Raw genomic sequence first — 144,179 nt, 5'->3', positions numbered from 1 at the left:
ATTATATTTGATGGAGAATTCTGGGGGGATTCTGGACTGCTGGTGATTCCATTTCTTGAGCTGGGTGCTGATTTAACAGGTATACTCAGATGGTGACAATTCAAGATGTTCGCTTATGATCTGTGCAGACTTCTATCCACCTATTTTTCTTTTAAAATATTTTTTCAAAAGTGGGCATATTCATGGCACCTGGTGTCCAATGAGGTGGAATTTGAGGGGTTGCTCTCTGTAGGGCAGGATGCAATGTACGAATCAACGGTGGTGGGGAGGGGGTTATTCTGCACAATATACACTCTGCAGGCTCCGGGGATTTGATTGGAACTGGGTTGTGGCCCTTAACAAAGAAACTTAAGTCTATTTATGTTGGGGGTCCTGAGCGCTAACAGAGGTTCTAGGCTTATCTGATATATATGGTCTTTATAACCAAACTTCAGTTAAATAAATAAGTGGCTTACTTAAATCTTGACATTCCAGAGATGTCAAAAAGAGAAGAAATAGGGAGTTCTTGGTATTACCCGTGGCAGGATTCATTGCTTGACTTTGAAAGTATGATGTGCAGCTCGCAGAGAGAATGAATCTGCCCAGCTGGAGAAATGTGGATATATGTTTGACAAATCAATTCCCTTCCTTGAAGTACGAGGAAGGAGGCTCCCATGGAGCCTCAATTACCACAGGCAAAGCCGGGCAGCGGAGGTCTTGCGGAATCAAGGAGCCCCCTCGCGCTGACGTTTGCACGGGGAATTGCTGGCATCACCTGGTCGGCTGGGAACCACTGCAGCGAGCCTGTGAAATGAATGACATCCTCACCTCCGCCAGCAGGGCCAGCCCCTGCCCTCAGTCCCACAGCTTCAGAAACATCTCGAGGCTGACCTCCGCTGAACAGGACAGATGCCCCCGTTGGATCACAGGAGCCCAGATAATAGTTGCCTTCCTCCTTTCAGCCAACCCTCCACCCCCAGGGCCTCTGAGTGGGGTCATTGACCTCCTACTTGCAGGACAGAAGGAGCTAACTTTTTGGTACTCAGGTGAATTATAGGAAATATGGCCTCAAATCAACAGCAGCACCTAAAGCGGCGGTGGATTATAAGGGCTAAGAGCATGAGTTAAAAGTATAATTCTCACTCAGTAGCAGTGTGATCTTAGGCAAATTTTTTAACCTTTCTGCACCTCATCTGCCTCCTGTATGAAAAAAAAAAAAAGGAGATTTATTAGAGTACTTAGGTCAGAGAGTTGTGAGAATTAAATTAGTTAATACACGTAGAGTATTGTAAAAAGACAACTGGTAGACCTCGGCTACTATCACGGTGGTGCTCATTAATGCTGTTCACCAAATATTTCTGGCCCTCTGCCTCCCGAGGACATGTCACGTGGTAGGATTTCCCTTAAAATGTAAATTAGCCATGTGGCTTGTTTTTGTCAAAGAAATGTAGGCAGAACTACATTTCATTCACATGTCATTTCTAGACAGAAACTCTTAAGAGCTGGGATGCAGTTTACCAACTTCCTTTTTTAGTGACTGGAAAATTTGGCGACACAGAGATGGAGCCTCCTTGAGTATGAGCCAGGGTGGGGGCGGTTAGGGAGACAAAGTCTTAGCCCATAGTGGGTGAACCTGTGCTGTGGAAAGAAATTTCCACTGAAGTTTTGTATTCATTTGCTACTGCAACATCATCTAGTCTCTTCTGACTGAACTAATACCTAAAAACACGAACACAAACTAATACCTAAAAACCCGATGCTGCTATCACACAAACTTCCAAGACATGGAATTAGCTTGGAATCTAGGAAGCCTGCAGGGAGGAAGCCACTATTTTAGGCAGGAAGAAAGCACCCCTGTTATGTTTACCATAGGAAACAGGTGGTTACCATTTTTGCCTACTGTAACCTACAATCCAGGTTAAAATCTTGCAGCTCTAGAGAAACAAATGGCAAGACAAAATGTGTATATTGGTTGTCAGTGGCTTCCAGTGGCCAGAAATACCAAAAAAATAAAGCAGCTTGGGAAACAAGTAGCCAGTTTGCATCCAGGAATGAAGAGAAATGCAGAGTCCAGAAATTCAGAGGCAGGTAGCCTCGGAAGGGTAAATATTAGAGATAAAATTGAGAGGTGCAGAGTCTGATGAAGCCTGTAGAGCAAGAATCAAATTTCGACTTTGGCCTCACATGGATTATTAATATTTCTGAGTATCCTTAACTATGCTTGGAAACAGCTCCACTCGGGGAACCAGAAAGGCTTTTGCACCTGTGGTTCAGAGGGCTGTGGACCCACTAAGACTCCATGCCTGATTCTAAGACCCAGAGTCCTCCTTATCCTCATGGACTTGGGTTTGCTTCCCTGCCTTAGCTCACTTCCTGCCTCAAAATTTCCAGTCGCTGTCTGCTTTCTCTGATCAAAATGCCAGCCTTTTTTTTTTTTTTTTTTTTTTTTTTTTAGCTTCTGGCCTTATGCCCTACCTTGTTCTAGGGGCCAGAGTCCTTCTCCTGAGCTCTGGGCCCTGTGAGTCTACCTCTACCAGCTCCTATCATACCCTTGAAACCCTGCAAACTTGAGCCTCTGAATATGGCCATGGCCAAAAAATTTTGAATCTGTGACATTTACCTGTGACTCTCTTGTCTTGCTGGAATTTCCCAAGTTGTCTTATGCCAGGACTGGCCAGTTTGCAAGCCACAACTTAGCGAGTGTCTCAGTCACTTGGACATGGCTCATTCCAGCCCAGGAACTCCACTTTTGGCCTTATGTCTTCTGAGACTTGGTGTCCAAAGCTGAACACAAGAGTCTAAGTGGTTTCTCACAAGGGCAGGATGCAAAGGGCCTAGTATCTGTCTTTTCTGACTTTCAACTGCTACTAATGCAAGCTGAAATTTCACTGGTTCTTTTCTCTGTTTTGTGCTTTTCAATGAGCCCATCCACCTGGCATTTGGCACTGCTAGCAACCCCATGACTCCTGCTCCCTCCCAAGCATTGTAACACCCACATTATGAACCTTTCCCTTCAGTGTTTATTGCATTCTGCTTCCAGACTTCTGCAGATTCCCTCCGCTCCGGGTCTCAGAGTGACCCACTATGCTCTTCTGATATGACCTTTGGCTCTATTTTCAGGCCATGATTTTCACTTGTTCCTTGAATTATGGCTGCTTCCTGCAAGTGAAACACCCCAGCCTAGATCAACCTGGCCTATGGGACCCTCCTGGGATGATTCGTGTGGTTGACCTTCCCACTGAACATAACCCAATTCAGAAGAAAGAAGTTGGACCCTTTCTTCGCTGTGGGCTCAGGAGAAACGTTGGGTGAACAGAATGCCCAGATGTTTACATGAACACTTTTCAAGATGCAAAGATCCCTGATCCTATGTCTGAACATTGAACTCACTGTACCTACATATAATCTTTAGTAACTTATTTTTAGAACAGTCACAAAATTGGATTAATTATAATCCTTTGTTAATGGCACACTATTAATGGTGAATATAGAGTCCTCTTCTTTTTTAAAAAAGTTTATGTATTTATCTCACAGAGAGACGGAGCAGGAGCAGGGGGAGGGGCAGAGAATCTTAAGCAGATGTCCCACTGGGTGCAGAGCCTGACGTGGGACTTGATCTCATGACCCTGAGATCATGACCTAAGCCGAAACCAAGAGTTGGACACTTAACTGACTGAGCCACCCAGGCTCCCCTAGAGTAGTCCTCTTCTGATTTTAATAATATTTACTTCTATAATGATTCATTTATTTTTGAAAATATAGCGATTGTCATGAACCCACAATTGAATCCCAAATGGGAAATTAAAAATAACCTACATCTACTTGTGTATCCTTTCTTTTTCCCACTGGTCTACAGCTAGTGCTAGTAAAGGGAAATTACCCAACATGTTCTTGGTTAATCCATGCTAACTTCACCTGATCATTTCTCTCCTATCTGATTGTAAACAAACTCTCCAGATGCCTGCCTAATCTGACTTTGGGCAACTTTGAACTTCTGTCCTGTCCTGAACCCAGTGTTAGTCTAGGATTCCTTATCATTTGGTCACTCAGTGCCATGCGCCTGGGAGAGTATTACCTTGCAAGGCTTAGATTTACTTGGCACATTTTTACAACTGACATCTATTCTATTCCTCCATAGCTTCCCTCCGGATTTTTTTTCTTCCTATTTCCACAAAACATTAGTTGGCAAATGTCCCATTTTAGAATGCTTTTGTCTTTAGAAAAACCCACAGTTCAGTTCTTTTGATCTGAAAGTGAAAATACACACATCCGTGTTCCTATCTCCATGAGAAATTACATCCTAATGTGCCACCCCTGACATTAAGCTTGCCTGGCTCATACACCTGCACACTTGTCAACCGACTAATTTTTCTTCACAATTAGTAGAAACCTGAGGAAAGATGCCTTAACATCTGGTGGGCTTTCAGGCAACTTATTATAGGAATTCGGCACCTGGATCGCCTGTAGAGTATCTGCTAAGTGTTCCTCAGGAAGAGGATTCCTAGGGGTTCAATACTCATCTATTCATAGGGACTTGATACAAGCAAAGTTCGTAAATGTCAAAGGAAAGTGCATTCGAGATGTCTCCTTTGGTACATTTTAAGGGCAACCAAGCTCATTCTTAAAAGGCAATAAAGCAATGTATGAGGGGTAATTCCATTGTCAGCATCTATATATGAAGAAAGGAAAGAGATAAAGACAAAAAAAAGAACAAGGAGGTAGAGAAGGGAAGAGAAATGAGTGGGTGAGAGAGAAAGAAGACAGAGAGAGCAGATGAGCCTAGACTGGGGCTGAGCTGGGTGTCCATTGAAATTCACTCTTAAAGTTTCTAGACTTTGCATGGCAGAGGCATATGGTAGGCTCTGTGAAGAGCACCAGTAGAGGAAGAAATAAACGGCCGGTTGCTGGCATCAAGTGTACAATCCTATGGTGCACAGGGGCTGGGAAACAAATGTTTGTGAATTAATCCAAAGGCCATCAAGAGAGGACTGACCCCTTGGATTGGTGAGCTACTCATTAGCTCGGCCCCATAAATATGAGCAATTATATACATAAGAGAGAAATATGGGCTGTAGATCACATTACACAGTTGGAATGTAATACCAATAAAATCTTACAACTGTTAATAAATTCTCATCATAGACAAGTGTTCTAGACAACAAACTTATTGCCATGTTATGCCCTGGACCAGAGTAAGCAAATGTTTTGGTCTGAAATAAGCCAGTATGAAATCTTTTACAACACATTACCTTGAACGATAGCAATAAAAATTTTTCTCTGATTTGTGACCATCAAAAAAATATTAAAAAATAAAACTTTTCTGCTTTCCTCTATGCAAACTACCTATTCTCTGTCCCCACCAAAAAAAAAAAAAAAAAACAGACAAACCACAATTCAATTATCAAGTGATAATTTGAATTATCTGAATAATTAGCTGAATTATTTCTGTCATCCTACCATTAAGTGGCTACCATTAAGTGGCTATTAATTTGCAAATGTCTTCACCTCTTTCAATTTTCCAACATACACTCAGAGCCAAACACAGAAACCTGCACCCAAGGATGTAAGTGCACCCAGAATTTTTAAGAGGACTAGGAACAATGCAATACCAATAAACGGTTCTGAAAATTGAGTGGACAAACTGATCAATCAACCAAGGAATTAAGAAATGAGTGGGAGGAAAAAAATGAATGAATACAAGAGCTTGGAATTCAGTAGGAGAGAAGAGAGGGAGTTTGAATCAGGTACACAATTAATTATTATTTTTCACCAGAAGGTTTAGAACACTTCTTTTTTGTAGAGATAAATCTACTTATTTTCTGAGAGAGGGAGAGTGTGTGTGCATGAGCAGGGGGGGAGGGGCAGAGGGAGAAAGAGAGAGAGAATTTCAAGCAGACTCCACGCTGAGAGTAGAGCCCAACTCGGGGGCTCCATTCCAGGGCCCTGAGATCATGACTTGAGCTGAAACCAAGAGTTGGATGCTTAAAAGACTGAGCCACCCAGGTACTCATAGAACACTCCTCCTTATTGTTTGATTGACTAGAACAGTTGCTCTTCAGTCCCACTTCATTTCTGCTTCTGCAGGCAAAGAATATGCTTCCAGCCAGTCAGGTTGACAGGGGAGCTGTCCCACCGGAGTATGGGATAAACAGATTGTATCGGTGCTGCTGAGAAGTTGGCTTCTTGTCATTTAGTATGAAGACAGGGCAGCCCTCAGACAGCTATTGGGTTCAGAAATTACATATTCAGTGTAGTTCCTAGTTCCCTGGATGTGAAATACTCACTACCATGTATTTGAGGACTTACTGACATATGAGTCCCAGCATCTAGAAAGATAGAAGGACAAACTCCTAAGGCAAAAATCTAATAATGTGCTAGTTTTGAGGCATAGTCTAATTATTTGATTTTGCCATGTTTCTTTCAGTCTTGATAAGTGAGTTTTTTCCCCCATCCACGTCTTCCTTCTTGTTCTCCTTCTTGTTTTAAACAGAAAGAACAATTCTGATGATTATGAATGAGAATACATAGTCCCCGGTGGGATCAAGGCTTCTAATTCTATTTTATCCCATTCATAAACCTTTCTAGGTAAGATATCGGTTAAATTCTAGTCTTGAATTATTCAGTGGAAGCTGCAATGAAATATCATGTGGAGTAAGGGAGAGCCCATAATACACATTTGGTATTCTTTCAATCTGCTGTTATATGTCATACCTTCTAATCCTTCTCCCTACCCTCAGCTCGGTAATCCCTTTAGTGACATATACACATGCACACATATCCATTCTAAATAATCCCTCCTTTCTTGAACAACACAAGGAAGCCTTCTTTACATACCTCATTCCATAACAAAATTCCTTTTTTTAGAGCTATTTTTTTTGTTAACTGGATTTATTGTAGCAATCATTTTGTTCTACATACAAATATTGAATAATTATGGGGTTTTTTTCAAACCAAGAAACAGACTCTTAAGTACAGAACACACGGATGGTCACCAGAGGGGACAGGGTGGCAGGATGAGTGAAATAGATGGAGAGGGATTAAGGAGGGCACATGTCCTAATGAGCACTGGGTGTTGAATGGAAATGTTGAATCACTATACTGCACACCTGAAACTAACATCACATTGTATGTTAACTAAGTGGAATTTTTTTCTTAAGATTTTAGTTATTTATTCATGAGAGACACAGAGAGAGAGAGAGAGAGAGACAGAGACAGAGAGACAGAGAGACAGAGACACAGGCAGAGGGAGAAGCAGGCTCCATGCAGGGAGCCCAACATGGGACTTGATCCCGGGTCTCCAGGGTCATGCCCTGGGCCGAAGGCAGTGCTAAACCACTGAGCCACCTGGGCTGCCCAACTAAGTGGAATTTAAATAACAATTTTAGAGCTTTTTTTTTTTTTTTTGGAAAATTATAAATAGTACCTCATTAATGGGAACCCAGTCTCAATAATCTTACACATGTAACCAGAGCATAAAAATGCCACAGCTGATCCCTTATGAGCACAGATAATTTCCACAGTTATCATAGTCATTCTTCAGCCCTGAGGGTATGGGTGGCCCATTTCCGAAGCAGGTATATTTAAAAGAGTTTGGTTTAAATGGCACCAACTTCACATGAATTAGTAAATGGAATCAAGTGACATATTTGAATAGGAAAGGCAACTACAAATACATTAAAGTGAGGCTTGATGGGGAATTTAAGGTATATTTGGATGCAACCAAGATGGAAAAGTGATTGCGCTCTACACTTTTGAACAATGGGCAATGAACAGAGCCATGTCACACATGGAACAGATGAGAGAGTAGGGAGGTGATGGGCTCAGAATAAGGAGTAGATATAAAAAGCCAGAGTCTAGGAGTCAAGAAGAGGTAAGATGGGAAGGAAGAAGAAGAATACAGAGTTGGAAGAGAAAAGAGACAGAAGGAAGAAGAAGGACACCATCTTGAATATTTGTAGGATGTAATATATTAGACAGCAAAGCCAAATTAACCCATGAGGCCCCAGAAAGCAGAATTAGGAGTAAGAGGAACAGTTTCAAAGAGATTTTTTGGCTCTATATAAGACAGTATTTTCTAATTATCAGTGCTAATATCATTCTATAAAAATGAGCGCCCTCTCAGGGGTGCCTGGGTAGCTCAGTCAGTTAAGCATCCAACTCTTGATTCAGCTCAGGTCATGATCTCAGGGTCATGAGATCAAGCCCCACCTTGGGCTCCATGTGGAGTGGAGCCTGCTTGGGATTCTCTTTCTCTCCCTCTCCCTCTGCCTTTCCCCCACTTCCCACTTGCCCTCTCCCTCTCTAAAATAATAATAATAATAATAATAATAATAATAATAATAATAATAAGCACCCCATCAGAATTAACCAAGCAGAGGCTGGGTCACCTCTCATCCTGGGTCTTCTCAAAAAGACTGCTCTAGAAACTCAGAGATTCCACATGAACAGAACATTCCTATGGTAAAGTAACAGAAACATACAAAGTAACAAAAAACATACAGTCCATACAGTTTATTATGCTCTAAACTCTCTGTGAACACTGAATTAGTGAATACTGAATTAAATAGTAAACCATAACTCCTAAGGGAAAACAGGGTTCAGTGCCTGTGAACCTCTGGTTGCAACATTTTCATCAAATAATCAATACATAACCTTGTTTTATGTGTGTTTCTGTTTGAAGAAGCACGTTTAATATATACTGTTGATTCATTCACATTGAACTCATGGCCAATGGCACTATAACTCATGCCTAAACAAGGCTTATCTAACATACATATTTTCTTCTTAAGGCACATCACGGCCTTCTTGCACTTAGAAGAACCCTAGACATTTTTAGCATTCTGCTTGGAGGTCAAGGAAATCACCAACAAAACCCTAGACATCTTTAGCATTCTGCTTGGACGTCAAGGAAACCACCAACAAAAAACACAAACACACACACGCGCAAAGTGGCACCAGATAGATGGGGAAAAGGACACTTGCTTACAACATGAGAGCTAAAACACGAAGGCCAAGGGTCATCTTATTTGAACTTAGTTGGAAATGTGTGTAGCAGGCAACTCAAGTTTTCACCACTTTGCACATGTCTATGACTGTCAGGGGTTCATAAGTATTTATTTTGGGGTCACAAGTAAATACTAATGCGTAGGCGAATTTCCAAATACGGAATCTACAAATCATGAGGATCAGCTGAACTTGTGGAGAGAGGGGAGCAATAACGGCAAAGTGACCAGATAAAGGTCTCTGAACAGTCTGAAAACCCTACCTCCATTTCCACAACCTCTTTTTACAGAGCAGGGTACTTTGTGCCTGACCACAGCTGTCAACAACCCTTTTGGTCACAGGCTAGACAGGCAGCTGGCCAAGTGGTCCAAGCCATGAAGATGAAGTGGCTTTGCTGTTTGGTAACAGCTGAAAGGTCTCAAATGGACCACCTTGGGGGTTAGAGGGGGATGGTCTTGGGACCGCCATTTTGCTCCCGGGTTGGCCCTATTCACTTCAGGACTCCAGAAGCTGCTGTTTCCCAGAATGCACTCACAAACTCAGAAATGTGAAGTGATTTGTCTTCAATCCAGTTAACGGCAGATCTTTGTACTTTCTGGCACTGCTTTCCATCATCATCAGGATTCAACCTTCTCAGAATTAAGAGGGTTATTTATGATCCCCTTAACACCCACTTTTGTCCCATAGTGGACTAAAAGTACCTCATGGAAATCAGCCTATCTGTGTGCCTTGCCTTCACACACATCTCCCAAATAAGAAAATGGTCACTACCATCAGAGTCTCATTCATCAAAGGACAAAAATATAGATTTCCCATTTCTGAAAACAGGCAGAAGCATAAAGACAGAACATGAAAAGCATTTTGATTTTTTCCCCAAATTCAAATAATAGAGTGGAAGCTAAGATCTTTCTGTAAGAGCAGTGGACCTAGCTCATCTGCATCTAGCATCCTGGACCAGAGTGTGATTGCCTTGTCATAAATGAAAGCAGTATTTACCTTTTTGTGGATTTGGATGTAATGATGTGTGCACACTCATTATTAGTTTCTAGCAAATCACAGGAATTGAGGCCTTGGGAGTTAAAAGGATGTGCTATGGGAACATGGCCTCAATTAACTTTCTGGGGTTGGCTGAGCACTGACCAGAGTGAAGGACGAGGCTAGCAAGAAGTGGCCCCTGGAACTGTCATGATAGCCACTACATCGAGGACCACCTCTCATCTCAGAATCTCTCATGGGGTCTAAGGCTGCTGTATGGGGGCAGGGGCACCTGGGTGGCTAAGTGGTTGAGTGTCTGCCTTTGGCTCAGGTCGTGACTCCGGGGTCCTGGGATAGAGTCCCGCATTGGGCTCCCTGCAGAGAGCTTCTCCCTCTGCCTATGTCTCTGCCTCTCTCTGTATGTCTTTCATGAATAAATAAATAAAATCTTAAAAAAAAAAAAAAAGAATGGTGGGGGCAACTCTTCACACTCTAGCCCGGCAAAACCCAGGATGTGCTATGCTCATGGGACTGGCACACACATGGAATATATAGGTGAACATTTCCACAGAGCTGCGCAACCCCGTGGCCTGACTTGGAGATGATCATCAGTGCCAGAAGGGACTCCATGCTTGTGTACAATTCTTCATAGTTCCACAAAGAGAAGTTACTTCTTTGTTACGAAGACAGACAATCACTTTCTTAACCTAGACCCTGTCCATCTTTCGAGGCTCATCTTTTGCTCTCCCTCACATAAAATTTTTAATTAAAGAATTTATTTTCTGTTTCTTCAGTGAGTTGGGTTCTTTTCCAAAGCCACAGAGCCTTTACCTGTATGCCTCCCTTCGCCCAGGATAGCGTTCCCCTCTCTCATCCCTGAGTATCCCCACTTCTTCAGAAACCAACCACAGCATCACCAGCCAGGACTCTTTTAGCTGAAATCACAGAAACCTTGACTCAACTGACTTAAAATAGAACAAAGAAGTGTTATCTCACAAAACAGGAAGTCTGGAGATAAAGGAGTTCTCTCCGTTTGGTGAATTCAGCTGCTCTATAAGGGCATCAAAGACACCTGTTTTTCCATCTTTCTGCTCTACTATCCTTCACCTCTTTTCTCAGCCTCTTGGTGGTCAGTTTGCTGCTACAGGTTCAGGCAAAACACAAGGTCACAGCAAACACCCGGAGGAAGAAAAAGGCTCCCTCCCTCCGTGTGTGTGTGTGTAAGTGCATGTACGCCTCCCTTTAAGAGTGGGAAAACATTTCTCCGAATCCTCTATTAGACCTTCTCAATTCTCAGTGACCAGCATTGTGTAACAAACCCATGCCTAAATCAATCAGCAGCAAGAGAGGGATTACCATGATTGGATTAGTGAAGCACAGATTACAGGAACAGAATCAAGTCTGCTAGAAAAAGAGGACGGTATTGGGCTGGCAACCAACACTATGTTCCGCAAACACCCCCACTCCGCCCCTCGCAGGCTGCATTAGGTGACCTTGTGCTGCCTGTGCCCCCAATTGTTACCTCTCTCAGAAATCTGAACTCTTTATGTCATAATTGGCTGTTCACTTACACGTCAACTCATTCATCTTTGAGCTTCTTAAAGCTGGACCTGGTGGCTCAGTCGCTGTTATACCTGAGAGCCCTGTACATGCTTGGGGCTTAAGGATGAATGAAGGAATAGAGGAACGGCCTCAAGGATGACAGCCATTGGGTGCATAGGTAAACAGTAGCCCTCTAATATGGGCATTCTTTTTCCCATTCTAAACTTGGAGAAACTCCCCTTAACAAAGGGTGAACAACTCCTCCAGCATCATGTGGTCCAGAGCAGAGCCAGAACTTAACTTCCAAGCCACTGGTTCCAGATTCAATGTTGGATCCAACAGAAATGATAAGGAGGCCAGAGTATGAAGTGGCCTGCCTAGCATCCAGACTGGCAGTGCTGGAGCTTTGTAAAAATACTTTTATTAATGTGCGTAAGACCCATTTAAAATTTTGAGCATAGACACATGTGAATAATCCTAAGAATTTTCCTCTACCTGACTCAAATCCTACTCTGCCTTCAGCTTTTTTCATCCCAGAAACATTTATGTAACAAATGGACCCCAATCTTTTAGGATTCTGCTTGCAATCCTGACAAATTAAGGACCCTGAAGAATCAATTATTTTTACTTATCTCCCAGACCGAAGGGGAGGAAGCCCTCTAATTCTGGAACTTTGGCTTTGAAACCTCTTGAAAGCATTACAGAAAATCCAAGGGAATTAGACAATAAGGATTCTTTCAAAACAGTAGGATTTAAAGGATCTTATTACCTACTTTATAATCTTACCTTAAGGCTGTAGAAAGTATTAATTGGAGCAAAGACATCCAAAAGGGAACAGTTACTATAAGTCATCCATATTGTTGAAGACTGTCTTTTTATCTCTTTAATTTGTTACATTGCCTCAACCTCAGCAACTCTTTCAGATAAACCTATACAACTCCTGACTCCCTGGTGTATATATTTTTTTTCCTGGGCACAGAGAAGAAAAGAGAGAGAGAGAAAAAAAAAAGCTAAGCCAAGTAAATCAATGGCACTTCAAATCCCATTTCCTGCCTGATCAGTGGCTGATCCCTCCAAGAAAAGTGGGGTGGAAAACAGAGCAGGCTGGCTCCAGGCAAATAGAAAACCTCCAAGCATCTCTAGAGGAGGCTTACATGTGGCCTGCATCCCCAGCATCCAATTCTTACTGGAAATAATATACCGTTTCTCCACGGAAAGTGTGAAACGCTGTAAAATAAATTGGAATGGCTGCAAACCCCTCTGATAGATGAAAGCTGGATGCACAAATCGGATCCTGTTGTTCCTCACTGGTGAGGCCTTGGCCACTACCTTTATCCCACTCTCACATTTCTGCTGTGGGAGTGGAAATACTTCTTATTTTTTTATTTGAAATAATAATCTTTGACAAAAATGTCACAGTCCCATAGAAAATGGTGGGGGAAAAGAGACTTTCAATCTTCAGAAAGGAAACAAAAAGCAAGATCAAGTACTATTTTAGGAAAATTGGTCTGTGTATAATTTCCTCTCCCAATTTGTAAAAGGTTTCTGAGTGTGTTAGGCTATCACATAACTCCTTTTTTCTTCATAAGTGCTGCCTTTCTGAGGGCAAGCTAAGGTACTGAGATATTTCTCAAATCGTGGTCCTTGTATTGATCAAAAAATGCATATTCCTGGATGCTGCTCTCAGATCTATTGAATGTGAAGCTCTGCGGGGGAGGACCCCAAACCAGAAATGTTCGAAGCTCTTTGGGTGATTCTTACACATGCTAAAGTTTTAAGAATATTGGTATTGTGAATGAACTCATAGGCTTTAGGGTCAGAAAGAACAAGGTTTGCTGAGCCTACTGCCAGCTTAATAAACAAGGGAAATTAACTACTATGAGGAAAGGGTATGCATCTCATATTTCTTGGCTTAAGTGGGCAAAAAAAGATATTTATGAAGATCAGTGGTTCCAAAACATGAGTCTCACAGACATTTTCTAGATTACAACCAACCAACTCTATTTTATTTTTTTCAGGTAGGATCTACGCACAACATAGGGCTTGAACTCACAACCCCAAGATCAAGAGTCACATGCTCTACCAACTGAGCCAGCCAGGTGTCCCAGACACCCAACTTTATTTCATGGAGAGTCCACTGCCCTTTCAGGGCAATGCTGTGTTCAGTGCTATGCTTACTTGCATGATTTTTGTTGCTGTCTTTCTTAAATCCTTTAATTTGATCATAACTTGTACCATCGGCCCTCTGTTTTGATTCTCACTCATTCTGCATATGTCTACATGGTGGATTCAACAGAATAGCAGCCACACTGAAACATGTTGGATTCAGACACGCAACCTCCTTGATTGTTTGGACATGCTCTGAAGGATTCTAAACTTAGAAAGAGCCAAAGGGCTGACACAAGAAAACCTGGGGCCTGGGCAGTGGGTGATTTAATTGGTAAGGATCCTGGAGCTATTTTGAGTCTGGCTGACACTCAGCAGAGCCAAGGCACGCAGAAAATAGTGATGAAATGGATTAAAGAATGGATTTGTGTATTTCTCCAGCTTGCTCTGATTGCAATAGTAGAAAACAACTTGAGTGAGCTTAAGTAGATAATGATGGTGATGATGATGATGGGACATTTCAGGGAATCCAATGAAAAGCTGGACAACCAAACCAATAGAAAGATAGGGAGCCAGGGCAGCTCTTGGGTTTTCAGAAAGAAGAGTTGATTGGTCTTGGTTCTGGGACCCTGATTTTATTTGATTCTGCTCCTAACACCCACTCTCTCCAGAGAAAGACTTAATGACGCCCCCCCCCCCCGCCCGTTTCAATATGCCACAGCTTGGAGGCAAGTGTCACACAGTGGCATCATGGGTGTTCTGGAGGCCCAGCCCTGTGAGGGGGGTAGCCTATTTTCCCGAACAGCATCCTAGGACACCTCATTGGCATTTACCATGATCTAAAAAAAAAAAAAAAGAAGCAAACTAAAATAGACTGTAAAGTCCCAGCAGACTGGTAGCCTGTTGAGGGCAGGCCAGGCTCTGTGCCTGATTCATATCTCTGACACCTCTTACAAGGGCTTAGTGGCTGGGAACAGTAGTTTTAGACTCAGCCTGCCTCAGTTTGATTTGCCACTTTACCAAAGTTACTCATCTGACCTTGGACATGTCTCTTAACTCTCAAGCTACTGTTTATTCATTTGTAAAATAAGAGTAGCGCTACCACCTAACTCCGGGTCGTTGCAAGGATGAAATGCGAGTGCTGCCTTCTACCTGACACCACCAGACTCGGAGATTCCCCCATCTTCCAATCACTACTGGGAAAACCATAGCCCCAGCCCAGGTGGAAAGGTATAAACCTCATTAACTGACAGCAGCAAGACAGTTTTCAACATGAACCTGTTGGATAATAAATAAATTATTTCTTTAAATCTAAAAGAGACAGTCCAAGGGCAGTTGTCCAGAATTTTTAGAAAGGTCCCTTAACAGTGAGGTGTTCTCTATGATGAACCAATCCCAACACCCCTCCAGATGACCTCCATTGTGGATCTCCTCGCTGTCTTCCCTGATTTCAGAATAGCCACTCTCATGCTCTGCTTCTGCTACAGGAATCATTCAAATGGCTACTTGATATAATGGAGTAAGAAATTAGTTGGAGTCTTGCCTTCTACCACACTCACCTCCAGCCTCTGCTCCTCAGGGCTGGGAATAGAAACAGGATCTGGAGTCCCACTAGAGGATGAGCTCTATGCCTGTACCTACAAGTGCTTGGAGAGGTCAGGACCTACCTAGGGTGTGGCTTCAAGGAAGCCCACGAGGCCAAGCCTTGGGACACCAGCAACATGGGTGTTCTGGAAGCTAATCCCTGTCACCAGGTCTGCTACCAATACGAGGTCTCAGGGGCATTGCTAGGCAGTGCTAGACAGCGCTCCAAAGAGTGTCATGGCTACCCCCAGGGAGCATCCCATTCTGATTTTGATGAGACTGTGTAAACCTTCGAGTTCTTCTACAGTCAAATAAAGGACACATCCCAAATATCAGACTGACCTCAGCCAGTTGGGGTCATGGAGTTTTATTTAGATTTTTCATTGAAGAAATATGGCATTTATTGCACTTTCAATTAGGTGGAGTGTACACACTAGTATCATCTAACCTCCCTCCTGTTCCCTGAGGTGGGCTTCTGTACTCCCTTCTCAGAGGGGGCAAATCCTTCAGCAACGACTATTCAGTGGTTGGAATTGGAGACCAGACAAGCAAAGCACATGGTCAAAGAGGGGCAGTGATTTCACCCTTCAGGTGGCTTCAGCCACATGCCCACAACTGCAGAATGAGGGTAGAGTCTGCTGAGCATGGGCTTACAAACCTGCTTCAACCCACAAAAAGCCAGCAGGGCCTGGGCACTGGAGAGACGACCCAGACCGTGTAAGGTCCAGGTGCATAGAAGCTCAGAGAAGCCATCAGAAAGGGGCCAGCAGCAGGAAAGAAAGGCAGAGAGGAACAGGGAGGCTCAGATAAGGGCCAGAATAACCAGCCCCTAGGATTCAGCAGTGCTTAGAGCTCTAGCATTCCAAAAATAACTCCAAACCAAGATCTTCGTGATTATCTTAATAATCATTAACTTTTATGATGATCTATGCACTGTGCTAAGCCCTTTATATATGTTAATTTCACCTAATTCCTCAGGCAACCCTGCCAAGTCGTATTAAGAACCCCACCTTATAGAGGAAGAAACAGAGCAGGTAATTTACCCAAGATCACTGAGCTAGTAAGCAAACAGGCCCTTGCCTCTTGAAGCAGCAAATTTTCACTTTCATCCTCTGCACAGGAAAAGCTGACCGGGGGCTTGGGCAGGTCTCATCCTACCAGGGAAGAATAGAACTCTGGCTGGGGTGAGGGCACCATGGGGCAGGGGCCAGACTCCTCTGACAGCCTCCCCACTTCCTTCTTCAAGGACAACAGAAGAGGCAAACAGAATTGATTTAAAGTACAATAGATTCTCAACTCATGGTAATCATGTTCTATAAAGTCCCCATGAACACTGAATTGGCAAATACTGAACCCTGGCTCCTGGAGAAATACAGTTAGGTTCCTGTGAGCCTCTGGTCACAACATTTTCACCAACCACATTAATACATGACCTTGTTTTATGCATATGTCTGTTTCAAGACATCTTAATAAATATATAATGTTGATTCATTAATATTGAAGTCACAGCCAATAGCACCGTAACTCTGCCTGAACAAAGCTTAGCTAACACAAGTGTTTTCTCCATAAAGCACATCACAACCTTCTGGCATGTGGGAACACGAAACTGTGAAAATGTGGCACCAAATTGACCATGAAAAGGACACTTGTTGACAGTGTGAGCACTGGAACAAAGAGAGCATCACCTCATCCAACCTCATCTGGGAAGGTGTATGTTGGGCCACTCAAATTTTCTGCTCTTCTGTGCATGTCACAAACAGTTTCAAAAGAGCCATGAATATTGACTTGGTGATTACAAATAACTTCTAGCAAGTAAGGAAACTCACAAGTGTGGGATTTGTGAGTAATGAAGATCATTTTGACTGTAGCTTCTCCACTAGCTGTGTCGCCTTGAGCAAGACAAGCACCAGAGCCCATTTACCCATCTGTAAAATGGGTCTAACATCAGCCTTATCCCAGGATTGCAGAGGGCTGAAATGCTGATGATCATGCAGGGAAGCAGGCCACGGAAGCTTTGTGATATGGGCTCAGAGAGCATTCATTCCCTTCTCTCTCTCTACCCAGGGACTGACTTGGATCGTGTGCAATCCCTACAGTGGTAAAAAAGACAAGGCTAAGTGAGAGTTCAAGGTCACACAGCTTAAAAGCATCTGACCCCAGAATGTTAGGAAGAAGGACCCGCTTTAACTCCTCTCAACCATGGCTGAAATAATGGTATGTGACTGGCCTTGGCTGTCCGTATGCTTTCCTTCCATCTTCCTTCTCAATTCCTCCCCTCTTGGCTCAGGGAGATTGATTCAATGGCAGAAGAAAACCAGAGCTGGTTGGCGTAGGCCTGGCGAACACCGTCACGTGGCAGGCCTGCCTGCGGGGAGTTCACAGAGTCAAGTGCAGGCATTGAATCCTGACACATCCCAGGACCAAAGTCATCTTCATCTTCCAGCGCTTTCCAGGCCATTCATTCACCAAATAGACAAATATCTGCATTTTTGTAGATAAAATGAATGCAGAAGGAGCTATTTCCAAAGATAGATGACTGTCCTTTTTCCTTCAGCAAAGTTTAAAAAGGTAAAAATTATCATATTATGGGCACAGTGGTCATGGAGAGAAAATGAGGCGACTGCTCTACAGGGGAAATTGCTCTCCCTGCATGGGAATGTTTTAGCATTAAATTAACTCTCCTATCTCCTGCCTGCTAATAGGAAAGCTTTCACCTCTCTGTTTGGCAGGGGATCTGCATTTGCATTTAGATGGACCTGTTGTAAAGATGGCCCAGCGCAGGGGCCTCCATCCCTTATTTACAATAGCAGCCAAGTGATAAAATGATTATCACATAAGTGGTTGTTTCACTGGTTTAGATAGGGCTGGAACCAGAATGGGGAAGGCTGTCATCTGAATTAGTCAATGAAAGGAAAGAATCATTTTTCCCCCACGGTGAGCATCCCGTGCCCCCCTTGACAACACGGAGGCGTGCTCTCTCCCTCCTGACTGCCCGAGCTAGGTGGCCGGAACAGCTGGACACTGGGAGGAAAGATGGTAGTGGCCTCTGCTGCTGCTGCTGCTGCTGCTGCTGCTTCATGGACAGATTGCACGTTACCATTTGCAAATCTTCTTGCATCTCATTGGAGGTTGGCAGCACATGGATTGTTGTTCCCATTTTTTGGACTTTGCGGGTGGGATGCAATAATTGTCCCACTGTCATACCTACAAAATGATAGCATTTAAATGAGATCCTGACCCCAACACACACTGTTTCCTGCCAACAAGCCTCCTTATCATCCATCCATCCACCCATCCACCCTCCTGGTGAGCACCTAGAATGGAAAGTACACAGAAGTGAGAATGCAGCAAACTAGAAGCCATTCTGATTTCTGCTACTAACTGTGTGATTTGGGGCAACCCCCTCTCTCCCGCCACTCGTCTGGTTTTCCAAGTTTTTATCTGTAAAAACAAAGAATCCGGACAAATGCAGTGGTAAGAAAAGCTTGCTTCTCTTGTCTGAATGTTCTGGATCTCTCTAACATCACATATGCACCCGACCTGTGCACTGGGGGAGCAAAATGAGCAGCTGTTGCAGCTGTCAAGAAAGTCAGTCTGTTCCCAGCCACACAGTGGTATTTCCCAGACTTTAGCTGCCATTTGAATCATCTGGAGGGCTTGTTAAAATAGTTTCCTGGGCCCCAGAGATTCTGATTCAGTGAGTCCAGGATGAGGCCCAAGAATTTGCCTTTCTAACAAGTTCTTGGGTCATGCTCATGCTGCTTGTCCAGAAATGACAGATGACATTTTGAGAACCACTGCTCTAGAGATAAGAAAGATCATACCACTGCAGGAAGGACTATCTTTGCACACTTGTGATAACCTAATATGGTACAAACCCAACCACTGAGGTAGCTCACCATCCAAATGTCCTTATGGACTAGGGGAATAATGACCATAGTCAGGGGCCACAGCAACACAGAAAAAAAAGAGAAACTGATCTTGAAACGTGCCAGTGGAAAAATTCTTACTTTGAAGAAATTCTACAGTTGTCATTCAGGTCTTTGGAAAGCTGATCAACTAGTGGGTATTGGTCATATGTCCTGTAGTCAATAGAACTGTAATGTCCTTTTATCAGGTGGCAGGTAGAAAGACAGACAGATTAGGGCCCAAATCAACTGCATGGGTCCACAGGCAGAGCACTCAGGGAGACCCAAGATAACCAGGTAAGTGAAGCCCTGCTTTCATAACAGATATTGTGCTGTCCCTCTAGGGTCACACTAATGAGTTTCTGTCACACTGCTGAAAGACTGGAATCTACTCCCACATCCCACCCAGAAGGAATTAGTACAAAGCAAACTCCACATCTCTCCACATCTCCGGCTGGGCACCAAGAATTCCCAACAGGATAAAATAATGAGATGGTGTCCCAAGATTTCCCACACAAATTCAATTCCCCGTTCCTGAGTGTTCCAGTGTTTAAGGCAATTCATTGCTCCAAAGTCAATGTCCCATCATAGTATGGATGGGAAAACCATCCTCAATAAAAAGGAGATGCTTGATAAAAACATCCCAGATCACGCTCTTGCCATGAACCCCATGGAAACAAAAGACCAGAGGAATGAGGAGGGCAGGAGTGGTGGCAGCTCCCTCAGAGGCTAGCTCACCCCAGCTTCGGATTGATGCTTATATTAGTAAAGTAGGGATCAGTAAAATAGGGAACATTTCCTATCATCCACACTAAAAAATGAGAAAAGGATTAAAAAAAAATATCCCAGGACATCCAAAGTATGTTTCCTCCAGTCTATACTCTTTAGTCTCAGAATGGCGTGCACCCATCTCCTGCCCACCTCCAGTATCACACACACGTGCACACGCACACACACAGGATCCCCATCTTGCTCTCCATCTCCCCTCACTGCTACCCCTTAGTCAAAGTCAAAGACTCAGTTGTTATCTGAGTATGGCTGATATAGGAGGGAAACATAAGAGGAATGACAATTGATGATAACTGAACATCCTACCCAGCGAGGCCCCTCACCAATATATATACATATGTATTTAGAGAATGCACATGTGCAAGTCAGGGGAGGGCCAGAGGCAGAGAATCTTAAGCAGGCTCCATGTTCAATGCAGACCCCAACACAGGGTGAATTTTATGACCCTGCAATCATGACCTGAGCCAAATTAAGACTTTGGATGCTTAACGTACTGAACCACCCAGCACCTTGACCAATATACTTTTTTATAGTCCTTGTACCATACCACAACTTTTCTGTGCCAATTTAGCCAAGATGGAATTATGTGTCCCAGAGTCTCCTTCCCTGCAGTTGTTGGTTAGTGTGGACCAGAGCAGACATTTGGTGTGAGATTTACAAGACGCCCCTGAACAGCTGCCATATTCCTTCTTTGCTTGTTAGGTTGGGGCACCTATTTCAGCTTAAGTGTAGTGTGGCTCATCTCTGGAGCACCTGGTTGGCACAGTGAGGCAACTTGCTGGTCACACAGCCAAGAAATGGTAGATCTGGTATCCTAACCTTCAAGGTCTGGTGAACCAGGTAGTCCAAAGTCATGTGGCAGGTGCACAGAGGGTCTTCCTGGCAATGCATTGTCTTTAACATGAAAAAGATAGAAGGTCCCTCTGTTTTGTGCTCTTTTCAATAAAATAAACACATAGATAATATTTTAATAGAACTGTAGATCATCATCTACCGTGTATAAGTAATCGCTGATCTTCCTGTTGAGATTTGAACATTCATTAGAGCTTCCTGCCCAGCCGGCCTTCAGAAAATGGGGTCAGCAGAGATGCCCGGGTGAGTGGGGAAGCTGACTGCCCATGCCAGACGCCGACAGAGAGCAAGTTAAAAGATTGCCAGCTGCTGCTGTTGCTTCACCTCTAACCCCCGCTGTGGGGTAATGACCCCTGAGAGAGAAGAGGGAAGGCCGGACAGAGAGCAGGAGGGAAAATGTAGATGAAAAGAAATCAGAAGGCTTTTTCTTTCATGTTTCAAGTACCAAATTATGCTTGACATTTGAATTTTCCCCAAGGCTCACTTCCATGAAATCATGCCAAATTACCCTGAAAGTGTTGGAGCTTCCCGGAGAGACTTTTGACTGTAATCAAACAGGTTCCTTCCATTGTTCCAGACATTCTGCAAGGATCTAGAGGAGAAAGGATTGGAAGGGCAGGCAGGCGGGGCAGGGGAGGGGGAGCTAGCCAAGCAATGGTGTGGTGGCTGCCTTTCTGGTCGGTCAGGGACTCACCACCATCAACCCGGGCATTGACACAGCTCGCCAAAATGCAGACATCCCAGGGAGCCCTCTGGATACAAGGAGATGAAAACATTCCAAAGCGAAGGCCCTTGTAATGAGCCTCACACAGGCTAACATTCTGGAGTTTATTGCAAGGTGGGCACTGCGCACTGGGACCGGGACTCATTTGAACTTCACCACAGCCAGGCACTACTATTATTCAGTTTGCAGGTGTGAAAGCTGAAACTAAGAAAGAGAAAGGAACCTATCTTGGCCTTTTGGATGCCAGAGCCAGAGCCACAGCCAGAGCCTACTGCCTTGATGAACAGGTGTAATGCCGGTGCCACAAGCAGAAGAAAGGAGCGTCAAGGGGCCAAAATGCACTGAATATCAAAATATCAATGAGTGTCATCATTGATTGAATCAACCAAACCATCCAATTTCAGGGGCCTCATCTAGACTCGCTGATATTCACTGACTAAGCATAAAACACACATTCTATCCTGTCCTTCTGCTGGACTTGCTGACGTTGACACCTGATGGAAAAAAAGTCTTTTTTTTTTTTTAAGCTTTTATTTATTTAATCATGAGAGACATGCAGAGAGAGGCAGAGACACAGGCAGAGGGAGAAGCAAGCTCCCTGTGGGGAACCGGCTGCAGGACTCAATCCCAGGACCCTGGGATCACGACCTGAGCCAAAAGCAGACACTCAACCACTGAGCCACTCAGGTGCCCCAGGAAAATAATTTTTACAACCAGCGGAAGCTCACCATTGCATCAGAGGTCAAAATAGGTCCTGATCCAACAGGTCCTTCTGGATTGATCTAATGAGAAGCTAATCCTGTTTCCTGAGGACTCCTTGCTGGCTTTGCTGTCTGAGCTGGCCACAGACTGTGGTTTGCCTCTTTGTGCCCATTGCACTTTGTTCATTGCTCTGTGCAAGCACTGCATTTACCTTCCCCTTGCACAGATGCAGGTGTAACTGAGGTCCTCATCATTCCCTCACCTGGGTTACTCTTAAAACCTCTTAATGATTTGACTCTTGACTCCTTGCATTTCTGCCAGAGGGATCTAGAAGTAAATCTGCTCCGCAGCCTCCCACAGTTCCCCACTGCTCTTGGGATCCAGCCCCGATACACCAAGGCCCTGCTCCCTCTGGGCCCACCAGTCTCCAAGCTGCTCCTTTCCCTGTGCTCCACCAACTATGACTCATCAGCATGCCTACAAGTGCACGTGATTTCTTTACCCTCAAGAACTTTGTGTGGCACCCTCAGATCCTTGGGCAGATAAAGCTGTAGTGATGACCAGACATGAGCAAACTTGTCCTCATTCTTCTGGTTCCATCAAATGCCACTTGTAGGCACAAGGATCAGCAGTCAACCTAAAGCAACTGCCTCCACTTTGTCTCTATGACAACTTGATGGTTGCATGGGATTGACCAAAGTGATCCTGAGTGACCATGGGGGTTTTGGCCATGAGTGACTACTGAATAGGCAACACATAGAACCCACTAGTCATCTGGGGGTCTCCAGAAGCATGGAAACCACAGTCAGCACCACAGGAAAAGGCAACTTTGACTTCCAAACAGCAGCACTCAGGGAAGTGAACTTGGAAGATACTTCGGTCATTGCCCTCATTAGGATTCGTGCATCTCTTTTGAGGTTTTTACTTACAGATTGAGCTCAGCTTCATCACAGAGAGGGCCCCCATGCTTCTGAGGGTGAACCACGTGCCTGCCTCCCCAGCACCCACCTCACTCTGCCTACTGTATACTTGGAGGTGTTAGTTTAGCAGATGGGGCACATGCCTTTCTATTGCTGCAGGAAGCCTCTGAGACTCCCAGACCAGCTGGCTGGACCTTGGCATTCTGCTTAGTTGCAGTCAGTCTCTTTCCCAGAGGGCTGAGCCCCCAGCTGTTTCTCGGCTTCCACTCCCAATGAACTAGAAGCACCCTGATGTTCCTTTTCCCTCTCTCCTCCAACAAACCAACTCAGCAAGTCAACCTGGTACTGCTGCACAGAGGTGAATGACAGATGTCCCAGCTCCCAAATGCATCCAAAGTGGCTGGCGATTCACCACTATTCCCTCCCTATTCTTTCTCTCTTTTCAATCACTTAGGTTTTCCTGCCTTGGACTTAGTGCTGACCCAAATCAGCTCTACATGGCCAACTGTGCCCTTTGAATATCAGAATTTCTACTTCTTTGAGGCAAATCTCACGTCTGGACTCGTTCTGCTAACCTGGGCCCTACCTGTACCTGGCATCTTCCCCTGAGCTGTGACTCAAAATATTTCATTTTAATTAGAGCATCTCCCTCTCTGTAGGATATACTGTGGTAATCTGCAAATGCCTAGTGACATCACGCAGCTCGGTGCTTTACATAGCATAGGTTTTCAATGAATATTTGATTCGAACCATTAACAGTTATAATTCACGGTGACGAATAGTGGCTACAAGCTGGAGATCATCACTACTAAAATCCCTTGTATAAAATATGGTGGAATCGTAAATAGAGGTGTCAGAGGTTGGGTTTCCTGAGAAGCAGCTTCTGAAATGCAGAGCAAGTTTATTAGGAAGCACCCCCCCCCCTCTGGGGGATCATAGTTGTGAAAGGCCAGGGAAGGAAATGAGATCGACAGAGAAAAGAGTGAGCCTTCAAGGAATCTGAAGGAAGGTCCCAGCAAACCTCAAGCCAACTTGGGAAGCTACCAACCTGGGCTGGCACAGCAGAGCTGTCCCGAATTGAGGAAAAGAGATTGAGCTTTTAATTCTTGCACTGGCTGATCCCTGGGTGCAGGTTGCCCCAGAATGGACATGTGATGTTGGGTGAGGTGTCTTTCTTCAGCCAAAGTACTTTCTATAGAAAACTGAAGGCTACAGGTTGTCCGTTGGCAGTACTTCTACCAACAGAGGAATAAATCTTTCATCCCTCAAGGGGGACCTGAGTGGCATCTCTCATCATCCAGCAAAGAGGCAGACAATGCCCTCTATCCTTCAACAAACCAACTCAGCAAGTCAACCTGGAACTGCTGCACAGAGATGAATGACAGATGTCCCAGATCCCAAATGCATCCAAAATGGCTCTTCACCACTATTCCCTTCCTATCTTTTCTTCCTTTCCGATGCCCCCGACCCATGATTTTGAATGTCACAGTCTCATCTTCTTTCTAAGGGAACACTTTCTGTCAAATCAGAAAAGGCAATACTACTATTCCCCCTCTAAGATTAGCAGATGGCAGGTTTAGCAGCTGATGAAGAAGTGAAGGATGTCAGAACACAGTATACTAGAGCACAGCATGATGGAAACCAAGATAGCATAGAGGTCAGACCAGAGAAGTGGGAGCAGTTGTATACCAGGCAGTACCAGGCAAGACAAGCCAGGGTGGGAAGATGGGGGATCAATGGAGGATGCCAAGAGCTGGAAGGAGAGGATGAACAGAGCAGGACATTTATAGTTTGGCCTCAGGGCAGAAGGCAAGACAACTGCTATGGGACCGTGGACCATCCTTGGGATCATCAATGGATGACCTGACTCAGTTCTACTCTAGGGTAGTGCCTTCTGGCCTGGGACCCATGCAGCCTCTTTCTAAAGCCCCATCTTCAATGGAACCATCTAAAACAGTGAAAGCATATTATGTTTTTCTAAAATCTGACTTCCTAAAACCTAAATGGCAAATCGGGAATCAGTGAGGATCGTAAGGCATCATCGGCTGTTAGGTCTGGATGGGCGCCCAGAAAGGAACTGATACAGAGGGAGTGAAGCCCTTCCTGGGAAGTGAGAATCAGCCTCCTTGCCAGCTTCTCCCTGGACTTACAACTCCTCCGGAGGCAGCAGGCGGCTCTGGAACTTGCTCTCCATCTGTGCAGGTCCAGAGATCTTCCAGGTCTCATCTCTGGGGCTCTAACTTGGCCAACTCATAGTGAAGTGTAGGCCTGAGATGCCAACCTTGGTGACATGCATTCAGATGCACAGAGAAAGCGTGTCTTAGGCTACAGGAAACATGGCATGTTTTCTCTTGTGCTTGCACTTAAATGTTCACACAGTTAAGAGGCTCGTGAAAAGGTACATGTAGCTTGAATTAAAACAGTAAGAGACAGTTTTGCTCTGACCCTTCATTTAAAAAAAAAAAAAAAAGGCAGCCATGAAGACATACTACTCAATTCTTCTTTTAAGAAAGAAGTTGCTGGGGTGCCTGGGTGGCTCACTGGTTGAGTGTCTGCCTTTGGCTCAGGGCATGATCCCGGGGTTCAGGGATCGAGTCCCACATCTGGCTCCCCGCAGGGAAGCCTGCTTCTCCCTCTGCCTATGTCTCTGCCTCTCTCTCTCTGTGTCTCTCATTGAATAAATACATAAAATCTTTAAAAAGAAAAAAGAAAGAAAGAAGTTACTCTTCCACTATAAGGAGTGCAACCAGATGACAGCTTCCAGCTGCAATATTTGGCTAAGGCCAGAGTCTTCCCAGAGAGTCCCCAGTCAATGACTGAGCTCGGAGGGGGCACCAGGGCCTGGGCAGTTCTGCCCCAACACAGGACTTCTCCATAGGCAATCTGCACTGGAGCTCCCCGTTCAGCTGGCTAAGATTTTCCAGGAGCTGCACCACTGTGTCACACTCTTCCCACCCTTTATCTCTTCTTCTCCTCCTTCTTCTATGTGCATCATGCCTGGGTAATGGTCTGACAGCTTCCTCTGCCCCTGACATACTGGTCTGTAGGCCTACCTGGCTCCACCTATTTATCTCTCATGAGTAAACTCCTGGAATCAGCAGGGCCTGAATTGGTACAGTATCATCTTAGGATAGGATACTGAGGATAGGATTAGGATACTGAGATCCAGGGAGGCTAAATGACCTGCATTAGGTTGCAATACAAGGTGATAGAGAACAGACAGCATTTATGTCTTGAGAGATAAATATCATAGTCTAAAGCCCAACACCTCCATCCCTGTTAGTCGATGAATTATCTAAGATTCCAGCCAGGGATGGTTGATGGTGGACCTGCCATGGTTTGGGCTGTGTGTTCATGAAGACCAGAGACATTCGGGTCAGTGCCAGAATGTCAGCAAGCAAGCAGAAGGTCCAGTCTGCCACTCTGGGAAGAGTGTCAGCACAGGTGTTAGGATATCATTAGGACTCACAGAGAATCATAAAAGGAATGTCTTGAAAATCCAATTCCCGAATGAGATAAGAAACAGAAACCTGGAATGGGGACTGGCCACAGACATGCTCCTAAGGAGGTCTACTGACCAGGGGCTTTCTCACCCCATCACACCTGTGCTAGTTCTCTACTCATGCCATCTCAGAGCAAACTGGACAAATGGGATCTGAGAAAAGCCAATGTCCTTCGGTGCCTTGGTTCCTTCCAGTTGGAGCAGCAGGGTTAAAAAACACAACATGGCTATAGCTAAACAGACATTTCTTGGTCATTTTCCAAGCTGATGGGACTTTCAGAGCAGTAAATCATTAATAGGCTCATGTCCCATGAGGAGCAGAGAACAGACCCGCACTGAACAATAACTCTTCCCACTGCATCTGAAAAGTTGCCCAACATTCCAGAGTATGGGGTCCCCTTTTTGCCATCAAAAAAATTCAAAGAGCCCACTCCTCCAAAATAGTAGCATTTACACTTTTTAGCTATTATTTGAGGAAGTGGACAACAGCTGTTCAGATGCTGTGAATGAGGCAATTTTTTAAAAAGATTTTATTTTTTTTTGAGAGACAGAGAGAGGGCAAGAGTGGGGAGAGGGGGAGAGAGAATCCTCAAGCTGACTCCTTGTGTACACACACACTGGAATATTACTCACACATCAAAAAGAATGGAATCTTGCCATTTGTAATCGTGTGGATGGAGCTAGAAGATATTATGCTAAGTGAAATAAGTGAGTCAGAGAAAGACAAATACCATATGATTTCACTCCTATGTGGAATTTAACAAACAAAACAGATGAACACAGGGGAAGGGAAAGAAAAAATAAAAGAAGACAAAATCAGAGAGGGTGACAAATCATAAGAGAATCTTGACTCCAGGAAACAACCTGAGGGTTGCTGGAGGGAAGAAGGGTGGGGGTGACTGGGTGATGGGCATTGAGGAGGGCACGTGACGTAATGAGCACTGGGTGTTATATGCAACGGATGAATCACTGAAGTCTACCCTGAAACTAATAATACATTATGTGTTAATTTAAATATAAATAAAACCTAAAACTTGGGCAAAAAAAGACATTTGGTGGAACATGAACCAAAAACCCAGGTCCTCTGATACCCAAAATGCTTAAGGTTCTTTCCACTCTGCCAGAATAGCACTACGTGTAGTGTGTTTGACTCCTCTCTGGTCTCATACATGGAAGGAAATGAACTTCCACTGCCTTAAATGATATTGTCTGAATTTTATTTTATTTTTTTAAAGATTTTATTTATTTATTCATGAGACACAAACACACACACACAATGAGAGAGAGAGAGAGAGAGAGGCAGAGACACAGGCAGAGGGAGAAGCAGGCTCCATGCAGGGAGCCTGATGTGGGACTCGATCCCGGGTCTCCAGGATCATGCCCTGGGCCGAAGGCAGGCGATAAACCGCTGAGCCACCCAGGGATCCCTTGTCTGAATTTTAAACCAGATTATGGTCAAGTTCCTAAAACAGACAAATCCTGAAGTCTCCCCATCAACCTTTTCTACCACGCAAGCTGTGCTGGCCTCTCTACAGCTTAGAATCCTGTCCTCCCTGGTGTGAGTTCCTGTTAGTGGTGTTAGTGATAGTGGCCTGTTTCTCTACATACACATCCTTAGTGCCCAGGACAGAGTAGGAGCTTTTTATTGAAATGCTTCTTTTAAAAAAATTATTTATTTGACAGATAAAGAGACAGCACGAGCAGAGCAAGCAGGGTGAGGGGTAAAGGGACAAGCAGACTCCCTGCTGAGCAGGGAGCCCAACACGGGACAGACCTGATCCCAGAACCCTGGGATCATGACCTGAGCTGAAGACAGACACCTAACCGTCTGAGCCACCCAGGTGCCCCTAAGAAGTGCTTCTTGACTATCCAGGAAATGGCCTTGAGAGGCCTTAGCAGGATGGAATTTCCATGGACTGGAACAGTATGCAAGGAAATCTAAGATGCTATTTATTTTATTTTTTAAAAAGTTATTTATTTATTTGAGAGAGAGCACAAGCAGGAGGGGCAAAGGGAGAAGGAGAGAGAATCACAAGCAGACTCCACCCTTAGTGCAGAGCCCTACCCGGACCTCCATCTCATGACCCTGAGATGACCACTGGAACCGAAACCAAGTGTCTGACACTTAACTGACTGAGCCACCAAGGTGCCCCTCTAAGATTCTATTTAAAGCACAGAGTCCCTTCTACTTTGCTCAGATAGAAATCAAGAGACCAAAGGGGCAGAATCCAGGTCATGGGTCTGTCAGTCCATGAGTCAACCAATGACCATCAGACAATAAGAACCTCATGCCATGGGTTTCATTCTGAATATAACAGCAGCACCAATGAAAAAGAAATGATTTGCAGACCCACTACAATGCTGGACTATACCTACCAAATGCCAAACAGTAAATTATAAAACCGAATGGATGCTTGAGCACCAGCGAGAGAAAATAATTATATCCAGCCATTTCCATCTGTGTACGGAGCTACAATAAACCAAAACCATTCTGTGCTTTAATTCTGTGCACAGAGTTCTGATTAATTGCCAGTTTCTCAAACTCTTTAAAGTCTGACATTTCAAAACATAAATATTGTAGGTTTGCAGATTGTGGTCTGGTACGCCTGTCGGGCATCAATTTCTGACACGTCAGCAATTCCCCACAGAAGCAATTGAAGGGATGCCTTCTGGCCAAATGGTTCCATTTTCACACGCTCACCTGTAAATCCACACTCTGGTGGAACGTGATGCCACACATCAGAACTCCTGTGTCAGAACTCACGGCAGCCTCCTGCCTGGTTCACGGTCATGTCCCAGGAACTCAGGAACTGAGCGAGGGTCAGGGATCCTGGACCTAACAGGAGAGGGGCCAAGGTTCTCTTGTAGCAAGCTGTTGTGAGGGAAGGTGTTCTCTCTTACCTCAACCACACAGAGAAGCCTTCCTGGGATCACAATGAAAAGTTTTTTTTTTTAAGATTTATTTATTTTGGAGGGAGGTGGGGAGTAGTGGGAAGGGGCAGGGGGAGAGGGAGATACTCAAGTAGACGCCACGCTGAGTGCAGAGCTGGCAATGGGGCTCAAATCCACAGCCCTGAAATCATGACCTGAGCAGAAACCAAGAGTTTGCAGCTCACCAACTGCCCCATTCAGGTGCCCTCTTTGTTTTGTTTTGTTTTTGTTTTTGTTTTTAAGGATTTGTTTACAATGAAAAGGTCTAATCCAGAGTGGAAATACTTCCCTTTGGCTGTTAAGCTTCTACGCAGACTCTCGAAGAGACACACGAATTCAAGTGACTGTAACTTTATAGAAATATGGCACCCAGTGATACTGATCATAAGAATAGCTGATGCTTATTGAGCACTTACTAACTGCTGAATTCCTTGCATGCTCTCTCAGCTACAGCCAGTGGAGAAAACAGAGTCCATATCAGGAGTACAAGAGCAGGCTTGAGTGGAGAGCCTGATACTAAGGTGTGGAAATGGGGGGGGGGGTGAGGCATCCCAGAGGTGAACACCAACAGGAAGTTGGTGCTTTTTCCATCCAACCTCCAACCACATTCAGAGTAACTCAGACCCACTGTGATCTTTCTAACCATGAACTTCACGCCATGTGCTGGTCACTACCTTAATAGCCTTGCCCACTGCCACACTGCCCTTCTTGGCCTGGGGAAGTTCTGGTCACCTGGGGACCCTGTCCTCTGCTTCCCTGGGCAGCCTCTATTCTTTCTTTCTCTGTGCTTCCAAAACCTCAGGGAGGCAAAGCAGTAGATGAGTCGTCATCCACTGGGTTGTCACTCTGCCAGAAAGGTTGCTCCTTGAAGGTGAGGACTATGAATAAGCCATCCTCCCTGATGTGGTAGCCACAAAATCAGGGCTTAGTAAATACAAGTAGTAGAATGACTAGATGAACTAATGCTATTAACGAGTCTAGAGGTAGGAAAAAGTTTCCTCTGACATTATTTTTTTAAACATTTATTTTTTTTAATTTATTTAAGAGAAAAGGCGAGGGGCAAAAGGAGAGAGAGAAAGAGAATCTCAAGCAGACCTTGCGCTGAACCCAGAGACCAACACAGGTCTCGATCCCATGACCCTGAGGTCATGACCTGAGCCAAAACCGAGAGTCGGACACTTAACTGACTGAGCCACCTCTCCTCTGACATTCTTTAGACTCCAAAGCATTACATAATTATATGCTAATAAAAGCTTAAATAAATGAAACAAGGCCATACTAAGGAATTCATAGTTTTCATACCCATCCTCTTCAGGGCATGAAGAGATGCAACACAACAACACAACAACTAATATACTAAATTGCACCTAGATATTCTTTTTTTCTTACCTTTGCTGCCATCCTAGTATCAGGCTATTCATCCATGTAAACTCTAGAATTCATTGAAGTTGAATAACTGGGGTACCTGGGTGGCTCAGTCATTGAGCGTCTGCCTTCAGCTCAGATCATGATCCCAGGGTCCCGGGATCAAGTCCCATGTTGGGCTCCCTGCATGGAGCCTGCTTCTCCCTCTGCCTATGTCTCTGCCTCTCTCTGTGTCTCTCATGAATAAATAAATAAAATCCTTAAAAATTAAATAATAAAATAAATTGGATAACCAGCGGCTATATTTAATATCCATTAAAAAAAAAGGAGCCCATTGTTGAATGGGTTTTAGCTCAGGTCTTTTTGGGTGTCCACCTTGTCTGGGGACACAGTCTGCCACAGTCAGGCCTTTGACATTATTCCTGAATGCAGTGACGTTTCCAACAGTAAACCCTCGTGTTGGGAATCCTCCCTAGCCTGAACAGCTGGACCATTAAGTTCCCATCAAGGCCAAAGACTGGTTTCCATTTCAGTGGTGACATATGTTCTAAAATGTTAATAGAGGTAGGACTAGAGAAGAGTTTTTCTTATATTTCCCTAAATTTTTTATTTAGCACAAGGATTGTGCTATTTTGATTGTAGATATGATTATAAATTACACTACAGATATAGCATAAGTTAGGATACTATCGATATACTACAGCCGCAGATAGATTTGATCACAAATTACACCGTGGATTTATACTATTTTCACAATGAGAAAAAATTTATTTGTAAAATGAAGAAAAATGGAATTTCAAAGCATCTTTTTATTTCAGAAACAAGATCCAACATTTTTAAGGTGTAAGTGAGAAAGACAGACCAGAGTAGGAATATGAAGCAAATCTAGGACTTAATCAAAATCAAACAAATGTGCGTGCCTCCACGATTCTTCCACTTGGGCCGACGTGTGGCTTGAAGGTTTTCAGCAGCCAATGTGAAAAGTCACCTACGTAATTCCACAGTTCTGACCTCAGACAGCAATAGACTGATTACTCTTGACAGGGACAACATCTCCTGACTCTGGCCCCAGAAACTTCTCCTCAAGGTCTAAAGGAAGGCTGGTTTTCTACTTGGTGGTGAGATGGGTGTCTCTGGTAGCCCAGGGTGACTGGCCAGGGGTCTCTCCAACATCTTACCACTGCCCTCGGGTCTGCTGAGGCAGGGACACATGTCCACACCAGGAAAGAGCTGACCCAGGCCCACCTCTTCCATCCTTGCTACCCTACCCTGTCCCCTTGTGGTCCTTCTGCTGACAGCTGGTCCTCCTCCCCTGCCTCTCCTGCCCAGTCCTCCCAGTGCAATCCAGCCTGAAGCTACTTTCCAGGCTCCACATCATACATTGGCTCCCCCAACTCCTTCAAGCACTTTCCTTCATGGTGGCACCTCTGCAAGCTGGTCAGCCAGTCTTCAAAGTCCTTGTGCCTGCTTACAGCCTGCCCCTGGTCTCACGCTGCCTCCTGTCCTTCTTGACCATCACCTGGGTGAAATCAAGAGATCAAACAGCTGCTGCCCAGGGTGACTAGACAGCCATTCCTCAAAGCTGGTGCCTTGGCTGCCACCAGCACATAAACTGCTTGTTATTGGCCTGCAGAGAGAAGGACAGAAGTTGTCAGCAAGCTTGTCAAAGCTTTGACAGTGATGCCAGGAGAGCAGAGCACGAGCGCACTGGACTTGCTCATTGTGCCGGATAGAGACTAGACTAGTTCAGGTGTGGCTGACTCAAGGTGAGTCTCATGGGGGCTGAGTTGCCCACCAGCAACATGCAGGAGGACCACTTGCCCGGCCTGCTGGATTGCAAATCTTTTAAAAAGCAACTCCTCCAACTTGGTTTGGAGGATCTATCTAGAGACCAGCAGCCATGCCCTCTTGCCTAACTGTAATAGCACCATGAGGACCTTACTACTTTCCAGGCTCTGTGCTAGACAAATTGGGTGTGTTGTCTCATGTAATCAGAGCCACTCCAGGAGGTAAGTACTATTGTCATCCTCATTTCATGATTAACACAAAGGAGTCCCAGAGTCGTCCTGTTGCTTACTGTAGGTCTTGCAGGTGGCTTGGGCAAAGCAGGGATTCAGACCCGACTCGGCCTGAACCTGAAAGCTGTGCATTTACTATTGCCCTTCCGAGTAGCAGGACAATGTCTGCAGGACTTCTGGAATCAGCAGGAAATCCCAGGCTGTTTTCCCTAATCAGGAGCAGGTAAGGGGTAGCTGTCTCCCCTGCCTTCCCTACCTTAGCTCATTCGGGTTAGAGCTTGTTATTCTTGATTTTAAAACAATTGTTCCCATGGCAACACCCTGGCAGCTTCTCTTAGCAACCAGGGCTATCTTTCACAATTGTAACAAAGTTGGTTCAAATACAAATACGAAACTGCTTTTTGAGAGAGTTTTCGGAGGCAAAACCAAATTGACCGATTGACCAGAGCTTAACTTTTTACACAGATTAAGAAAATCATAGCAAGATTTGAAAACCGCTGGAAAGCAGTTCCACCAGCCCGAACAATGGGCAAAAAAAAAAATAGGAGACACCCACGTTTGCAGTCCAGGATACTGTTTCGAATCTAAAAACCAACAATAGGTAAACTCTAAAATGTGAATTTTCCTCTGATTGACAAAAGGTTCACAAATTGTGAGTATTTAAGGCTTATAGATTGAGTTCTCTACTGCTGCTGTGACAAATTATCACCAATTTGCTGGCTTAAAAAGAAGACAAATTTAATATCTTGCAATTCAGCCCGTCAGAAGTCTGCCACAGAGCTCACCCGGCTGAGCTCAGGGTGCTGGCAGGACACACTAGTTTCTAGAAACTCTAGTGGAGGGGGAGGGATTCCTTTTCTTGTCTTTTCAAGCTTCTAGAGGCTGTCTGCTTCCCTTGCCCAATGATCCCCTTCTTCTGTCCTCAAAGCCAGCAATACTGAGCTGAGCCCTTCCCTTGACATCTCTTCTGATCCTCTCTTCCACTTTTAAGGACACTGATCACCCGGGGCCCTCAGATCATCCAGGATAATCTCCTTATTAGCAACCTTAATTCCATCTGCACCCGTAATTCCTCTTTGCCTTGTTAACTAATACATCCACAGGTTCCAGAGATTAGGATGCGGGCATCTCTGGGGAGCCATTGTTCTACCACAGTGGATAGAGCAGCCAAGGCAGGTGTTCCTGAGGAGGAAGTGAATGGTGGGGCTTCGGCTCTGACTTCTCCTCTGGTGTCCAGGAGCACAGCACCTCCGGCCCCTCAGTCTCATGGATCCCTCTGGCCTCCCTCTTGGATATCCTGGCTTTGGTTAAAGTACATCCTTATGAAGGTAAAAAAAAAAAAAAATGTGACCCACAGTCTTTTCCCCAATCTTTGCCCCAAATAGCAATGGTTAGTGGTGAGGAGAGGCCCCTAGAACAAGGTGAGCCCACAGGGAGGTGGGGTCGGGCATTAGGGAGACGGGCCCAGACAACCAGTCCTGTTTGGAGGCAGGAGCAAGGGCAAGGGCAAGGTCACCTGCCAGGGCAGGAGGGGCTGGGAGGGAAGCAGAGGGGACTCAGAGCCACTGACTTGTTGGCTGGAGACACCTGGGTTGGATGCTGAGCAGGCGGATGAAGGGCCCTGGTTACCCCATGAGGCACTCACGGAGCAGGACCCCACACAGATCCCCCTGCAAGTCAATAAAGACAAATGGAAGGACAGAACTTCCTGGGCAGAAACGGCCTTCAGGCCCGGCTGAGGATGCGCAAGAACGTGCTGGGTCCTGCGGTGACACCCTGGGGGAGCAGGATGAGGGAAGGTGCCTTGGGAGCCACACGGCCTAGCGGGAGAGGGAAGAAATACCCTCTGAGAGGCGAACTCAACAATCGCAAACACACGAGTCCAAGAGCCAAAGGACTATGAGCTGTTTGGAAGAGGTGCTGGGGCGGGGCGGGGGGGTCCTGTGGCCTAGGGCTCGGGGGTGAGTGCAGCAGCGAGAGGTGGGGAAGCAACAGGTGGTTGGGAGTTATCAGCTGTGTGACTCAGGAGGTGACTGCCCTCCCGTGCCTCAGTTTCCCAGTCTGCGACCCCAGAACTCCAGGGTCGTACCTGTTGAAGCAACCCCCAGGCACAGCGCTGGGATCCCAGGGGACAGCTCTGTGTCAGCGTTTGTTTCTGTGTTTGTTCTCTCGCGGTGAGGAGTTAACGGAAGGTCCACTCTCCTAACAGATTTGTAAGTGTCGCCCCGGTATTGTCCCTGTCGCCCGGCGCTGCATCTCGGAGCTCAGCGCTGGCACCCTGTGGCCCGGTGATTGCTGATCGCCGACTTGTCGATCGGTGTGCGGGGGCCAGCGCCTCCTTGCCCCGCCACGGTGCCCCTAAGTATAGGTCGGTTTCCCGCCGAGGGTGAGAATGAGGCTAGACAGCCGAGAAAGACACAGGAGAGGCAGCGAGACCCATTCGGGAGCAGGAAGGGCCCAGTGGGTGATCTGACCACGCTCACCTGGGGGGACCTGTAGCCGCTGGGGAACACAGCTCAAGGCCAAGTTGCAAAGTGCTCCAAAAGGCCGCCCAAAGTCCCCTAGGAAGTCCCCAGATGAGTGAGATCAAAAGAGCCGCACCAGGGCACTTGCTGCTTGCCTGGAGACATTCGGGAATGTGTGGCTTTCTACAGAAAGTCAGGGACCCTGACTTGGTGCCACTCGGAGCCCAGTTCCTCATTTGCCAGGTGAGGATGACAGTCACCTTCCTCAAAGGGCAGGAGTGAGAGTGAGGACGTACTGTCCGGGATAGATCTAGCCAGTGCTCCAAAAGTATTAACTATAATTCTCCCCAGGAATGCATGACGGTATTTTTTAGTGGTTTGATGTCAAAATGTGTTTCTGTTGTTAACAGTGAAATATCCCCCCCCCCCCAAATAAAAACCTCATAGGGTAAAAGAGGGCAGGCCTGATTGGTTTGGGGGTTCGAGGCCAGGAGCCTACGTTGCTGGGCCTTCCCGCTCCCCGCAGGGCACCTCTCCGGAGAAGGGCCTTCCTCATGCTTTTCCAACCTGCTCTGGCCCTGCCGCTCCGCGGGGAGGCCCCCGGAGGAGGGCTGCGTTGGCCGGGGCCATGCCCCCCAGCCTCCCAGCCTGGGGCTGAGTCTGGTTCCTGAACAACCAGTTCATCGAATGGCAAGCTTGCTGGTCAGTTTGATAAAAGCCAGTGCACTGAATGTCAGTCCACCAAATGTCAAGTCACCAAATGACATTTTTGAAATTCATCAGGAACTTGCTCCAGTTTTCACTACTGATAAGATTTACAGCAATTCGTACTGAACTCCTGGGCAGTCCCAGTCCGCCGTCTGCTCCAGGCTCGTCCTCTCCTTTCAGGGCTCTGCACTTCCCCATCTGTACCCTCTGGACTCTGCCCCTCGGCCGTCTCTGGCCTCTGCCTTCTGCTCCTTTAGGAGCTCTTGATGGGGTGCGTAGCCCAGACCTGGTTATCAGCTGCCCCTTGCCTCACGCTTCTTCCTGCAGAGGGGCTCCCCGCTCTGATTCCGCTACGCGAGCTCCTGCCACAGGCAGCTTGGGACAGGAACAGAGCTTGAACTCTTGTTCTGGAGGCAAAAGGAAAGCCAGTCACCTAAAACCTCACCAAAATCTTCTAAACATGTTTTTTAAAGCAATCCTCCAACTAAAACAAATACAGTCTGAGGAAATTCTCTGAATTTCTATTTGGCAAATTGTCTATATGGTGAATTAGACTGTTGACAGATCGGTGTATGGTTTTTGTTTTTGTTTTTGTTTTTGTTTTTGTTTTCTAAACTGACCTAAAACTGGAACTCAGGCCCCAGATTTCTGGTCCAATTGACTTTCTTCTTCATAATATTTCTCAGTACTTGGTTGTAAACACAATCAGGGTGTCCTTATTAGTATGGTTAAATTTGGTTTCTTTTCTCTATTTTTGGCAACTTTGTTTTTGCAAAATGCATTCTCTCAATTTTTTTCCCACTTGCTTTCTTTTAAAAAATGCAGTGTATTTAAGATGTTAATAGACTCATTTTAATTTGCACATATTCTTGTTAATAATGAAATCTACTTAATGTGAGTTAGAACTAAAAGCTTGTCAGGGTAATTCACAAACATTTAGAAACTCCGTAGCAATTCTAGGAGGATTCCCTGTTAATATTCTTAAGGACTTTCAATGGGTATACTAAGTAGGGCTTGGTAATAACAGAAATAGCAAACAAATTAAAATTGGACTCTCGGTAACAATTGGGAAGAATGAATATGCACACCCTTCAGTGTGCAATTGAATCTAGTTGCGCGGGTGCCTCCTACACATTTAAGAAGAACATCTTTATTGAATAACCATCATGCTAAGTGTCACTTAAGACTGGTAGGGAGTCACCTGACTTCACTATATTTCTTCCAGGAATGCACAAGAGAATGGCATCAATCAAATTTAAAATAATGCAATCCTCATTTGGCATCAAGGTTAGCAGCAATCTCTATTTGTAGCATATAGCAAATTTTCATGTGAGCAGTGTAATTTACAAGGAATGCACATTTTATTAAAATTCCAGCCTTGGAGACATCTTAAAACCTATTCTCTGGCCTTCGAGGATATCCTGATGATCCATGAGAAATGTCAAAATGATCCCCGATTTCCACAGTGGATTACAACTTCAAGAGCAGCGCCTATCACTGTAAGGATAAATCTCTCTGCAGGCTTAATCTCTTTGAGAATTCCATTTATATTAAAAGAAAAACACTTTGCTATGTATTTGTACATTAAAAAAAAAACCCAGGATTGAAAGTGGAGCTTTCATACATTATCCTGTTTAATCTTCACAACAATCTTTGGCAGGAGGTATTATAATCACCACTCAAAAGATGAGGTGCCTGAAGCTCAGAGAGGCTAAATGACATTCCCAACTTCACATGGCTCATGAGAAGTAGATAGGCATTAAATTTAAGTCTCCTGGCTCTGAGTCAATCAATAGTCAATCAAACATGCATCGCCTATTATATACACAGACCTTTGTCTTTTTTTACTTCTTTTTTTTCCCAGCTCCGCTTAGATGTAATTGGCAAGTAACATTATGTAAGTTTAGGGTGGCCAGCGCAGTGATTTTAAACATGTGCATGTTGCAAAATGATTACCACGATGAGGTTAATTGAACATCTATCACCTCAATTTTATTATTTTTTTAAGTATTTTGTTTTTATGTATTTGAGATAGAGAGAGAGAGAGAGCACAAGCAGGGGTCAGAGAGAGCAGAAGAAGCAGGGACCCTGATGCGGGGCTCCATCCCAGCACCCCAGGATCATGATCTGAACTGAAGGCAGATGCTTAACATACTGAGCCACCAAGGTGGCCCATCACCTCAATTCAGGTTACAATTTTTGTGTGTATGCAGTGAGAACTTTTAAAACCTACTCTCTGGATCCCTGGGTGGCTCAGCAGTTTAGCGCCGCCTTCAGCCCAGGGCGTGATCCTGGAGTCCCGGGATCGAGTCCCACTTCAGGCTCCCTGCATGGGGCCGGCTTCTCCCTCTGCCTGTGTCTCTGCCTCTCTCTGTGTGTCTCTCATGAATAAATAAATAAAACCTTTAGAAAAAATAATAAAACTACTCTCTTAGCAGCTTTCAATGATATACTGTATCATCATTAATAATCACCATGCTGTACATTACCTCCTCAGAAGTAACTAATCTCATAACTGGAACTTTGTACACCTTCACCCATTTCCCCCTACTCTGGGAAACCAAGAATCTGTTCTCTGTTTCTATCCATTTGGCCTTTTTGCATTCCATGTATAAATGAGATCATACAGTATTTGCCCTTCTTTGTCTGATTTATCTCATTTTTAGCGTAATGCCCTCAAGCTTCACTCATGTTGACACAAATGGCAGGAATTCCTTCTTTTTTATGGTTTTAGTATTCCACTGTAGACATACACTACGTTTTCTTTATCTACTTATCTGTCAGTGGACATTTAGTTTCCATACCTTGGTTACTGTGAATAATGCTATAATGAATGTGGGACTGCTGATATCTCTTTGAGACAGTGGTTCCATTTCCTTCAGATATATGCCCAGAAGTAGAACAGCTAGTCATACAGTAGATCTCATTTTTAATTTTTGAGGAAACTCCATACCGTTTTCCACAGTGGCTGCACCAATTTACACTCCCACAAACAGTGCACAAGGGTTCCCTTCCCCACACCCTCACCAACACTGTTATCTCTTGTTGTTTATTTTTGTTTTTTTTTTTAGAACAGCCATCCTACCAGATGTGAGGTAGTATCTCATTGTGGTTTTGATTTTCCTCTCCCTGATGATGAATGATGTTGAGCATCTTTTCACGTACCGGTTGGCCATTTGAGTACCTTCTTTGGAAAAAAAAAAAAAAAAAAAAAAACATCTGTTCTGTTACACAGACCCTTCTAGACAGTCGTGTTTGTGGGGAAGTAGCAACTGTCCAGATTGCTGCTAACCCTGACCCATCATCTCTCACCTGGATAGTTCCAGTAACTTGCTAATATCTCCCTGCCCCAAACCTCAACATTCTATTCACCCCAGGGTGCTACATCCATCTCTATGAAATGCCTCATTTTCACATCACCCCCCTGCTTAAAGCCCCTTCGATGGCTCCCAATCATCCATAAGAATAAAATTCAGCCTTCTCCACAGGACTCATAGAACTTTTACCATCTTCCCCCAGCCTCTCACCCCAACAAGTCCTAACCTCTGCACCCCACCCCCACCTGCCAGGTTTTTCCATGTGCTTTTTCCTCTCTCTGAGATGGTCTGCCTCTTCCAGACCTGGCGAAATTGGCCAAGGCTGACTCGAAGTGCTCTTTGTGAAGCCTTCTCAGATGTCCCACCCATGACCTCAGGCAGACCTGGTCCTCCCCTTCCATCTGTTATAAACTGTCCATTGTTTCATAACCGGGTCTGCTGTCCATCCCTCCAACATGCTGAGCTTTCAAGGAAATCAATCAATCCTTAATCCATTCTTATTGTGTATGTGTGTGATCTCTTGCTACTGATCCACACCCCATTTGCTTCTCGCAGTGCTACAATGCGGTCAGCCCACTACATGCCAAGCACCAAGTCCAATGCTTGTTTTTGTAAAGTTTTTCTGGAACACACACATGGTTAAACATGTACATATTGTCCATGGCTGCATAACCTGTAAAACTGAAAATATTGATAGTTTAACCCTTCACAGGAAAATATCACTGATCCCCATGCTGGAACTTAGGTCAAAAGTTAAAGCCAACCTATAGTCCTCCTGAGTGGGGAAACCAATCTCTGTGGCATGTCAGTGACTTGAGCTCTAGTCTAAATTCTGGGATGGGCTTACTCTTGTATATTGGACAACTCTGTTCGCCTACATGGACCTCAGTTTCCATCTCTATAAGATAATAAACTTAGATTAGATCAATGATTTTTAAATGAGAACGCTTTTCCTACAGCAAGCCTTGTGTATGAAGCAGATAAAGACAAAGTTATTCTACTAAGGGCTAGGGTCGGAAGCCAGAGTTCTAACCCCGCCTCACCTTGCTACACAGTTCCCAAAGGGGTTTCACAGTCCCCCACAACCCCAAGTAGTAAAGCTACTCTCTGAGTCCCTTCTACAGTTGCCATCCATGATTCTGAGTCTAAGGGACCATGAAAACCTCCAAGATTTAGAACTCTATGAAATCAAAGTCCATCTTTCAGAACTTTTATCCTAACCAAACCACAACTGGGGTAGATTGAAAAGGAAATAAATAAATAAATAAATAAATAAATAAATAAATAAATAAATATTATCAGACATTTCCCCCACTTAGCCACAGGGCAGCATAAAGGATACCCATCTGCTTTCTGGAATGAACTGGCACTTTCTGTGATCTGTCTTGGGCATTTTAAAACACAAAAGCAGAGTGTCAGCTTTGGGGAGATGTACAACATGAGGGATTGTCACTCCAGTGACAGAGCACTCATGGGAACAGTGCTGTTTCAAAAGGCATCAGGCAGGGAATGACATGGTGAGTTATTTGTTGCCTGAGCGGGAACTGTTTTGAGTAGCTCACAAGTGCATTGGAACTATATCAAAGAGTATTTTGGTCCCTAGGTAGGGAGCTTCCTAGAAAGATAACTGGTCAAAGGTCCTTACAGCTCAGAGCTCTGGAGCAGGTCAGGATATTTGCACAGTCTTCCTCTGACACTCCATGTACTTCTGACAAGTACTCTGAGCTCTCTGGGGTTTGGCTTCCTTATCTGTGAAATGACGAGGTTGCACCAGATAATAACAGTGGGTCAAGCTCTGTGATAAGGCTTTGCATACAATAACCCAACTAATGCTCACAAGCATTCTCTCTATATAATATATCCATTTTATGAAATATGTAAGAAATTGAATCTTACAGAGAAGTTAAGTGCCACCCAAAATTATACAGGTGGGCTGATAGAGCAGCTGAATTTTATTTTTTTTTAAGATTTTATTTACTTATTCATGAGAGACACAGAGAGAGAAGCAGAGACACAGCAGAGGGAGAAGCAGTATCCCTGCGGGGAGCCCAATTTGGGCCTCAATCCCAGGACCCCGGGATCACACCCTGAGGAAAAGGCAGATGCTCAACCACTGAGCCACCCAGGCTATAGGAAGCAGTTTACCAAAATGGTTAAGGTAGTCAAATAGCTTCTGCGTGGATCCTGGCTTTGCCATTGATGGGGTGTGACACTAGTTTGTTTACATACTGTAATTTCGATTTCTTTTTCTATAAAGTGAGTCTGATGGCACTGCAAGCTCACAGAGTTGCTTAAATGATCAGATGAGGTAATTTTTGTAAAACACCTGGTACATATTGAGTCATAATTAATGGCTACTACTGTTTTCTGGCTAATACCAAAACTTGTATTATTAACCATTTGGTATAAATTGAGCTTGCCTCCCTATCTCTTCTCTGATAGGATTCTTAGCAACGTCACTGATGACCTACATCAGGCCAAGGCCAGTGAATGGTCAATTGTCTCTCCTTACCCCATCTCTAAGCTCTCAGTAGCATCTGACATTGCTGAACACTCTTCCTGGAAATATTTTCCTCTCTAGGCTTCAGGATGCCACATTTTCCTGGTTTTCCTACTACCTCAGAGATCACTCCTTCTCAGTTTCCTTCACCAGGCCCTCCTCCTTTCTCAGACTCTTCCAGGTAGGACATCCCCAAGGCCTTAGTCTCACATTCTTCTCTTCCCATCGACACCTTTTTCTTAGGGCATAATGTTTCATCCTACAGCTTTGAATGGGCTGACAACTCACATTTCTCTCCCCGCCTGGGGAGGTCCCTAGCCTCTGAGCTCCAGTTGTTCTAATGCTTCCATGTGGATGTCTCAAGGGCATCCCAAACAGACATGTCCTAAACAAAAATATATTTCCTCTCTGCTCACATTGCCATGCACCCCCCACCAACTCACATCAGTAAAGGAGTAAAGGGCACCATCATCGGGTGGCACCTAGTCATTTAGACCAAACCTGGGTATCGTCTGGATTCCTCTCATTCCCTTACACCTTGCATGAATTCATCAGTAAGTTCTTTTGGCTGTACCTCCAAAATACACATTATTGAACTTGACATTTTTTACCATGCTCCACTGCTACAAGCCTGGTCCAAGTCACTATCACCTACTTCCTGGGTGCCTGTAGCAGCCTCCTCCTAACCCTTTCTTTTGAGCATTTGAATGCAGTTTAATTTGTTCCCCCAAAGTGACTGGATTTTAACTTTAAGTTTCTCTTAAAGACTGTGTGCTTAAGAGCTCTCACCTCCATAGTCAAGCGGTGTCATTTTATTTTCCTGTATTAAGAATAGAACAAGGGCAGCCCGGGTGGCTCAGCAGTTTAGCGCCACCTTCGGCCCAGGGCGTGATCCTGGAGACCTGGGATTGAGTCCCACGTCGGGCTTCCTGCATGGAGCCTGCTTCTCCCTCTGCCTGTATCTCTGCCTCTCTCTCTCTCTCTCTCTCTCTCTCTCTCTCTGTCTCTCATCAATAAATACATCTTTTAAAAAAAGAGTAGAACAAGTATGAATGAGGTGAATTTGGTCATTTTTGCAAACTGGAGGAGAATCTGAGCCCAGCTGCCATTCAATCCACTTCCTCTTCACTCTGCTTCCACTACCTGACCCTAATAAACCAAATAACTTGCTAAGCTTCCCTGGATTTGCCAGCATTTGTCTGTTCATAAACAATGTAATCATAATGACACACCATGCTGGAAGCTCTGGCCTGGGAAAAATGAGTGAATTTGAATCAACTAAAGACTGTCCAAGACTATGTGAGGACAGAGAAATGGGCCCCATGTGACAAGCCAGGCTAACAACAGAACATGTCCAGGAGGGTATGGCAAACTCAATTCTGGAACAGGTGAATATAAAGGCCAAGGGGTCCAACTATAAAGAACACTAACTCTCTACTTCTAGAGGGCACTGATGCTGTATTGACACTTATTCAACAGATATTTTTAGGATCCACTATGGATAATTTCAGATCTCTGTGTCAAACAATAGTTTGGATATCATGATGATATCATACCTCATCGAGGATTAGAGGTACCTCATTTTGAGACATCTAGGTGGTTCATGAAGGTAGTCTATGAATGATTTTTTTTATCTTTTTAGTTGTTTTTATTCTTGTTTTTTTAAGTTGGCTCCACATCCAGAATGGAGTCCAACATGGGGCTTGAACTCAATGCTGAGATTAAGACCTGAGCTGGGATCAAGAGCCAGACACTTAACTGACTGAGCCACCCAGGTGAGCCTGAATGATTTTCGTTTAAAAGATATTTATTTATTTATTTATTTATTTATTTATTTATTTATGAGAGAGAGAGAGAGAGAGAGGGAAAGAGAAAACGACTGAGGAGGAGGGGCGAGGGAGAGGGAGAGAGAGAGAACCTCAAACAGACTCCCCACTGAGTGTGGAGCCCAACTCAGGACTCGATCCCAGGACCCTGGATCATGACCTGCGGTCAGACACTTAACCAACCAAGCCACCCAGGAACCCGTGAATGATTTTTTAACACATTTTTCCAAAAAGCTTAGCCAAACCCACACAATGACTGTGGCAAAATCTACCTGCTTTAAATTTCTTTGCTTTTTTCTGAAATTGCATCATTTCAGTTACACTGACTTTGGGATCCCTTCCCCTGTTTCTGAGATCACAAAGAAGGAAAAGACAGATCTTTATTTATGTTAAATTATAATTTTCAGAATTTTAAAATCATAACTCATGCAACTATAAAATGAACACTTGTCAAAATTTTACTCTACTCATTAATTACTAAGGGAACAAGTGAGATGTTGAGACTGGTTCAAATAGCATTTAAGGCACCAAGTCTTTATGGGCAATTAATTAAATGGCTATTAGGATAGAATTTCTGGACTAGACACAAACCCTTTAATGTCCACGAAGGCGACAAGCTATAAACTTTGGAGTTATCTGTTTCATTGGACAGAAATCATTTGTAACTCTGCTGGACAAAAATCTATAAAAGTTAACATGTAACTTCACTAAATCTAAACTTTAATCAATATTAAGCAATAAATCGAACAAGATAAACTCCTCTATATTTGCGTGGGTCTGCGTTCCTGTAGTGTATTGAAAGAACATTTCAACCTCTTTTTGACATTATTTCCAAATTTTGGATAACTCAGCAGTCTCTCTACCATCCTCCTAGTATCAAAAATAATCCCCAAAAAAGGCTGGTGTCAGTATGTTTGGTCCGATTGTTCACATATGTGCAGAAAAGGTGTTTATTAATAATGCATGTCTTCTTAAATCTGCAAATCTAGAGCCCTTCAGTATGGAGCAACTTCTGTGTAGAAATTTTCAATAAAAAATCTTGGATTGGGGTGCCTGGGTGGTTCAGTAGTTGAGTGTCCGCCGTCTACCCAGGGAGCGATCCCAGGGTTCCAGAATCGAGTCCCACATTGGTTTCCCTGCAGGGAGCCTGCTCCTCTCTCTGCCTGTGTCTCTGCCTCTCTGTGTCCCTTATGAATAAATAAATAAAATCTTAAAAAATATCTTGGATTGAGTGTTTGAAAGCCTCTATTATTTTGCTTTTTCATCTCCAGCCTAGGAAAGGAAGTACAAGGCAGTCTCTCCACCAGCTTCTACCTGGTGGTATGTGTACCTATATTTGGCGAGTGGGTTCCCCTCTTCTTGAGGGCTTCCAAATCTGTGCAGCTCCCCTGCCACCAGGAGGTGGTCTTCCTTACTAGCTGTGATGCTGAGACTGTAAGCCAGATATCACACTGGTTTCCTTGGGAGTGATTTGTAGGCATTGGCTCCACTTAGCAGGTCAGTAATTGTATTAGTCAGGGTTCTCTAGAGAAACAAAACCAATAGGATGTACGTATATGTTAAAAAAATATATTTATTATAGGAATTGATTCATGTAATTATGGAGACAAGGAAGTTCCGTGATCTGCTGTCTATATCCTGGATATTCAAAAAAGCTAGTGGTGTAATTCTAGTCTGAATCCAAAGGGGAGCCCATGGTACAAATCCCAGTCCCAGGGTGAAAGCTGATGTTCTCGCTCTAGGAGGCAGCCTGGGAGCAAGAGGAGGATGAAGTCTTCCTTCCTCTGCCTTTTTGCTCTAGTTAGGCTCTCAACAGAATGGATGATGGCTGCCCACATGGGGGAAGGAAATCTAGTTTATGGAGTCTATTGATTTAAATGCTAACCCCACCCAGGAACATCTTCACAGACACACCCAGAAATAATATTTAATCTAAGTACGCCATAGGGCAGCCATAAAATAAGCATAGCAGTAATTCTCCTTAATAGTGCGTTTGTCATACCTAATTAAATGAGAATCCTGCACAAATCTGACATCCAGTTATGGCCTTGGCTGTACAATTGACCTGTCCAATTATAGTCTGGTAAAAAAAGAGGACAGATTCTTACAAACTCAGGCAGAAACTATATTGCCATAAAAAAATAAGGAGACTCCGTAAAAGTATTTATTACTGAACTCTGAGGAATCAGGTAAGAATCCGATACCATTAGAGGTTTCCCTTTGATTTAAAAATAGTCTACCAAACCGAGGGTTAGTGAAGAATAAAGGAGAAAAGACTTTCTCCTATTTTCATCTATGTCCATAAAATATATAAAATATAGAACATTAAAAAAACATCCACAGTATTGCAAACAGAGCACAAATTAAATTTCCCTCACCAGTCCATTTGGTCCCATGTAATTAATTCTCATTTTGCTGGGTCTGGGTAAGCAATCTGGTTTCATACAGTAGACTTCTTTAGAGTCCTTGAAATTCTGACTCGGTCTACTGATACAATCTGAAAGTTGTTTCGGCTACATCCACTCAGAGACCTGTACCCAAGATCTATTCTTAAACCGAGTTGTATTTGGTACGATCCTTTTTCCTGGAGGCTCTGCAGCTGACCTTTCTTGTTGAAGACACAAATATGAGGCTGTACAACCTTTGGGCAAGCATCAGAAGAAAGCAGAAGCCTCTTTGATTATGAAACTGAATGACCATGGTTAATTCATTACAGTGATCAATAATATCAGAATGGAGAAGAAAATTCTATACCAGGGTAGAGTGCATAAGTATCTCATCAGACTTTGATTGCTGTTTCCCCTGAGGGTAAGAACATGTTATGGATAGCAAGAATATTGACCAATCTCCGGGGCATTTCTATACAACCTCTGAAATATTTGAATTAATAACATTCTTAAATATGGAAACTTAACCTAGGGAAAGCTAAACATTTGACAGTTTGATTTTGACAGTTTTTGCCATGTAACTCTTATGATAATGTTGAATTAACTGAAAGGTATGGAGTAAAGCAAAATGAAAACACCGTAATTATTTCTAGCACCTGTTTTTTACAGGGTGAAATAACATACCCTTATGATTTCCAAGGGACCTCTTGAAAATCTAAAATATTGTTTCTTTTTTTAAAGATTTTACTTATTTATGAGAGAGAGGGGGCGGGGGCAGAGACACAGGCAGGAGAAGCAGGCTCTATGCAAGGAGCCCCATGTGGGACTCAATCCCGGGACCCCAGATCATGCCCTGGGCCAAAGGCAGACGCTTAACCCCTGAGCTACCCAGGTGTCCCTAAAATATTGTTCTGATGTAAAAAAATATCCTGGGCATGTCATTTTATTTTTCTCAATTTAGGTTTCAAATATGGCCAGATCAAGGGTTATCAAAGGAGATTCAATGCCTTGATTAAGGCGGGGTCACAGGTGCCTGAGGGGAAACTATATGGTTACCTATTTAATCTAGGTGGCAATATAATATTTGTAAATATTTTAAAGGCAACATGATTGTAAGCAACCCAAGCTTCTTTAGAGTGAAGACATTTTGGCCTTTGTTGTTGTTATTAGTTTTTAGATAATCAAAGATGAGATAAAGTCAACATAAAGGCCAGCAAATTATTCTAGTGAGACCCAGAATCTTTGCTATCTAGATGGATAAGGGCTGTAAAACCTATTTATCATTTTCACAGAGAGAATGCCAAATTAAAGTTATGAGCTAATATAGTAGCAGCAGAAAAGCTTACATGAATTTTTTTTCTTTTACATAATCTTGTGAATAAGCCCATCAAAATTGAGCAAACTTTGCCAAAATTTTAACACATTTTGTATCCTCTTTTCAGACTCTGGTATTATAAAACCTAGACAAATAAAATCCATTGCTTTCATATCCTCTACATCTTGCTGTACATATTCACTAAGCTCTTGTATTCTGGAACACACTGACATTTTAGGACAAATCAACAACTGTCTATTTTTCTTGTGAAAACAAAACCTAATTCCATCACCTTGCATACATAGTTCAATTTCTCTATCACTATTGCTCCTTGTATACTTTTGAGCACCAATATTATTTTTTGAGGTATAATTTATATAATCAAATTCATCCTTTCTTTGTGGAGCTCCAATACATTATTGGGTAACCACCACCATAGTCAAGACATAAAACAGTTCTTTACAGATACCCCCAAATCCCCTCACACCCTTTTTCAATTAACCCCTCATTGTACTCCCAGCCCCTGGCAACCACTGATATCTTTTCTGTCCCTATACTTTTGCTTATTCCAGAATGCTCTATAAATGGACTCCTACTGCATGTATGTAGCCTTTTGAGTTTGGCTCCCCTCAGTTAGCATAACGTACTTGAGCCTCCTCCATGTGTGGTTGTGTGCCTCCGTGGTTTGTTCCTTTCCATTGCTAAGTAGTATTCCATTGTATAGATGAACAGCAGTTTATCCGTTTGGAAGCTGAAGGACACTTGGATTGTTCCCTTCGTTGAGCAATTATGAATAAAGACTCAAATATTCTCATACAGGTTTTTGTGTAAATGTTAAGTTTTCCTGTTACACAGAAATATCTAGGAGTGAGGCTGCTGGGTCTTACGGTAAGTAAATGCTTAACTGCCAAACTGTTTCCAATGTGACTGTACTATTTTTCATTCTTATAGCAACATAGGAGGCTTCCATTTGCTTCACATCTGCACTAGCACGTGGTATTGTCAGGTTTTTATTGTTATTGCTTGGTTGGCTTCCATTGTTGTTGGTGGTAGTGTTTCGGCTGTTCTAATAATTATACGCTGGTATCTTTGCTGGCTTTAATTTGCATATCTCTAGAGACTAATGATGATGAGCATCTTTTCATATGCGTATTTGCCTTCCATATCTTCATTAGTAAAGTCTGTTCGAATCTTTTGACCATTTTCAATTCGAGCTGTTTCTTTCCATTTTGTTGAGTTTAGAGAGTTCTTGTATATTCTAGATCCAAGTCTTTTATCAGATATGTATTTGGCAGACATTTTCTGCTAATACGTGGCTTGCATTTTCATTCTTTTTATAGTGTCTTCTGAAAGCAAATGTGTTTAATTCCAATCAAGTACGACTTACCATTTTTGTTCTTCTAGGAACCATAGTTTATAAGCATCATATCTAAGAAATTATTCTCTCACCCAAGATCATAAAGACTTTCTGTTGTGTTTTCTTCTATAAGTTTTGTAGTTTGTGCTTTCCACAAGATATGGACTGAGAGTCATTCTTTCATATGTGGATGTCTAGTTATTACAGTACTTGTTGAAAAAACTAAAATTTCTCTAGTATTGCCTTTGTACCATTGTCAGCCTCAATTAACCGTAGAAGAAAGGGTCTCCAACTGGACTCTCTAGTCTGTTCCATTGACCGATGTGTCTGAACTTTTGCCAACAGCACCCTGTTTTGATTAGTGTAGCTTTAAAATAAATGTTGAAGTGAGGGAGTATGGGTCTTCCAACTGTGTTATTTACATTTTATTTTTTTCAACTTTGTTATTTTTAAAAATATACGTTGGCTCGTCTATATTCTTTGCCTTTCTCTTTAATTTTAGAATTAGCTTGATAACTTCTACAGTAGTCATTCTGGGTTTGATTAGAGTTCCATTGACTTTATAGGTCAATTTGGGAAGAATTGACATCTTCACAATATTGAGTTTTTTCCATCCATTAACATCTATTTATTTCTTTTCTTATTCTTTTGTACTATAATTTTCAGCAAATAAATGTTTAACTTAATTACTTTGATTTATACCTCTGTATTTCTTGGGTTTTGGTGCCAATGTAAATGGTAAGGCTTTTTAAGCTTCAATCCAAGTGTTCATTACTAATACATATGAAAATATAACTGATTGTTATATATTGACTTTGTATCCTGCATCCTTGAATAACTCGTTTATTAGTTTTAGGATCCTTTTTGGATCTTCTATGTAGGAGACCTTACCATTTGAAAGTGAAGATATTTATCAATTCTCTGTAATCTGTATGCTTTTTATTTCTTCTTGCTTTTTTCTTGCACTGACTAGCACCTCCAGGATGATGCTGAATGGGAAGGGTTAGAGTAGCTAACACCAATGCTAATCATAACACTTCATCAAAATAACTCACTTGAACCAAAATAATTTCACAGAGAAAACTGGAAGGAAGGTCATTGAAAAGTCACTGTTGTACATAAACATTTTTGTAAACTATTAAAGTTCACAAATAGATATAACTGAACTATCTATGCTTACATGTCTCTTTGCTCCTCCTTCATGTGATAAAAATGAGCCAGGTGCCTTAAAATGACCCAAAATTATAAACACTCTTTAGGGATCCCTGGGTGGTGCAGCGGTTTAGCGCCTGCCTTTGGCCCAGGCGCGATCCTGGAGACCCGGGATCGAATCCCACGTCGGGCTCCCGGTGCATGGAGCCTGCTTCTCCCTCTGCCTGTGTCTCTGCCTCTCTCTCTCTCTCTCTCTCTCTCTGTGTGTGTGACTATCATAAATAAATTTAAAAAAAATAAAAAAATAAACACTCTTTAGTATATAAAAATAATAAGTCAAACATATAAATTTAAAATTATGATTAGTAATTAATGTTTCATTATTCATTCTTACAAATTATCTAGGTAAATGATAATTACCAAATAACTCAATATAGTATTAATTCAGGGTTTCAAGTTACCTGAGGACATTGTAAAGTATGTCCAACCTGGTGTACTACAGAGCATACATACTGTGATAGAAACTCTTTTCAGAATTACCATCCGAGTTAGTTAAATAAACTTTATTATCTTCAGAATCTTAAATGCCATGTAGGAGTGATGTTAGATTATTTGATCAGTAAACCAATATTAAAAGGCTAGGAAGTTCATGAGAATGTTTAACAAAATCTCCAAACTAATAAAATTGAGGAAAAGATCTTTACTTATTTCTTATTTTTTAAACCAAAATTGTTAAACCAGTCTAATTTTTCCAAAGATTTATCTTAACTATGTGATCTTGGGTTCTTATATTAAAGTATTTATGAGGTAACATTGCCATTAAGGAGCATTTAAAAAAATCTACTACTTGAAAGTGAGGTTTCTTTATTAGAAAAGAAATTTGGAAGGTACGAAATTTATATAAGATTTATCAATTTCTGAAAACTAGCTGGACCACCGCTCCTTGATTTTAAGATGGAACAATTTGACCTGGAGGTAAGAAAAGCTTTCATACTTGAACAATGAGATACCAAGGCTGTTTCTGAACCAAAGACAAATAGGCCTCCAGACACAGAGAGAGCTCATGGCTTCAGGGCTACAGCTTCACCCAGCCTCCAGTGAAAAATAATCCCCAAAATACAAAAATCCAGGGGCCCCTGGGTGGCTTGGTCGGTTACGGGACCAACTCTTAATTCCAGCTCAGGTCATCATCTCAGGGTTGTGAGATCTAGCCCTGCATTGGGCTTCGCACTCAGCAGGGAGTCTGCTTGTGTCTCTCTCTTCTTCTGCCTACCCACTCACGTTTTCTCTCTCTAAAATAAATAAATAAATGCATAAAATATTATTTTTTAAAAATCCACCTGTTCAGATCTTAACTCTTCTTTCTAATGAACATGAAATTCTTAATTGAAATTTTTAATTGAATTTGATTCAGAAACGACATTGGTATGTCATTTGTGCTCACAAATAAACATCAAGTTTTTTTTTTTTTTAAAGACCATCAAATGAAAATGTCTGTCTTACCACTAGAGAATAGATACCCACTGTCTGTTCACAAGAGACCAGCAAATGGTTGCACGGTAGAACCAAATTCCCAGTTACAGTGCCCACAATGGGAACAACAAATGAGAATCTAAACAAAAATCCAGCATCTGAAAGTATGAAAAAAGAAAGAAGAAATCTAGAGAAACAGAAAGCCAGCCAAGTTAGATAGAGTTCTATTGTCACTTGGGATTCATTGTGGAAGCGAGAAAAGACAAGCCTGGGCTCACATTGCCCTTCAGATGCTCATCTCAGGCAACACAGTTTAATCAGCTCTGTCAGGTTAATCCACCTAGGCACCTCTGTACAGCAGCCTACAAAAAGCATAATTTTCAAAAAGATAAAACTTTGACTCTTGAGTAAATATAAAATGAACATATGTCAAAGGTTTGACTCAATTCATTAATTAATGAAGAAAACAGTAATACATTAAGACTCACTGAAAGAGCATTGCAAGGGCTAGATATTTAAAGACACTTTACCAAAGAAATGTTGGGATATGATTTCTGGGTTAGATACAAAACCATTTAAAGTTAAACCAGGTAATAAACTGTAACATTTGGTGTTATCCATTCAATCATATAGAAATTACTTGTCTCTCTGGGGACAAAAAGCTCCACGTTAACATATCTGGATCTTTAAACAATAGTAAGCAGAAGGTTATACAAAAATATCTTCTCTACCGTCAGTGGGGCTGTGGCTGTGCATGACATTCAGAGGACATGCCACTCGCCTTATGTGCAGGTTCTGAATAATTTGTCTTAACACTAAATAAAAAACTAAGGTACTTGAGAGAGAAAAGCTCATGCCATTGTGTCCTTGGAGAACAAAAATAGTAAAATTGATTGTTCCTGATTAATGAAAAGACATCCACTTCCCTTTACCCAAGACCATAAAGCTACTGCAGCTCAGAACCAAGGCTAGAACCCAAGACTTCAGCTCTCATCATGCTCCAGACATTGTATCCTAAAGGTCGATTAGTTCTTTAAGACAGTTTCAAGACAGATCAATAAAATGAGGGAAATAAATATGCAATGTTAACTCCTAGGCACCAATTAAAGGGAACTGGTTAGCACACAGAAGATTAAAGAGAATGTACTTCTTTCTGAAGGGGAGAAAAGACAAAGTTTGAAGTCCATGACAGTAAAATGCTCCCTCTCTGTCTCTTGGTCTCTCTCTCTCTCTCTCTCTCTCACTCGTGCATGCTGGGTCTTCTGTGTATGAATGTCTCCTTCCAAAGAAAACTACTATAGACCCCAACCTGAAGGAGTCCCATCTGGCTCAGTACCTGGCCTGACCAATGACTCAGAAAAGCCACTAGTAGGGGGATAGACTTGGCTCAGAAATTGAGACTCACGGATTTGGTTCTCAAGCTCTCCCCACACTCACCATTCCCTCAGCCTGCAGCAGGGCCTGAGGGGAGGTTCTGCTGCTCTGCTATGCTCCCTATGGTCCCTAAAATCACCCTTGGATTTTCTAGTTCTTTCTCTGGGTTTTTGTTTTTGTTTTTTTGTTTTTTTTGTTGTTGTTGTTTAAGATTTTATTTATTTATTCATGAGAGACACACACAGAGAGAGCTAGAAACACAGGCAGAGGGAGAAGCAGGCTCCCTGCTGGGAGCCCAACATGGGACTCGATCCTGGGTCTCCAGGATTACAGCCCTGGCCGAAGGCGGCGCTAAACTGCTGAGCCACCCGGGCTGCCCTCTTTGTCTGGTTTGAAAACAAAACGAAGATCAGCAGGAAGCTGAACAAAACCGTTCATTCAGGTTTCTGCGCTCCTGGAACGGTGTCTTTCAAACTGCTAGAACATACATTATTAACCTTATTATAGCAAAATCAGACGCAAGTACAGGTAACTATACTCAATGATTGTACCACCTAGTGACTTATTATCACAAGGTAAAAGTCCCTATAATTCCACTCCCGGACAAGAAATAGAACTCAGCCACCCACCCCGGAAACCTACTTCCTTCCTCCAAAAGCTCCCATGCTGGACCATGTTTTAAGTGGTGTGGAGTAGAAAACATTAGTGGGCATGCAAAAGGGTTTAAGTATCCTATTCAAGAACTTCTGTTCTATGTAACTCTTGTGTGACTGTGTCTATGTAGGTATTTGTACTGGGCCAGTTTCTCACTGAGGGTCACATTCACAAAAGGCTGATAGCCATTGCCACAGGGAACGCCTTTTGGGTTACAGCAGGGCAAGAGAAAACTCTAAGATTTTGTTCGTGCCCCCAAAGCAAGGATGGGCACAGATTCAGAAGCATGTGCTTCACATTTTATAAAGGTTGTAGAAAATTTCCTTTTTACCTATCAGAACTTTTTAGAAGACACAAAATATTTTTAAAGAAGATAAAATATCTGTCCATATTATGCAAAGAAAAAAAGGAATACGGAGTATGATAAAGAAAGCAATTAATCCACACTTAAAACTAATTGCCTCGCCCAGTGGGTCTTTAAATTATTCATCAGCGCTATTTAAAAATAATTGCGGTTTATGAAGAAAAGCCGTTATGGATTTTGTTTTAAAACTAAAAAGAAAGGGTTTCCTTTTATTTTTTTTATTTTTTATTTTTTTAATTTTTATTTATTTATGATAGTCACAGAGAGAGAGAGAGGCAGAGACATAGGCAGAGGGAGAAGCAGGCTCCATGCACCGGGAGCCCGACGTGGGATTCGATCCCGGGTCTCCAGGATCGCGCCCTGGGCCAAAGGCAGGCGCCAAACCGCTGCGCCACCCAGGGATCCCCGGTTTCCTTTTATTTATTTATTTATTTATTTTTATTTACCAACTCCTTGCAGCTCTTGAAACCAACCCGTTTTTAAACTGGTTTAATAGCCTCATTAGCCCCTCCCCGGTCGAATCAACTTTAACGTTTATCACACCAACACTTCCTGATGTTCCCTGAAACAGGTTCTGAACTCACAGAGAGGACAATGACAATGTTCTAGAAGAATACAAAGGTGTCTGCAAAAAGGAGAAAAACAGGCGTGCCCGGGTGGGTTCAGTTGGTTAAATGACTGACTCTTGATTTCAGCTCAGGTCATGATCTCAGGATTGGGAGGTCGAGCCCTGTGTTGGGCTCTGAGCTGAGCATAAAGCCTGCCTCTCCCCCTCCCTCTGCCCCTCCCCATCCTAAAAAAAAAAAAAAAAAAGGGAAAAAAAAAGGCTTTCAGAGAACAAGACAGGAAACGACCGCCAAGATGTGTTTCTGTGATTGAAGTTCATGGTGGGCCCTCCACCTCCTTCCCAATGGCTTGGGTTTCCCACAGTGTTTGCTCCGGCCACCCAGGGCTCCTGAGCGCTCTCTCCTCTCTCTGCATTTACCGAATGTCTCCAGTTCCTTCGTTTCCCTGCTTCTCTGGTTCCTTCAAGGAACACTCAGAACTGTGGCTGTGAAATGATAGAACTGGAAAGGCTTGTGTCTAGGGCAGTGGCCTACAAACCATGTTCGCTGGCAGGCCCAGGAGTCCCTCGGGTGTCCAACAGCTCCCACATTGGGAAAGGGTTGCTGAACTGGTAAAGCAAAGTCCTGCCAAAGTAGAACTTAGGGCTCCTGGGTGGCTCAGCTGCTGTAGCATCTGCCTTCGGCTTGGATCATGATCCCAGGGTCCTGGGTCCAAGTCCTGGGTTGGGCTCCCTGCTCAGTGCAGAATCTGCTTCTCTCTCTGCCTCTGCCTCTCCTCCTTGCTCATGACCACTCTCTTTCTCTCTCTCTCTCTCTCTCTCTCTCCCTCACTCTCAAATAAATAAATAAAAGTTCTAAAAAAATGTTTAAAGCAGAACTTAAAAGTGACCCTCACGATATATATTGGAACACAAGGCCCAGACAGAGAAAGCAACTTGCCCAAGGCAGGACAGCAAGTTACACATGTGGGAGGAGACCCGCCCTCCTGACTCTCAGTCTAATATCTCTAGGGCCAGAGACAGCAAAAGGAGTGTGAGCCTCGGGGCCAGAATGATCTCGATCTGAATCTGATCTCAGCCACTCTCTACTTACTCATCCTTGGTGTTACATTCTTCTGCAACATATCTAAGCCTGAGTCTTTTTCTTTTTCTGTTAAAAGAGGATGTAAAAACACCAGCCTTGCCTAAGGAGCTGGGCTATTACACCTGAAAACACCTTCGATCGATGAAATACACGCACACACAGGGCATAGGCGTGAACAGCATCTTTATCTTCAGAGACACTCATGAATACCTCATTGAGAATGTGCTTGTGACAATCACCACTGTGCCCAAGGGTGTTTCCCCAAGCTAGACAGTCTGGATTGCTCAGTTAAGGAAAAGCTCACTTCCTGCCCCTAACAAAACCACCACCCACAAGCCTTCCTGTTATGCGTAAACCAGTGTCTGTTTTGATGGCTTTGCACACACATACACACGCACGCATGCACACACACTCCTACTCTTATGATGACAACACACAGACCCAAAGATGTTGGAGGCGGCAATATCAGTGATCCCCCTACACACACGCACTCAAACAGCATAGATCCATGGGTACCAAAACATCTAGAGCCCTTCTACCCATATGGTCACCTCTTCTTTCTTGACCTTGTTAGAACCGACCAAACCAACTGATGGTAGGGAGGCAAAATAGACAGAACCCAGGTTTCTGACAGTCGTGATAAATATCAACTTGTAATAGCTGAGCAAAGTAACAGATTTGGAGGGGAGGAGCTGGAGAAAATATGGAATCAGTTGATTAAAGTAATGACTAAAGTGATACCTCATTGACACCTGAGATCCATGCTCCCTTCCTAGAGTGACGATACCCCGATTTTTATGGTCCTTCTTTCTGCAGTCAGTTCTTTCATTCATAGTTGATTGGATGCAATAGGACTGGCCTTACCCCCAACTCCACAACTGGGCTCTTATTAGCCAGGGGATGTGTCCCATTCCTCTGATCACGGCAGTTGGTTCTTGGATGGAGCAGAATGCAGTCAGGGCCCAGAAGAAAAAAGAGACATTAGCTGCACCAACTGGAAGAAACCATCCTTCTTCAGCTGATTCTATTTATTTATTTATTTATTTATTTATTTATTTATTTATTTATTTATTTTTCTTCCTTTATTTAAATCTTTGATGTTTGGGGGGCAGCTGGCTGGCTCAGTCGGGAGCACATGTGACTCCTGATCTTATGGTCATGAGTTTGAGCCCCACGTTGGGGGTAGACATTAAGATAAAGTTTTTTTAAAAATTAAAAAATCTTTGATATTTTGTTCATCATGGATTTTTGCACTCATTTTTATTTATTTACATAGAGCAAGAAAGTATTCTATACGTTGATTGCTGAGTGCTTTGGGTGTCCATTTAAATTTTGTATCCAAAGTGAGTGCCTCAACACCCTCAGCCTGGACTTGGCCCCATAGAGGTTTAGGGCTCATTGCTCATTTTATTTTATTTGATAAGAGACTTGTGAGTTGAGGTGAGGCTACCATATGAAGCTTTAGGAGGAAGCTATCATTCCATGGGACCAAGAGAAACCAATTCCCAGTTATTTGAGCTGCTGGATCAAGCTTTGCCTAAAGCTAACCCTACTATAAGCCAACCTGAGTTGTTTTCTGTGGCTTATAATATTCACACCAAAATAATACAAATTGACACAATGGCTAATTATAAGGAGCTAGTTTCTGGGATGTTTTGTAGACAGTGCTTCTAAAATCTGAGTAACACTGCCTCCTGTAAACATGTGGTCCACCAGCCAGAGCCAAAGTGCCCTTGTTGGCTGAGGTCAACTTTCCAAACAGCAACTTTCACTGTAGAGTGGTATTTCAGTTTATATTTTTTAGGCCCCTTTTATATGCCAAGTGCTGTTCTAAATACTCCTACACGTTATTTTTCAAATTCTTGTTTTGTCTCAAAATGGCATCAGGTCCTACTATCATTATCCATATTTTACAGGAAAGGAAGACAAAATGGAAGAAGAAAAGCCAGACCTGTGAGTTCTGAAGCCTGGGTTCTTAATGAGTATCCTGATACGACCTCAAGATTTTCTCTGTAGATGGGAAGAACACCCACTACATAATAGATATCTGCTCAATACATATTTGAGGAATGAATGAATAAGTTAATCATGAATTTGAAAGGTGAAATGTTAGCCATTTTGATATTCACTCATTTAATTTTAATTTGCCCCTCTCTGGAAATAGGATATGAACCATAGCCTCTCCTGGTTCAGTTTGGGTTAATAGAGGCTTTTTCTATTAAGGGACATGATTCTCAGGAGTTGCACATCAATGACAAATTTGAATACAAATTGTTGGAAAAGTGTACACAGATGGAATCATGGCTATAGAATCTAAATAAGTTCTGTTGCAAATTTGGTCTCCTTACTCTGAGGATTTGGGAAGGAATCAAACCAGGTAAAGGATTTTAAAATGTTTTGTCAACTGTAAGGCACATAAACAACTGATTATTAGTATGTGATTTGTATGTGTTTTTTTTTTTCTTTTTGGTTTATTTTCTTCACACAAGGACTTACCAGCCCCAAAGCCTAAATTGAATGTTAAATTTCTCTCACTCTAAGGCCTAGAGCAATCACTTGATGAGTATGTTTCTGAGACAAAAATCAATACAATCTTAGGAAATAAATTTATCTGACAAAGGTAAATATCACAGTTGAGAGTTCCGGGTTTTTAGCATTCTTAACCAAAGCAATAGATAAACAGACTCCTCCCAAAGTAAAGATGGAAATATAATTATTCAGTCTCTCCATGTTAGATTTGCCCAGAAATTGAAATATTGTTAGCAAACACGGATTTAAATTTTGTGCTCCAATGAATTGGTAGATCTCTTAGTTTATTGTTTTGATTTCTCTGCGTTCTACCACGGGGAAATTATGCAAACTCATACCGTACACAAAAAGAATACTGATAATTATGGAATTTGCCACTTAGCTTGAAGATAATTTCATGACTCTCTTTCGATCTATTGGCACGAGAGCCCAAGCATGTTTGCGTTGCTGCTGTTCTCAAGACCCGCGGTCAGATGCGTGTGCAAAGTGTGTATGAAATTGTACTATGCCAAGCCAACTGTTCAGCTCAGCAGATAATCAATTCAGGTGGTTTTCTCTGAGGGGCCAGTTCTTTCACTGACTTTGGTCATCCTGTAATCCAAGGTTGGAAGCCCACAGTTGAGTTCCAACTCCACGTGCAGATCAGAAGCCCTGGGAGAGCCTCATTAATGGTAACTCCAGGTCCCACCCAAAACTGTTGGGTGAGCGTCAGAGCCCAGGGAATCTGTCTTTAAACATGCCCTGTGGTGATTCCTCTGCCCTGCCAGATGGAGAACACTTCTGTTTCCATGACCCACAGGGGCCAGAAAAGACAAAAATAATTCAATCTTCTGTTTTAGCTGCACGACACCTGACTACTTTCATTTTGTTGTATTTACTTATTCAATTTTTTTTTTTTTTTTTTTTTTTTTTTTTTTTTTTTTTTTACAAAACCTGTTTGATCCTCTGGCTGCTATAATGTCAGGGAGATCCAAGCCCATAGGCTTTGCTTCCATCTGGAAAGTCTACACTGCTTAGACCCTGAAAGAATTGTATTGATCACAGAGTCTTAGAGGGCATCTGTTTCAAATGTCGCATCTGCTTTCTCCATCCTAATTCTACCCAGTGAGGCTTACTCTTCTCTCTGTTGTAAATAATAACCCATCCACTCCATGAAGATAGCAAGTATCTCTGTTAAACACCTCTTTTTACATGATCATCCCAAACATCAAAGGAGAATGGAGTGTAGCAGAAAACATAAAAGAAAGATATCTTTTAATCCTATGCTTGCCACCTGGTAGACTACAGAATCCCACTGACCTCAGTTTCTTTATCTGTAAATTGGGATTTGGTGGCATTATTATCATCTATTATACCTAACTTCTTGGGATTATGAGAATTAGATGAACTAACTCATATAAAATGTAGGTACCAAATAAGTGATGGCTCTAAAATCATCATTATGATATTAGGAGGTTTCCCAGACCTCTGAGTACTAGAGTTTTCTATTATATACAGCCTAATCTACCAATTTCTTGCTGAAAGTATGAATATAATCCCAGCTCTAGTTTGCCTTCAGCAGTGTCAAATAAACAGATTATTTTATTTAAGATTGGGAAGATCATATACTCCTCAAAATGCTTCTCTCTATTTAGACAACACCTGGAACATCACGATTATTTCTGGAAACCTCACTTTAAGAAGAATACCAACAAACCAAAGTGGTGGGGAAACGTGTCTGGGGAGATGTCGGAAACCAGGACCATGTCATACCAGAAATCATCTTTAGAAACCAGTATTCTCATATAGGAAAAGAAAAGCCATGGGGTAAGTATGACAGTTCTCTACAAATGTCTAAACAGCTGCCCCAATGATACCTACTGAAAGATCCTCAAGTAGTGGAATTAACTTGGAGCATAGAGCTGAGCCAGGAGGTCTCCCCAGCCCTGAGAATCTAAGGTGACTGGGATCCAGACTATTCCCCTTGAACTGAGCACTCTGCTTCTGTTTACCTAACAAGACACATGCGTTCATGTTTAAACAGTCATAGTACAGCACTGCCCTTTCTGAATACTCAAATATGCCTATGGTCCTTGCTGGGAACAGATAGCCTGAGAAGTACAAAGCTACCTCTATAATTCACATGAGAAAAGTGACCCCAAAGACACAGATGTATGAGTAGCAAAGGTCAGCCACCTTGGTGAGTGATTTAAGGGGGTCCAGAGCTCTTACCCTGATGATCATGATTACCAGTAAAGAGGAGAGGAGGTTCACACATAAAAAGCCTGGCTGCCCAACAAACTCGTGGCCCAAACTCTTGGCTGCCCAACAAACTCTGGTTTTCACAAGCTGAAAACCCATCCAGAGCAAAGTCAGGACTTTCCTTAATGTGAAAAGCAGACTGTTGTTCAACAGGAACAAAATCCCCTAAAGTCAGGAGAGAATAAGGAAGCTACTTTTTATTAAAGTTAATTTTCATGATATACAGTATGATGCAGTAGATTGAGAACTTCGAAATCTCTTAAAGCTATTCCATAAAAATATTACAAATTTTGTTTTGTGTGATGATGATAATAGTAACTGCATTAAAACTCATCTTTTCTGGGAAAATCAAAGTCTGACAATTTTTTTATGCACACTACAAAAATAAAGGAGTTAGCCAATCTGCATGTTATACATGAACCCTTACTACAAATGAGTTCCATGCTTTCTGCAACTCTCTATTATTTTATTCCCCAAATATATTCATGAGCGATGGTCTGAATGTGTCCCCTCAGAACTCATATGTTGAAATCCAACCCCCAGGTTGGTGGTATTTGAACATGAGGCCTTTGGGTGGTACTTAGGTCACAAGAGTGGAGTCCTCATGAATGGATTAATGCCCTCGTAAAAGAGGCCCCAGAGAGTTTTCTTCCCCTTCCATAGTGTGGGGGATGCAGAAGGAATTCTGAGACCAGAGAGAGAGCTCTCACTTGATCATGCACCCTGATCTTGGACTTCCAGCCTCTGGAACTGGGAGAAATAGATTTCTATTGTTATTCAGCTGCCCAGGCTGGGGTCTTTGGTGACAGCAGCCCAGACAGATGAAATCAATGGGAGAGCCAAACAGCGGAGCATGAAGGACTTGCACCCTTTGCTCTGGGTCCTGCCAGAGCCTGTGCCAATGAAAATGGCACAGTTGGCACCAAAACTCAAACCTGCTTCTCCTCCTGGTATGTTAGAGACTAAGACAGCCAAAGGCCATGAGGAGGACTAACTCAAGGCTACAGAATAAACTAGAGGTGGGGGAAGGGAGATGTCACGTTAAGAGCCAAGGTTAGAAAAAGTGATGCTAATGCCAGAAATGCCAAAATTTATGTATAAACTGAAAAAGAGACTTTCTGGAAAATCTATGATGTTCCAGATACATGGAAGGGCCCTCTCATACCAAGCAGAGCCTTGGCATTTGCAAAGTTAACTTGGGATTCCAAATATTAGTTTCAAAATCTTATGGGTAACCTGGAGCCCACAGCATGGTCACAAGTTAGATCTCCACATGGCAAGATGGCACCATCCCTTGGCCCAACTCCAAGAAGACATGATTTACAACATTCTGAGTTGGACAACATGGTAGCCCCATGGTATGGTTGGTGTATCTGCAGAGATCTAACCTGGTGAACAAACCTAACTCACTGCCTAGCATCTGTATCCTGATGCGGCGTTGATGCGCCCTCTATTAAGCATCAAATATGCCATAGCACTCGTGATGGGTAAGATATTCTGTGTCTTTGTAGGGAAAGAATAAGACCTTATGTATAAGCCAACTGCAAAGATGAAAAATAGGAATAAGGAGAAAGTGGAAATTTGTGTTGGGCAAATTCAAGGGTAAGATAGCACATTTGAAAGTTGCTTGCAGCCATCAAATACTCTATCAGGAATCAAGAGAAAATTTCTGAAACTGCTCAGCGAGTGTTCCAGCAAGAATTTATTTTAATTGCTTTATAAATTGCTTTAATCCTATATTTAGGGAATCATTAGGGGCTTAAAAGGGTCACTTAAAATTTTCACTTATGCTTAACTAAATTTTATGGAGAAAATTACATGTTTTAATAGTATTCACAGAATTGGGGACTTGCAAAGGTCTCGAGACATGTCCTTCTAAAATAGCAAAGGTCCGTGACTCAATATCACTTAATTTCCACAATAGTCATGTGAGGTAAAGATAATTATTCTCCTTTTACAGAAGAGGCAACTGACCCTCAGAGAATCTGAATTATTTGCCAAGCAAGCCATTCAAAGGAAGGATCCTGCTTCATCGATCTTTTCAACTCAAGGGGCTGCCATGTGCCAGCTCCTCGGCATATTATTTCAAGGGTTCCCAAAGTGTGGCCCCCAGGCCAGCGGCAGCAGCTTCACCTGGGGACTTGTGAGAAATGCAAGTTGCCAGGCCCTGCCCTAGAACCCCTGATTCCGACACACTGAGTACAGGGCCCAGCGACCTATGTTCTCACAAGCCCTCCAGGAGATTTCGATGTGCATAAAAGTGTGGGAAAAGCCTGATCTTAATTAAGAAAGGTGAATGGAGCTGCATGCAGCTGGAAAGGGCTAGATCTAGGTTCTTGAGAGTCCTGAGGCCAAAGTCAAAGGGAAGAGCCATAGTGAGAGGCCCAAGGGTACAAAGTTTCAGAGAGCTTGGAAAGTAGCATCCCAGCTATGGACTGACCCTTGATGGAGTCTCCCTACCTTGTGCAGTTTCTTAAAGGAGCCACCTGCCCTCAAACCCCAGTGGGGCAGGATTTGCCCAGGGCTGCCACGCTGCACCTCATATCTCTGCCAGCAACCTGCGTGGAATCCAGGGCCCTTCCCTGCCACGAACACAATTAGTCAAGTTTCCATTTTTCTCTCTTCCTCCAAAATCCCTCCCAGTGGGGGCCACCAGAGGAAAGAAAATTTCATCTTGCAACAAAACCAGATTTATCTGTGTTCTTTGCACAACAATACAATGAAAGCCCAAATGATTTTTCCACATTTGGTAGCACTTAGAAGCTTTTCATCAGCACAAGAATAAAGAAGAGAACTATTTTCCTCATTTCTGTTTACGGCAGCGATATGGCAGAAAGAAAACAATTTAAATCTATAAATTACGAAGATGCTTTTGACTTAAGACAAGCACCAAAGTTTCAGTCATTTATCTAGAATCACAGCTTGTCTGCGATGAAAAAGGCCCGAGAGATCGTCTGGTCGGTGCAAGATGATTTGCAGTTCTTCCCAGATACAGCTTCTTTTAAAGGGCTGTATCCATATTCTAATAGAGATCAGGAAAAAATACATAGCTTTCGTATCAAACCCATAATTTCACGGCTATTATTGCTTACGGTGAAGCTAAAGTTGTTATTCTGATAAAAATAAAAGTAGAGAGAAGAAGCAGGAAGGATAGAGCTCAACCTTTCCTTCCACTCCAATCTCCTGCCTCTACTTCCCATTGGCCAAAGCCAACTGGAAGCCAGAGGGCAAAGCAGTCAGGTGATCTGAGGGGTAAGGGCTAGCCTCTAGGACACAGGTGCCATAGAGGATGAGTCCTGTGGCAGGAAAGGCAACACCTAGTGTCTCTTCCACGTGCCCCTTTCACGGGTGCAGAGCTATCCGACCAGTAGACAGCATTGGGTGGGGAGTGGTGCTGTAGGGACATTCACCAGGCTGGTCAGAAATACTACCAGGGGTATCTGTAGATCTCAGAAAAGTTGTCTTCAGCTCTTTGCACCTCAGTTCCTTTATCTGAAAAGTGGTAAGATGATTTCTCTTTTGCAGGTTTGTTGCAAAGGTTATAGATTAACTGTAATATTGCTGCTAAACAGAAGATCCTCAATAAATCTAACACTATAATGCTAAGTGAAAAGAGACAGACACAAAAGGTCATACATTGTCTGATGTCATTTATAGGAAATATCCAGAATAAATAGCCATATAAAATTAATTATTAATATGAGTTGAACTGGGCCCCCCTTCACTTGCATTCAACCGATACTAATGGTTAATTTTGCATGGTTATTATGAATAGTGGTTATGTGAATTTTACCTCAAAAAGTTGGGGGGGAGTAATAACTAATTATTATGATTATTATTCTGAAAATCTGGTCAGGGGTTCATTATCTCAGGATCAGGTATAACATAAAAACACCTGTTAAAAATGAATTTTTCGTGGGCCCTGAAAACCACTCTGATTGATAATGCCCGCTCACCCCAAGTAACTTCAAGGGTGCGTGGAGGTATAGATTATGAAGGCTTCATGGGGACATTAAGAAGGTAATTAAAATGCTTGTTGAATATACTATTACCCTGCAAGGAGAACTGTATACAGTGTAGCATGTTCTAGAAAGCATATGCATGACATGGTAACCTATGCAATGAGTTTAATGTCTGTTAACTCCTCACTAAGGACATCTTGACAACAACACCTTTAGTTGGCTGGGAGTTTCCTGCTCTGCTGTATGCTGGCCTCATCTCCACCCTGTGTTGGCCAAATATTGCTGAGCCCCCCTCTCCTTGGGGTCTCATAACACTCTTGGGCCTTATAACTCTGTGCTGGAACCATGGCTTGTGTCTTTATCACTCAAGACCAAGGGAGGCTCTTGCTCAGGGCTAGCCACCAGCACATGGCAGGGAAAGCTCTAGTCTCAGAAAAAGACAGCAGCCTGGGAGGTGATTCTTGGTCCTTCATGCCCTTCCAGCCAGGCTCAAATTCACACTGGGGCCAAGTAGACCTTAGTAATCAGCCAAGGTTAGGGCTGAGGTGTGAGAGAAGAGGGGCAGGGTGCCATTATACCATCCTCTACCCTGACGCCCCACATGTGGCCCTACCTCTCAGAAAATATCCTGGAGACCCGAACACCTTTCTTCCCAGACTGTCTTCACTCCCCAACTTGCTCTTAGCTCATCTTTCTCTTTTTTCTTTTAAAAAGATTTTATTTATTCATTCATGAGAGACACACAGAGAGAGGCAGACACACAGGCAGAGGGAGAAACAGACTCTCTGTGGGGAGCCCGGTGGGGGACTCGATCCCAGGATCCTGGAATCACAACCTGAGCCAAAAGCAGAGACACTCAACCACTGAGCCACCCAGGTGCCCCTTTCCTCTCATATTTTTCATTCCACTTTCTACATTTGCACCTTTATTAGTGACCTGTTGTGGTTTAACAAGCCACCAAAATTGAACGGCTGAGAACAACAATCACTTTCTGTTCACGGTTCTGCAATTTGGGCTGAACTCAGCTGGAAAGCTTTTGTGCTGGCCTCACAGGAGGTCATTCAAGCATCTGTGATCATGGACATGCAGGAGCTCACTGAAAGCTGGATGGCCTCACGTACACACCTCAGGTTCCTGGTGACTGTTGGCTGGGGAGATTCAGTTCATCTCTATGTGGCTTCTCCAACAGGAAAGCCCAACTTTCTACACGATAGCAGCCACATTTTATGAGGGCAAGTTCTATATTTGCAGAGTCCTATCAGCCAAAGAAGTCATGTGGCCAAACCTACAGTCAGTGTGGGCAGGCAATACAGAAGTACACAAGGCATAGGTACCGGGAGTCATGATCCATGAGGGACCATTGATACTATGATTTATTTCACCATTCCAAAGATCGAGTTAAGTCAGAGGAAAATACCAGGGGACAGAAAATGAAAACTGAAGTCATCACACATGTTTAAGGACTGACTGTGTGCCAGAAATTATGCTCATTGCTAGAGAAACCAAACTAAGTAAGAAATTCGCAGTCTAGCAGCACCTGGGTGGCTCAGTAGGTTACGTGTCCGACCCTTGATTTTAGCTCAGGTTATGATCTCAGGGTCATGAGATCGGGCCTGCTTAAGATTCTCTCTCTCTCTACTTCCGCCTCTCCCCCTGCTCTCTCTCTCTCTTAAAAAAAAATCATCAGTTGAAATTAGAAGAAATACACAGTCTAGTGGGCATGTATAAGAAAATAAATCAGGGCAGCCTGGGTGGCTCAGCGATATAGCACTGCCTTCAGCCCAGGGCCTGATCCTGGAGACCCAGGATCGAGTCCCACGTCAGGCTCCCTACATGGAGCCTGCTTCTCCCTCTGCCTGTGCCTCTGCCTCTCTCTCTCTCTCCCTGTGTCTCTCACAAATAAATAAAGAAAATCTTAAAAAATAAAAAGAAAATAAATCATAATGCAGTATGAAAATAACAGGTGTAATTAGCACTAAAGAGGAAGTGATGACTCTGTTGGGGTCATACCCATGCTTAGAGCTCTTCAAGGGCCTCATCGTACTCGGAATAAAATCCAAAGACTCTATAAAAGCCTAGGAGAGCTGACATGCACTGTTTCTGCTTGATTCCCAACCTCTTCTCCTGCCTCTCTCCTCTGACAATCACACCCCCCAGGATCCAGCCACACTGGACTTCTTATGGGTCTCCGAAGGCCCAAGATTCATTCCAGGCTATGACCTTGACCAAACCCTTCCTTCTTTCTTAAACATAACCCCCTGACCTCGAATACCGAACTCCAGTATATCAATCAGGGTCCACTCATGGAAAACCACACACACCCAGGACTTCAATGGAGGGACTTCAGTTAGTTTTACAATGGTGTTAGAAGAGCAGGAAGCACAAATGGGGAAAGCAAGGCAACCCAGAGATTTACAAACTGCAGAAAGTCACTGCATCAGGGACAAGAGGGAGAGACAAAGGGAGGAGGTGGTGTTATGGGGCTCAGGAGCTGAAAGTATAGAGGAAGGGTCTGTGCAACAGATGGTGGGACCATGGAGAGAAATATTCACTGGAAGTATAGAGGTCACTGCAGAAATACTCCCCTAAAGTTGAGAGAGAAGGAGGACTACACGTTGATGGTCTCTTTTCCCACCCTCCAAACCCCTGCCAGTGCCTCTCACTTGTCAAATCAAGCCAGAAACCATTTGGAAAAGGAGATGGGGAATTGTAGTTCACAGGGGTCAGTCCCTTGCAAGGTAGAATAGAGCTGAGGAAGAGCAGGCAATAAATTTGAGAGCAAATCAGCCAATGCCCTCCATATTGCTGACTCCTGTTTACCCTTCAGGATCAGCTTTTTTTTTTTTTTTAAGATTTACTTATTTATTTTAGAGAGAGATAGAGCGAGCACAGACTGGGGGGGTGCAGAGGGAGAGGGAGAGAAAATCTCAAGCAGACTCCCTGCTGAGCGGTGAGTCCAACATGGGGCTCAATTCCATGACTCTGAGGTCACAACCTGAACCAAAATCACAAGTTGGACACTCAACTGACTGAGCCACCCAGGCGCCCCCCAGGCTCAGCCTTAAGTCATCTCCACAGGAAGCCTTCCTTGGAAACACTAAGTTAGATCTTCCTCACCCCTCTCCTCTATCACAAAACTTGCTTGCTCATTTCCTGCCTGGAGTTTGATAGTTTGGAGATTTATTTGTTGAAACCACAGTGAGATACCACCATACACCTATTAGAATGGCCAAAGTCTGGAACACTGACACCATCAAATACTGGTGAGGATGCAGAGCAACCAGAGCTTCAATTCACAGCTGGCGGGAAGGCGAAATGGCACAGCCACTTTGGAAAACAGTTTGGTGGTTTCTTATAAAATTAAACATACTCTTACCATATGATCCAGCATCGTGCTCCAAATCAGCCAAATTCTGATTTCTTCATGGTTTATTCCAAGAAAGGCTGTGTGCAACCAGAAGCAGCCCACAGCTCATGCTCCCACACATATGGGAATAGTTAAGGGGTTTCCCTCTTCTCTCCAACTCCACTCCCAACGAAGATTGATTGATTGATGATTGATTCACTTTTTATGTTTTATTTAAATTCAATTTGCCAACATATAGTAGTACAACACCCAGTACTCATCTCATCATGTGCCCTCCTTAATGCTCATCACCCAGTAATCCCATTAAAAGAAATATTACAAATTCAGCTCTAGACCTTTGCCACTTGGTGTTTGAAGCCCATCTTCTACCTGACTCTAGTGCATGAAATTTAGGTACTTCATGAGGGAGGAGTCATCAAGATATCATGCTCCAAGGCCAGTCTTGGCAGAATGTCCTGATCATGATTTGAACAGCTGTGATGAGTGAGAGTTCTCTCTTTTTTTAATATTTGAAAAATGTGTGCATGATCTGAAAAACATAATAATCAAATGCTAACTTCAGATGAACAAGCAAAATATATTCCTTAAAAAGTTAAACATAGAGATACCCGGTGTCTCAGCAATTCCACTCATGAGTATATGCCCAAGAGATTGAGAACTTATGTCCATGCAAGAATTTACACGGGCATGTTCATGGCTGTATGATTCGCAATAGCCAAAAGGTGGAAACAACCCAAATATCCATCAAATGATGAATGGAAAACAAAATATGGTATATCTTCGCAATGGACTATCATTTAGCTTTTAAAAAGAAAGGAAACATACTGATATATACTATAGCATGGATGACCCTTGAAAGCACCATGCTGAATAAAAGAAACCAGATACAACAGGCATGTAGCATATGATTCCACTTATATGAGATGTCCAAAGGAGGCAAAACCATAGAAGCAGAAAATAGATTAGTGGTTGTAGGAGCTGGGGGAGTGAGAATAGAGACTGCTAATGGGTTTGAATTTTCTTCTGGGGTGATGAAAATGTTCTAGGATTACATAGTGGTGATGGTTGCACAACCTTGTGGCTATATCTGCCCCCCAAAAATTGATGATATACTATGATATGTTGAATTTTATGGCATGTAAATTATATTTCTATTTAAAAATCTTTAAGAAACTAGCAATATGTCTATCACATCTCTGGGTTAACACACTGAGTCCATTTTCATAGTCATAACATGTTTTAAGCAGTGTTCAAGGTAAGAAAATGGCACATGGGAACCTAGCAAATCATTAATATGGTCAGTGTTTTGAGGCAGGGAGCCCTGAGAGCTTATCATTTCCTCTTTCTTTTCTTTGTTTGTTTGTTTGTTTCTTTCTTTCTTTCTTTTTCTTGAGAGAAGAGAGAAAGAGAATGAGCTGGGGGATGGAGGGCAGAGGGAGAGAGAGAATCCTAAGCAGGCTCCATGTCCAGTGCAGAGCCTGATGCAGGGCTCAGTCTCATGACCCTGAGATCATGACCTGATCTGAAATCAAGAGTCAGACACTTAACTGACTGAGCTACCCATACACCCTGAGAGTTTATCATTTCTTATCATTTCCTACTCACATCTTATCACTTCTGGTAGTGATCATTAACATGCTTTGAGATCATTAACATGACTATGTGTCCAGAGCTTTTCCAAGAACCACTTGTATGGAAATGCGGGGAATTCTCTCAACAACCCGGTGAGGTTGGATCTAGTATTATTATCTTTATTTTACAAATGAGGAAACTAGACACCAGGAGAGTTATGTGCCCCAAATCACGGAGCCAGAACATATCAGAGAGGCAGTGATCCAAGGGAGTCTGGCTCCAAGCCTCTGTTCTTATATCTACCGCACTGGACTGTCTTTCAATGCCACAAATGCTGTTAATATTGCTATACGTCATCACATTCAGTGTTAAAAAAAGGATCTTGGGCTAAATTCAGATTCTTTAAGTATTTATCCACCTCCTAACCAATTTTCATGTTTTTCATAAATACTGCCTTAGAGGAGTGTATTCAATGTTCGAAGAAAAGCAAGAGTACACCTTATATTACCCATGCTTTATCGTTTTCAAAACATCTCCACGTATAATATTTGATCTTTGCAAAATTCTTCAAAGTAGAAAAAATAGAAATGATTATTCCTGTGTTTCAGATGATAATAACATGAGGCTCGGAAGAGTGGAGATGGAATTTGAACTAAAGTCTCCTGGCTTTTAACCTTCTATACAACCTGCTGTCTACCAACTGTTTGGGGATGATATCATCATAATACTTTGGCCAATTTGACAAATGCTGTTTTTGTTATCCCTGTTTTTATAAAAGGCAGCATACCACTGCCCTGCATCCAGCTAGAACCTTTTCTTTCCCTCCCTTCCTTCCTTCCTTCCTTCCTTCCTTCCTTCCTTCCTTCCTTCCTTCCCTCCTTCCTAAAGATTTTATTTGTTGATTTATTTGTGAGAGACACACAGAGAGAGGAAGAGACACAGGCAAAGGGAGAAGCAGGCTCCCTGTGTGGAGCCTGATATGGGACTTGATCCCAGGACCCTGGGATCAAACCCTAAGCAGAAGGCAGATAGATGCTAAACCACTGAGCCACCCAGGTACCTATCTTTCTTTCTTTCTTTCTTCTTCTTTCTTTCTTTCTTTCTTTCTTTCTTTCTTTCTTTCTTTCTTTCTTTTTCTTCCCTTTTTTTCTTTCTTCTTTCTCAGAAGTTCAAGCAGGAGTAACTCTAAGCTAGCCATCATTATTTCCAACATTGAATAAAATATTCCAATGACCGGTTTTACACAACATATCTACAGTAAAGGTAAGAAAGAAAATGATCCCTGATTCTTCTTGGCATCAATGTTCTTCATCTAACTGGAGGTTGGGATGGCCATGGGACAAATATGTGGACTGTGTCTGTCTCCAGAAACAACACAGTGAAGGAGGGGAGCCTCTTGCCCCCTTGTTCAGAATTACAGGAAGGAAGGAAGATTTCAGACCTCTCACAGGCATCCTATCCTGAAGATCATATTTCCCTTTATGTTTTCACAGCCAGGAAATCCCTCTTCAAATCTAAGTAAATCCTTCTTTCTCTTCTCTAAGCCCTCATCTTGTTCTGTTTTCCAGAAAGAGAGTGAGAAAAAAAAAAAGAGAGAGTGAGCAGCTGGGTTCCTGAGAAGAAGCAACCCCTGAAATCTGCCCGCCCCAGCAGGCTATGGGATTCCAAATATTTCAGTGTCAGACATCTGAGTGTTAATGACCTTCCCATGGCTCCCTCATTGACACAGATGGGTGCAAAGCCAAGCTGGCTCAGTGTTACAGGAAGAGAAAACAAAAAACAGGCCACAGACCCCCCCCCCCAGAGGGTGCTAACACCACTCCAGATTCTCATACGTTGCTTGTTACCATTCCTCGCTGTACCTCTGCATTCTGCTTTCAGCCCCCACCCCAACTACCCCCCACCCAGACACCCACAGGGGCAAAGACACACTCACAAACACAAACAGAAACTCTGGATTTGCCCACCCACCCACTCTCTCAGCTCTCTCACCCCATCCTACCCATCCAGCTCCATTTATTTCCTCTTGGCTATTGGACCACTCCCTCCTTCTTTAGTCCAAAACTAAAGCCTCCTCTCCACAGCCACATGTCTAGTCCACTCTCTTATCCAGAACTGGGGTTTCTCAGGACAATTTTGTACAACCAACACTTATTCATGGAGCCCATGGTACTCTTCCAGAGTGGACAGTGACTGGGAGAAGCAGAGTCCGCATTACTCACCACTGACAGGATGACGGAGGGACTGGTAAATGCAGAGCAAACATTCTGTATGTGTTTGGTACCCCCTGACCAATGATGCAAAAGAAAACCTTAAGAGTTGGACACTGGTCTTTTCAGAAAATCCACCATGTATAGGAGGGCAGTTAGCTGGAACGAGATCATAAATATGATCATAGTAATATAAGTATGTTGTAAAAGATATATGATCAAATTATATAATGACTATAATGACCTAATAAATACAGCTCATAGATTAAAAAAAATAGGTTATAAAAAAACAATCCAGCTAACCAGAGATAGTCCTGGATCCCAGTCATTGTGATTCCTAGGGATCTAGGGTCACTGAAGGACTTGAATCAACATGACCTTGTCCCCATGCTCCTCTCATGGACCTTGAGAATCTTCACTCTACTCCTCCTTCTGCAAATGGAATGTTATGGTGAGCACTCCCATCCCAGGCTCCAGATCCTCATCACCAGATTCCTACCCCCCACCCCCAGGACTGGATTAGGGATAGGCAAAAAGACTTGTAAAAAGGGTTTTTGACCAATCACAGAATAGAAGGGTCATAACCCTATAATCCCATACACAAAGCCCTCAGTCTGGGGTAAAGCCCCAGAGAGCCACCAGCCCTTTATCTTTATGTATCACCAACTTGGGCAATTACTTACTGTTTTGTAATTAAATTCACTCAGGAAAATGGGATCATTACTGTGAGGAGTAGCTAGCCAGCAAAGGGCAAAAGCGTGCTTTCAGCCAGATGGCAGGGAATTCCCAAGGATGTCAAGAGAAAATTGCACGTGAGTACCTGCGAGGCAAAACTCATCCCTGAGATGGGCTCTGCACTTTCACTACCATAAAGGAAGTGGTAAAGCATAGGAATTAAACACGGTCGCAGAAAGCCATCATTTCCAGGCAAACGTAGACAGATTTTGCAGGTCAGGTTGACCAACACTACACAGGTCATTATGGCTTATTCTTTTCCATTCTGTCCCAGTTTGAGGGGAACGGGGGACAGAGCATCTTTTACAAAAGCTTCATTTTTACATTTCTTTTTTGCACGCTGAGCTTCTGCTCATAGCAAAAAGGCACTCAAGAATAGTGTCTGTTTCAAATTAGTGAATATAGATGCCCAATATGCTGACAGTCGTGTGGAAGGAATGTACAAGGAATGTACAAAACCTACCATTATGAGGTCTGTATTGGAGGCTACTGATGAGATGGAACAAGGATGAGGCCACTGAGAGTAATAAACAGAGCATACCTTCTATTGAGTGTTGGCACTGTCTCCACAGGGAGGCAACTGGATGCCTCCGAGAGAGCCTGGTCATCTGTCTCTTCCCACAGATAGCAACTCGGGTATGAGGGTGTGGAACTGGGATGGGGTCACTGGACAGCGCCCGACAGTCCCGGGGCATGTGCTCGCCTGGGCCAGAGCCCATCCAGCATATTCCTGAAAACATGCAAAACCCCGAACAAGGAAAAGGCATCATTCCTGCGTCAGAACGACCCCGATTTTCATTTATTTGCATGAAATAAAGCCCCTTACTGTTAAGCCCACGAGGTCAGAGGACAAGAGGAGGTAGCACAGATCCCCACAGGAAGGCAAGGCCCGGGAGCTGACCTGGATGAGTCAACCAGCCTGGTGGTCCAGTTAGCAAGCTCTGATCATAGGCACAGAAAAAAAACATTTATGGGCGATGACCCTTCCATAGTTTCCACCGCATGGGATTGTTAGGACAACTCTGATGTACAAGCATTGGGACAGATGCTCAGAAAAGTGCCTTGCCTCTGCTCACGTTGCTGGGAATCGGGAGAATGGTTCGCCCCAGTCACCTTCCAAACACAGGGTGTACTGACGCAACTCAGCTGCCTCCCCGAGCGACGCTACCTGACTGCTGCCCGGTTGCCATGTTCTTGAAATGCTTGGGGTAGACCATTCAGAGTATAAACCATGGTCTGAGTGATCCCCACTGGGTAATGAAGGAAGACCATGCTTACACTGGGGACGGCTGTTCCAGTTGACCTGCGCAGGGGTGACGATGGCCAGGATCAAGGGACAGGACCAGGGGCCAACCCATGAAACTGAAAGGAGTGAGCAGGAGGCATGCCAGTGGCCAAGTCATGGAAGCAGACAGGCTGCCAATCAGTGGACTGAAATGAAGCAAAAGGCCAGGCCTGCAGGTGGCCCGCGGCACCCTGCGCAGCAGACACAGCACGCCAGCCCTACACGGCAACTGGAGGCAAGGAGGAGCTCTGTGTCATTCTAGAAACACTCTCCCTGGGGGCTCCCAGTGCTGGGATGGTAGGCAACAAACTCGAGCCTCTCTGGAATTCCTTCCCCTTGGGACGACCAAGATCCGCCGGAGCATCTCCAATGCCAGCTATCCGGGCCACTGACTGAGGTGATGTCAACCCCAGGGCCTTATTCAGCCCAACACTCCCTTTGAGTTCACCCCCAGGCCCTCTGCTGAGCGCCAGACCCTTTGAGGCAGGTCCAAAGCTCTAGAGCATCATGGTGATGGAGCTTCCTCCCGGCGACGTGTCCCCAGCCCCTCACCGGAGACGCGGGCAGATGCCCCTGTGTTAAACTGTCAGCGATCGTGAAACGGCTCACTTTTGAACTTCTTTGCCAACCTGGGGAGAATCTTCATTCCAGCTCCTTAGGACTTCCCGCTTCCACTTTTTCTTTCTGGTAACAAGAGCGGTGAAGTTCTTTCTTTCTTCTTTTTTTTAAGATTTTATTTATTTATTCATGAGAGACACACAGAGAGAGGCAGAGACACAGGCAGAGGGAGAAGCAGGCTCTATGCAGGGAGCCCTATGCGGGACTCGACCCCAGGACCCCGGGATCACACCCTGAGCCGAAGGCAGGCGCTAAAGTGCTGAGCCCCCCGGGTGCCCCAAGAGAGGTGAAGTTCTAACGATGTTTTCATGCTGCTGCGAATAAGAACATCCCTCCGGTTAGTTTTTCTACAGATAAGGCTGTAACATCACTCTCCAACTCGGGAGCAGAGAGGGTTTCCAGCGGCAGCAGCTGGAAAGGTGATAAGTAAATGGAAAAGCTGTGTGTCAACAGCGATACTTCGCAGCCCACAACTTCTTCACCGGGCGCCTTTGAAGCCAGCTTCTCCTGCAAGCATTTGTTTCTTTGCAAGAACAGAATGTTTGAGAACCAAAATTAAACAAAGATTTTGACCGTATGGTTAAACATAGTTTGTGATAATCAACTAGGGAGCCGGCGGCTTGCAGCTACCCCGAGCGCGCTGGGGGAATGCGAAATCTCCTGTCACCAAACAGCCTCCCAGGTCTTGACAGTGGACAGGTGCAAGAAGTTAATGACCAATTTTCAAATCATCCGCCCCTTTTTTAAATGCATTTGCCACCCAACCATTCTTCATGGCATTTAATCACGTGTTGGTGTTTCAAAAGGCACTCCAGAATCTGGCGGGGCTCAGAGTCTTCACTCTGAATACAAACTTCTAATGTCACCAGAGGTGGGTCTCGCCGCCGCTGGCCCTGCCTCCCTGCTGTCTTATTTCAAGCCAGCAGCCAGAATGATCCTCCAAAAGTGGGACAGCTTGAGTCACTCTGTGTTCAAAATCTTCCAAAGCATCCCTTTAGCAGTCAAAGCAAAATCTGAAGTCCCGACTAAGACTTCCGAGACCACCAGTCCTCTCCCATCTCTTTACCTCTGACCTTCTCTCCCTCCTCCTCCCCCTTCCTTCATCTCCTCTCTGTCTCTGACCCTCTCTCTACACCTGTTCTGTGCACATCCTAAAACAAGCTCACTGCACACTCTGTGTTTACTACCCCCTCTCCAGAGAAGTATTCCCTCTCTACCATCAGTTTCAGCATCATCTAGTCCCTCACCTCATTGAGATCTGGACACGAATATCCCCTTAGCTTCTGTAACAACCCTACTTAAGCCTGCACACTTCTCCCCACCTGGACCCCATACACCCCCAGCACATGCCCGCATGCATATGCATTCCTCACCTCCTTCATTGCTCCTTCTTCCCTCCAATCATTTAGCTAGCACTGCATTCTTCTGTTCTTTTTTTTTTTTAAGATTTTATTTATTCACTCATGACAGACACAGAGAGACAGAGAGAGAGAGAGACAGAGAGAGACAGAGAGAGAGAGAGGCAGAGACACAGGCAGAGAGAGAAGCAGACTCCACGCAGGGAACCTGACGTGGGACTCGATCCTGGGACTCCAGGACCACACCCTGGGCTGAAGGCGGCGCTAAACCACTGGGCCACTGGGGCTGCCCCATTCTTCTGTTCTTTATTTATCCCTTCTATCCCCCTCCCCCAGGAGGGCAAGGCTTTATCTATCTCTTTCAGTGCTAAACCCCAATCACCTAAGATCAGCACCTAGAACATGGTGGGTACTAAGGAGTATTTGTGGGATCATTAATGCGTATGCCTGCCACCTCGAAGTTGCTTGAAGAATTCGACTTCTGGCTTAGTTTTTCAAATGTGGATTGATCCAAGGCCTGGGAGTTGTCCAATTGGCTCAGGAGAGAGGGTATATAATTCTAGTCAACCATCATCCATTAGCCCACTGCATGAATTTCAGAACCCCTCTTGCTGTTGGAATAAGCACTGGCCACTTTATATTTTGTGTATTTACCCAACAACCCTCTTTGGACAGTGAGTTCCCTGAGGGCAGGAGTTCTATTTGTTTATATGCCTTGGGTAAATGATTCCGATGTATCAAGTACTGGGCCAGACACTCATGATATAGAAATGAGATATAATGTTGCTTTAAGGTGCTGCACACCTTTGGGCAGGCTGGGCCACACCCATAAAGTTGTGCAGTACACAACATGCACAATGGTATGTAACAGTCCTTTCATATCCTTTTGCTGCACTGCGGGTGACCTAGTTTATGTCTAATTAAATAATCTCCTCAGATTATTGTTTTATACTTGAGTGACAGCCATGAAAATGTGCCTTGCAAGGACTGTCACTGACCAAGGACCTTGGCTGCTCAAATGCTCCAAAATCTGTTGCCTAATCCATGCTCCCCACCGATGCCTACACGTGTAGCAATCCTACCCGGAAACCCCTTGTCCAAAGAGAGGTGATGGGTAAATACTCAGGCCTATTCCTGGGAGGAGATACATAGTCCTCCAATGGCCAACTCGAGGACTTCTTGGTAGCTTTACCAAACCTTCCAAACCTTCCTAAGACTATACAATCTAGGACGCTGTCATCCACCTTCCTTCCCTCCCTCCTTTGCTCAGGGTCTGATGGCTCCCCTAGGCTTCTCCAGCTGCTTCCCCCAAAACTCACAGGTGTTTTTACTAGAAAATCCTTGCACGTGTAATCCTGTCTCCACTTCTGCTTCCCGGAGGAGCAGGACCAACCCACCTTTCCTGACTTCCCAGCTCTAGTTTCAGTTCCCTATATGTTCCCCAAATAGAGCAAGCTTCCCAAAGAGAAAATTAGATCATGTTTCCCCCTTACCCCAGATTCTTTGCTGGCTATTCATCACTCACAGGAGAAAAGCTAACCTGCTGAGTGTGACATATAAGCACATGAGGTCCTTCGTGCATGAGTCTTTGCTGACTTCCCTGGACCCTCCCAATCTTCACTGCCTTGCATTTTATGCTTCAGCAGCTCCAAAAACTATAGTTCCCCAAAGGGCCATGGCTCTCTAGGCTGCTTTATTTTCAGCACATTTCCCTCTGCCTAAAGAGCCTCCCTATCCAAAACTTCCATGCCCACACACACACACACACTCGAATGCACACACACACACACACACACACACCTTTCTGTGTTCAAGATGCAGCTCCAGTGGCATGTACTCCATGGAGCCTTCCGTGTGCCTGTCAAACTGACTTGGGTCCTGAGCTCTAAGAAGTTTCCTTTCCAGATCCCCTCCCCGCACAGCATTTATGGACTTCCTCCTCACTTCTTGGGGGAGCTCCTCAAAGGCAGTGACTAGGAGGGGACCCCAATGGGCTGTCGGCTGAGACCCCCGGTTTCCAGGGACTGCTTTATCATTCCAACCCACGGATGGCTTCCCTGGCCCCCCGGACACCTTATTTAACATGACCTGGATCCCCTCATCATAGCTGAGTGAACCAGATGTGGGTACACAGTCTTTGAACCAGTTAGTTTCCTTTCCAGGTATATGGCTTTTGACCCAAGAGAAAGACTCCCTTTGGGTGGCTGGATCTGCAAAATATGATCTCCCACCATTTGTGAGAAACGGAAGAACAAAGCCAGCATATGGAAAGAAGCAGAGATGGAAGGTGGTTCTAATGCCTTGCTTCTTGCACCTTCCCCCTTGCTTTGGTGACACACCCTGATATCCTTACAAGAAACTTTGCCTTGCTGATAAGCTAGTTTGAGAAAGACAAGTCATCTCTTGTCCAAAGTGCCTGGCATGTAGTAGACACTCAATAAATATTTGGAATGGAACAAACAGAGGAATGAATCAGTGGGTGGGTGGGTGGGTGGGTGGGTAGGAAGTTCATGGTGGAGGGCAATGCTGCCTATCTTTGATAGAATTGGACAATCCGAGAGAAGGATGAAGACAGGCCTCTGTGACAAGGCATCACACTGGTATTAAGAGACCCAGAGAGAGATTCAAGGTAAATGTCATCATAGAGCATCCCACACAGCTGCAGGAGGACCTGAGAGGGAATTAATAACTTCCAACCCCACCGGGATGTCTTGGAATCAGCCACACTGCCAGCGAGCAGGTGCTTCCACTATTGCCCCAACTCAGCAAGGCCTGGCTGTCTGGGCAGGGCTTTGCAGAGAAGCCAGTCTGGAATGCCTAGTGATGTTTCACACTTGTCCCAGGGCCTCTGCCTTCAAATTCGGTGACATGGCCCTTTTGGGGACACGTGTCTTAGTAGGCAAGAGTGGATTTGTCCCTGTCATTGGAGTACTCACTCTAGCCCTGAGCATTGGGCAGTGCTGGTTCCTCCACCCAGGGCCAGGCTCCTAAGGGTGTTTCCTCCCTCCCACTGCATCAGCTCTTGCAGGTATGCCTTGTGGTGACAGCTTCTGTCCCCCACTACGGCAGGTCCTACCTGCAGAGTACTCGGCAGAGCTGGGCTCTTAGTAAGTGCTCAATAAAGACAACTAAGTCCACCTCGGCCTCAGTTCCCTGTCAGTAGACTGAATTAAATTGGAGCAGAGGCTTTCTGAGGTTTTTTCCAATTCTGAATGTCTATGAGTTTCATCAGTCACAGCACAGTTTGGGGGCATAGCTTTGGGGCATTCTCCGTGGCACCCAATCAAGTCTGTGCCCAAATCAAAACCTGCCAAGGAAACAGGCATCCCATGAGGACTAAAGGAGCAACCCTGGGACAGTGACAGTGATGGCAATGTTCTTTTGTGGAGCTAACGGTCGTTAGCTGGTCTCCCAGGGTCCCCCAAGGACCTCTGCTGCTAATTAGGAAAGATGTGGCAAGAGGCGTCCCGGTCCCCAGGGCTCTCTCTTCATAATTTCTCATGACTCCTATTTCTTTGTGGTTGCTACTCCATCCCATTAGTGCAGGCTGCTCTCCTTATCCCTGATGGATGGGAATGAGGAGAGACAAATGCAGCGAGAGGAGCCAGCAAGCCTGGGTCCCCAGGCAATGCCTCAAGGGCCATCTTCCAAATGTGAGCCCTTCTCCCTGGAAATCTCCCAGCAGAATCTGGACTCCAGGACTTGGAGTCCTGAACTTGACCCACCTCCGTCCCCTCCGTGTGTGCGAAGGGCCTCTGTGCGGCCTGGCATGTGTAACTAGACACCAGATGATAAACAAGCAATTAGTGAAACAATGAGCGCTTTCATAGATCCAGGAAATTGTGTTGAAAGCACCTGACTCTGCTAAAGAAGGTCACAGAGGAGGAAATGTCTTTCTTTCTTTCTTTCTTTCTTTTTTTTTTTAGTAAGGGGGTGCAGAGGGAAAGGAAGAAACAGAATCTTAAGCAGGCTCCAAGCCCAGTGCCTCTGATGGGGCGGTGGGGCGGTGGGGCAGGGGCGAGGTGGGGGGGGGGGTCTCCATCTCACATCCCTGAGATCATGACCTGAGCCAAAATCAAGAGTCAGATGCTCAACCATCTGAGCCAGCCAAGTGTCCCTGGAGGAAGAACTTTCTGATCAGGGTAGAACAGCCCATCTGAGTCCTCGATCAAGAACAGCGCCAGTTGGTGTCTAACTGGGTCGTCCCGCTCCACACCCCAGCTTCCTCCTTCCTCCCTGCAGCTGGGAGGTAAACTGAGGTCCCAGGACCCTGGGACCCCAACCCGAATGGGTGATGGCAGTGTAATGGCTATTCCCTGCCCCTGCCCCTAGATACACTCTTCGTCTTTCTCCCCCCTCCCACCCCTGAGCACGGAGACGGCCCCTCTGGACTTCAGCAGTGGCCCTCTGGCTCCCCTGAGCTAAAGCGACAGGAAGCACCGGCAAGAGGCTGCAGGGCAAGAGAAGCCAGAGGCCAGAGCCTGGAGCCCCCAGCTCCTACCCTGCGAGGTGGGCGGGGGGCAGCGCAGGGTCCTCCGCCCAAGGCCACACTCCCAGGGGATGATTCTGCCTCCTGCATCAGCACTTGCAGGGTTCTAGAAGCACTGCCTTCTCCCCAGCCTTCAGGCCGGGGTGATGACAGCTTCCTGCCAGCCTCCCCAGGCACTTGACTGCCTCCCACTGGTTCCATTCACCCAGCCCACATCTGTGTAAATAGCCCTGTCCCTGAAATCTCTTCAGCTTCTCCTTTGGAGTGTGCCATCTGTTTCCTGCCGGGACCCTGACTGAGACAGATGTTTACATAAATACTTTGAGACTCACGGATTTAGATCAATCCCAGAGTTATTTCCCTGGTGGGTATGATATTTTATAGAGGGTCTCGTTTGTAAACTTAAGAATTTTACAAATGAATATCTAAGAAACCCTTTTCTTGGTGTCTCTTTCTCCCCTTAGGAGGCTTTTGGGAAGCTTAAAATCCCCTGGAATTCCATCCTCCTGGATTTCTGGTGTGGAATCACTGCTCAAAATTATTTGGCAACTGTAAATCCCCCAAAGAACCAGCGCAGGGATGTCTCACTCAGACATTCAGGGCCCATTATAATTGGGCACTGACCTGCCTCACTGGCTTCCCTCCTCTTCCCCGTCTGCATCTCCACAACCACAGCCCCCTTGAATACTGCCTCTCCTCCCCCCCGTTCTTTCTGGTTCCTTCTGCTACCTTATCCTGGCCCCTCCAAGTATCAACCACCTGCCTCTTCTCCTGTTATTGCCTGATACTCTATTCCTCCTGGCTTTCAACCCATTTCCTGTTCTCTCCCTACTTTGCATTCCCAATGCATTTTTATTTTTAAAGTAATATTCAGTAAAATTGGCTTCCCAGGGTAAAGGGTTGTACAGATCTATGAATTTTTTTAAGATTTTTATTTATTTATTTGAGAGAGTGAACGAGAGCGAGCACAAGCAGGGGCAGAGGCAGAGGCAGAAATGGGCAAAGGAAGAAGCAGACTCCCCACTGAGCAGGGAGCCCAATAGGGGCTGGATCCCAGGATGCTGAGATCATGACCTAAGCCGAAGGCAGACACATAACCAACTGAGCCCCCAGGCACCCCTGAGTTTTAACACGTGTATAGATTCATGTAACCACCACCACAAACGGTATACAAACAGTTCTGTCTCCCACAAAAATCCCTCATGCTATCCCATAAGAGTCATGAACATATGTATACGTGTTTGTGTATATGTGTAGGTACATATATAAAGAACGAGATCTATTATAGGGAATTGACTCATGGAATTGTGGAGGCTGGCAAGTCCCCAAATTTGTAGAGTCAGCTAGCTAGAGACCCAGGACTGCCAATGGTGTAGTTCTAGTCCAAAGACCAGCAGGTTCAGGAAGAGCCGATGTTTAGTTTGAGTCCAAAGACAGGAAAATGTCTATCCTAGTTGGAAAGCAGACAGGCAGGAGGAACTCTCCCTTACTCAGGGAGGATCAGCCTTTTTGTTCTATTCAGGCCTTCCACTGATTGGATGAGGCCCACCTGCTTCAGGGAGGATAATTTGCTTTACCCAGTCTACCAATTTAGATGCTAATATCATCCAAAAATATCCTCATAGAAACACCCAGAACAATGTTGGATCAAATACCTGGGCACCCTGTGGCCCAGTCAGGTTGACGCATAAAACTAACCATCATGATCATTCAGATGGATTCACATCATATATGAATTTTTGAGACTGACTTCTTTCACTCAGCATAATGCATTTGATATACATTCAAGTTGTGTGAATAGTTCATTCCTTTTTCCGCATAGTAGTATTTATTGTGTGGACATAGCACAGCTTATCCATTTACTCATGGAAACATATTTGTGTTGTTTCATTTGAGGCAATGATGAGTAGTAGCTCTACTACAAACATTCATGTGCAGGTTTTTGTATGAGCATACGCTTTCATTTCTCTAGGTCAATCTGGAAGTGAGATTGTTAGGTCACATGATGACTGTATATTTAACTTGATAAGGAGTTGCCAATGTTTTCCAGAGCATCTGTGCCATTTCCTATTTCTACCAGTATTGTGTGAGAGTTCCAGTTGTTTCCCATATGAGGAATCGATATTACCATTTATTTCCCTTTTTGAAAATGAGCCATTCTGGGGCATCTGAGGGGCTCAGTTTGTTGAGCATCCAACTCTTGATTGTGGCTCAGGTCGTGGTCTTGGGGTCATGGATCAAGCCCCAAGTGGAGCTCTGTGCTAAGCATGGAGACTGATTGGTATTCCCACCCCCTCTCCTTCTACCCCTCCCCACCCCACTTGCACACAAATGCCCACTCTCTCAGATAGATAGATAGATAGATAGATAGATAGATAGATAGATAAAATTAGTGATTCTGATAGGTAAATGGTGATAGCTCATCATGATTTTAATTTGCATTTCCTTAATGCATAATGATCTTGGACATCATTTCATATGCTTATTTGGTTTCCACATATCCTTCTTAATGAAGTGACTGTTCAAGTCTCTTACCCATTTTCTAACTGTGTGTCTTTTTGGTTTGGGGGGAGTTTTTAAATTTACTTTTGTTGTTCTTTTTAACCATTGAATTTTGAGAGTCTTTATGTATTCTGGATATAAATCATTTGTCAGATTTTTGACTTACAAATATTTTCTTCCAGTCTGTAGCTTGTCTTTTCACATGATATTTTGTACAGAGAAAAGTTTTAAGTTTAGTGAAACCACATGTACCTTTTTTTTTCCTCTGATGGGTCATGCTTTGGTTTCATGACCATGAATTCTTGCCCAACACATGTCACAAAGATGTTCTATTATGTTTTCCTCCAAAAGTATTACAGTTTTACATTGTACTTTAAATTAATTATCCCTCCCCTTTGTGAGGTATAGAGTTTAGATTGAGATGTATCTCTTTGTACGTAGATGTCCGTTTGTCCCAAAATCATTTATTGAAAATATTATCCTTTCTTACTGGATTCCTTTGAATATTTATCAAAAAATCAATCGGACATATTTGTGTGCATTTATTTCTAGACTCTCTATTCTCTTCCATTGATCTATGTGGCTAGCTCTCCACCAATAATATACTATTTTGATTACTGTACGTTTATGGCAAATTTTTTAATTGAGTATTATGATTCTTTCCACTTAATTCTTCTTTTTCAGAATTGTTTGAGTTATTTGGAATCCTTTGCCTTTCCATATAAGTTGGAATAAACTCGTCTATATCTACAAAAAAAAAAAAATTCTCGCTCGGATCTTTATTGGAATTTCAGTAGATCTTGCATCCCTTGACTGTGTTTAACCCATTTATTAGTTTCAGGAGGTTTCTTGTAAGTAAAATCCTTAGGATTTTATGTGTAGAAAATCATGTCGTCTGTGAATAGAGACAGTTTTATTTATTTATTTCCAATATATATACCTTTAATTTCTTTTTCTTGCCTTATTGCATTGGCTGGAACTTCCAGTATGGTGCAATATTGGTGAAAGTGGACATCTTTGCCTTATTCTTGACCTTGCAGGGAAACATTTAATCTTTCACCATTAACTAGGATGTTCTATAATTTTTCATAGATGCTCTTTTTCAGTTTGAGGAAGCTCCCTTCTGTTCTTAGTTTGCTGAGAAATGTTATAATAAATTAATGTTTTATTTTATCACATGCTTTTTCTGCATTGATTGATATTGACCATGTGGATTCTTTTTATTACACTGATGGATTTTGAGTGGTGAACCAGCTTTGCACTCCTAGAGAAACTCAACTTGATTTTGTTGTACATTTTCTTTTATAAATTGCTAAGTTTGATTCAATAACATTTTAGGAGATTTTTTACAACTATACTCATGAAGGATATTGGTTTTCAGTTTTCTTTTTTAATACCAACTTTGTCTGGTTTTGTATCATGGTAATCCTTGCTTCATAAAATGATTCGGCAAGTGTTCCCTCTTCTCTTGTTTCTAGAAGGGATTGTATCAAATGGATACTATTTCTTTACATCTTTGGTAATATCAGCTGGTGAAACTACCCAGTCCTGGAGATTTCTTTTTCCAGATATTTTTAACTATGAATTCAATTTCTTGAATAATTAAAATTCAATTTATCATGTATATCTTGGGTGAGTTTTGGTAGTTTGAGATTTTTTGAGGAATTGGTCCATTTCATCCACATCATAGTATTTATGGGTATAGAGTTGTTCAGGCTATCCCTTCATTATCCTTTTAATTAATATCCCCCACTTTTTTTTCCTGATTTGCATCTTCTTAATTTTCTTCTTTGTCAGTCTTGCTAGACCCACAACATTTGATGTTTCTCCTTTCTTTTTTTGATGATGCTTTCTCTCTTCTTTGAACTATAGCTGTGTTATCCCCAAGTATATTTTATGTGCTCCCACCATCCCAAGATTCTTCCCAATGCCTAGAATAGAGCCCTACACACTGTCGAATGGATGAGCTAATTTTTTCCTTTAAACAAGAGAAGCACCCTTAGCCCTCTGTACAGATCTTCTCATGAATGCAGCTCTGACTCCAAGCTGGATTTTAATGACACCTTTGCTGCTGCCACATTTACCTGGTTAAAAGTAGCACCTGTGACTGGATCCTAAGTGTAGCCCATCACCTCTCTCTGCCTGCTCATACACACCCTGTCCTCTAAGCACAAGTTCTCAAGTGCATTGGTCAGGTAGAGGGACATTCACTGGGACATTAGGCTAGAGATATAGGTTTTCCTTCTCTTTTTTTCTTGGTTTTCATTTTCTCTCCCTTACTTCCATAAGCCTAAAAGGAAAGGGGATTATATTCAGGTCTCAGGAATCGCCCACCCTGAGGTTTTTGGGGTTCTGTGTCTTCTGGGCTTTTTTTGGGGGGGTTCTTTCATTCAGTCAATCAATCAATCTCTCTCTCTCACTTGCTCTTGCCCTCCCTCTCACTCTCCCTCTCTCTCTGTATGGAAGAAAGATTGAGAGGGTTTCACTCTAGGAAGGATGAGTGGTCTGCTCTGCTCTCAGCATGAGGACAAACACTCCATTCTTTTCTCTAGTGATTTGCTAGTGTTTCCTTCAATTGACCCATCTTCAATTGTTAGATAGAATACAGAGGGCCAAAAGTTGAGTGGTGTGCACTTAGAGGGAAAGAGGTGGAAGAGGCTGTCCAGCCCGCCGTGACTCTGTATCTTGAGTCTGCTGTGAGGCCAAAAAGAAAGTCTCTTCATATGACCCAGTCTAGTTCACCTGGAGATTGCCCTGAGGTTCTGATCAAAATCCTCTGGGTGTCAAAGAATATGATTTTGCTGAGCCCTTCACTCTGGGTATGTATTTCTTTTTCTAAAAAAAGATTTTATTTATTTATTCATGAGAGACACAGAGAGAGAGGCAGAGACACAGGCAGAGGGAGAAGCAGGCTCCATGTAGGGAGCCCGGCATGAGATTTGATCCCAAGACTCCAGGACCATGCCCTGAGCTGAAGGCAGGTGCTAAACTGCTGAGCCATCCAGGGATTCTCTGGGTATGTATTTCATTCAGATGCATCATAGAGTGCGATTGGGGGAGGGTGGCAGGAAAAGTTTGAGGGATTCAGGTGCTGAGCCCTAGCCATCATTCGAGACTTACATAGGCCTTTGGTGCATTGATGATCAATAGGCCACCACGAAGACCCCATGGCCTCCCAAGCAGGGCATGATCTGGGTCGCTCTGCAGTGATGGAAGCATCCCTGGTTACAGGCCCCTTGACTGAATTAAAAATCAAGCTTGTGTGGCTAGAAAACATTCAGCTGTAAACATTTGGGGGATTCCTGAAGTTTACCCCATCTACTAAGCAGGCTTTCTGGTCATTGAACCTATGGATAGTGATTTCTGAATAATGTCTAATTCTCCGAAAAGCACCAGCATGGCCTGGATGAAGACTCTGCTGTCATTGTCCTTCTTCTTACCAGTTTAGGCCAAACCCTGCACCAGTTTATACAAGCAAACCACAAACAGCTCAGTGAACCCCCAGTTGTATTTATCATAAAAGCTGTCATGGAATTAACAAAGTTCCACAGCATAGTCTTAAATCCCTTATCTTAAATTCTACTCAGCTTTTTTAAACTATGGGAAAAAATTAAGAAGCAATCTTAGAAAGTGTCCCTACAATGTCCTTTTCAAAGACTTGATCAAGATTTATTAAGTTTTAATTACACGTGAAGCACCTAACTGGAGACGCTGATGAATACAAAACAGGCAGCAAACATAGTCAAACTCAAGAGCATTCACTGTGGTATAGACAGTTAGACCAGAGCTTAAAATCCAGGCATCCGACTTATTAGCTGTGTGATTTAGGCTATAGACTTGTGGACGAAGTATTGGGAAATCTAAGGCTCAAAGAACAAATCTGTGAAGCTGGGGTAAAAGCTCCCTCCTGGTGTTTTTTGTGGAAGAACATAAAATAACAGGTGAAAGCAATTAGCGCAAAGCTGACACGTGGTGAGTCCTTTGTCAATATCAGCTGATCAGGTGGCTAAATGGGTAAATGCTTGCGTGGATAAACATACCATTTTGCTGGAAAATGAAGAAAAATAGAAATAAAACATTGAGAAAATAACCTTAAATTATGCACTGGCTGAAATAGAAACTTCATGCTTATGTTGTAAATAGACGAAAGTTTTTTAAAAAGCATCATTTTTAGATTCATGTGGTGATCACTTTATAATGTATGTGTCAACTCACTGTGCTGTGCACCTGAAATGGATATTATATCTTATGTCAAGGGCACTTCAATTAAAAAAAAAAAAAAAAGCATCACTTCGGGAGCAGATTTGACCAAGAAACACTTTGGGCAAGAAGGAAGACGTTAACTGGGTCTGAAAAGTGGGGCACGGTTTGGGTCAGCAGTGAGGGAGCTGCAAGCAAGCGGTGATACCACAGAGAATTAAGAGACCGAGAAAACAGAAAGGAGCCGTGCAGCCTTCGGATGTCATCACAAGTGGAACCAAACAAAATTAAAACAGTATGTGAAACCTGAGCACTCCTTGGCTTCTAGCTCTACCCTTCACTGAGCTTCATGCCTCATCACACCAGAAATGACACATGCTCAGGACTGCCAGCCCCAGCCTCTCTGCCAGAACCTCTCCAGAATTCCTGGCAGAGGAACAAGCCTCCAGAGACAGTCTGCAGGCAGCCACGTGCAGAGCATCCTTCTTGACCGCGAGCCTTCTCACCTCTCAATCTCTCACGGTCTCCCAAGGAAGGATTGCCCTCTCCTCTTGGAAAGGGTAGGATCCAGACGTAACAACTTTTTAAGTCAAGTGGTGAAGAGGTGTGTAGGCAAGCTACCCGGGGCTGCACTTCCTTTCACACATGGGTGTCACGGCTTGCTTCTGTGCCCCTCTGCAAACTCTTTGCGGGGCGAGGGGAGAGGTGCCGAGCATATTCCTGATGAATTCTAGTCATCGAGCTGGAGAATCTACTTTCTGTTAGAAAGTGAAGCAGAACAGATTTCGCATTTTCAAGAGCACATCCTCAGCATTCTGTATCAGATCGCAGGCTAGGAACTCTGGGTGCCACGAGTGCATTACCTCCCTTGATTGTGACAACGGCTTCAGGAGGTTGGTAAATGTATCCATAATTTACAGGTAGTGAAACAGATTCCACTTAATGAGATGAGATCACAAAGCTGGAAAATGGTAGAAACAGAATTGTAGGCTTGTCTGACTCAGAAACGTGCTCTAACATGCTAAATGCTGGGACGGGGTATGTGACCTGAGGAAGAGAAGGCTATGCCATAGAGACTCTCATCCACCCATGTCCACGAGACGTGGGGCAGTGATCCCTAAGATTCGAAGGGCAAATAAATGAATGAAAATTCTGTGCAGATGCAAATGCAGAGAGGTGTGGAAGACAAGAATTTGATACACACAAGAGGTTTGGGGAAGGGCTGTGAGATATCATTACTTAACATCATTATACTTCATTATTGATGCTTCACAGCACTAAATTTTATATTTATTTGTGGGTTGATTTTAAAACACGGTCTCTTTTTGATATGAAAGTCATGCTGACAAAACAAGATTGATTAAAGTTTCTAATTATCTGTCATCACAGCATGACCAGTGGCAAATGGAATGCATTTTCTTGTTTCTTCCAAGGGAAAAAAAAAAAAAATAGGGAGCTCCCTGATGCAAGACACAAAGCTCTTCTGGTTCACTCAAGTGCTCAGTAAAAATCTGCATGGCAGGGCACTTAAATGAGAGGGTGACATCACATCGTCTCCCAGCAAAGCTGATTTTTCATTGAAAAGACAATCAGCTGGGGCCCAAAGTAAGGACTGCAGAGTAAGTTTCCAAAGCAAACATCTTAGAGAAGAATTATTCTCTTCCTGTCTTTAAATTTGGTACCAGTTAGAACTGGGTTCTATCTGCCCTTCCTGTGGTAGCCATTAAACAAGCCTGTTGAAATTTTCTCTGACCACATTACTTACTATGTTACCTGCTGTAGCAAATAAACTTTTATATTATCAGTGACTTCACACAAAAGGAATGTATTTCTTATTTAAGCGCTGGTCCAGCACAGGCGTTCCTGTTGGTCAGGAGCCATCCCGATGGTGATTCGGGCTCCCTTTATCTTGTGGTTTCCCTATCCTACCAGGCCTCAGAGACCCTGTGAGCCAACCAGTGGGTGTGGGAGAAACACAATCCCCTTTAGACCCCTTCAGACTTCACAAATAGTCCATGGCCAGATGTCATGATGCCCCTGGGGACTGGGCAGCCATCTCCCAGTCACACTCTCATTCCTGGGAGAGCAGGTGTTGGTGGCAATGAGTCATCTTGCCACTGTTGTTTCTTTGGGCCACCAATATCCACGCACCCTCTTTCTTCCACACATGCAAATACCCACCCCCTCCTTAGCTCTTGCCTGCTATACCATCCAGTGCAAAACATGGGAATGAAGAACAGGCACTTCCATACAGTTTTTACAAAGTTCTTCGTGGTATGGTAAGTCAGGAGGCAAAAAGAAAGTTATCTACCCTCCATACACTCAATATACACAGCAGTGATAAGGCAGGAACCTGAGAAGCATAGTAACAACAACAACAATAATAATAATAATGGAACAAACCCTCCCATCCTTCTCTACTGAAGGAAATCCAGCACACACCAGTAACATCTGTTTTCTAATTTTTTTCCGCCAGAGCCACACCCTGAGAAGCCCTCAGCTTGCCTTCCCAGTCATTCCAGACAGCATTGTTTTCTGTGTCTGTTGCATTCCACGGATCTGCACTGTTCTGTCTCCAGTACCAGGATCCTCAACGTCTGCCACCCACATAAGCCAATAGCACACATTTATGGCTTCTTCTGATGGCAGCACCCCTCATCAGGGGGAACCTTGAAAGGGGGCATGTTGCTGCAGAAGAAAGCCTCTGTGCTTTCACGCTTAGCAGAATTCTGAAAATGACCCGAACTGGTATTAGAAGGAAGTCATTCTAGAAGTGTGATGTGCATTTGGCGGGCCAAATTTAAGGAGTTTTATAGAGTGGTTTTTATTAACATCTTAGAAACAAAGAAGCTATGGGAATGGTTTCTCACTTTCAATGTATCGTTTGGCAACTTTACCTATATTCAAGTACTGATCAAAAACAAATTCAACCAGTTTGGCAACAAGCCCCCTAGGTTCTCTATGTTTATATTGTCTCTTCGGAGCCATCTCGCTCATAGTCCATGTTTGCATCCCAGCTACCTCCCTTTTGCAAAACATCTTCGGAACTGCTAATACTTTAATTTGACTTTCTTCATTGTGGCAAAAATTTGTTGTTAGACTACTTCCAAAAACCTAAGCCTATTCCCGAGAGTAACCATTACCAAATCTGGTTGGTAAAATGGATGGTCAGAGTGGTCCTGAATGGGGTCAAAACTATGGGATGTGTTTCAGGATGGGTATATAAGTAATCTGTGTATAAGAATCACAGGTGAAGCTTATAAAAAACAAGTATCCCCTTTTGGGAATGTGGGGAGGTGTAATTCATCATCTTTCATTTTGTAAAAAAAAAAAAAAAAAAGTTTGGAGAATGCTCTAGCATATCCTTGGGAACCCACTAGTTAAAGAAACAGAGGCTGACACATACATTAGAAGCCCCTCCCCTACATCACGCTGTAGTGGCAGGGTCACCCCATCCTTCCACCGTCGTTCAGATTCACTAGTGCTCATCATTTCAGGGTTCTATTCCCCATGTGCGTATCTTTATACTATTTTTACACTGTATGTAGTGAAATATAGCGTTATTTTGTATACAGCTGAGACTTAAACAAATGATGTGCTAGAGTCGTTTTCGTACAATTTCCTTTTTTCACTCGATCTTGTATTTGTAATATTTATCCACGTTGACGGATACAGCTCTACTTCATTTTCCACTTCCTCTTGGTAGTTCACTATATGAATATACCAACATTTAGTTATCTATTTCCCTGCTATTGGGTATTTACTTTATTTCTAACTGGTCTTAATTACATAAATACTTGCCATTTTTGTTTATGCTTCCTATCTCACTGATATGCTTTAAGAGTTTTCCAGCTATTTTGCTCATCCACACAGATCAAGAACTGATGCTCCAGGGCAGGAGTTCTCAAAATATAGTTCTTGGACCAGCATGCACCTATATCACCCAGGCACCTGCCAGAGATGCAGATTACCAGGCCTCACCTCGGACTTCCTAAATCAGAAACTGGAAGAACAGTTTGTTTTGACAAGCTTTCCAGTTTCAACAAGATTCTAATGCTTGCTGACGTTTCTAAGCACTGCCATTCTAACTTAGCATAATAATGCTCCTTGTTTTCCATGTCTGGTAACCCAAATTAAAATCTCCAAACTGTTTCTTCAGTGGCCACAACATTGAAACAGAACCCCTCATTGACTGCTTCAAAGCAGTATATCCCTGTTAATGAAATCTACTAAGGTCTAAGGAGGTTCTTGGAAAATCATGAAGCATAATCCAAATTAGTAATAGCCAATGTGGTAAATGTGTTTCAAAACACCGTTGCATAGCTTTTAGAAGTCATGACTCATGTATCTATAGACAACAGCCAGCGAGAACACAGAAACACAAAAGCATAAAGTCATTTCAGTCAAGTGTAAGTGTTTAAAAAAACACTCAAGAGCATCTGAGGCATTAAATATATTTCTGAATGTGTTTCAGTATCATCACCCATATGGCATGGAATTGTTTCCTCTGTATTTCAATGTGTGCTCCTGCCTGTGTTTTGGCTGGCTGGGCTACTTAAAATTCCATGCTCTTGAAACAAACAAACAAACAAAAAGTCACATCTCTGGATCTGTGGGTGAGGCATGGCAGCTTTCTGGAGTGAGATGGAGCAGTGAGAACCGGCTGAGAACCACCCATCCACCAGATCCTGAGGGAAGGCTATCCATCAGGTCAACAAACCAGATGTGGCCCAGTGGCTAATGGGCTTGGCATTTTCTCAACGTGATTCAGAAAAGTGGTTGTTCCTGTGGGTCTTTGGTACGATTGGATATTTCCAGAAGGTGAAAAGGCATGGCTCTGGGTTATATAAATAGAACACAGACGGAGAAATCCAAAAATTGCCAATAGTTTTTTCTTTTTTTTCTGGGGTAAGTTCTGGTCAGAGGGCAGGAAGGGAATTGTCAAGAGTCAGAAACATCCCCAATTCTCACTGAGGGACTGGAGTTACCCAAACGACCAAGGATCAGAAACTCAAGTGGAAGCTCAAGTCCTAGGATGAGGCATAGCAGAGACCAAGCATAGGGACTCCATTAGCAAAATGGAGGTGGTGTGACTCTGGTTTCAGGTGGGAACAGGTGGAGCAGCCCTGGGACATCCTTCTAAGGATCAGCGCTGCCCAAAGATGAACTCAAAGACAAGTCCTTGAATAGAGAGATAGAGCATGTAAGTATATCCAGTGTCAATCAGGTTTGACTCAAGAACATGTGCAAGTAAGGGATGGGCTAAGTCTGTGTGTGAGCATCAGTGAACCCAGGTGTAAGGAGCTGGGGAAGGCAGACCTTGGGAAAATAAGGAGAGAATCAACAGAAAGAAGGGAGAAGAAAAAATAAGTCAAGTGTTTAATCTACTGGTGTATGCCTCTCTTTTCCCAAGAGATTTTTAATGAATGGTCCAATCCCCTTGAGGGAATAACATGAGTAGAAGAGGAGCCTGTCTACCTGGCCTCTTAAACTCAGGCGAATAGCATAGGGAGCTCCTGGAGCCAGAGAACAAGTCCTGTCATGCTAGGGCTGTAAAGGCCAGAGCCAGGAGTGTCGCTTAGCTGATACTGAATTATCAAAAGGAGAAGAGAAGTCAGAGAGACCGGCTGGAGATGCTCCAGATAAACTCTGGCCAACAAAGCCAGCACCCACAATGTGAGAGAGCTGAGTTTACTCAGTGGAGCCAGACAGGTTGGACGGTATCCTCCTGAGACACACTCAATCAATGTGAAGGAATTGTCTTAGGAATAAAAATCCTGAGCTCAGAAAAAATGAAGTGTATAGAGTCCTTGTAAGAAGTGCTCTGCCTTCCGCCCTGCCCGCCATCAGTAGGCAGGCTTCTGCTCTCAAGTATTCCAGGCAGATATCAGACCCAGGAAACTGGATACTGCTGAGGTCTGACTAGCCTGGAAAGGCTAGAGCTTCTTTCACAGAGTCCTCAATAAAACGATCGAACTCACAAAGCAAACTCTCGCTCATTTGCAAATCAAATTTGTGCAAAACACCAGCGACCAGAGGTAGATATTATTACCCACCCCAAAACCACTGTCTACTCTGACAACACCAGAATCTTTGGGTTGCTCTGTGTTTAGTGAACTGAACTGAACCCACGTTTGAAGCCAAATGTTTGCTGAGAACTTTCTAAGTGCCAGGCCGTGTGTCTGGAAGAGAACAAAGGTGAATCAGACCCAGTTCCCTGGTCTGGAGGAGGGAAACCTTGAGTAGGAGAGATGATGTGTTAGTAGAGCACTTCCAGACCTACATCATTAATCTGGTAAACGATTATGTCAAGTTTGGGGTCTTCCTCCCCTTCCTGAAAGGAGCTCCTGATTCTGCAGTGATTTCACCCAAGGTTAGACAGACATCTGAAAACAGGGCCACAGCAAAAGGTAGAGTTGTTACTGTGTTGTGGCCCTTCAAACCATACTATTTGCCTAAGAATAAAACCAATGTTGGGTACATTGTGGCCTAGATTTAGTTAATTAAATACTAAGTGGGCACTTGAACAATCACATTTTACCCTGATCCCTGGGCTAGCTACTTTATATTATTTTTCTCTGATCTTTTCTATCACTCATACCCACAGTTTGTCAGCATGGGCCCAGAAATGGGAATATGCTGTTCATTAATTAAAAAAAAAAAGAAAAAAAAAGATTTCGTTTTGTTGATTGACAACATTCTCTTTGGCATAATTCTCTAAAAGCACACTTAAACCAAACAATATTTCTTTTCTATTAAGCCAAGTGGGTGTCCAATAACTGGCACCGATACATTCCTCACTTACATAGCCTGGGTCTCCTGTGGATGAGAAAAGAAACGGTGGCAAGAATCCACAATGTGTCTAAGGCCATTGGACGGGAAATCATCTCATAACATCTGCTATCATTTTACTTATTAGTGAATAAGTATATATTTTTTAAGATTTATTTATTTATTTATGATAGACGCACACACAGAGAGAGAGAGAGAGACAGAGACACAGGCAGAGGGAGAAGCAGGCTCCATGGAAGGAGCCTGACGCGGGACTCAATCCTGGGACTCCAGGATCGTGCCCTGGGCCAAAGGCAGGTGCCAAACCGCTAAGCCACCCAGGGATCCCCATGAATAAGTACATTTAACACCAGAGAGAGGTCTGTATAGAAATGACAAAACCCTCTGATTGAATTTCTGTGCTTCCAAAGGTGGAATTACAATCAGCTTCCCCTCTGGCTCTGAAGAGTCATGTATCATATATGCACAGGGCCTGCCCCTGGCAAGCCTGGCTGTGCTCCAGGAAAGGAAAGCAGAGCCAAGTGTGGACACTAGACCCATTTCTGGAGGCTGCTGTAACGAATTATCACAGATGAGCTGACTCAAAACGACGGAAATGTTTTCTCTCACAATTGTGGAGGCCGGGAGTCCAAAATCAGCACCCCTGAGCCAAAATCAAGGTGATTAGCTGCCTACAGAGGCTCTGGAGGAGAATCCATTCCCTGCCTCTTCCACCTTCTGGTCGCTGCCAGCATTCCTTGGCTTGGGGCCACATCATTCATCTCCCTGCTCCCCTCTTTTTCCTCAGTGCTTGCTGACTCTCTCCTAGCACCCCCTCTTGTAAGGATGGTTAGGATAGCATTTGTGACTCACCCAAATAATCCAGGATAATCTCAAATTCCTTAATTTAATCACATCTGCAAAGACCTTCTTTCCAAATAAGGTCACACGGGTCCAGGGGTTGGGCCAAGATCCCCATGAGAGCCATTCTTCTGCCTACCTCACCAGGCCTCCCATGAGGTTTGGACAATATTGGTAGTTCACTGGAAATTAACCCATACCTGGCTTCTTCCCTTTCCCTACCTGCTTCGGCCCCTCCCTCATCAGTTTCCCAGGGAGCACATGTTCCACCAAATACTTCCTGGTCTAGTCTATTCTTGGGCTACCTTATCTGGGACAGTAACACAGCTGAGGAAGAGGAGGCTGGTTACATTTAGATCCTGTTGTTTGAAACCCACCACACTCACACGTATTTGTTACAGCAGCAGTAGGGAGCTGATACACCTGGAGCATAATTCATGCCAGCATTTGTTCTTCTTCAAGGCATTGATGAGAGGCAGCCATGGGAGAATGGACACTTTCTAGGCTGGGGCTTCTGGGTGAAGCTCCAGTTGCCTGAGGGTAATCAGCAGACAAAGGCTGCTAGTGTGAAGCAAAACCTAGAGAAAGCCACACAGAGCCAGAAAAGGAAATATGGGCAGAGCACCGGCCTTGCGGGCTACAGATGCAATTGGTTCCTTCTCAGAGACTCAGCTCTGCCTCAGTTTCTGACTCCAGGAAGCTTGGCTCTTCAAGACCAGCATACATGTCCCAAGGCACCAGAACCCTCACCACTGGTGTCTAGGTTCTTGGTGACATACTACTTATCTCTCTAGAGCCAGACTCTTAGCATATTTTCAGACTACCCTACTTCAGCGGCAGGAATTGGTTGGGCAGGTGTCTATTTCTAGGGCTGCTGTAACAAAGTACCATAAATCAAGAGGCTTAAACAACATGCATTTGTTGTCTCATAGTTCTGGAGGCACGAAGTCCAAGACCAAGGTGTCAGCAAGGTTGGCTCCTTCTGAGGGCTATGAAGGACAGATCTGTTCTGTCTCTCCACCAGCTTCTGGTGGTGCACTGGTAATCTCTGGCATGCCTTGTGCTATAGGTTTTGCTTTCATCTGGTGTGTGTGGCCAAGTTTTCCCTTTTTTGTAAAGACACTATTCGTATTGGATTTTGGATCCTCTCTACTCAAGTATGATCCTAACTCCATTTGTAACAACCCTCTTCCTTAATAAGGTCATATTCTGAGATACTGAGGGCAAGGACTTCAGCATGAACTCGTGGGGAATGCAATTCAACTCAGAACAGTGTCCAAAGGCCTACCGCCTTCTTATAGATCTCTCTGCTGCTCACCATCTAGAGGCCTTGATTTCTGTCCATCCCTAGCATCTTGACATGCTCTCCCTTTCTTCCTGATTAGAGCAGCCCTGGCACATGGTGTTGGGTAGACAGATACAGACTGCTTCCCTGGTGTACCACCAACTGACTTTCATCTTACCCTTATCTCACCTGCTGGCCTGGGATTCTTTATAGCACTTGCAGTTACCATGCTGAGACAGTGTTGGCATTCAATAATCAGTCACTGAGCTAGTTCATTGATTCATGACCGTCCAACAGGTGGGATGTACTTCCAGATTCTGATCTACTCAGGCTGCCACAAGTACACACATTTAATCCACACTCAGCCACATCTTGAGACATGACATTATCCAGCAGTGAGATATCGGAGAAATGACTAAGAATCTATAGTCCTATAACTAATCCATAATTCTCCCATATTGTCAGCCCAGGCCACACATGGTGGCAAAGGAAGAGAAGCACACAGCTTTCTGAGAAGTCAATAAAGAAGATGAGCACACGCAGTCCCTAACTACTAGCAGACATTCCCTTAAGAAAAATAGACCGGGGCGGGGGGCATCTGGGGGGCTCAGTCAATTGAGCATCCAACTCTTTATTTAGGCTCAGGACATGATCTCAACGTTGTCAGATCAAGCCCTGCTTTGGGCTCCTACTCAGCAGGTAGTCTGCTGAGACTCTCTCTCTCTCTCTCTCTCCCACTGCCCCTCCTTCCTGTCCCTACTCACACATATACACACTCTCTCTCTCCCCCTCCAAAAAAAATAATAAAAATAAAAATAAATAAATAAAAGCTTCTACCCAATATGACCTTTCCCTTATGTGAGACACAATTTTATGTGTTGATGTGGCTAGGTTTCCAGTGTCCAGCTACAGGGTCAAACACCAGTTTAGATGTTGCCCTGAAGGTACTTTTTGATGTGATTAACATTTAAATCAGTTGACTTTGAGTAAAGCAAATTACCCTCTATAATGTAGATGGGCCTCATGCAGTCAGTTGAAGGCTTTAACAGCAGAGAGTGAGTTTCCTCAAAGCAGAAGGGGCACTGCCTTGAGACAGCGAAGTAGAAATTCTCCTTGAGTTTCCAGACTGCTGCCCTGTTGAATTTGGACTCAAGACTGCAACATCAACTCTAAGCCAAGTCTCTAGCCTGCTGGCCTGCACTACAGATTTTGGATTTGCTAGTCTCCATGATTTCATTAGCTAATTTGCATAGATAGATAGATAGATAGATAGATAGATAGATAGATAGATCATTGATAGATCATTGATAGAAAGGTGATAGATAACTAGATGATAGACTGATCAATCAATTGATCTCTGGGTCTGGCTGTCCTCTGGGGTTATTGAGTTCTAACAAAGCTGATCCAAGATTGGAAATAGCCACATGCCAGGAGGCAGGGCCGGAGGGAGGAACCCATGGGTTCTTTCAGGCCTTCCATGGGTGACTGTTCAACCATCAAGGGACTTATTTCTCAGGAAGGTTAAATAGGCCTCTCCTGAAAGCAATGTCCTGCAGTGGGTCCCTGGAGGACCCAGAGATATACTGTTAAGTGCCACCACCCCTGGGGAAGGTGCTCAGAGACAGATCCCCTGGGATCCCTTATTCAATGGACTGACTGAGCCACAGGGACTTGGAGGTCTGGTGAGCAAGAATACTCAGGAACCAGGAAAAGCATGGTGGTATGAGGAAAGAGAAGCCACCCTGAGCAAGGAAAAAAATCCCACTGTTGACAGGTGTGTCTCTCTGAAATTTCATGCGTTCCCTCTACTCCCCTTTGCTGGAGATGGAAACTGAAACACTCGGTTTTGGAAGCCTCTGGGTTGGTCAACCATGATGCTTTTGCCATACTCTCCTCTTCTTCCCCCCAAAGCTGGATGTCTGTTTGAATAGGACCTGCCTGTGCCATTGGATGTTCCTGGTTTCAGGATCTTGATTCTCAAGAAGAGGCCATGACAAATGGCTTTTGAACCTCGGTAGGGTCCCCTGAGACATGTGGGAACTGCTCAGACTACCAAGAATTGCTGTGTGAAGCCAAGAAATATTCAGGAGAGGGGCTCACAAGATGGAGAAGTCAGGGTGGGCTCAGAAGTCAAGATAGTGACTTCAAAGCCCTGCTTTGAAGAAAGCTCCAATTTGGGTGGTCAAGAAATGTGGTAAAGGACACGTCTTAAGGAAACAAATGGCAGCATGTGGGGGAAGGACAGGACAGAGAGGAGACACACCTGCTGGATGACAGAACACTGGGCAGGAAGTTGTTGGACACAAATATGGAGGCAAACGAGGACTGTGTCTCAGCTTTGGACTCATCCATGATTCTCCCATCCTTCTGACCTCCTTCCCTGACCCTCTCCTCATTCATACCCAATACTTTTTTTTCTTCATTTGTTTTTATTTAAGTTCGATTTGCCAACATATAACACCCAGTGCTCATCCCATCAAATGCCCTCTTCAGTGCCCATTGTCCAGCTACCCCATCCCCCAACCCACCTCCCCTTCTGCAACCTTTTGTTTGTTTCCCAGAGTTAGGAGTCTCTCGTGGTGTGTCTCCCTCTCTAATTTTTCCCTCTCAGTTCCCCTCCTTTCCCCTATAATCCCTTTCACTATTTATTATATTCCCCATATGAGTGAAATCATATGATGATTGTCCTTTTCTAATTGACTTACTTTACTCAGCATAATACCCTCCAGTTCCATCCATGTGGAAGCTAATGGTGGGTATTTGTCGTTTCTAATGGCTGAGGAATATTCCATTGTATACATAGACCTCATCTTCTTTATCCATTCATCTGTCGATGGGCACTGAGGCTCCTTCCACAGTTTGGCTGTTGTGGACATTGCTGCTATGAACACTGGGATGCAGGTGTCCCGGCGTTTCACTGCATCTGTATCTTTGGGGTAAATCCCCAGCAGGGCAATTGCTGGGTCGTAGTGTAGCTCTATTTTTAACTTCTTGAGGAGCCTCCACACAGTTTTCCAGAGTGGCTGCACCAGTTTACATTCCCACTAACAGGGGGAAATGCAAGAGGGTCCCCCTTCTCCATATCCCCTCCAACATCTGTTGGTTCTTGTCTTATTAATTTTCTCCATTCTCACTGGTGTGAGGTGGCATCTCATTATTCATACCCGATTCTGATCGCTCTCAGAGAGTGACCCTACTGACCATCCCCCAGCTGCAGCCTCACCGTGGGACCTGGTTATGTTGTCTGACTCCAACCCCAGCAGCTCCTAATGAAAAATCCTGGTCCTTCACACTGTTGATTGGCCTCAACGTGCCTTCAAAGTGCCCCTTCTCCTTCAGCCCAGGGCATGATCCTGGAGACCTGGGATCGAGTCCCACGTCGAGCTCCCTGCATGGATCCTGCTTCTCCCTCTGCCTGTGTCTCTGCCTCTCTCTCTCTCTCCTCTCTGTGTATTCTCATGAATAAATAAATAAAATCTTTTTTTTAAAAAAAGTGCCCCTTCTGGTTTGACTTAAAAGCACCAGACTTTCCTTGATCCTCCCCCAAGAGTGAAGAGCAGGCCTCTAGGACACAATCGCCCCCAGCTACCAGCTGACTTCTCCTCTCGACATCCTCACCCCAATCACCACCATCCACCGTTGCCATTACAGCTCACTTTCTAAATGCTCAGTGTTTGCAGTTTTAATAGAGATGCAATTCCAATTATAAAAAGCACTTACAAAGAAAAAAAAAAGTAGATGTGCACAGGCGCACACGCACGCGCGCACACACACACACACGTTTGTGCAATGCCTGTTTGTAAAATAAAGCCACCTCCTCGAAGCAGTGAATCATTCTGTCCCCAGAAAGTGGTGCCACTTTTCTGTGACGACATGACAGGGTCGGTGAATCAGGCTGTTACCAGCCTGCTAAGAAAGTGTAGCCTTGCAGGATGAATTAAATGGTCATTTCCACCTGTCACTAATTTCCCTTGCCGGGTGAGCAACAGCTCTATTAATCGGGAAAGACCTCGATGGGTCCAGCTTCTCTATCTGCAGATGCAGGTGTGCCCGCCGTGGCTCGCGGAGCGCGACAGGGCCACTGGGCCGGCCGGCCTGCTGGCGGCGGCTGGCGTGGGTCAGTGAATCTGATTACACTGCTGCTCAGTCCAGAGTGTCTAGCTCTGGGGGGTTTCCCCTCTCCCTAAAGAGTGCTGTGATTACTTTGTGCCAAACCACTCAAGGATAATTCACACTGTCAGGCAACCCTTGTGTTTGCCCATTATCCGACAGTTTGGGGCTCACTTCATATTCCGGAGTGGCGTGATGTAATGTAACGCGATTTGAAATACTGTAAAGCAATAACCGAAGTAACACAGTTTGACATCTTGAGTCTCAGAGGAGACATACACACACTGGCTACACTGTATTTCCGCTTCCCCAGTACCTGCTACTTGCTACTATTTGACTTTTTAAAGCATTATCTGTTTTTAAATGCAATTACAAGGGTGAGGGGTTGGCACGGGACATTTCTCAGGCTTGAAAAGGACAGTCGGTGACACATCCAGCCTACACGGAGGCTCTCCGGTGGGGACCCCCCAGCACCCACGCACACGGCATGAGTGGTTAGGGAACACGCATGTCACCTGATGAGACCGTCCTGGCTCAGCTGTGGGAGCCGCGGGGTTCTCTGTGCATCGCGCCCACCCAACCAGACCACAAGGATGGATCGCGCACCTACTGCGCATAAGGTTTTAAGAGGAAATCTCCAGCATGTGGATTGGAAATCACACAGGTAGTGACGGGACCGACCAGCCCACTTAGAGCAAGCATGGTTTAATTTTTTTTTTTTTAGGATTTTATTCATCCATTCATGAGAGAGAATGAGAGAGACAGAGGGGGGTGGGGGGCAGAGACACAGGCAGAGGGAGAAGCAGGCTCCATGCAGGGAGCCCAACATGGGACTTGATCCCGGGACTCCAGGATCAGGCCCTAGGCTGAAGGCAGGTGTTAAACCGCTGAGCCACCCAGGGATCCCCCTGGTTTAAAGTTCAGAAAATACACTGGATCAAAGAGCAGCCTTGCTTGCCCGGTTGATTTGTTTGTTCTTTGCATGAGCCAAACGCAGGGGTTTGGGGCCAAGTGGGGAGCGGCCTGTCTTGACCTCAGCAGCCCCATGATCCAAAAAGCTGAGAAAACTTGCTGCCTCAGCATTGGGGCCCAGATTTGGCACACAGTCCATTCGAAGGGAAGGAAGAAATTCTTCAAAACAAAGAAACCCCCCACAATCCTTTCTCCTTCTTAAACAACTAGACCCAGGCCATCTTTCTCACTGCGAATGTTTTCTAACAACAGTTCCTGCGTGCTGCATCTGCTTCCCGCCCTCCGAGCTCCTGCCAGCTCCCTGCAGCCCCAGCATCCAACCAACCAGGTCAGGGCATTTCGCACTGCTCCATCTCTCCCTGCCTTGCACTTGACCTCTGAGATGCTGCCCACCTCGTCCTTCCTAATGTGACCCCTTCCCATGGCCCGCCTCTCTGTTCCCTACTTCCTGCCTGTCACACTGCTCATTCTGGGCCTCTGTCAGGGCTTGTTCATTCTCTCCCGAGGGTCTATGCTTGGTCCTTTCCTCTTTCGACTCCACACTTTTTGCAAAGGTAAGTGTGTCTGTTTCCCTGCGGACACCACCACCGCAGTAGCACCCGTGTTCCCAAGTCCCCAGCTCTAGCACACAACCTCATTCCGTTTCCAGGCTTGGGGTCCAGTTGCCCACTGGGCATCAGCGAGCCATCTGGTCTCTCTCTCCTTCTATCTCATGTAAGTGGCAGAGGCCACCAAGCTTGTTCTCTGTCTTTTCACCTCTCCTGATCCAGCAGCAGAGGACTTCTATAGGTTCCTTGTAGGCCAAGTCCTTCTCCAGCTCCTGGCTTTTCAACTTTGCATCCCCTCCTCCTAAAATGCTCTTTCCCCAAATCTTCACCGCCTGTCCTCAAGTATCAACCTCCTAATAAGGGCCTTCTCTGCTCAGGGGGGTCGCACAGCTTCCCATGCTTGTTCTATCTCATTGATGATCAAATTCAGTGATTATTTTATTTGCTTACTTATTGTCTATCTCTGTTGCTCCATTGCTGCTAGAAGGTGAACTGCATGAGGGCTGGTGGCTCGTCTGTCTCGTAGGCTGATTTACTCCCGGCACCGATCAAAAACCAGTAAAGCACTTAAAAATATTGTTACATGAGTGATGGCTGATGACTCCCCAGATTTTATATTCAACACTGACCTCCTCTTTGAGCTCCAAATCCACATGCCCAACGGCCTACTTGGCATCATCTTTTGATACCTCACAGATATCAAACATGGCATGTCTAAACCCATAGTCTTTATTTCTTTTCTTGTTCCTTCTTTACCATCATCACAGTATTAAATGGTGCCCGTTCCTATCTGCTCAGCTGGAAGTCTAGGAGTCGTGTTTGATTCCTCCTTCTTTCCCACACCCACCCACATCCACTTCATGACGAAGTCCTATGAGCACCACCTCCAGGATGGTGTCATCTCTAAAAGGGAACAGCTTTCCAAACACTGCCTCTGAATGCACTTTCCCTCCACATAGCACATAGACTTTTCTTTTAGATTTTAAACCTAACAATAGCGGGGCACCTGGGTGGCTCAGTCAGTTAAGCATCTGTCTTCAGCTCAGGTCATGATCTCGGAGTCCTGGGATGGAGTTCCGCATCGGGCTCCCTGCTCAGCGGGGAGTCACCTTCTCCCTCGCCTCTCCCCTGCTCATGCTTGCTCTTTCTCTCTTCCCCCACCTCAAATAAATAAATAAATAAAATCTTTAAATAAATAAATAAAATCTTTAAATAAATAAGTAAATAAATGAATGAATGAATGAATGAATGAATACCTGGTGATGGCATGTCCATGCTTAAGTATTTTTATTTGTATACTAACATTCATAACATTCTCTGTATTCCAGCATGTTATGTCCCTGGCCTTCTTCCTTAGACTCACCTCACACTTTTTCACCAACTATTCACCTGTCACTCTGGTCTCTTTCTACTTCCTGGGACCCTCAGAGCCTTTTACAAATGCCGGTCCCTTTGCCTAGAAGACGCTGCTCCCTCATCTCCAAGGGCTGGCTCTTTCTGTCCTTGAGGTCCTGGCATCAATGTCACCTTTTTGGTTCACTGGTAGGTAGGGGAAGTTGGTTCTTTCCCTACTGCTATTATTCTGTTTCTTTCCTCATGGTCCCACATGGCTTTCTCCTCCACTAAGTGATGAGATCCCCAGTCACTGTTCCTAAGACTGTTTTACCTGCAATGTATGTCCAGATCCTGGCATAACCTAGAGTATGTGTTAAATATTTATGGAACTGCAAGGAAGAAGAAAGAAAGTCTGGAAGGAACAAAGAAAGGAAGAAAAGAGGAAGGGAAGATGGAAGGAAGGAAGAAGGGAGGGAGAAAGGAGAGATTTCACAAATACATTTAGACCACATAAGAAATTTGTCTCTCGGGGCAGCCCAGGTGGCTCAGTGGTTTAGTGCTTCCTTCAGCCCAGGGCCTGATCCTAGAGACCCAGGATCGAGTCCCATATCAGGCTCCCTGCATGGAACCTGCTTCTCCCTCTGTCTGTGTCTCTGCGTCTCTCTCTCTCTCTCTGTGTGTCTTTCATGAATAAATAAATAAAATCTTAAAAAAAAAAAAAAGAAATTTGTCTCTTCTCATCGTCCTATAACTCACCAGGCATCTCAAATTCCCTATCTCGGTTGATGGTATCACCATTCACCAGGTTGTACCAGTTAAACATCTCAGAATCATTTTCATTTCTTCTTTTACTTCCTGTACTTGGTAGACCACCAAAAGTTATCATCTCTACCTCTGAAACACATCTCACATCCCACCCGCCCCCATTCTCTATCCCCACTGCTTAGTAACTTGGATACAGCCTTCGTGATGTCTCATCTGGAATACTATGTGAGCTTCCTGGCTGGTCCCTACTTCAGACCTGCTCTCCTGCCAAAATGCAAATTCTGAAATAGAGGTGTGATGTCACTTCTCCTAAAAATCTTCAATGTCCCCCTCTCAACTGAAGAATTCTCTGCCATGGGGTTCAGAACTCTTGAGATTCTGGCTATATCCTGTATTTCTGGTCAGATCTCCAAGGAGTGCCAGAGATTCTCTGAGCCCCCGTTATCACTGACACCTACTCACCCCCAATTTTGTGCATCCTGCCAACCCTCATGTTCCCAAGTCTTTAGCCTAGAATCCAGTTTCAACCCCTTTCCTACCTGTAAGGCCCCAAAACATATCTCAGCCTGGTCATCTTTCCAAAAATGAAGTAAATGTCATCTCCCCATAAGTTAAGCAAAAGCGAAGCATGTCTACATAAACTTTCATCAAGTATTGGCCTTCTTATATGTCTTATAGCCCTTGAACAACTAAACCACCTTTATATTGAGCACTTACGATGGGCCAGCCTCTCTATATTGAATCTTAAAACACACCACAACAAAATAGATACTACTATCATCCTGACTTTTACGAAGTAAGAAACCAAACTTGAATAAATGAATTGCTTTTCCTAGGTCACCCAGTTAGCAAATACGAGAAGTGAGAACCTAATCCAGGTAAGTCTGACTCCAGAGCCTGCTTTTATTTAAAGCACTATTTGGTATACCTTCAAAAGGCAAATGTCCCATCTGATTTATCTTTAATGCTCAATATCTAGGCTACAGGAGACAATCAATAAATGTTTGTTGATTGAAGGAGAGAGAGTGGAAAATCATCAGGCTTCCCAAGGTTCACAAGGGAAAGCAGGAGACTCCTTTGTAATTTGGCTGAAGTAACTATTCAGTCAACATTGAATCAAATGTGAATTGAATTGAGTTATCCCAAGTAATAGAGCTAGATATGTCTCTCGAATTGAAGACAGAAAACTCCCTTCTATATGACTTTGCAACTTATCACTGTCAGAAAGGCTGCATAGAGAGAGCTGGGGCTGAGCCGGCATACACGGATGAGTCTGGAAAATAATCAATTGAATTCAAACCACCATACATCATGGACTTTTAGAGCCAGAAAAGGCCTGGGAGATCATATGCTTCTCTTCCTTCATTTCACAGAAGAGGAAAACAAGGCCCAGTAGGGGACGTAGCATCCCCTAAGTCACCCAAATTAGTGGAGCAGTAGTACTAGGGACACATGGGAACCAGTGCCTCTCTCTTCTGTAGATAAGCCCATTGCTTGCCAGAACCCAGCCTGGAACACAGTTGCCAAAATGCCTAGCTCCATTATTCTCTTTCTTTCTAAATAAGTTTTAGATTAGTATCCAAACATTTTTATTGCCTTGTGTGCCTACTAAGAACTTTGACTTATTCTTTAACTATTGGTGACACTGTTTTTCTTTGAAGGATTATCTGCTTAAATATTATGCTTACATTCAGAAATGTGGGAGAGATAATTTACAATGTTAGCTAGCAAATAAAAGCCATATGTTTTTAGAACTTTCACCTTGAGATATAGAATATAACCTTTCTAGCCATCAGCCCAACAAACCATAAGAACCTTAAACCTCCCACTGTTAAGACAAGGGAGATCAAGTCAAACCCAGGATAGAAAGGGTGGTGTTCAGGTGTCAGGAGAATGGTACTGAAATATGCTGTCAGCTAGAAGGATCTCAATTGCAATTTGTACAAAACGCTGTTCAAACGACAGAGAGAATGTATGTCAGCTCATGCAACTGAAAATCCCACAGAGAGGGAGGGTATCAGGTGAGATTTGCTCCAGCAGCACAAATGGTACATCCATGACTCATTTTCATTTGCCCAGTGACTGAATTTACAAAGGTGAAGAAAGCATGAGTAGCTATCCTCACGAAGCTCACTGCCTATTGAGGGAAGCAGATATATTACAGTCATCCTCTAGAAACAGTAATCTGTGCGTGCTGAGTCCATTTCCTTGCCACCTCTTCACCCCTCAAACCACTGTGAGTGCATAATGAGAGATATTCACAGAATCCTTAAGAGCATGGAAATGAGTACTTTCCCAGATTGGGCATGGCACTCAGAGAGTTTAAGAGGTATGTCTGAATCCTTGTAGAACTAGTTAAAATTAGGCAGAGAAGTAAAGTGGATGAAGAACTAGTGAGCACAAGACCAAAGAGATTGTGCTTGTGGGTTGTAGTAGGGGATTGATGAGTATTCAGTGCTAGTAGAGAACAATCTAGAGATAAGGAGGGAAGAGGTAGGTAGCCCCAGATAATAGAAGGCATTTCAAATAGGATGGAGAGACACCAAGCAGATGAGGGCCCCTCTTTTAGGAATTAAAACACCTATGGATTTGGGGTTTTCAGCATCCAGAACCTGAGAGTAGAGGGAGTTACATAGGTAGAATTTCTGGAATGAGGAAAGAGGCTGGAAATGGTCTCTTCCCTGAAAGAAGCCATATTTCAGATATAGGCACAGGAGGGATCCCATGAAGAAGAGAAAGAAGGTATATAGGCAGGGGTGAGTTGCCAGAGAAGGAAAAAAATTGTTAACCATGAGCCCTCTCCTGAAACGACATTCAAAGTTTCAGTTGTCAGTAAGTACATTTTTGTGGAGAAAGGATCCACAGACTTAATCAGAAATGCAAAGAGATCTGTGACTCAACAGTAACTAAGCATCCTTCATCAAAAATAAAATAAAATAAAAATGAAGGCATGACAAACAGCTTTAAACTCCCTAGAGGACCAGTCATGTGGAAATTAGAACACTAGGAAATAGAGAGTCATAGGCAGCCTTCAGAAAGGCTGTGTCAGTGGTGGGGGAAAAGGGAGTTGAGTTCTAGCCATGAGGAGCTAGAGAGTGAATAGGAGGTGAGGAAGTAGAGGCAGCATGCCCAAAATACTGTTTCCAGAACACTAGCCGTGAAAAAGAGGTGAGAGATTGGGATGGTAACTAGCAATGAACACTGGAGTCCAGAGGATCATTTTTAAAGTATAGGAGAGTCCATCATGTTTATGGCTCAAGGGAAGGAATCAGGGAAGTACTGACAGAATAAAGCAGATGCTTTTAGGTAGGCCCAGAACTCCAACCAAATCTTTCTAGCTTAAAGTGTACAGGCTTCTGGTCCCGGCATCTGGTGGAAAGCATTCTACAGCCATACTCATCAACATCATCTTCATATTGGCCCAAGAAAGGATGGTGGCATCCTCCTCACAGATTACCTTTGTTCCTTTGCCCCTTCCCCAAATCTCTTGCTATGTAAAGGCCTACCGAGAAGGCCTTTTGCAATTTCCTGACATCCCTTTCTCTTATAGCAAAGAAACACGTTATAGAATATTAAAGACAAAGTGTTATGCTCTATGAGACAGGCACAAGTTTCTTTTCCCTTAAAATATAAAGACAAAATGTTAGTCTACATTGAAAAAAATCCCATTTTTTTTTCTTCTTGATACTCCCAAATAAGGCATTTGATGAACACCAAGTTTTTATGTTTGGATTAGTCAGCTATATATTGCTGCAATAAAGCTGCATAACAAACCACCCCAAACTCAGTAAATGAAAACAATAAACATTTATTTTCACATCTAGGATTCTGTGGGCTAACTATGAATTTGCTGCTTTGGGCCAGTCTCAACCAGATAGCTTTGTCCCAGGCTGTAAGTTGGGTTGATATCTACTCGATGTGTGTTCTTTCTAGGATCCAGGCTGAAACGGAAGCACCCATTTGGGGAAAATACTTCCAATGTGTGTCACCAGAGCACAGGAGATGAGCAGAAACATGCAAGGCCTACTCTTTAGTGGGAGCTGCTGCAAAGGCACATGGAAAAGGCCCTAAATATATAAATCTAAGAAGGATGAGGGGATCCCTGGTTGGCTCAGCAGTTCAGCGCCTGCTTTTGGCCCCAGGGCGTGCGTGATCCTGGAGTCCCAGGATCGAGTCCCACATCAGGCTCCCTGCATGGAGCCTTCTTCTCCCTCTGCCTGTGTCTCTGCCTCTCTCTCTGTCTCTCGTGAATAAATAAATAAAATCTTTAAAAAATAAATAAATCTAAGAAGGATGAATAATTATGAACAATGGATTTAATCTATCACAGTGTAAACCAAGTTTGGGGAGAAAAGAATAGTAAGGATTTGCATGCATGTTGAAGATTGTCTCTGGCTTTTTCAACATCCAGAAATCAATAGAATCAACCACTATGATCACACATACACACACACACACACACACACACACAGCCTTAATGTTGTTTGTGTTCACAACCCCACCTCCTGGAGTGCATGTACCCTCATGGAAGCTATCTTCTGAAGTGGTGGTTAATATAGTGAGAAGAGCCCTGTACTCAAAGTCAGAAACACTGGTTCTAGGCCTGACTCTGTCATTCAACTGGTATATCGTCTTGGGCTTAAAACAAAAAAAGCTTTAAGGACTCAAGGGACTGAGCTGCCATGGCCAAGACTAAGATGAAAGAAGGTGAGCTAAATAAGAAACTCTTCCCTGCACCAGTTGAGAGTCTACCACGCCAAGCACTTGGGAATGCTAGACCTTGGGTTTAATAAAATCATAATTCTCCAAAGAATCGAAGAAAGTCTTGGCCCTGTGATATTGCCCCCAGTACATGTGAATGGGAGAGAGTGCAACAGCAGATTTTGCATTCAGGACCACACTGTCTCGGAAAAGCAGCACTAATCCGGAGAGTCCCCAAGAAGCAGATGTGTCTTCTAGCCCATTCTGTTGAATATAGCAGATTCATGTCCAAGTAGAAAATATTCACCTGGGTCTTTGGAGGATATTTTACCACAGGCAGGAGCAAACCAAAGTGCCCCAAAGTACAGCCATATAAGAAGATCACAGCATATTCATGGCTCAAATGTAACTTTCTTGATCGTTCCATCTGTGTTTTTCCAGAAAATCTAGACTTTCTCTTTTTGAATGTGCTAAACCCCTTTTCAGTCTATAACAGAGCTTCCTAGCCTAGGTGCCTGAGTACCTAGCATCTTGCATAAGGGTCGTTGGTGTGCCAAAATTCTGTCTCTTAAGTCCTCTGAACCTGGGATCCATGTGGCTCCCAGACCCTTGGCCCCTGACCCCTGACCCTTGGCCCCATTCAGTATGCTCTTTCCCACAGTGTGCCATACAATATCATCACTTTCTACGTGTGCTTTGACATGAAAAAGGTCGAAAAGCACTTATCTATATGCTCAAAAGGTTAAAAACTTCAAAGGTATATTCTAACATTTGCTGAACAAGTAGCAGAAATCTAAGCCTGGGCTCCAAAAGAGAATTCATCTCTAACGCCTGAAGGCTTCCATCCTACGCCACAAATTAAACTCTCTTCTGATCATTTAGAAGGGTCCTAGCTATGTTCTGTTCTTTGAAGAATTAAGAAAATAGTCGCTCAAACCTGTGTGTCTGTGTTCTGTGGTTCAGATCAGGAGCCTGGTGAGCATAAGTACATGACTGCTTACTGTTTACTTCTGTGGATCCTAACTGGCTTTTATTTTTGTTTTGTTTTGTTTTTTTTTTCTGAAAAACAAAACAAGCTGTTTGTCAAATAGACACAACTTAGTTCAAATATCTAATTTAACAAAATAAACATCGCATCGCCATAGATGTACATGAGGCTGTATGAATTACTCTCTTCGATGGTTTGATGTTTTTGGCAGATGTTTTCTTTTATCTGAAATGGGCAAATGGGAGCCTTTCATTTTCACAGAAAAAGAAATGGGGAGGGGAAGCTTTCCAGAAGGGGCAGTGGCTCACCTCATCATACCCATTACTCACACAAATGAGACTGGAACCAATCTCTTACCCCCTAAGGAAGCACTCTCTGTTCCTCTGCTTTTCCTCTCAGAAATATGTTTTCTGATGATTTCCCATTCACTCTCCAGAGAGCACTTTTGAAGAATTCTCATTCTTTTACCCAATCACTTAGCATGGTTGCTCTGTGAAAGCTGTGGTTTGGAAACCTTCTTTTGCTCCTAATTATTCCACTTCTTGGATTCCTAGGGATGTGTGCACCTGATAATCAAGAGTTATTCATTGGAAGTCTTCATTACATTTGATGTGGATAATACAGATTTTACTCGTGAAATGCTACTCAGGGTCTCATTTTTGAATGAAGACATTGATTTACTTACATTTTCAGAACACACACAATAGGCAGAGAATTAAAATAATGGACAGCAACTAATAGAAAACAGGTGTGACTGAAACTTCAGTGGTGCATTCTCCAGTCTTGGAGCAATGCTGGGAGAAGAATGTTTACCATACAATAATGGAGACAGCAAAAAATAATATGAAATAAACAATAAATTCTCACTGAATGAGTGCAGCTTCCCAGCTGGAGCCCATTGTAGCATCTAGCAGCACAACCAAAAACGAACACACAAAGACTGCTAACCTAGGTTGGTTTTATTTTCCCCAGAGACTGGGAAGAAGATGGCAAGAGTGTAATTTAGTCTTTGTAAAATGTTTTCTAAACAAGTTCAGGGGCTGTATCATTTGGGTTGACAAATTGAATACCAAGTCTGAAGTTCTCGTAATAAGGTGTGTGCCTTGACTTCATAAGAGAAACTCATCGCTCAAATCCACACTGAGAAGCTAACAAAATTTAAGGGAGATACACAAAGCACTCAAGCCCTAACGTGAGACAACCCCCTTTTGGGTGAAGGGTGGAGGATTTAATTTGCTGGCCCTCCAGATCCGGAGGAAGTTGAAAGTGGTAAGGACCACCATGAGTGGTTATTTTTGGCATCCTGCAACCATTCATACTGTTACACTGGATTAGTTCCACCAACCAGTTTTGGCTGAGTGGTCATCGTGTTTGAAGAACCTCTTTTCCTCTTGTTCTGAGCTCTGAATTACACTCTGCCAAATTAGCCTAATTCCATTTTTGGTGCATTTCAGCAGATCTCATTGCACAAATGGATTGAAATAGTTTAGGGGAAATGAGACAAAATCAGTAGGGGTTTTTTTTTTTTTTTTTTTTTTTTGAGTGGGGGAATGGGGATGGGGCAGAGGGAGAGGGAGAGAAAATCTTAAGCAGGCTCTATGCTCAGCACAGAGCCCTACCCAGGGTTCAGCCCCATGACTCTGAGATCATGACCTGAGCCGAAATCAAGAGTCAGACATGCTTAACAGACTGAGCCACCCTTGTTTTGTTTTGTTTTTTATAGGGCTGACCACCTAGACATTCAGACTATAAATAAAGGAATGCTATAGACAGAATACTTGTGTCCTCCCAAATTTGAGATGTTGAAACCTAACCCTCAATGTTGTGATGGTTTTTGAAGGCAGGGTCTTTGGGAGGTGCTAAGGACTTAGTGCCCTAATGAGAGACCCCAGGAACCCCCTTTGCCCCTTGTACCATGTGAGGACACAATTAAAAGGCAGCAGTTCATGAACCAGGAAGCGAGTTCTCACCAGACACCAACCGCTCATTCAGCTAGGCTGGCACCCAGAACTTGAACTCTCTAGTCTCCAGAACTGTGAGAATTTCTGTTGTGTTTAAGCCACACAATCTGTGCTATTCTGACTACAGTAGCTTGAACAGACTAAGGTGGGGACAAGGAAAGTGAAAAGTTATTGACACAGAGAAGGGCCTTATGAACAAAGGTGTGCAAGGACCCCCGTAGACCCCCATCCCATCTTCCTCCATACATTCTAGCTTTCTCCCTCCTTGAGCACCCTTCCATGGACAGTAAGAGCCAAAGGCTTGGAAGGAACCTTCTAAGTTATCTAGTCCAGCTCTCTATTCAAGATGGTACTGACTACAGCTGTGGTTCTCAAAAATCATGAGGAGCTTTGTAGAATGTAGATTCCTAAACCCTGCCCCCAAGGATTCCAATTCAATTGATCTAAGGACAGACCCAAGTATCTTCTTTATTCACAAGTTCCCCCAGATGATTCCAATGTTGGTGATCTGAACGCATTTTAGGAAATGCTAACTAAAGCTTCCATGCCTTGCCAGTGCTTAGAAAACCTTAGAATGAGGTTCTCACTTCTCAGCAGGCAGCCAACCCTCAGACCTAGCTGATTATTAAAAAGATCCTGCTTGTTCTTCAGGCCATTTGGTGCCAGCTCTGCATTCAGGGAGCACGTGCAGCAATCCTCCCTTCTGGAATGATCCTCCAGAGATTAGAGACAGTTTGTTGGCCCTCAGCCTGAGAATCCCTCTTCCTTGACCAGTTTCTTTGAATGGCTCCTTACCTGGCCTGTACCTACCTCTCTGTGGCCTCCTCTCTCTCTTCCATCCCTGCCCCACATCTTAGATTTACACAGAACCCAACAGGTATTTGCACACATCACCATCCATGCTTCTACACCTTTGCTCATGCTTTTTTCTCATGCGTGCTTCTGTACTCCTCCTTCTTCCACCGTTTCCTCAAAGTGAAAGAACTTTCAGAAACACCTTAGGCCTCTTTGAGATCAGAAACCTTCATCACCATCACAGAATGGGTTAGATTTTCCTTTTCTGTGATTTGCACCTCCCCAGCCTACCTCAAGTGTGGCATTCATCACCATGGCCTGCTTTTTCTATCTCCCAATAGTAGACTCAAGGCCTTTGTCTTATGAATTTTCATGTCCTTGGCCAGTGTCTGACCCATAGAAATGACACAGTGGATATTCATTAAATTGAATCTAATCTTCCAGGGCTTGAACACAGGAAAAGAGCCTTTAGCCAAGCATTACCCCTCACTACCACCTCTTGATCACAACTCTTTAAGGGATAAATCACGTTCTGACCCACTCCTCTGTGTCACCTATTGGGTGATTCTGGGGACACCAAAGTGGAACATACCCACCCTGTCATTAAGGAGGAGCCCACAAGTCTTATCAAAAAGACACAGCTGTGTGGTACGATGGAAAAACATATACCTCAGACAAGATGATATGGAAACTCAGAGGAGGGGGCACCAGCCCTGCCTCAGGGAATCATGGAAGAAGGGTAGAGACTAACATTGTTCATGCATTCAGCAAACATTTATTGAAACCAATTATATGCCAGTGAAAATTCTAGGTATTGGGTAACACAGCATAAACAAAACAGATACAAATCTCTTCCTTCATGGAGTTTACAGCCTAACGGGTGCAAGAGACAGTGAGATACATAAATAAACAGATAGCATTTTACATAGTCATAACAGCTACAGGAAACATTAGGGACAAGAAGGGGGATAGAAAGTGGGGGTGAGGGCAAAATCTGAGTATGCTGGGTACCGTCCATGGAGAGAGCAAGGAGGTTTTGAGGTCTTTGCACAATGTTGTCTTTTACTCCGAGGGCTTTTAGGACCCATTCAGGGTCTTAAAGAGAAAAGAAACATGATCCAACTTACACTGCAGGACGATTACTGCAGCGCTGTGCTGAGGAGGACCAGAGGGAACAAGAGCCCATTGTGTTCTAGTCCCTAAGATGTGCAGACAAAACCTGAGAAACCAGTTTTCTGTTGTTCCTTCTCTACTCTGAAAAGGTAAATAAGTTGCTCGTGGTCACACAGCCAACAGGTGGCAGATGAGGGATTCATGCCAGTTCTCCATAGCTCCAAATACCCCTCTGCCTCTCTCTCCCTCTCCCTCCCCCTGCAGCAGCATTACCTCTCCCCAGGACCCTGGGAGGGGGAGTTGATTCCTACATAGGCCCCAGGGACAGGCTCCAGGGGGGCTGGGGAACAGGCTGAAGCAGCCGAAGCTGACGGAGAGAGGGTTGTGTGTGCCCTGCTGAGTCAGACAGTAAGCCCTTAGGCCAAGTGGCATGGTCCCAGGAGTGCCCTGGCTCTATTTTTGTCCCTGACACTCCGAGCCCCTACTGAGCATCTCGATCTCTTTCTTCTGGCTCAACTATAGACCAAAAAGAAAATCCTTTTCTAATTTCCATTTTAGGACCCAAGATGGGTTGAAATTGAAATATATTCAGGCATAGGAAAGGAAATAATTATAGAAACTATAAGCATCATCCACACAGGTAAGTTCACATCTGCTCCCAGCTTCCAAGGGCTGCTGCAGCTTCTTGGAAACAGACACCTGAGTTCCTTCCCATCAAGCCTCACCTGTCTCTCACCTGGGCCCTGGGCCTGGCTTCTTGCCTCAGCCAAGCAGGTCCTGTCAGCCTCCACTACTGCACCCACTGTATTCCCTTTCCGGCCCTCACCACACCTGAAATCATTGTAACCACCTCACACTGGTTTGCCTTGGGTTTCTTCCAGTAGAATGGACTTGCCTGATGTCAGAGGGCAGATCAGGCTTGTTTGTGACACATTCCCAACATTTAATATGAACCTGTCACATGACAGGCATTCCACAGATGCTGGTGTGTTGTTGCCACTTTGTCAACCCCCAGGTAAGTGGGAAACACCTATCTTCATCAAAACTTGTTTTTCTTATATCCCACAGGTTCCAGCAAGACTTCCTAGGTTTTGCTCAAAATTTGACTAAAATTTGGTGAATGCTTCAACACTTTAGGCTCTGGTTACCCTCTCAGACTGCTTTTGGAGTCTTCTGAAATTTAGCCTGTCAGGAGAAGCCCTAACGTCTCCCACCACATTCCATGGGAAGACAGGATCTTAGCCATGGTGGAGCCTCTGTCCCCTCATATTGTGGTGCCACCAGAGCTGAGGACAGGAGGAGAAGCCAGGATTAAATACCTTGGGGCCAGCTGACAACGAGACAGATCATAGGGATGCCCCCCCACCCCCATCACCAGGCTCAGCACCCCTCTCTATGGCTTAGTATGAAGAGAAGCAAGAATCAAATAATACAAGAATCAAACATGAGAATCACTGTCACTTACTCCACCCACACCTCAGTTTCCATATCAATTCACCAAGTCAAGAAGAAACAGACTTGGATCTTAAAGGAAAATCTGTTACTCTACTCACACTTCTGACACTGAATGCATGATGTCCTACAATTCAACTCAATTCTGACACTGACTAGCTGGAATTGGTGCAGATCCCAGAGATTAAGAGTTGAGTCCCTCAAGACTCCCCCCACTTCACACACCAGTTGCAAGTCTCAGGCTTCCCATATTTCTGATTGACTTGGCCACACATCAGGGGTTCCCATGACACCCACCTTAGGTTCAATAATCTGCTATAATGGCTCACAGAACTTTACTTACTGTTACTGGTTTATTATAAAGGATACAAATGAACACCCAGATGAAGAGGTACATAGGATAAGGTCTGGAAGGTCCCCAAGCGAAGGAGCCTCTCCCTTCCCCCACCCCCAGCCCTCCCCACCTCCTCTACCCTGTTAAGTTTGGAATGTACCACCCTCCCAGCATGTGGATGTGTTCTTGCTCACCAACTCAGCTCCCCGAACCCCACTGTTGAGGGTTTTTTATAGCGGTTCCATTACAGAGGCATGACTGATTAAATCACTGGCCACTGGTAATTAACTTAATCTCCAGCCCCTCTTCCTTCCAGTGGAAACTTTCTATCACATGGTTGGTTCCTCTGGCAACCAACCCCAACTCCTAAGGGTCACCTCATTAGAATAAATTCAGGTAGAGCTCAAGGTTGAAAAAGACTTCTTGATGACTAAAAAAAGATGCTCCTCTCACCCCATGACTCAGGAAATTCTAAGGCTTTAGGAACCAACTGGGAATGAAGGCCTAATATTATAACAAAAGATGCTTCTATTATTTTTATCACTAAGGAAGTGTGGTGGCTAATTTTTTGCAAGATCTTGACCGGGCTAAGGGATGCCCAGATAGCTAGTATAACATTATTTCTAAGAGCATCTATGAGGGGGTTTATAGGAGAGATGAGGGTTTGAACTGGCGAACTGGGTAAAGCAGGTGGCTCTCCCCACTGCAGATGGGCTTCTTCCAATCCACTAAGAACTGGAACAGAATGAAACAGTGGAGGAAGGGCAAATTCACTCTCTCTGCTTGAGCTGAGACATTCATCTTCTCCTGCCCTCAGACATCAAAGCTCCTGGTTCTTGGGCTTTCAGACTCAGCTCAGCACTTACACCAATCCAGTTTACAGATGGCAGATCATGGGACTTCTCAGCCTCCATAACCATGTGAGCCAATGCCTATAATTAATCCCGTGTCTATATATTCTATTGGTTCTGTTTCCCTGGAAAACTCTGGCTGGTACAGGAAGTTATAAGAGTTTTTGGAGCTCTGTGCCAGGAACCAGGCACAGACACCAAGGATATATTTCTTATGCAGTTATCTTTGAGCCCAATTCCATTCTTGGACAGAAAAAGAAAGTGAGACCAGAACAGCTGTCTTGTTCAAGTTCACATGGCGTGGCTGATCCAGAAACATGGATCTGAACCCCCGTAGTTGATACAGACAGTCCAGCTAGGCCCTGTTCAGATCCTACTTGCTGGGTAGAGAGACTGGTCAGTAATTCAGAGCAGCTGAGAGAACCCCTGGCTCCCAGTCCACTGCAGAGGCAGCCTGCATCCTGAGCCTGAACCCAGTGATGGTAGAGAAGCCTGGATATTTCTACCTGACATGAGACACAGATGGACACCACTGACTTCAGAGCTGCTGCCACCCTGGCCAGAGGTTTGTGGGGTCTCCTCCAAGGGCTCCATTTCTTCCCCAGCCTAGTCCTGTCTCCCTTCGCTTCTTTGCCCAAGAGACCCCTCACCAATGTCTTGCAACCCAACCCACAATACCTCAGTCTCTTAACTAAAAATCCACTGTTTACTTCCCTCAACATCACATATAGGCTTTTTTTTTTAAGCCTGAAGAACAGACCCTCAACACATCAACGCCTGAGGCAAACAGGGCAGCAGATCACAAGGTTTCTGTTCTGCCAAAATCTCTCCAAGGTAAGCGCTGCGTGCAAGCATCCAAGCCCCTGGAGTTGGTGCAATTTATATTTAATGTGCAAACGCTCCAAGGAGAGCTGCGCGTGGAAGCCAGATCAAAACATTTATCCTCACTGTGTCTTGGAAAAAACTTATTAGCTGGCTGTATACCGATATTCAAGAGGAGCAGAAAAAAGGAGGCAGAGAAAAAGTAGCAAAAAAATCTGTTGCTACCAGATAAATAGAGCGAGCCCCTCGGAGCGCCGGGCGGCGGTGGCTACCAGGATATATTGTTATGCATCGCCACCGGAGCACTTGTAGAGCAACCACAGACCATGTCTGACATTGCCTTCGCTGACCTTTTCAATATTGCCCGAGCACTACGGAGCCCGTGTTTCTAGAGGAATTCAAATAGAATGTACTCAGGCAGAAAGGATTTGGCTGTGGGCAAACCCTATCAGTCTCTTCATGTTTCGCCTTGTCATTCTCATGTAAATTGTAATTCTTTATTAGCATGGCCAGCCTTCCCAGGTGCAAGAGGCGCCCAGCTCAATAGCAGCCTCGCAGCAGCGGGCTGCACCTGCCGCCCCAGGGAGCCACCCGCCGGCACGGGCACCAGCGCAGGACACCGCCCAGGGCTGGGACAGGGGTGGCCCCCAGGACCCCATGGGAAAGCACCAGGGGCTGGGGCATGAAGTTCAGAGAGAAAGGAGAAGCTTCCCTCTTCCCTGTTTAAGCATCTAATACCTTGTGGTGAGGGCCAGGCACTAGCCGTACAGCCGACTAGCTCTAGAGCAGATCCATCCTGCACAGCTGGAACTCCACAGCCTTGGAGGAACTCTACATTACCCCGCCCCATCCGAGTCCCTTTTCTGAGTTTAACTGTGTGCTCCCACCACACACACACACACACACACACACACACACACAAAGAGGCACAAAGAAATTTTTGGAGACAATGATGATGCATTTGCTTATTACCTTGATTGCAGTGATGACTGTCCATGGGTGTGGGGGACAAACAAACTTACTAAATCCTATAATGGGTTTTTTGGTATATCAATTAAATCTCCACAAGCTATTAAGAAAAAAAAAAAGACAAAAAAAGACACATGTAAGGAGGATGACTCTAAGAATGCTAGTCGTATCTGAGAATAAGGAGGATGTTAAAATTTAAGGGAGAGAATGTGGTCTCCACAATGTGGTGCAAGGCATACATATATTCTGTACAAAAGAGATTTCGAAGAGTGTTTGGGGACACCTGGGTGGCTCAGCAGTTGGGTGTCTGCCTTTGACTGAGGGCGTGATCCCAGGGTCCTGGGATCAAGTCCCACATCGGGCTCCCCTCAGGGAACCTGCTTCTTCCTCTGCCTATATCTCTGCCTCTCTTTGTGTGTCTCCCGTGGATAAATAAAATCTTAAAAAAATAGAAAGAAGAGTGTTTGAAGAAGAAAATAAAATTCTGGTTTGAAACCAAAAAAGGAACTAAATTTTGCCACTGGGTGAGTCCTTTGGTTTTCTTTTCATAAGTTTCCCCAGGGAATTATGAGTTAATCCTGCCTGGTGCTCACTCCATGCAGCCCTCCACTGCTTTAAGACGTGGGGGAGCCCCCAAGAAAGACCTGAGGAACTACAGGTGGTTAGACATGGTGACACTGGGTTACAAAATCCTTTCTTGCCTTTAGTTCAGCTAAGAGCAAGGCCAGGAGGACCAGAAAAGCCAGCTTGGTAGGACCCATTGAAGGCATAGTGCTGGTGTGTGGAAGTGATCCAGGGTCCCCTAAGGGCAGGCTGACCAATCATGGTATCAATCCTCCAGAGCCTTTCTCTTACTCCTGCTCACTACTTACCTTGCTTAAATACAGTGGTTCTCAAAGTGGGGTCCCCAGTCCAGAGATATTAGCATCACCTGGGAACCTGGGAGATGTGCAAATTCCCAGGCCACCTCCCAGGCTTACTGAATCAGATGCTCTGGGATGGACCCCAGCAATTTATGTTTTGATGAGCTTTCCAGTTGATTCTGGTACATACCGAAGTATGAGAACCTCTGCTCTAATAGCAGCTTGGCCTATCTCTCTAGTCTTATCTGCATCCAGCCCAGGGATGTTTAACCAGTTGGAAGAAAGGAAGAGGATACTCAGTTTATCACTGTCACTCACTGAGGGGCATACCTAGCAGGGAGGAGCTTGTAGACTTTGGGAAATTGAGTCAGCAACTTCAAGTTGCAGAAATATGAAGCCTAAAACTCAGAAGAGAAGGATCTCATGGATTTCCAGACTCGGAGCTTCCAAAAGAATAGTAGCTGGAGGTCATAACATGGAGGAAACTAGGATTACCCCTTACCTGGCATCCCCGGAGATAGGTGAGAAGCCTGGGGAAGTAGCCACGTGGAGGAATCTAAGAACTATGTAAGTAAGAGCCCAGGTCCGAGTTGGCATGGAAAATTCTTGGCTGGGCAATCATGAACCTGGCCGTTAGCTGGAGATGGAGCATAGTACCCAGGCACCTCCAAGTCAGATTGTATAGTACCCCTTCCCCCTTTAGGGATGACTCAGGAGCTAGTGAGCCTGATTTTGAAAGAGAAAAGCATCAGACACTCCTGCAAAGAAACACTAGGAATACAACAGCTGATGGATTCAATCCAACCTTGCGGGTCTGAGAATTGACATAAATTCAAGGTCTTTTGTTCCCAGATGAGGGATCTCAGGAGTTCACTGGGGCCCATACAACTGACTCTGTGCTAAAAATGAAAGAGCCTATGAAGAAAGCAGAGAAGGTTTCTAAGACATCAGGAAACTCTGAAAGAATGATATTGGGTCAAGTTAAGTGTAAATTAATAGAAAACACATGGGCTATATTTCTCTAAAAATATACACAGTTCTGAGGGAAGTGAGTGAAATCTGTTTTGGGTTTGGCAGGATCCAATGTGGTTGGGAGTGAGGTGCGCCACTTCAGGGGACAGGTTTTTCCTATTACCTTCCTGTTTCTCTACCCATAGTCACTGGGATGCAAAGATGGTTGGAGGGAAAGGAACTTAAGTCATCCCCTGGACTCTCCCATCGAACCCACGAGAAACAGAGGCTTCAGGAGAGTAAAGGCGATCATTTCACAAATAAATGATAATGAACCTTAGAGTAGTGGAGGGCCAGATCAGAGACAATTATGCTAACGTCCATTCTTTCCCCCCTCCTTGTCTTCAGGTGACATATCCAGGGGCTATTCAAGACCATGTAGTCCACACAATCCACAGATGTTTTTTCCCCTACACTCAGGCCACCCCTATATTGGGTAAAGTGGAACCCAGTGGATCCCTCCTGGTCTTAGATGGACAACACCCTCACACATCATGAGGGCTAAATCAGGAATGGAAGCCCCATGTCTGCAAAGGCTGCATCTTCTGACTCAGTCTATGATCTGAAATACAGGGTCAAGGTCTGGGAATGAGGATCATTAATTAGTGACACAGAATCCTGGCAATGAGATACCAAAGCCCCATTATCTACTGAGAGATACATACATGGTTACATAATGATAAAGGGAGCAACCTGCCAAGAGGTCAAAATAATCCTAAATGTGAATGCACCAAGTAACAGAGCTTCAAAATATATGAATCAAAACTGATAGAGCTGGGGGCACCTGGGCTCAGTTGGTTAAGTGTCCAACTCTTTATTTTGGCTCAGGTCATGATCTCAGGGTTGTGAGATTGAGCCCCTTGTCAGGCTCCATACTGAGTGTGGAGCCTGCTTGAGATGCTCTCTCTCTCTCTGCCTCTCCCTCTGCCCCTCCTCACCCTGCTCACATGCTCTCTCTGTAAAAACAAAAACAACAACAATAACAACAAAAAACCGATAGAGCTGAACAGAGAAATAGACTAATCCACAATTATATTGAAGACTTCAACAACCCATTCTCAGCCATTGATAAAACTACTAGATAGAAAATCAGCAAGGATATAGAAGAATTGAGTAACACAATCAACCAATGACAAATATAGAATACTCCACCCAGCATCAGCAGAATATACAGGTTTTATCAAAGGCCCATGTAACATTCACCAAGATTTATGTTTAATGTGATTGCTGGTGCCGTACACTTAAACCTACCACCTTGGCATTTATTTTCTATCTGTCCCTTTGGTTCTTTGTGTCACTCTCTTTTTATGATGTTTTTGGATTAATTTAGTATTTTTATGTTTCCATTTTATCTCCTTTATTTGCTTATAAGCTATACCTCTTTGTTTTGTTATTTTAACAGTTTGTTTTTCAATTTATCACAGTATACTTTCAAGTGACTTTATACCATTTTATAAATAGTGTAAGAACCTAGCAGTGATGTACTCTCTTTCTTCCCCTTGATCTTTGTGCTATTGTTGCCATGTCTTTTACTTATCTTATATATATGTTATAAACTCCAAACTATATTATTATTTTGGTTTGAAACAGTCATTTACACTTTTAAAATATTTAAATAATAAGAAAACATTCTTACATATGTATCCAAATATAGTTAAATTTTCTGGTGCCCTCCATTCCTCACATAGATTCATATTTCAATCTGGTATGATTTTCCTGCCTGAAGACTTCTCTTAGTATTTCTTACAGAGATGAATGATTTCAGTTTTGTTTATCTGATAATGCCTTATCTCACCTTGGTTTGGAAAAATTTTCAGTGGTATAGAATTGTAGGTGGGGAAATTTTTCTTTCAGTACTTTAAAAATGTTCCCCATCGTCCTCTCACTTGCATTGTTTCTGATGAGGAATCTGATGTCATCTGTATCTTTATTCTATTTTTTTCTTACAGTATATTTTTTCCTCCAGCTGCTCTGAAGACTTTCTCTTTATCAGTGGTTTGAGCAATTTGATTATGTTGCATCACGGTGTAGTTTTTTTATATTTCTTGTGTTTGGAGTTCATTGAGTTTCTTAGAACTGTAGGTTTGTAATTTTCATCACATTTGAAATTTGGTCATTTTTTTTTTCTTTGAATGTTTTAGATCTACTCCTCCGTTTTGGGCTGATCAAAGCTGTTACACATTTTTTCTTCAATTTTCTCTTTATTCTGTGATTCATTCTGGATAGTTTCTATTTTTGTCCTCAAGTTTGCTAATCACTTCTTCTGCCATATCTAACTTCTGTTAATGCCATTTTGCGGATCCTTTTTCAACTAAGATGTTATAGTTTTCATCTCTGCAGAATTATATACATATACTCCATGATTCTACTTAACTTCTGGAACATGTGGAATATAGCTATAAAATCTATTTTATTGTCCTTGTCTGCAAATTCTAACATCTGTTCCATTCTGGGTTGTTTTGACGGACTGATTAGTCTCCTCATTACAGACCACATTTTCCTGCTTTTTTTTTGCATGCCTGGTAATCTTTCATTGTATAGAAGACTATGTAAATTTTGCCCTGTTTAATATTGGATGCTTTTGTATTCCCACAACTACTTTTGAGCTTTGCTTTTGGATATAGTCAAGATATTTGGGAATAGTTTGATCTTTTGTGGCCTTGCTTTTATAATTTGTTAGGCAGATCTGGAGCAGGGCTATTATCCTCACTATTAAGGCAAGATCTTCCTGAGTATTTTGATTCTATACCCTGAGCATCGTAAGTTTTTCCAGTCTGGCTAGTGGAAACAGGCTCTATTGTTGACCCCAGGGGAGTCCTGGGCACTAAGTTTCTGGTTTCCTCCCATGCATGTGCTCATCAATGTTCTTTTGAACACTTGAGAGGGATCTCTGCAAATCTCCAGGCTTCTCTCTTTATGTAGCTCTCTCCTCTTTGGTACTCTGCCCTATAAACTCTAGCCACCGGGTCTCCCTCAGCTGAGAACCCTCAACTCCATCTTCTCAATGCAAGGAATCTGATGGTCTCCTCCTGGGATCTTGCTCCTTCTGCCACCAAATGGAAACTCAAGACTGAAAGCCGAAGCAGTTGTAAAGCTCACTTTATTTGTTTCTTGTCTCTCAGGGAACACTGTTCTTTAAAAAGAGATTACTTTATATATTTTGTCTGAGTTTTCCAGTTGTTTCTTATAGTATAATAAATCCCATCTCTGTCACACCATCCTGGATGAAAGCAAAAGTCCTATAGGAGTTTAATCTGGGGCAGGAGCCCAGCCACAGGGATCTTGGCAAAGATGTCAGAGCTGGGAATTTATCATACAGCATTCAGAAGGAATGTTGTCTTTGGAAAGAGCTCTGGGTGCCTATAGTCAGCAATCTTATCAATCATTTTTAGTCCCAGTGGTGATATTAAAATGCACATCAGTACTTGTGCTCACACTGGCTAAAGAAGAGGCAAAAAGAAAAGTTCAAAGTGAGTTTTATTTAATATGGATATTTTTCATTTAAAATAAATTAAAAACAGTTCATTGACCCAATTTTTATTGTAATTTAAACTTAATTTATTATAATCATTGTATAGTAGAATAATAACATCATGGCTTTCAAAATAACTTTGAAAATACGTGGTATTAAAAATAGCTGAGACTATATAACCCTTATCATTTACAAAGCAATTCCATCTGCATTATCTTTTTAAATCTTTTCTCACTTCCTTAGAACAGATGCATATACCATGGGTCTTAATGTTTATTTAACCTCAAATTTGCTCAGCTAGAGCTAGGACTCAAACTTAGGTCATTATTTAACTATAATGGATAATGGATAAATAACTACAGCCTCTAACTTTAAAAAAATTGATGTCATGCGGGAAAAGTTGGGGTCTGTTCTAAATTAAGAAGATCAAAGAAAATAAAATGCAAAGTATAACTCTTGAGTGGATCTTGGTTCAAAGAAAAAGCTGTAAGAGATGTATGGGGAGAAAACTGGGGAAATTTCAATATGTGTTGGAAATTAGACCATATCAGAGAATTATAAAGTTCACATATGTGATCATGATATTGTCATTTGAGGGGAATGTGTTTATTCCTAGGACATATGCAATGAAATAATTTGGCTTAAAATATTATCTCTACAATTTATAAATGGTTCATGAAAGCTATATGTGTATATTCACACGCATATATGATTAAAGCAACTATAACAAAATGAAAATAGCTGCTGAATCTAAAGTGGCAGGTGTATGGCTATTCACTGCCAATGTTTCTGTATGTTTACAAGCGTTGATAATAAAAAAGATAGGAGGATAAAAATGCAATATTAGACTCTTAAAGGGAAGAAAAGAAGACTATAGATGTGGAAGGACAAGGAATGGTTATAGAATCATCCCTGTGACCACAGGAATCCCAGGACCATGAATTTTCCTTTCTTACTTCAACCGTGAGTACAATTTCAGACTCAGATTAAGTAAAACCTGAAATACCTTTACCTTACACTAGAAACCTGTTTAAAACATTTTTAAATGATACAATATTAAAATGATATAATGAATGATATATGATCATGATGAATGATATATGATATAATAAAATGTTAAATACAAATGCATTTGGGTGTTTTAAGCCTTCTTCGTTATATATAGCAATTCAGATACTTTTTATTATAGGAACCTACTTCCCAACAGACTGACAAAGTAGTGAGAAAATGACCACAAAGCTCCAAACAATCCTAACATGTAATTTCCAAGTTAAGATGTACAATCAATTCTCATTATTCCCAGGAGTTAGGTTGTGTAAAGTTTCCATGAGCACTAAATTAGCAAATGCTGAACCATTGTTTCTAGGGGAAACATGTGCATATACAGATACGTATTTCACAGGGTTATAATCTTAAATAGTATAATCTTACAAGATATATATGTAATGTGTATGTATACTATAGAATTTATTGTACTTATTATAATATTAGAATATATGTTACATAATCTATATAAGATTGTAATAAATATAATCTTAAACCTAAAAGGAGGGGCACCTGGGTGGCTCAGTGGTTGAGTGTCTACCTTTGGCTCAGGTCATGATCCTAGGGTCCTGGGATCGAGTCCCACATCAGGCTCCTTGCATGGAGCCTGCTTCTCCCTCTGCCTATGTCTTTCCCTCTCTCTCTGTGTTTCTCATGTAAATAAATAATATTTATTTAAAAATCAAAAATAAACCTAAAACGAATGCATCCTGGTAGAGTCTATTTTCAAAGTGTGAAGTGACTTGTCTGAGGCCACCCCACTAACAGGTGTCATAGCTGAGATACAAAGCCCTATCCAACTGGCCCCAGAACCAGAGCTTCTTGTACTACACCCTGCTGCCCTCTGCGTTATTCACTATCTGGTCATTTCTGAATGAAATGTGTGAAATTTCATTCTGAATGTATGAAAGTTAAAACAAGAAGGCAGAGTATGGCCTGGTTTGACCCCAGCTGGAAAGGTGCATGTTAGACAACTGACATTTTCACTCTTCTATGCTGTTTGGAAATGATCACAAAAGTGAAGTGAGCATTGATTTGGGGATTACAAATACATGTTAACAAGTTGGTGAATTCACAAATACAGAATCTGCAAACACTGAAGAGCCAGTATAATTTACAATTGCGAAACTTTCTACTATGTTGTAATGGTGGTACTCATGTTAAATTCAATTTTGTATGCCCAACGGTGCTTCTTCACAGAAGACACCCAATGTCTCTTTGATATATAAAGGAATGAATGATTGTACAGTTAATACTCAAACCCCAATGGATGATGCTTTATAGGTAAGACAACAGAATGAATATAAACAAGACCAGACAGAGGTAATCTCTAATTTTTGACTTTAACCATCCAAGTCAAAGACGAGCAAGCACTTTAAGAAACACTAAGGCTCATGGCATTGCCTCCAGACCTGTGGTGGAAGGGTGGGCAAGAATGCACATGCAACAGTTTCCAGGCAGTTCCTAAATTACAAAATAGGTAATATACCTATTACCTCACTTTTGAATAAATCAAGACAGATTTTCTCAGGTTCTGAGTGCTGCTCAGTTTCCAGTTCACAAAAGGCAAATATTACACAGAATACAGCTTGTTACTATGGTTCATTAACTGTGAATAAAATGTGCAAGATATAAACTTTAGTGCCAGGCCTGGGACCCATGAATGTTCACCATCAGTGAACAACAGTGTCGTTTCTTCCAAAGTCCATTGGTGATTGGCCACCGTACACATGTTCTTCAGTTCTCCTACAGACAGCAGCGTGTAGTTGTGTTGCTTCCTTATCTTGCAGGAATAAAGCCATGTGACATCTTATAAAAATGCATGAAGAAAAGAGGGAATTGGCCAACAAAGATGAAAGTGCAGCAAAGAAACAAGAAGTGACACTAGTGGAGATGAAATTTGGGTCTAATGCAGATGGAGTTATGGAAGACCATGGGAGTGTTGACATTGTCTCCAAGACTAGATAAGCAATCAGAAGAATTCAGTCAAGGCAAACATAAATGAGGAAGGATTTACAGAAAGCGTGATGATGGCCCAGATAAAATGATGCTGGCAAAAGATACTGCATTAAAGGAACATTCAGAAATAATTTCATGACATGAAGAACATGAAGAATGATATGTTGTAAATTGATTCAAACTTCGAAAGGGTTATGACAGTTCAACAACATGCTCACTCTGTAAAAAAAAAAAACTAAACATGGAGGGGCGCTAGGTGGTGCAGTGGATGAAGTGTCTGTCTCTTGGTTTTGGGTCAGGTCACAATCTCAGGGTTGTGGGATTAGGCCCTGTGTGGGGCTCTGTGCTCTGTGTAAGGTCAGCTTGGGAACCTCTCTCCCTCTGCCCCTCCCCCTCTCTGCCTCTCTGTCTCTGTCTCTCTCTCTCTATCTGAAATCAGTAAGTAAATAACATCTTTAAACAAAGAAGAAGTCAAGCACTCTTCAAATGACTTTCTGTAAATTTTTTACAGAGATTATAATATGGTAATTTCCAACCTTTCAAAATGCTTTAAGTTACTTTCTACCAAATTATTTTTTCCCTAGACATTTGTAATTGATAGCAAGAAAGTTTTTCATGTTTTGACAAAAAAAAAAAAACAAAAACTTGAAAGGTCATTGAACAATTATTTTTCTCATTGATCATTAAGATCACTTGGCATGATTTCAGTGGGCAGGGTCATTTCATGATCCCCACTGTCAGGCAAAGCAAGGACTGCCTGCATTTGCAATGATAAGACAATATGCTCTTCTGATGCAAGGCTGGTAATTAAATAAAAGAAAATAACAATGAGGTAAAAAAAATTCCATTTTAAAGCTTACTGTATTTTTCCACACACGCACAAAAAAAATGTTGGTGCATTCCTGCAAAACAAGCAACATACGGATGAAGTTCTAGAGAGTTCGACCTTTCTTAAACAAAAATAAATATTCCTGACATTATCAGTAAGAAAAAAAAATGTTTAACTGTTTACATTTAGAAAAATGTAATAATGTAAATTTAGAACAACTCTTGTGAAATCTGTCAGCCTATGAACGCAAGTGGTCAGGGATTCAGAGTTGCGTCTGACAATGAAAACGCCTGATTCTCCTTGTGACACTCCAAGGTATCCCCATACCTGGGCATTCAGAGAGAGCCTGGCTCCACAACCCACCCTTCTTGGGAGGCCAGACAGTATACTTCTATAGTCTTCTTTGGTAGCCTGCATGACCCTTAGCTATCCTAGGGAGCTAAGAATTCAATCAGCATTTGTTGATTTATTATATGCCTTAATTTTAAAAAATATACACACGGAGGACACCTGGGTGATGCAGTCAGTTAGGCCACCCACTCCTGGTGTTTTTTCACTACTGGGCGCCCATCAGGCAACATAGTCCTACTGGATGGTTGTCATCCAATCAGTGTATGTAAATGTAATCGCTGATGCCCTTAAAGGAGCTTTTGGTGGCACAAAGGAAAATCTAGATGGAAGAGACACTCTAACAAAGAGCTTAAATCTTTCTTCCTCAGTTAAAGGCACCTTTGATTTAGGCATCTTGGCCTAGGATTTTTTAAAAATACTGTATTTTCAGTGGTAAGAGATATGAAGTTTCTGCTTGACAGGCTCAAAGAGTTGAACCGGGGGCTCAGGCAGCTGCAAAAGGTAATACTGGGTCTTTGCTCCAAAAAGAATCAGGCCTCCAGAAAATAACACTCCGTGAAACCAAGGAGAAATGTAGGTTTTAAGGGATTGCCTGGGGCCAGGGTTGGTCAATACATTTTAGGAACAGCAATACCTGTTCTGTGGTTTAAAGCTGCCCCGTGCAGTCATTTCCCATCATCCCTAACCCAGAACTCTGCAGTGAAGTCAGGTGTGAGGGTGCAGGCAGGGCACCTCTGTTCACTTCTGGTGTGAAGCAGTGAGAAAGGCACAATATAGGTACAGACAACCCATGGCCCTGGGGGAGGTGGCAGGCAGAGCCAGGCCACACACCCTGAGAGGAACTGGGGAGAAGTCTAGACGTAGCGCAAGGAAGCAGGATAGGGGCTCCAGTCATTTGTCATCCAGTTAGTAAAGGAAGGCTGGCAAGCCCAGGACACTCAGGTTACCTACTGTAGTCCCCCTAGGACCTCTGCTAGCTTTTAGATTGCTGCTGGTGGCCTCAGCTGCTTCTCAGTTGTCTGAGCCTCGGCACCCTGAGTCACGAATCCATGTGCAAGTCTTAGCAGACTCACTGGCTTTGCTGCTTAAATATCCCACCTGCCACCTGCCAAGTCCGACTACCTCTTTCCTGCCTGCCCAGCCTACTCTGCCCAGATCCCCTGCTGCAGGCACCAGACGGAATGCCTCTTCTCAGTTCTTGGCTCTGGCAAAAAGCCACTGACCTGTCTCTATATCCCAGTTTGTCCCACTCACCCCCTGCACTCCAGTAAAGAGGCAAGACCTCTGGAATCCTAGTGGATGGCTCCTCTTTCTCACTCTGTTAAAAAAAAAAAAAAAAGGCCCCTGATCCGGGGCCCCTGAGTGTCTTAGTGGTTGAGCATCTGCCTTTGGCTCAGGTCGTGATCCCAGGGTCCTGGGATCGAGTCCCGCATCAGGCTGCTTCTCCCTCTGCCTGTGTCTCTGTCTCCCTCTCTCTGTGTGTCTCTCATGAATAAATAAATAAAATCTTAAAAAAAAAAAAGCTCCTGATCCTTTTAATTCAACCATATCTCTTCTCCTCCAGCAGGAGGTTTGTTCCCAATAAGACAAGCAAAGTGTCTTGAAAAGCCCCCAAAATAGAGTGTGTCAGTCTGAAAAGGGTTCATTCATTTAACAAACATTTCTGAGCTGCTCTGTGCTACGTGCAGGAAACACAAGACGGGTGAAAAGCAAACAAACAATACATGGAATTCTCGTGTAATCCTGCAGCCTTCTCCAGCTCGGGCTGTGGAGGAGACATCCATCTGCAGAGTTATCTTGTGGCTGATGTGAGTGCAAACTGCAGGTGGGGGCCTGGAGGCAGGAAACTCATTTCTCCTACGAAGAGTCTGACCAAGCTTGGGGGGCGGGGTGGGGGTGAGAACTGCTTCCCGGAAGGAGTGTCATGTGTGTGAGATGGGAATAAGCAATGGTTATCAAGGCCACAGGGCAAGGGCGGAGGGCAGCATGGCTGGGAGAGCAGGCAAGTGCACGTGGATTGAGGGAACAGGAAAGACAAATGGCCGAGGAAAGGGCCCAGAGTGGGAAAAGCACAGAGCATGTGAGATGAGACCAGGCATGGCCTCTACAGAGGCAGCACTGTGGGAGGGAGTTCATCCTAGGTTGGCTCCAAACATGGCTCTCCACCGGGGCACACCTCCCAGGACTCATTCCCTCATGGAATCCCCTCCTCTTGAATCTCAGTGTGCCCTGTGACTTACTTTGGGCCAACAGAATGTGGTGAGACTTTGTGTGACTCGGCTGGGACCTAAGAAGCCCTATGGATTCCACTGGGGGATTTTGAAAAGCTTGCACTACCCTAAAACTGGCGTACCATGAGGATGCCCGGGCTAACCACACGGCCAGGACACATGAAAACAGAGAGATGCCCAGCCAGCCCAGCTGAGGCACCACACACCTGACGGAAGAAATCATCTTACACATCCATCCCAGCTGAACCTTCAGATGACTCCAGCCCCAGCCAATGTCCAACCACGACTGTGTGCCAGGCCCCAAGTGAGAACCATGGAGCTGAGTCCAGTTCACTCACAGAACCATAAGAGCCAAGGGGTGCCTGGGGGGCTCAGTCAGTTAAGCATCTGACTCCTGGTTCCAGCTTGGGTCATGATCTCAGGGTCATGAGATCAAGCCCCCACATCAGGCTCTGTCCTCAGCATGGAGTCTGAGATTCTCTTTTCCCTCCCCCTCTGTCTTTCCCCCTGCTCACATGCTCTCTTGCTCTTGAAAGAAAGAAAGAAAAAACATTTTTTTAAAAGAACTTTAATAACCAAATAGAGTGTGCTTTCAAACCACTAAGTGTTGGGTTGATTTATTGACTTGCTCTGCAGAAATGGAGGAACAGAAATTGGTGCCTCAAAGTTAGATGCTGCCCCTTCCCATCAAAAAAATCTAAAATAAGGCTCAAAACATGAAAATGCTCCTGGGGATCAATAGAGCTATCTGTTTTGATTCTTGAGTCATGAATGCTGCCCCAAAAGGCTGAAGGGCACGATGCCTACTGGACAGAAGTACAGCTCCTGTCCACCTGCTGGCTTCCTAAGCATGTCGTTTGTTTGAGAACTGTGCTTTCCTGATGGACGCTGGTAGTTCGGGGCGTCCTTCAGGGCAGAGCCTGTAAAACTGTAGCCACGCTGATGAATAAGATGTCTGTATTTCTCTTCTTTCCTTCACTGTCATTTACAAGAAAACAGCAAAATGGGTGGCGAAATATAGCCTTGCCACGATCCTGCCTTCACAGAAATAAAGAAAAATGGGAGACTGTCAAATCTCAAGTGTTCTATATCCGGAGGAACATTCCCACATCCTCTCCGGCATCCCTCAGCATCCCATAATGCTTCTATCAGTGAAAAAAACAACAGCATCATGTACAGATGTCTCTTCTGGGTTTATTTTCATTTGGTTTGGTGACGATCTGGGTGATTTCTGAATCCCAAGAAGAGAGGTACACCCAGCTTTCCTCCCTTCCCCATGGGACAGAAATTTTATTCATCACACCAGCCAGACTTAAAATGCCCAGAAAGTTTTGACTCTGGTCTGTGAAAGAATTCTACTGGTAAGGCACTATTGGTAGATTGTAGAGTAATCTATCTAAAGACCTGATTCATTTATTTCTTCATTCAAAAACCTTTTCTCGAATGTCTTCTACGAGCCAGGCACTGCTTTCCTGGGCAGCCTTTTTCCATCGTGGTAGGTGATCACGGTCTTAGCCTGCAGAGCTTCATTTACTTTCAAGTCTAAAGGAGCGAGGCCTGAGCCCAGGTTTGGCCATGTGATGGTCTCTGTGTTTCTGTCACTCAGGTATCCAAAGTGGCGTTGGCACCTTTGCTTCTGGATGCCCGTTATTCAGTTCTTCCTTCCATTCCAAGAAGTATTGCCCACCGTTTCAATAACTTCATTTTCTTTAAACTAGATGAAGTCTCTTTTTACTGCTTGCAACTAGGAAACAGTATATATCATATATATACTGATCTATCATCCCTACTCCTGATATATCATCCCTACTCACAGATCAGCTGGCAATGAGTTTTATTTTCTTCAGGACCTCAATCCAGCTTCCAAGAAAATAGAAAGGCTTACTTTGTGTCAGTTTTAAAACTTTTCAGTTTAAAAAAAATTTTTTTAATGTCACTTATATGCAATGGAGCGGTCATTTCGGATCATATTGCCTTGTCTTGAGTAGCTGCTATATGCCAGGCCTAATGGAAAAGCCCAGTTTCAGAGAGGCTCCGTGTACACATCTCACCCACCTTACTGGGCTGTAAGCACCTTGCTGTAAGAGACTATGGCTTATTCATTTTTGTTTCCTCAAAAATAGTGATTCCTAGGGGTGCCTGGCTGGCTCAGTCAGGTGAGTGTGCAACTCCTGATCTTGGGGTTGGGAGTTTGAGCCCCACATTGGGTGTAGAGATTACTTAAAAATAAAATCTTTAAATAATAGTCTTTTCAGGCGCCTGGATGGCTCAGTCAGTTAAACATATGACTTTTGGTTTTGGCTAGGGTCATGATCTCAGGGTCATGAGATCAAGCCCCAAGTCGGACTTCACACTGAGGGCAGAGCCTGCTTAAGATTCTCTCCTTCTTCCTCTGCCCCACCTCAGGCTTGTGCGTTCTCTCTCTCTCTCTCTCTCTCTCTCTCTCAAAAAATAAATAATGATTCCTAAGCGTTCATGCTTCAGGGGCAGTAGAGATGGATTTTGAGACTCATTAAAATATACATGGCCATTAGTGGATAGGAGTCTTGGAAATAGATGACGGTGTCTTGGAAGATTGGAGAGACTTTAAGAGCTAAACCCTAGGTCACATCAACATTTAAGAAGAAGAAAAAGATGGAAAGGAAAGCCAGCAGTAGAAGCAGAGAAGGCCATCAGAGACATAACAACCCAGCATATTCACATAGAAGCCAGAGGAGACCAGAATTTGGAGAATTAAGTAATAGTCAACACTATTAAATGCTGCAGAGAATCCAGGCCAATTGCACACTGATAGTTCAAAGAATCAGACAAGAAAAAAGCCACTGGTGACTCAGAAGGTCATTCCCAGCAGAGCAGTGGCAACCAAAGACAGATAGCCCTGGTCAAGGACCCAAGTCTTGTTTTCATGGTGGTGACAGGGAAGGAGAAAATATGGGTAATTTTCTGTGGCAAAAGCAAGGTGGAGAGAGGCTGTGACTGTTTGTGCAAAGCAACAGATCATTGAATGAATAATTTTTTGAATAATTATTTTAAAAATGAAATGTCCTCCTTATTGCTTAATTCTCTGAATACCACTAAACCCCCCATTATCCATTTTAAAATAATAAGAATAATTAGTATTTGTGCAGGACTTTGTGGTTTACAATGCATGGACTAGTGCTCTTTCTTTCTGCTGTTTAAGCAAAACTGATCTTTTCAAAACCCCAAACCAAGAATAGTCTTCTATTGAATCTCAGATGAACTAAGACTCTAAAACCCTTCCTTTGATCAGGGACTGAGAACACTTGAAAAGAATACTGTGGTAATCCTCCCACTCTCCACCCCCAGAAAAAAAATAAAAGTAACAAGCACTGATGCAAATAGCAAGTGCTTCATTCTGCTTTGAACTAAAAATCACACAATGTCAGGGGAGCAAGAAAAGTACCCACATGAAGATTTTCTCTAATGGACACAAAAACAAAAAAATCACTTTGTGATATGGTCAATGGGGCTTTCTAGAAAGTAAAGCGAAAGTCATTTTCATGCTATCTGGATGCCAAAACTTCTATCCTGGTAATGATGCATTTTTTAGGTTTTTTTTTTTTTAAGAGTTTCCTCTTTATCTTGGTTGTAGAGAGCATACAACCATAGACAAATAAATTCTGCACTCTATCCGCACAGTGCAATAGCCAGTCAACTTCTTGAGCAAGGGGACCTTGGCCATCTAGTGCACTTTGTATTCCCAAGACATAACACAATGCCTGGCATGTCATGGCCTTGGCTATGCCTTAGCTTTAGCCTTAGCTTAAAGCCCTCATCATTTCTTGCCTGGACAAGAATGTCCCCTAATAGATACACCTGACTTTATTCTCTTCCCATAGAGCAGTTCTCTATTGCTATGGAGCAAACCATCACAAAATGCAGCATCTGGAAATAATGGTAATCCTTTATTTTACCCTCAGATGTGAAATTTTAGTAGGACTCAGCAAGGGCAGCCCTTCTCTGTCCCATGTGGCATTACATGCGGTGGCTCAACTAGGAGCTAGGGGATCCACTTCCGAGATTTTGAAACTTCAAAATCAGAAGCTTTCCCCCACAATCTCAGTGTCTCACCTTTGCTTTCCCTGGGGAGGAAAGGGATGGTGCACTCACATGGTAGGTAAGTGGATGCAGGTTGTCAGCTGGGAGCTCAGCCCTGTCAGCTGAATTCTTCTTCATATGGACTTCTCCACAAGTGCTTGGGGATCCTCATGGTTTGGGGGCTAACTTCCAAGAGCAAATATACCAAGAGAGCTAGGTGGAAGCTTTATTTCCTTCCATGACCTGGTTTGGAAGTCACTCAGCATTCTAAACCCATCCAGATACTCCTCGGTGAAAGGAGTGTCAATGTCATACTCCATGAAGACCACATGTGGAATGGCTGATACTCTTGCAGCCATTTATACAATCTGCCACATTCTCTAGCCACCTTTCTCAATGTTCCTAGAGTTTCTAAAACAAATCTGATTGTTTTAAGCACCACTCTGCCTAAAAACATCCAACATTCACTTTTACTAAAATATTAAATTTCACAATGTTTGTGGAGGGCACAAATATCACGGAAGGCATGCGAGACTTCTATGACTTGATTCCTGAATCCTTCCTGGTTTTACTACTCATGTGGATCCCCAAGGTCACACCAGGCACCGCTGTCCCTCACTTATTCTCTTGCTATCTTCCCACCTATCTGATCAGGTGCATCCTCACCTGGAAAGGATGAGTGACCACTCTCACTGGTGTTCTCCTACCACCACTGGGGTTAAGGTACCCTCTATGGGTCATGCAGCCTCCCATTGGACATAGCACTCTCCATTTTAAGTAAGCATTTCTATTTCAGCCTGTCCTTGAAAAAGACCTCCTGGGGAGAACACAACTTGTTTTATTTACATCTAGATCTCAGAACCTCACAACAATACTTATCACTATATTAAAAGATGAAACTGACACATGAAGAATAAGTAACCTGCTCAGTATCACCATAAATGGCAGAGCTAGAACTTTAATCTGAATCTTTCTGGTTCTAAAGCCCTCACTCCCCATAGAAAGTGATCTACATGGTTCTAGAACGGACCACTAAGCTAATATGAAGAGATAAAGCAGACTCCTGGCTTCTTCAGCTCTCAAAACTAACAAAATAAGTTTAAAAGATAAATTTCAAGGTGTCATAAAAACAGGTGATAATCAAGTAACAAAGGGCTACAAGCTTATGCCATAATCCTTTTTGAAGGTCTAGGAATTAATGCGTCTGATAGGCATGTCCCCCCAAAAGCAGAACAGAATAAAGATGGTCAATGGACAAAATCCTAAACTGTCTCACAAATCTCTCATTATTTCTAGAGAATTCGGCTGAGGGATGTGTGGCAGTTGGAGGGGAAGAGATGTAGAAAAGCTTCAAAATCAGAAGCCCTCCTCCACAATCTGTGTCTCACCTTTGCTTTCCCCTGGTGGAGAGGAAAGCTGGAGAGGGAATAGAGAATGATTATAATTGCTCAAAGCTAATTACCTTCAGCAATAACAGGGATTTCGAATTGCAGCAAAGAAAATAAATAAGACAAGATATCCAGAGGGAGGGAATAGGTTGCAAGGGAAAGAAACACAGAGATAACCAGTTTCTGTCCCCCTCTCCCCACAGTTTGAAACGTGGTGCTCAAAATCACTGGATTTTTCCAGTTGCTTCCGAGGGCTGGGAGCAGATGTAGACCAACCACTGGGAGGAGGGGCAGGTGAAATTTAAGAGAAACACTGGAACAAAATGTCTGTTACAGTGAAATTTCAAGATTCTAGCGGGAATTAGGAAATTAATCCACCTGGGAATAACTTCAGTGACCCCCTGGATAATACTTTGAAATACAGTTGCAAAAGGGAAAGAAGGAATCAGGCTACTCAGCATAACTTAGCCCACATCCCCAGCTCCTGTGGCTGTGCCTGTTCCTCCAGGACAACAGCAGAGTTGAGTGATTGTAACAAAGACCCTTCGGCCAGCAAATCCGGCCCTTTACAGGAAAAGGTTGCTGACCCCTGATCTAAAGCACTTGCAGGACAGGGGAGGAGGGCGGGGGGTGGGAGTGAATGGGTGATGGGCACTGGGGGTTATTCTGTATGTTAGTAAATTGAACACCAATAAAAAAATAAATTAAAACTTTAAAAAAAAATAAAGCACTTGCAGGACAGACAACAAAAATAAGAATGGATAGGTTAAAAGAAAAAAAATAGCATCAAATAAATATTGATCTACAATGATACATAAGACAGAGGAAGTGATTAAATCAAATGTGTTCTGCAGGCTGCTACTGTTTGAAGAGAAAAGACACGGGTTAATGTTGGATATTAAGCATTTTAGGCATATTGAAATTTTACGATGAGTGTCCAAAAGAATAGCAATGGAGTGGGACAGCTGGGTGGCTCAGTGGTTGGCACCTGCCTTCAGCTCAGGGTGTAACCCCGGGGTTCTGGGATCGAATCTTGCATCGGGCTCCCTGAATGGAGCCTACTTCTCCTCTGTGTCTCTGCCTCTCTGTCTGTGTGTCTCTCATGAATAAATAAATAAGATTTACTGGGGATCCCTGGGTGGCTCGGCGGTTTGGAGCCTGCCTTTGGCCCCGGGGCACAGTCCTGGGGTCCCGGGATCGAGTCCCATGTCGGGCTCCTGGAATGGAGCCTGCTTCTCCCTCTGCCTGTGTCTCTGCCTCTCTCTCTCTCTCTCTCTGTGTCTATCATGAATAAATAAATAAATCTTTTAAAAATAAGATTTATTTATTAAATCTTATAAATAATAAATAAATAAGACCCTGCTTGGGATTCTCTCTCCTTCTGCCCCTCACCCTGCTCACTCACACTCTCTAAATAAATAAATAAATAAATAAATAAATAAATAAATCTGTCATAAATGTGCATAGGCTGATATTCACCAGCTAATAGACAGAATGACAGGGTTTAAAAAAAAAAAAAAACCTGATGATACAAGGGATACCAGGGTGGCTCAGTGGTTGAGCGTCTGCCTTCAGCTCAGGGTGTGATCCCGGGGTCCTGGGATCGAGTCCCACATCAGGCTCCCTGCAGGGAGCCTGCTTCTCTCTCTGTCTATGTTTCTGCTTCTCTCTGCATGTCTCTCATGAATAAATAAATAAAATTTTTAAAAAAATTTTTTTAAACCGATGATATGCTAGTATACAAAATGAGAACCAAAAGTACAGAAAAAATCTTGTGTAGCTTACTGATGGTGGTTAAGAGACTTTACAGCCAAACCACACTGTCGTGAATAAAGAGAGTTGCTATCACATTCAAAGATTTGCTTCACCAGGGTGGTACAGCAATTTTGTATTTGTTCCTGATTAATAGAACAGTCTCTTTAATAAGATTGAAATCAACTATAAGAGAAATTGTCAAATCCATCAACAGAGTGGAAGTGAAATGCATCTTTCGTAGGAATAAATAAAGCAGACAATCAGTGAGCTATAGAAGGTTTGAGCTATACAATTAATGAGTTTCACCTAATGAATATGTGTATGTACATCCCTATAGTAAACAGTTGGGGAAGTCGTGTTCTAACCACTCATAAAGCATTTATAAGAACTGATTACTCCCCAGGTCAGAGATTTCTTAAAACTGTTCACAGAACTGGCATCTAATAGGTCACATTCAACTAAATTCAGTTAAGCTAGAAATCAACCATAAAGAGATAGGCTCAAAACCAATGCAGCTGGGCATCTCAGAAACATGGCTTTTTAAAAAATCTTTTTACTGTGGAAATCTCCAAACATACATATAATCAATCCTATATTCATATCACCACTTTTGATTATCAGCATTCAAACACACATGTACACACACACACACACACACACTTCAAAAATAACTCATGGGTCAAAGAAGAAATCATCATGGGAATATTTAAATACTTGAGCCTAAACCCTAATAAAATCAAACACGTCAAACTGTTGGCGAGCACTAAAGCAATACTCATAAGGTTAATGTATAATCTTAACTGCTTATATTAGAAAAAATAAAAACTAAAATGTAATGATCAAAGCATCTAATTTACGGAGTTAGTAACAGAACACAGAATAAACTCAAGGAAAGGAGTAGGAAGAAAATAATAAACATGCAAGCTGAAATGAAGTCTAAAGTAAAGCTATGAGAGAAAGGATCATCAGTGCCAAAGTACTTGGCACTTGAAAAGCCTTAAAAAGTAAACAATCTTTCACCGAGAATACTTAAGAAAAAGGAAAAGAAGGCACCATGTCATGACTGAAAAGGTGTAACTCAAAGAGAACAGATAAAATCAAGATCAACAAAAGAAGTGTTACACACAGTGAGAGAATGCTATAAACACACCGATGCCGATAAATATGAAAACAAAGGAAACGGACACTGTCTTTGGGAAAAAGCTTATCAAAGTTACTCAGGAAAGAAAAAACAAAAAACAGAAAACCTGACTGCTCCTAAAACAGCTCAAGAGATGGTACCTTATTCAATCACCAAAAACAAACTGGGGGACGTGACTTCTGAATAAATAGGCTTTTGGTTTTATGGGTTTTTCTTCTTTTATGGCTAGATATTACTTATAGTAAGATCATTCATATCATATAAAGCCATGGTATCCAGATACCAAATGTGGCAACTGGAGATTCGGGGAGATTTATACAACCCGATTCTTCAACCATCATGAGAATAGGTCACAGAACTACATCAACTTAACGTGTAAGTTCTCCAAAACCACAAAGGGAGGCGTGGATCTTTAAGGAGCTTCAGACAAATTCTTTGTGAAAGCTGAGCTTCACGTCAAAGACAGGTATCCAAAGGAAAAGGAGACAGTCTGTCCAGCCACCCAGATTAAGAATTACTTCCATCCCTTGGAGATCCTGAAGTAGATCCAAAGAGTGGCTAAAAGTTTCCCTGCGGATGTGCAAGGTGCCCCAGACTGCCGGGCCTCCAGACCTCTGAGCTGCGTGTTTCTACCTCCCTTAGGTTAAGTCTCTCAGGGTGACCCCTCCATTCCCGCCTCCCTGTCCCTTCTCTCCGCTCTTAGCTTGTTCCTTGGGAAGCCTGGAAGGGTGGCTTCGGGCTGTCAGGGCAGACACTAACCTCTGCCCGGTGAAGAAGGAGCGGGGAGGCATGCACACCCACGGGGGCACACGGCAGCTCCTCTGCCATCTGCAGAAGGGGAGCGCTCCCCCCATTTCCAAAGGGCGCCTCTGGATGCCACTTAATCCTATTACCTCTGGCGATCTGGGCAGTGGACGCTGAAAGAAGGAGGGGAAGCAATACAGCCACTTTTCCCACCTGACTCCACCCCAACCACATTTAGCACGAGCTTATTACCATCATTTGCTTCTCCAGTGAATGCAATTAAACCCACCTCCATGCCTGATCTGCTGGGAACCTGAAATGTTGCTTACAAATTACCTCCCTTCCTTGGCCATTAGCGGGCCGTGTAAGCCCCATTGCGCTCTAACGGCCGGAGAGGACGGTGGAAACGCCGGGCTGGGCGCGGAGATGAACCTGGGGCTTGTGTCCTGCATCATCGTGGTCTCACACCTCACAGTTGACAAAGTGCTTCAGTACAACTTAAGGTCAACATACCGTTACCAGCGTTTTAATTAAAAACTCCGGTCCCTTTGGACTTGCTATTTGTCCCAGATCCGGTTACGCCCTCTCCCCCGATCCCCGAGATTGCCTTGCTTTCTGGCTCAAGCAGCCCTGGGTGTGGTGTGTGACGTTCCTGTGATCCTGGACCGAGGTCTCTGCTGCTGTCATCACCATGACAGACCCAGTGCCCCTGGTCACAGCTGCTGCTGGTCCCCGACGGCAGCGGTGAGCGTAGGCAGGTGGCGTCTTGCTTCATACCAGAGCCAGGCACCTCTGCTTCCCAGGCACCCCCGCCGAGTGCAGGACTGAGCCACTGAGCACCCACACTTAACCTGAAAACGCAGGAAAAGCTGTCAACGATGGGCGATGATGTCAACAGATGAGTTCTTCCCCCTGTCTCCCCTTGGCATCACGGGCTGCCTGAGCACCCACCACATCACCCTACAGTGGAGCAGTGGACCCTGCGCGGCACCCTCCCTTAGACTTGTCCCCTCCTTTCAGCCTCACTCCTGATCCCTGGGATGGCACTCCCCAATAAAGCATTAGGCTTTAAGCTCTTAAGCCTTCGTTTCTGTTATTTAAGGGAACCTGGAATGAGACCCCATTCTTGAAAAAAAACAGATGTTTTATCCTTTTCTCTTTGGCCTGCCTCCTTGAGAAACTGGACTCTTATTCTCCGGCTGTGAGGCTCAAACCAACGCTGAGCACTCCCTCAGTCCCAGCCCGCCCCTTGCCCGGTGCCCACCTTGCATTCAATCTACCATGAACCAGCAATAGATCATGTCGTGCACAAAACCAAGGCTCAGCTTCAACTTTCAACAAAGGAACTTTTTGTTGGGGCATCTCACAGCTCTGGGGTTGGTGGCTGTTGTTGTTGTTGTTGTTGTTGATGATGATGATGATGATGTAGCCAGAAAGCAAACACTGGTGAATCCTTTTGCAAGCAAAGGTGGCTTCAAGAAAATATGAGGCCAGCAAGAGGAAAGAGCTTCATTCTCCAAGGCGGCTCGCCATCAGAAATGAAAGCGTTTTGGTGTTCAAATGTAATAGCTTCTTTTCAGACAGTTGGGTGGTTTCTCTAGACTTTATTGACAAGTAAAAAAATTAATTGTAAAACTTAGAATGTTTAAAAGTGGTTTCTCTAATTATGCACAGGAGTGATGTAAAAAGAAGATATAACAGAAAATTTTAAATGCTGTTTGTCCACAAGGCATTTTGGAACACTTCATGTACCCGATTCACTAGGTCTCGAAAAAAGGAATAATTGTACTGATACGATATATTTTTTCTATTGCTGTGTTAAAATGAAACGTTTTTACATGAAATATTCATTTTTTTTGAAATATTCATTTTTTATGTTTTTAAATGCTGAGGATTTTAATTAGTGGGGGGAATTACAGGAGGATTTCATGTTCCCTAGTTGCTACTCTGCTCCATCAGATTCTCCCCCTCCATGACTGGGAGCAGGGAAATCTTGAAATGCCTGTTGGGATTTTGAGAAACTACATCTTGGGATGTGAGTTTTTCTATTAGAGCACTTCAGCCATTTCCTAAACCTCTCTGTTATCTTCTTTTGGAGATGCTAAATATTCGGCACAAAGACCCGTTCTAAAGTGAAATTCAAAAGGAACCACATGCTTTATATAAGCAAGCGTATCCACGCACAGGCCATTCATTCCCCCAAAACACCTGTTCTAGCCACAATTCAGGACTTTTCAAACAGATTTTGTTGGGCATATCAGGTCTCACAAAGATGACAACTAAACTAATATGCTGTCTCCTATTAGATTCTGAATTGGCAGATATATATATATATATACATATCATTTCTTCATTCAAAGGGCCCAATAAAAACATCTGTTGAGCACTCTGTCAGTCCTGGGCTCACGCACGTTGTATACAACATCTCCTCTGATTCTGTGCTAGCTAGAGTAATATTGGTTGCTGTAACAAATAAACCCCTAAATTCAGTGGATTGTCACACACTGTCCCCTAATTATCTACAATAGATGTCTCTGGTCGCCAGGTGGCTTTCCTCCATATAATGTATCCAGGACCTGGTTTTTTCCATGTGGTGGCTTTAACGCCCATCACCCAGCATTCTGGAGTCTTCTTCATCCAGCTGGCAGGCACTGGCAGATGGGGTGGGGAAGGCACACCCATCCCTGATCACTTCTGTCCACATGGTAGACTAGACCAGATTGATCACCTACATGCAGGAGAGTCCTCGGAGGCAGCAGCTGGCCAGAGGAGGCTTGCCCTGAGATAAGTCTATACTGCACCAAGGGAACACACATTTTAGGGGCTATCTAGCCACCTCCCCCCTTCTCCCTCCTCGCTCCTCCTTCCCCCCTGACCCAGAGCTACAAACACACAAACGAACCCTATGAATATGGCATAATTTTTCCATTTTACTAATGATGAAAATGCTTCTGCAAATTTCTTGAAATCTCAGAGTAACCAAGTTGGGATAATAATCCAAATCTGTAAGACTCTAAAACCCTGGATTTAAAAAAAAAATAAGCCCCTGGATTTTTCTAATATATCATGTGACACACAACAAGTATTTGTACAGCTTTTTCAATATACAAAAGCACTTGGGGCTTTTTGAGAACTGGTGTGTGAAACAGCATGCCCCTCCTCAGTTCATATAAATAATGTATTCCTCCCAATTTTACCAATCGATTTTGAATGACTTAGTGTGTACCCCAGGGGACTTTGAACAAGGATATATTTGTTTATTTCTCATGCTTTTTTCGGGGTTCATTTTAGAGAATAGCATAATATTTTCATAATATAATTCTTAACATGGCAGAAATTGTTTTAAAAGATGTATAGATTCCGTTGTAATTTCAATGGAAAGCTTATATTCATAATTTTTTTTAAACAGCTTTGATTTGGTTTGTGGTCCACTAAAAATAAAAGTGATACTTGGAACTGGTTCTGCCTGGGGTTCAGTAAATTAATGTGGTTAGTTCTGGTTTATAGTTAAGTTGAATTCTGATTCCTAGTAAAAACAAAGCCTCATTTCAAGTAAAATAGCTTGTTACATGTTTAAAAAAAAAAAACTACTTCTCAGTACAGAGTTGTTTCCTCTTTCACTGAAGCAGTAAATCTTGGATAAGATGAATATTTCTTCTGCTTTCCTGTCATGTGGCCCTCCAACTCTTCCACTAATGCATTCCATTTCTATTTAGCCTTCTGTGGTTTAATTACATTGACCGTTCAGATCACTAAAATGATGTTTCTGAGTTTATCTGCAGGGAACCTCAACTGGGAAGTAAGCATGAAGGCTGTTCCTGTGACCTATCTCTATATCACAAACCAACCTAAAACTGAGTGACACAAAACAACCAGTTTTTTATGCTTCTGGATTCTGCAGGTCTGACATTTGGGAAGGACACTACAGGGACAGTTTGTCTCTCCTCCCTGATGTCGGGGACCTCAGCTTAAAAAGGCTGGGGGTGACTTGACAGCTAGCAACTAGAACCATCTGAAGATCTCTTCACTCACCTGTCTGGTGACAAATAATGACTAGGACCTCAGATGAACTGTTGGCTGGGACATCAGTCTGTGGCCTCCCCATGGGTCCTGGGCTTCTTCACAGCACTGTAGCTGGGTTCTAGGAGCAAATGTCCCAAGAGAACAAATCCGAAGCACATGACATTTTACTGACCAATCTGAGAAATCACATGGCATTATTTCTACTGTAGTGTTGGTTGAGGCAATTGCAAAGGTTTGCTCAGGTGCAAGGGCAGGGGACATGGAGCCCACCACTCAACGGAAGGTTCCCAAGGTCACCTGGTAAGAAGATGTGGGATGGGAGATATTGGAGGGACCGTCTTTGGAAAATACAATCAGCTGCAGGGGTTCAGGAGATAAACCCAAGAAGGTGGGAGCTGCCACTGTTTCTCTCAGGCTGCTGCTACTCAATATATTACTACAGATGTAGCCGGCATCAATGGAGGCCAGGCCAGACTGTAATGTTTACTGGGCTTTACAAAGCCTTTACAAAGCCTCAGGATTAACCAAACAGAATGACAATACAGAGAACTGAACTTTATAGACTATAGAGGTAGCTGTTTCCAGATGCACAGATCTGGCCCCTACAGAGCAACCCCTCCAAGCTCTTGGAGCGCTGCCGGGTTGTAGGAGTCAGCCTCCCTCCCTCCAGCGGCAATGCCCAGGCACATGTCTCCATGACACAAGGTCCGGAACACAGTTCTCCAAGGCTCAGATAAAGTCTGGGGTCTCCCTCTCAAATCTGCCCTCCCCATCCTGAGCTGAATGACAATAGAAACATACACCCCTTCAAATGTATGGTCTTGCCCTTCAGTACCCCAAGTGCATCAAAACACATGAGCTTGATATTATTTTATTCCTCAGGGCAAAGTGCATTTAAGACTGAATTTACCAGATGTGGGGCCTCCAATGAACAGCCCAGTCCAGGTTTCAGCTACTCTATTCAGGGCTCTACGTGCTATCCTCCAGCAGAAAGGCGAGAATGTACCTTCTTATGTTTTCTGAGTCTAGCTACCAGTTTCCTGTGAGCAAATGTGTGAAAATACACACACACCACTTCCAAACACGTGATAACATTTGATACTCGAAATTACCTGTTGGAATGAGTATTAATATACCCATTTTGCAGACTGAGAAATTAAGGCTTATCAGAAGAGGAGAGGCAAGCTCCAGCGTCTTAAACCAGGATTAATAAGCCAATTTCTCACTCCCGGGTGTTGGTTGCCTCAGACCACACTGGCTGTGTGGATTCAGAAATTCTAATTTTGTATCTCATACACACAAGTCAATATTTCCTACCTGATATTAACTCATTCATCATTTCCTTTACAGTCTTTGCTTCAGGTTGTAGGCAGCTCCACACCACTGTTCTCCCTCCTTCCTCCCCAGCCCTCCCTTGGAGGCTATCAATTTATTTTCGATCATTATCGTTTTGGCTTGGATCTGCACCAGTTTTCTCTAAGTGATAGAACACCTTGTATCCCAAAGAGAAATGCCGCTACTCTGCAAAGCAAGCCTTTGAGTCTCTTTGTAAAGAGAGTTCCCGCAGTGTGGCAGATTTTAATGACCCCCATCTCTCATGCCTGCATTGGGTCACCTGAGCCACACTGCTCAAAATGATCCAACCACCTCATAATGCAGGCCAAGGCAGACTCAGGCTCACAGTGGGGTGTCCGGCCTAATTCATTACACCATTCAAAGCCGTAAATCACAGGATTCTCCCCTTTCCTCCCTTCCCTCCCACCAAAATGAGAGCTCACATGAAATCTATTTACATGGCATGATTATTCAATTAATTTTTTCATTACACTTGCCAGAAAGCATTGCCAGGATTTCTAAAACTGCCCTGTGTGTTTGCATTAATGATGACGGTGGTCTGTGCTACTTAATTTAGCAATCCTGGCCCATTTGTTGGTCCTGCCCAGCCATATGCAGACTGGGGACCATGGAGGGGTGGCTAACTGGTCCCTGGACCCCTGAGGGCCCTGACGTGTTTAAGATAATCACAGAGATATGAACATCTCCCTCTGCTATCCCCACAGCTCCATCCCACTGCAGTGGCCTTCACACAGGCATGGGGCTCTTGGCCTCAACTGCCCAGGTGGTTACAAAGGCCCCTATTGTTCTCCCTGTCTCTTGAACCCCTTCC

At 43.7% G+C, this 144,179-nt stretch overlaps 3 long non-coding RNA genes across 5 annotated transcripts; 2 read left to right on the top strand and 1 right to left on the bottom strand.

The window, feature by feature from the left end:
- The first annotated feature begins 11,539 nt into the window (after positions 1–11,539).
- LOC112646116 (uncharacterized) lies at positions 11,540–14,040 on the top strand. The gene is made up of 2 exons (XR_003127474.3): positions 11,540–11,677; positions 13,518–14,040. It is a non-coding gene; the product is annotated as an uncharacterized LOC112646116 (long non-coding RNA).
- A 17,580-nt stretch (positions 14,041–31,620) lies between these two features.
- LOC112646115 (uncharacterized) lies at positions 31,621–33,150 on the bottom strand. Its single transcript, XR_003127473.2, has 2 exons — positions 32,960–33,150; positions 31,621–32,509 (listed from the first exon to the last, which is right to left on the bottom strand). It is a non-coding gene; the product is annotated as an uncharacterized LOC112646115 (long non-coding RNA).
- A 69-nt stretch (positions 33,151–33,219) lies between these two features.
- Positions 33,220–69,858, top strand: LOC112646114 (uncharacterized). Of its 3 annotated transcripts, none has more exons than XR_003127472.3 (7): positions 33,220–33,501; positions 34,004–34,228; positions 37,299–37,360; positions 37,450–37,572; positions 57,358–57,394; positions 59,605–59,776; positions 69,721–69,858. It is a non-coding gene; the product is annotated as an uncharacterized LOC112646114 (long non-coding RNA). The 3 variants fall into 3 exon arrangements; XR_003127471.3 differs by lacking the exon at positions 69,721–69,858 and adding an exon at positions 62,172–63,692; XR_003127470.3 differs by lacking the exons at positions 57,358–57,394; positions 59,605–59,776; positions 69,721–69,858 and having other exon boundaries at positions 33,222–33,501; positions 37,450–37,690.
- Positions 69,859–144,179: the final 74,321 nt, after the last annotated feature.

This window comes from Canis lupus, chromosome 6 (genome assembly GCF_003254725.2).
Source record: "Canis lupus dingo isolate Sandy chromosome 6, ASM325472v2, whole genome shotgun sequence".
Taxonomy (NCBI): Eukaryota; Metazoa; Chordata; class Mammalia; order Carnivora; family Canidae; genus Canis; species Canis lupus.
Note: the sequence above shows the minus strand (reverse complement) of the source record. Positions and strands in the feature narration are given on the sequence as shown.